The 142,811-nt window shown below is 52.9% G+C and overlaps 2 protein-coding genes across 8 annotated transcripts; one reads left to right on the top strand and one right to left on the bottom strand.

The window, feature by feature from the left end:
• The first annotated feature begins 25,679 nt into the window (after positions 1-25,679).
• Positions 25,680-60,475, top strand: LOC142473245 (retinol dehydrogenase 14-like). Its single transcript, XM_075580437.1, has 6 exons — positions 25,680-26,349; positions 36,632-36,871; positions 41,992-42,081; positions 45,572-45,763; positions 47,367-47,476; positions 59,773-60,475. The coding sequence occupies exons 1-6, from the start codon at positions 26,193-26,195 to the stop codon at positions 59,959-59,961; spliced, it is 978 nt and encodes a 325-aa protein (XP_075436552.1). The 5' UTR covers positions 25,680-26,192; the 3' UTR covers positions 59,962-60,475.
• LOC142473244 (uncharacterized) lies at positions 60,412-111,320 on the bottom strand. Of its 7 annotated transcripts, none has more exons than XR_012790009.1 (5): positions 111,172-111,320; positions 102,248-102,421; positions 76,975-77,141; positions 60,906-65,716; positions 60,412-60,867 (listed from the first exon to the last, which is right to left on the bottom strand). XR_012790009.1 is itself a non-coding variant. In XM_075580432.1 (4 exons), exons 2-4 carry the CDS (start codon positions 102,396-102,398, stop codon positions 64,541-64,543), a joined length of 1,494 nt encoding a protein of 497 aa, XP_075436547.1. In that variant the 5' UTR covers positions 102,399-102,421; positions 111,172-111,320; the 3' UTR covers positions 60,412-64,540. The 7 variants fall into 7 exon arrangements, 5 of the variants coding, with proteins under 5 accessions (XP_075436547.1, XP_075436549.1, XP_075436548.1 ...); XR_012790008.1 differs by having other exon boundaries at positions 60,412-61,595; positions 61,634-65,716; XM_075580432.1 differs by having other exon boundaries at positions 60,412-65,716.
• Positions 111,321-142,811: the final 31,491 nt, after the last annotated feature.

Genomic DNA, 142,811 nt, shown 5'->3' with positions numbered 1-142,811 from the left:
GCCACAGTGAAATGGAAATATCATTCCTTGACACAATGGTGTACAAGAGGGGCAACAGATTGGCTACGAGGCTATACCAGAAGGCGACGGACAAGAACACCCTACTTCATGCGTCCAGCCATCATCCGGTTCCTCTCAAAAAAGGTTTACCCTATTCACAGCTGCTGAGGGTGAAACGTATCACCAGTGAACCAGGAAACGTTGAGAAGGCCCTGATGGCGATGGCTAACCGGTTCCTTGAGAGAGGATATAGTCAGGCAGATGTCAAACATGCCTTGGACCGGGTCACAGCATTGGGCGAGGAGCCTCTTGGGGGCCAATTAAAGGCAGAACAAAAACCAAGATTTAATGTGATTAGTACATACAGTACGGGGTCCACAAATATTGAACGCAGTGTCAAACAAAATTGGCATAGCCTTACCAACGATGACAGGATAGGTCAACATTTTACCGAACCACCCTTATTTTGCTTTCGGCGGGGACCATCTATTGGGGACATGATAGTACAATCGGATCCAGTTGAAAAATACGCCAAGAGTGACACATGGCTAACACCTAAGCCTGGTTCTTACAAATGTAAAGGGTGTACGAACTGTCAATACATGCAGGTGGGATCGTCATATTGTCATCCTCACAGTGGGGTTAAGATCAATATACAACAATTCCTCAACTGTGAGTCTAGATTCGTGAAATACATGATTAAATGCCCATGCGGGTTGGTATATATTGGGAAAACAGTCAGAATGTTAAAGGAGCGTATTGCTATGCACAGATCTACTATACGCAAAGCACTACTATCTGATGTCAATGACCAGGAGTTCAAATGTCTACCAGTAGCCAAACATTTCCGAGATCATAAACGTTCTTTGGCAACCTTCAGATGTTTGCCTATTGTGCAAGTCCCAGCGCCCACTCGAGGGGGGGGGGCAGAAATAGACTTCTATTACAGAGTGAAGCGAGACATATTTTTGAACTCTGGACTATGGCTCCGTTCGGTCTCAACGAAGAACTGTACTTGGGTTGTTTTCTGTGACGTTTATATTTTTGTAACACATCTTTTTAATACGGCGTTTTTCATATTGGGACACTTTATGCTCACTATTTGTCCACACATGTCTAAACACTCTTTGGTGGCATCTATATTGGGTCCTGAGTATACTTTTTTGAGTCACATATTGTGACACTAATTACGGTTGACATGTGAGCATTGTAATGAACATAGAATGCTTGTGAAAAATGATTATATATATCAAATAGAAACGGATAATGCTATATGTGTATATATATTTATTATAGGCATATATGCGTTTCTTCTATGTTCCATAGTTAGTATCAAGCCCCTATGTTCATATGCTCCGTCAAATAGGTTTTCTATATATGCATTTTTCATGTTGCTGTATAGCTTATTCATATGTATTTCTGGGATCATTACCTTTATTTATAGCCACTGTAGAGGTTGTTTGGTGTTTATGTATATATGTCCCTTGTGCCCCATGGCCCTGTTGCTTAAACATAATTTTAGAAATCGTTTCTCTGGTATATTGCTTAAGATGATACAGTCTCCAGCTTGCCTTTGACTTCCCCTATATGGTTTCATTGCGCATTGTGCACATGCGCAGTGTCTGCAGGTTTTAATTGCTATTTGAATAGGAGTATACTGGCCCTTTAAGGTGCCAGTGGTCATGCACTACTAAATTGGAGGGTACAGACTACTGTATGTTGAACCCACACGGATGTGCCTGGTTGTGGCAACATGTGTTACGGGTTTTTTACAGTACAGAGTCTGGCAGACGACTGTTGCAGGCATTTTCCTTTTCTTTTGTGCGTGAGCCATAGAGGATCGGTATGAGCCTTGTGGGCTTCCGTAGGGTCTATTCAGGCAGGATATGTAAATATACAAGATGGTGGTGCGTCCCACCACAGGGCTGCGGTCCACAACGGACATAAACACTTGGTTTTGGCGGGTTTTTTTCATTGTCACACACAGGTGAGCATGTTTAGTTTGTAATTAAGGTTTATTATATGTGGGTATATAAGGTGGTGCACTAGCATTTACACACTGCACGTCCCTGAGGAAGGTCACACTTTGATGACCGAAACGTTGGATGCAGTGCCATGTATTTGTTTTGAATACAACATCTTTGGATTTCCCTGGCTGTGTGCTGTCTCGTTTTTTCCGGACCCCCATCTGGTAAATACTTTCTGTGTATGTGCATATATGGGACAAGCATCAGTGGATTATTTGTTTTCCAACTGATGTATCTAGAGTGCGTGAGGGCAGATTACATGGTGATGGGTGGTGCATACCTGTTTGGAACAGGAGGGCCTGAGCTTCCCGCGATGTTATGGGGGAGACAGGACCAGGCTTCTGAGGTATTGGCCTCCATGTGGTCTTAATGGTGCAGCGCCTCCATCTTCTATAATTCCCAGGGATGTGGGAAGAGACTCTTATAGAAGATCCCCCTTGGTCCCGGGGTGAACACTCCAGAATCACTCGACACACAGTGGGAAGCAACAGAGTCTTTATTGTACTCACTGTCGGCAGGGAAGTAATAACAGCACAGCAATACAGATACACGATATGTGTCCTCCTCCTCTCCCACCAGATCGTTCTCCTCAGGTCTGAAGGGTATCTTTCTCCCTGCCTCCACCCGCAGCCAAGGGCGCTACGGGTGGGGCTAGCTCTTCCCTCACCCCCTAAGCAGGGTGAGAGGCATGGATCCACCTATGAACTACTAGGCCCTACTCCTCAGGAACCTAGCTACACTCTCTCTTACTATCTGACTGTCCAGCCAGACACTCCAACTCGCTCCTCTTTCAACTCAGGGGGTAGACAGACGGACTCTCTCCTCTCACCTCCTGAACTACACTGACTGCAGAGCACACAGGAACCGCTAAGTTTGGTCAGCCCCGCCCCTCATGACATCAACAAGACCTCCCCTCTGCACAGACCGGCAGCAGAGACAGGCTTGTATTAATCACGCAGGCAGGGCTTTGCAAGGGGGAAAACCCATGATTACTACTGGGGCCTGCCTTTAACAGGTCTTACCACAGAAGTAGGAAGATTTAGTAGCCCGTGCTGTTTACAGGGGGCTACAATAGCAACTATAAATATTCCTGTATATTCATTTGCATGTCTTAGACAGGTCTGCAACCCTGTCTTTCACCATTATCGCCCAGCACACAGCACACAGTTGCTTTATGCTTTACTGTGGAGGGTTTTTGTCACTTTTTTTACCCACCATAACCTTAATAATGTGGTGATTACCTACTCTTTAATCTCAAATGAGCAAATGTCAGCAACCAACCTCACACTGATGATACCCATCAAGGTTGAAACATGTCTGTGAGTGGGTTAACTGACTTTGCATCTTCCAAGTCCTTGCTTAAAAGCTGTGTTTAAAGCAGCATGCATTGGCTAAGGGTTGTTCATGTAATGTGAGCATGAGATAAAAAGTGGCACTGTGTGCTCATTTGCATGTCATTTCCCAGAATCCCTTGCTGCAGTGGAAGTGCTGTGTGCTGGGCGATAATGGTGAAAGACAGGGTTGCAGAGCTGTCTAAGACATGCAAATGAATATACAGGAATATTTACAGTTGCTATATGCTATACTGTGGAGGGTTTTTCTCACTTTTTTTACCCACCATAACCTTAATATATATATATATATATATATATATATATATATACACACACACACAGGTAAACTCCGTTATAACGCGAATCGGTTATAACGCGGTTTTCACGTGGCTCCCGTTTAAAAAAAAATTTACATTTTTTTTGCACACTGCACACACTGCACACACTGCACACACACTCACTGCACACACACTCACTGCACACACACTCACTGCACACACACTCACTGCACACACTCACAGGACACCAGATACTCACAGGACACTGCACACTGCACACACTGACTGCACACACACACTGGACACACTCACAGGACACTGCACACTGCACACACTCACAGGACACTGCACAATGCTCACACGACACTGCACACACTCACAGGACACTGCACACACACTCACACGACACTGCACACACACTCACAGGACACTGCACACTGCACACACACTCACAGGACACTGCACAGCACACACACTCACAGGACACTGCACAGAAGTACTATTCTTAGAATTTGCATGCAAATGATTTGGGGCTTGTGCACCTCTGGGCACAAAAAGATTAACATCAAGAATTCAGGAGCCATATAAATGATATATCATTCATTTTATCTGCATAGTGAAAACATCCCCATCTTCTGTGAAATATGTCATCACCCCACAGTTCAGCTCAAATGCAAAACAAATGTATCTGTCCCCAAAGATGTGTGTAGCTAGCATCTGATCTGTATGGGGATATCACAAGACAACCTCGCCACCATTGTGACATCTAAAATCCACCTGGGGACACATTGAAGGCAGCACCCTCCTCCATGCTTGTGTGCAGCTGGGGATAACGGCACAGGGCTGTGTACTCATCCTGACCCCTTCCAGATGGGCATATTAGTATAAATAGATATGGGGAGTACAGCTGACATTTATTTATATAGCTTGTTACTGAGTCTGTAAACCTTGATTGCAAAGTTTAGGTATGATCTGTATTTTTTTTGTTTGCTAATGCATTGAAAAATAAGGTTAAATAGGGTTAAAATGAAGCTCAAGGTGGCACACACAAAAAAACATGGCAGTCATAGGATACCAAATATCACAAGCAGTGGCTGGAATGGGGTTAATATTAGGGAGCATCTAAAGGGGGGGGGGTATTATAATACTCAGATTACAATAAATGTGGTTCTTGTCCTGGTTTTAAAGGATACGATTCAGGGTAAACAAATGGGAGTTTGACATTGCGCCCTTCCTGATAATATACTCATCCTGGCTAATCTTTAGAACAGCAGTCACTGTAACCTGGGTTTCAACGCATCTCCCATTTTTAATCACGTTTATGCAACAACATACACATCGCCTCCTTTCCATGACCGTGGGGGGCACTTTCTATTTCCCATTTGTGATATAAAAGCGACCAGTCGCCCTTACTTACTATTGATAAAAAGGAAGGCAGCAAGGTTTTAAAGAGATTCCCCCCCCCCCAGTGCTCAGCGCTAACAGCCACGCGCAGCTCTCCGCCATGTTCCCACTTTATCCTGCTCACATCAGACTTGTGCGCGATGATTGGTCACCTGCCACGTGTAGGGGGTGGGTGGGACTTTGCGCCTGGCGGGGCATGCGCTCCAATGGCTGCACTAGCTGTACGTGAGTCGCGGGACAACTTGCAGAGGGATGTGGGCAGCTTCTCAATGGCCCCTGCTATAAGGTTCAGCAGAAGCCCAAAAAATAGCGGAAGAAAATTTAACTAGCCCAAAAACCCGCAAACCGCGACTAGCTAAAATTTCCCGCGGAACTGGGACTAAAACTAACCCACTGGGCGGGAAAACCGCCGACCTGGCAACACTGTCTCTGACTGCTGGGGAGGAGGGAGGAGCAGCACAGTGCAGCACAGTGCGATGATGCGATCCCAGCTCTCCCCCCTCTGTAGACACGGAACCCCGGGCGCGGCGGCCATTTTTAAATTTGTTTAATTAATTAATTAATTAATTCGGATCGGGTGGCCCCCGAGGACCGCGCTATAACGGGGTTTACCTGTATATATATATATATGGAAAAAAAAAAGAGAAAAAACAGGCGCACACCTAGTGCATTACCATAATAAAATTGTATTAAAGGAACATAAAATCTTTCAAATGCTCACTCACAAAAGGTACAGCAATCAATAGCATGTATGAGATAGGCTCTCATGTGCCAACAGCTCGATCATCACAGTCCGGCTCATGGCAATGGCGTCGTCACGTGACCCTCCTTCGTGCAGCCGAAACCGGAAACGGATACTCGCACTCAGTGTTCAGCAAGAGAGATCCCTCCGGGAAGCAGTGCCTTGGAAGTCCTCTGTATTGTTGTTAGGGCCGTAATGACACACACGAGAGCCAGTATCTGACAGCAGGTAGCAGCAATGTTCATGGGCAAATGGTGGCCGTAATCTAAGCACACACACACACACACACATACTAGCTTTTGTGCCCGGGGAATGTAATATTGAATACATATCCCTGCCCCCCCCCCACCCCCCTTGCTGCTGGATGTAGTGCGCGGTGAGATTTGTCTCTCTCTGTGTGTGTCTGTGTGTGTGTGTGTCTGTCTGTGTGTCTGTCTGTGTGTGTGTCTTCCCCCGCTGCTGGAACATGTCCCCGGCATCCCCCTCCCCCCCTGCTGCCGGCACATTTTAACGTTGGTACATCTCCCCCGCTGCTGGCACATGTCCCCCCCCCCAGCCAGTACATATCTCCCCGCTAGCTGGCACATCCGCAGTGCCCAGGTTTTTTCCTTTCAAGGTAGCAGGGGGAGACGTACCAGCGGGGGGGGGGGGGGAGATGTGTCAGCCTAATCAGCAGCAGGTAGCAGGCTTTTCCTCTCACGGCTTCCTCTGTGCACTACACTCAGTGCTGGCTCCTCCTATGTGTTTCACCACGTTCCCTGATGAAGCCACATCATGTGGTGAAACGCGTAGGAGGAGCCAGTACTGAGTGTAATGCACAGAGGAAGCTGTGAGAGGAACAGCCTGCTACCTGCTGATGATCAGGCTGACTAGCCTGCTATCTACCCGTTTCGTTCCATAATCCAGTGACACTGAAGGCAAACCGGAGGGGGTAACTTACAGACACCGAGGACTCTTTCATCTGACGGCGCATACCAAGGAGACCCACGGCCCCCGCCAACTCACGGAGGTAGTGAGTCCCCAGACTACATGCGCCCGATCCAGCGGAGAAGCAGAAATTGTCCGGTGTTAACCACAGAGGGATTGTGCAGGAGCCAGCAGCAACAGCAACTGAAGCAACGTCCTCACTCACAGGCAATATCTCCTTATCACTGCACACTTTCACCAGTCCGATTGGAAGATAAGAGGAGTGGTGCCCCCTTGTGGGGGTATATAAGAGGAGTGGTGCCCCCTTGTGGGGGTATATAAGAGGAGTGGTGCCCCCTTGTGGGGGTATATAAGAGGAGTGGTGCCCCCTTGTGGGGGTATATAAGAGGAGTGGTGCCCCCTTGTGGGGGTATATAAGAGAAGTGGTGCCCCCTTGTGGGGGTATATAAGAGGAGTGGTGCCCCCTTGTGGGGGTATATAAGAGGAGTGGTATCCAGTATAACAGTTTAATCTAATACATATGGAAGACACACGTTGCTGAGCTGTACGTGGGATTGCATCAAGTATCAGTGGTTATTCATTATACATTTTTGTTACATTATATTATTGTCACATTGTTAATTTTATTTTGGCTTTTAGGATAACTGCTCTGTCTGAAGGTTGTTCACCTGTCTTCTCTGCACACTGGGGAACACCTCCTCCATTGACACTTCCCTTGTTGGTTATCTGTGCAATACCAGCGCACCCTTCCTGCACTCGTGGGTGTCACTCACCTGGGCAAATATTTTTTCCTATGTTTCATGTCTGCTGAGTTGAATAGTGTGGTGTTGAGTTTGGAATTAAAGGTTAGTTAAGTAGTTAGTAAAACACAATACAATAGAGAGAGGTCTTAATCCTATGTTCCTTATCTTCTAACTATAGCTACTTAGGATCAGAACAAAGAAGGGTCTTCCAAATAAGTGTAGCCAGGCTCCCCAGATTCACCCCTATCGCTGTATGCGGGGACATTGGAGTACACAGGGGGGAGGATGTAGCCAGGCTCCCCAGATTCACCCCTATTGCTGTATGCGGGGACGTTGGAGTACACAGGGGGGAGGATGTAGCCAGGCTCCCCAGATTCACCCCTATTGCTGTATGCGGGGACGTTGGAGTACACAGGGGGGAGGATGTAGCCAGGCTCCCCAGATTCACCCCTATCGCTGTATGCGGGGAGAATAGGGAAGGTTGCAGCAGTGCAGGGAGCGCTCCGGCATACCGGAGGCTCCGCAGTGATCCGAGCGATCAGGGCGCCGCCATGTTGGATGTTCGCGCAAGCACGGCGGGCCATGGAGGTGGCGATGGAGCAGAGGTCGCGCATGCGCGGCCAGAGGTTGCAAAGCCTGCGAAAGAGGAGCAGCTCCTATAGGGTGGAGCGCACGGGACTAAGAGTCCCAGCAGGCATAGCGAGACCAGGTGACGCCAGGGAGCCTATAAGGCAGCCAGGATATCGGAAGAAGGGGGTTAGAAGGTTGCGCAGGGGAGCACGCCGGCAGAGCCGAGCGGGAGGAGGAAGGAGAAGGAGCTCTATGTGTAGGGAGGCCAACAGCCCCTACACTAGGCCTTATACCCCGGCCCAGTTAGGCCCTGAGTCCCCGTAGAGTGGAGCGGAAGTAGGGACCGACCCTCAGTTAGGTTACAGTCCCCTTTAGTGTGCATCGGAGAACTATAACTACAGAGACAGTGGCATTATCCGGCCAGAGGTTAGGGCTCAGACCTCCACAGCCGCAGCAGCAGCCGACCGGGTGGGATCACCCCGGAAGGTAGTCCTGGCATTCACCCATCGTCTGATCGGTTTGTGAAGTTCCTTGGCAGGCCCGGGCACTGGAGTGCCCGGCAGGTAACATCATCAAGTGCACCAACTATACCATATACCTATATCAGGACATAGTGGCTGCGCAGTCACACACACATATCTCACTTGAGGGTGGGGGAAAACTGAGTGTGGGTATCGGACACGGGGTGGGATCATCCGGTGAAGGGGGTAGCGTCCTGCGAGATGCAATAGTTAGTGTCTCCTCTAGGGAGGGACACCTGTTGATTACTAACGCAACCATAAGCATGCATATAAAGTCATTGGTTATTTTACATGCTGTGTGTGGAGTGATATCTATTTGTCCTGCGAGGAACCACTCCCCCTCTGGTGGGAGCCATCGCAGGTGGAGGCGCTGCACCAAGTAAGAGGTTATCAATATTCCTACGCATGCCCCAGGCTCTCCATGGCGGAGGCTCAGGCCCTGCGTGCCAACAGGTTACACAGCATTGGTAGCATACTGTATTTACTAGGAAACGGCTACATTTGGAGTCGCTGCTGAGATCAGACCTGGGGTGCCCCACTGCTATACACACACAGCCACCTGTCCACAATGACTCTCCCCTCGCGTCAGAGCTTGCGCGATTGGGCGCGGCAGATGCAAACTCCCGCCCGCCGCGTGGTGGCCGTGAATCAAGTTCCTATGGCCTTACCCTTAGAGACATTACAAACGGCCCCACGACAACTACCAGGATTCTCCAAAGCCCGCCTGATGGACGTCCTTATAGACCAAGACGCCAAGTGGAACACCCTGCTAGTTGATTGTTGCCGAGATTTAATGGTTCTCGAGCCCTCTGTTCCCCAATACCTACAGCTCCACAACTCTCCCCCTGGCGGAAGCCCCTTTGGGTATGTCCCTGAGTGGGTAGACACTGAGGTGCTTGGCGACGACTGTCATACTCCCACCTCTGCTAATTATCCGGCCAGTGACGCGGATAGTTGTCAGTCGGACTTCAGTTACCAGGGGTCCAGTGTATCCGAGGAAGCTGGACTGTGTAGGGATATGCTGCAGACGTTTAACGACAAGGTAGGTCAGCTGACCGCCACACCCAGTTTACCACCCTTAGTGAAAGCCCTCACTCTGGCCACACATTCTCAAAATTACCGGAAATTGAAAGCTTTCTCGGGAACCCGTCCCGACAGGGGAAGATGGGATAGACCCATGGAAGGAACACACCCGGGGTTTAATGGAGGAATGGTCCTGTACGGACGCAGTGAAACGCCAACGCATCATGGAATGCTTGAGACCCCCAGAGTCCACTCTGGTCAGCATTCATCGAGAGCAACATCCTGAATTGACTTCTTGAATGATGGTCGAATTCTTGACGGAGGCTTATGGCATCTCAGAAGGTGATGGAGCCCTCTGGGCCAAATACTATGCCATCAATCAGAAGGAAGGGGAAGACTTATCCGCCTACATCCATCGGGTGCAGATAGCGTTAGGGCCCTTACTTCACCATAAGTATGTTATAGCCTCTCAAATGGATGAGTAACTCCGTAAGCAATACCTGCGAGGGTCCAGCCCTAACCATCCCATTGCCAATATGTGTCACGATAACCTCACCCGGGGGAGCCGCCCTACGTTCACGAAGTTGTTACAGCAAGTCAAGGAACACGAGGCTCATCTAATGCTTCATTCTTCACAGAAAGCAAAAGGGGTCTCCAACCCCAAAAGTAAGGGAACTAGTGAAAAGAAGGAAGACCCTCCAGACAAGCCCGGGTCCGAGTGGCTGAAGTACTCGGGGTGAACCTCGCCCCCTTACAACTGCCGCACCCCGCCCCGGGATCTGTCCTGTTATAAGTGCGGAAAGAAAGGGCATATATCTTATGACTGCCGGATGGGGGAATCTCGCGACCGGAGTCCCTCCCCCAAGAAGTTCATGCCTAATGCCATGATCTGCGGAGTATATGCCGCCAGCGGGGGAGCCGTAGCGGCGTTGGCTCCCACGGAACCCCGGGAGCCCACTGATCCGACCTCTACCCGAGATAGTGAATGTCCCCGTGACTGGACTAATCGGGTGGGACCGGTGGCTCTCATACGTGTCCTAGTGGACGGCATCTACTCCTCCGCCTTGCTGGACACGGGGTCACAAGTGACCATCATATATCGGGGGTTCTCTGATCAACATCTCCAGAACAAGCCCCTGAAGTCGGCCGAACATATCAAAGTAAGGGGCCTGAGCAATGAAGACTACCCTATCGATGGCATCGTGACGGTGTCTCTAGAGATTCAGCAGCTCAACACTGGGAAGTCACACACCATGAACGTGGATGCCCTCGTGTGTCCAGAACCCAAGGATCTACCCAAGTACCCGATCATCCTGGGGACCAATGCCGACATTGTACAAGCAGTTATTCGAGCCTATTTGCAAGAGACGAATGAATTGCCCATGTCCAGTCTTCAACTGCAGCTCATTCAGGTGGACCCGGACCCCCCAGCCTCGGGCCTCGAGGACTATGGGCTGTTATTCTGTGGCAGAGCCGGCCTAACGAAAATTCAGCCAGCGTCAACACAGAGAATGCCAGTCTGGTGCTCATATGCTGCGCGAGAAGACACTGAACATCTCTTTTCCCTGGAAAGCACTCTGGAAGAAGACGCTCGAAGAGGATATCGGATAGTGCCAGAATTTCAGGATTGGCCTACTGCCATTCCTCGTCGCATCTATGTGTTGATTCAGAATCTATCCCCCTTCACCATGGCTATAGATGCGGGACAGAAATTGGGCCGGATCTACCCGGTCAGTCTAGTGGACGAGGCCGTCCAGGTCAAAACCGCCCATGCTGAATGCCCCTCGGCAGGACTAGACTTCGACTTCGGCTCGTCCGGGCTGCCCGAGGAGTGGAAGGAGAGATTGAGGTGCCAATTGGAAGGCAGGCATGCCGTCTTCTCTACTGGAGAAATGGGTGTGGGGTGCAGTCGCAGTGCCCAGCACACTATCCGGATGAATTACACGACCCCCTTCCGGGAGTGCTCCCGGCGTATCGCCCCTAGGGATGTCGATGATGTACGGGCCGTGATTCACGAGATGGAGAAGGCCGGGATCGTCACAGAGTCAAGCAGCCACTACGCCTCACCCATCGTGGTGGTGAGGAAAAAAAATGGGACTGTGCGACTATATGTGGATTACAGGACTTTGAATTATTGCACGATTCCTGACCAATATAACCTCCCACGCAAAGAAGAGATCCTGAATGCCCTCAATGGGAGCAAATGGTTCAGTGTGTTGGATCTCAGGTCCGGGTACTACCAGGTACCCATGAGCCCCGAGGATCAAGAGAAGACTGCTTTCATCTGTCCGTTGGGGTTCTATCAATTCACTCGCATGTCACAAGGCATTTGTGGGGCGCCGGCCACATTCCAACGACTAATGGAGAAAACCTTGGGAGACTTGAACCCCAGAGAATGTTTGGTGTATCTGGACGACATCATCGTCTTCGGCCGAACACTAGAGGAACATGACACCCGGCTCCTGAAGGTGCTCGACCGTCCAGCACGAGAGGGGCTCAAGTTATCCTTGGATAAATGCCGATTCTGTAGGACCTCTGTGACCTACGTAGGACACATTGTATCCGCTGAAGGAATAGCCACCGACCCGGCCAAAACAGAAGCCGTAGTAAGCTGGCCCTGGCCCGATAACGTGGTAGAATTGCGCTCTTTCTTGGGGTTCTGTGGATACTATCGTAGGTTTGTGGAAGGATATTCTCGTCGGGCCAAGGCCCTCAACAGTCTTCTCAAAATATATCCCGAAGACACGGGGCGAAATGCTACTCCCACACGACAACCCTTCGGGGACAAGTGGACTACAGAGTGTGAACAGGCTTTCCTGGACCTGAAGCAAAGTCTGACAGCGGCTCCGGTGTTAGCCTATGCCGACCCCGAACAACCTTATATCCGACATGTGGACGCTAGTCTCAGTGGACTAGGTGCGGTACTACATCAGAAACACCCAGAAGGATTACGACACGTAGCCTACATCAAAGAAAAAAAACGGCCTCCAAAGTATAAAAATAAGATCTGACCAAACATAAAGTCCAACACGAATAGAGAGGAGTCCTGGGAGGAATCTTCAATGAAGTCTCATAGAGGACAAACAAACATGTAAGACAAAAACAGAAAGGACAAAAGAAAAAATATCATAGTGCAACTCAAATACAAACAAAAAAGCACTGAAAAGATTGGCAAGAAAATAATTACAAATTTAATGCAAGTGTAAAATATAAATAAAACAACATACAGTACACATGTAAGTTGGGCTAGAGACGCTAATAAAGCTGTAACATCCAGTAGGAGTAAAATTGGAATCCTACTTACAGCAATGCTGAATGGTATAAACCCGTAGAACAACTGTCCTTAGGTTCAGACCGGAGCCTCTGCAAGGAATAGAAACAGCAGCCTCCAGGGATCCACACTGCCGGAACAACCGCTGCTGGGCCACACACAGACCTTTGGAGTGAGTGAGGAGTACCACAGGGAATGACCAGGGCTGCACGCTGTTGGAGGGATCACCGGCACCATACACACAGACCACCAGGTCGCGCGATGTGCTGGTGACGTCACACCACAGCGCGAAGGCAGGGGGAGCGCCCGGGAAGGCAATGGAGCTCAAAAGAGCTGAGGCAAAGTCTGAAGGGGACAATGCACATACAGAGGGGGATGATACAAGTCTCAGCCAGATAAAAAAAACACCCTACGCGTTTCGTGACGTCAGTCACTTCGTCAGGGGCAGCATCTGTAGCCTACATCAGCCGCAGCCTGACGTCTAGCGAGCTGAACTATCCCGTGCATAAGCTAGAGTTTCTCACCCTGAAGTGGGCCATCATGGACAAGCTCCATGACTACCTCTATGGGACCACTTTCGAGGTGTGCACAGACAATAATCCCCTCATGTATATCATGACTTCAGCTAAACTGGATGCGGCAGGACATCGCTGGCTAGCAGCACTCTTCAACTACAATTTCACCCTGAAATACAAACCGGGTCCCCTGAATGTAGGGGCCGATGCCCTATCTAGACGACCGGGGCTGGTCGCAACCCCCGACGACGATCAATGGGAAGAAATCCCTGGACCTGGGATGCGGGCTCTGTGCTGCACAGCCGGCATAGTGAATGATCAAGTAGCCTTCTCCGAATTAAGAGTGGCGGATTCTTTAGGGTGTGCGTCCAAAGCCATCCCGGAAGCCTATAGGGACCCCAGTGGCATGCGCATCACCCCTGACAAGATCATAGCCTGGAAAGACATGGTGCGGTATGAAGTTCGTGACCCGATAGCCGGCGCCATCCGCCATGCTATTCAGAAAAAACGTCCAGATCTACTCAAATACGCCCCTGGCGATGTGGGGGGTATCCTGATGCGAGAAGCAGATAAATTTGAGTTGCGGGACAATTTATCATACCGGGTTGTGGAATATCATAACCATCCAAGTAGGCGGCAGCTGGTTCTACCCAAAATGTTACAATACTTTGTGTTACGGTCATTACATGACAAACATGGCCATTTGGGCGTCGACAAAACCTTTGGACTGGTGAGAGATCGATTCTTCTGGCCAAAAATGAGGGAGGCTGTGGAGCATCATTGTCGACGGTGTAGCCGATGCATCCAACGCAAAACACTTCCCACCAGAGCCGCCCCAATGGGTCATCTGAAAAGGGCGGGTCCCATGGACTTAGTATGCATGGACTTCCTATGTATTGAGCCGGATACCCGGGGAATCTGCAACGTGCTGGTTATCACCGATCATTACACGAGATATGCGCAAGCCTTTCCGACAAAAGACCAAAAAGCCATCACGGTAGCCAAGGTGCGTTGGGAAAAATACTTCATACATTATGGGCTTCCTCACCGACTACATTCTGATCAGGGCAGAGACTTTGAGTGCAAACTTATCCGGGAATTACTAAAGATCTTGCACATCACCAAATCCCGAAACACCCAGTACCACCCTGAAGGGGACGCTCTGCCCGAACGGTTCAATAGCACTTTACTGGACATGCTGGGAACCTTAACGGGAATGCAAAAGACTGAGTGGAGTAGACATGTGGAAGCGCTAGTCCACGCATACAACTGTACCAGACACGAATCTACCGGATTTTCACCCTACTTTCTGATGTTCGGGAGGGAAGCCCGACTGCCGGAAGACATACGGTTGAGGGTCTCCACTGATGGGGTTCATAACGCCACTCACTTCAAATATGTGCAGAGACTACAAGAGAACATGCAACAGGCCTATCAGCAAGCGGAAAGATCTACGGAGAAGCTGAATGCGGGTAACAAGAGACGCTATGACCATAAAGTCAAACATCGGGACATTCAGCCGGGGGATGCGGTACTTCTCTGCAACTTGAGAGTACCGGAAAAACACAAATTGGCTGACCGGTGGAGAGAAGGAGTCTATGAAGTGGAGTCGCAGATGCCTGGCCTCCCGGTCTATCGTATCAAGGACACGGAGGGTCGGGTAAAGGTATGGCATAGAAACCATTTGCTTCCTATCCCGCAAGTGGGGGAGGATGAGGCCGATCTACCCGCTACTTCATTGGATGGAGAGATGACCCAGGGTGTGGGTGGGTCAGAGACTGACAATAAAGGGGCCATCAGACGCAGCGAGCATCTCCCGGCAGAGCTACGGGTAAAGGGCTCGGCAAGCCAACGCCCGATACGGTGGGTCTTGAAAATTCTACTTTGGACCCGCAGAGTCCATGTTTTGTGCCTTTCAATGATCCTGCAGAGACTGTAACTCCCACAAGGGAAGAGGCCAAGCCTCAGGACTGTGATAGTCACTCTCCCAAGGGAGTGACCGAAGAACATTTAAGACGAAATCAGAGAGTTGGGCAGCCTCTAATGAGGACGACCTATGACCAGTTCGGGGCACCCCATTATGAGGCTCAGCAGTGGGCTCGCAGTCAAGTAAAGTCAGTTATCGTTATGTTCAGTGAGATGTATAACCTTATATAGAGTGTGGAATGTATCGTTTACGTATTCATGCAATTTTTTATTATATAATCGTTGTGCCAGTTGATGTTCTAGTATTCCAAGCGGGAACGTTGGAGTCCACAGGGGGGAGGATGTAGCCAGGCTCCTCAGACGCACCCCTATCGCTGTATACGGGGAGAATAGGGAAGGTTGCAGCAGTGCAGGGAGCGCTCCGGCATACCGGAGGCTCTGCAGTGATCCGAGCGATCAGGGCGCCGCCATGTTGGATGTTCGCGCAAGCGTGGCGGGCCGTGGAGGTGGCGATGGAGCAGAGGTCGCACATGTGCGGCCAGAGGATGCAAAGCCCGCGAAAGAGGAGCAGCTCCTATAGGGTGGAGAGCACAGCATAGCGAGACAAGGTGACGCCAGGGAGCCTATAGGGCAGCCAGGATATCGGGAGGAGGTGGTTAGAAGGTTGCGCAGGGGAGCACGCCGGCAGAGCCAAGCGGGAGGAGGAAGGAGAAGGAGCTCTATGTGTAGGGAGGCCAACAGCCCCTACACTAGGCCATATACCCCGGCCCAGTTAAGCCCTGAGTCCCCGTAGAGTAGAGCAGAAGTAGGGACCGACCCTCAGTTAGGTTACAGTCCCCTTTAGTGTGCATCGGAGAACTATAACTACAGAGACAGTGGCATTATCCGGCCAGAGGTTAGGGCTCAGACCTCCACAGCCGCAGCCTGCGACCGGGTGGGATCGCCCCGGAAGGTAGTCCTGGCAGTCACCCGTCGTCGGATCTTTTGTGAAGTTACTTGGCAGGCCCGGGCACTGGAGTGCCTGGCAGGTAACATCATCAAGTGCACCAACTATACCATATACCTATATCAGGACATAGTGGCTGCGCAGTCACACCTATACACATCTCACTTGAGGGTGGGGGAACACTGAGTGTGGGTATCGGACACGGGGTGGGATCATCCGGTGAAGGGGGTAGCGTCCTGCGAGACGCAGTAGTTAGTGTCTCCTCTAGGGAGGGACACCTGTTGATTATATGCATATTTATGGTTGCGTTAGTAAAGTCATTGGTTATTTTACATGCTGAGTGGAGTGATATATATTTGTCCTGCGAGGAACCACTCCCCCTCTGGTGGGAGCCATCGCAGGTGGAGGCGCTGCACCAAGTAAGAGGTGATCAATATTCCTACGCGTGCCCCAGGCTCTCCGTGGCGGAGGCTCAGGCCCTGTGAGCCAACAGGTTACACAGCATTGGTAGCGTACTGTATTTACTAGGAAACAGGGCTACATAAGTAAATGCTGCTAAATGAAGGAACATTGCTTTAAACATTGATGATTAACTAAGAACATTTTGGCTGACAGTGAGAAACATGCATTGTAGAAATGTATAAAGATTGCATTTGAATTGATAGAATTCAGAATCATTTAACATCCAAGCAAAGAACAAGAAAGCCAGCACACTCCCTACTGTGGCAGGCGACAGGTTCCTGAAGTGTCTATAGGGCCACTATAATAATAATAATAATAATAATAATAATAATAATAATAATAATAATGATAGCATGTTCTTGTATAGCGCTGCCAGTTTTACGTAGCGCGTTACAGAGACATTTTGCAGGCGCAGGTCCCTGCCCCGTGGAGCTTACAATCTATGTTTTTGGTGCCTGAGGCACAGGGAGATAAGGTGACTTACCCAAGGTCACAAGGAGCCGACACCGGGAATTGAACCAGGTTCCCCTGCTTCAAACTCTCAGTGCCAGTCAGTGTCCTCACTCAGGCTAAGGCCTGGACCCCGCTGGCAACTGCAGCGCCCGCTGTGGCGGACGCTGCAGGGACGAGAGCCCTCCCCTCAATGGCGCCGGGCCCGCTGCGAGGGGGGTATGCAGCGCCGTGGCAAGAGTTGCTCCTGCTCTCAATAGAATTGAGAGCAGAACTCGCGATGGACCGCTAAGCCATGCCCCCCGGCGGTTCAGCCAATGAGGGCGAACCTGCCGAGTGACGTCACGGCCGCACCCCCGTCCCTCCCGCGTTACGCCCCCGTCCCTCCCACGTTACGCCCCCCCCCCTATCTTTTGGTCTGCAACTCCCTGCAGACCAGGGAATCGGCTGCACGCGCCGCCAGTCTCGCGGGCGCGCGTGCAGCGAAGTTACCGGGGCCTTAGCCTAAGGCCCCGCTGCCTCAGACCACGCGCCCGCACTGCAGACAGGCAGCGCGTGGAGAGGCACTTGACCGCTATCTGTGGTCTGTTGGGAGCGGGAGCGGTGGCTGGGGGGGGGGGGGGGGCGTGGTTTGAGCGGAGTGCTACTCCCCCCCTCCACAGCTCCCGTCCAATACACCCCCCTCCACAGCTCCCGTCCGATACACCCCCCCCCTAGCGGATGGCTGCAGCGGGGGTCGGTTTCCCGGGCTGCAGGAGGGTGCTGCTGCCGGCTGAAAGGTAAGCAGCTCCCCCCCTACACATGCCCTCACAACTGATCCCTCCGTCGACACACACACACACACACACACCTCTTACCTCTTGGAGACTTACAGCTCCAGCTCCCGCCCCCGCCGCTGATAGGCTCACCAGCACACCACGTGACGCGTCACCGCTCGGGATCGCAATTCTCTTGCATCCCCTGGTGGCTGACGCGTCACAGCGCGTAGTGAGCCGTGCAGCGAGGGGTGACTGGGACCGGCTCGGGAGTAAACCCCTGCAGGTGAATAACGTGGCCGCGCCACCGGGACCAAAGCTTCACCACACACACACACACCACACACACACCCCCTAACTGGAAAACAAAACACAGAACCCCAGTAAGCTCTTTTTGGGAACCCCTGCGCCCCCACAAAATATATATATGTATATGTGTCAAAATGGAGTGCTATTGAGCGTGGCATATGTATACAACAGACGACAGAGAAGCCCAATGCTACATCCAACATGACAGAAATACACTGTAAAATACCTATATATTCTCTTGAAAAAGGGTCATTTAGTTTAACCCTTTGGCCAAAGCGTTGTAAGCTTGCGAGCCACGTCAAGGCAGACACCTGTTCGCAAGTCCTAACACTACCAGATAAAATGCTAATATATCTCTATTAGGATTAAAATTCTCATTTACCTCTATTAGGAGGGAGAAAGACCACAGTGGGTCTATATCCTGCAGAAAATGAGGGACTTGCAAACTAGGGAAGTGGGGAGGGGCGGGGCTTAAAACCTGGGAAGGAGGAGCCAGAACGGCGAAAACGCGGCGATTTTCACTATACGGCGGGACCCTGGAACGGAACCACCGTATACCCGGGGCCCTGCTGTGTTCCAATTGGATTTAGTCTTTAGAAGTTTTCTAGTATTATCTGTATTTACTATGGGTGTCTCACTGCTTGTCAAACTCGCACTTGCCCCCATTCTACCTCCATGACCCCTTGCTATTTCCCCATCCCCATCATTTTTATTTAGTTTATCTGCCTCTTGTCCCTCCCCCTCCTTCCTTGTTTAAAATCTCCTCCAACCTTAATAACATCTCCCCCCCCCTCCCCCAGCACCGAAGATCCCTCTTCGTTGAGGTGCAATCCGTCCCTACCATAAAGATGGCACCTCTCAGGGAAGGAGTCCCAGTGCTCTAAGGCCAGGTCCTCGCTGGCTACTGCAGCACCCGCTGTGGCGGACGCTGCAGGGACAAGATCCGCCCCACAATGGGGCCGGGCCCGCTCCGAGGGGGGGCCGCCGCGCGCTGCGCCGACAGAAACTGCTGCTGCTCTCTAGAGAATTGAGAGCAGGAGTCGCGATGGAGCGCTAGGCCACGCCCTCCGGCAGTTCAGCCAATGAGGGCGAACCTACCGGGTGACGTCACGGCCGCCTATAAAAGGAGAATCTCCGAATAAGTGCAGGCTAATAGCAAATACTTCAGTGGATAAGTGACTGATAGATGCCCAGTGGCGGTGTGGCGGTGTGTATGCCTATGCACATATTCATGAACGTGCGCCACCGTCCTGGGTAATGCTGCCACTGGAGGAACCTTGGTAGGTATTAAACTAACAAACAAACAATCACCTCTCCGACGATCTCCGAGTGAACTGTCAATACTCTAGCCCAGTATGAGAGGGTATGCACGCGTGCGAGTCAGAAGGCTGCCACGTCAGTACTGACCCTGCGCGTGCACGTGACGGGTGCTATCAGCCTGTACTTATTCGGAGATTCTCCTTTTATAGGCAGCATTTAGTGGTGACACCTATATTTAGGGACGTGCATGTTCACTTTGACATCTAATCCTGGCTAGTACAGTACCAGACGGTTGAGCACATTCATTAATATGGGCACAGGTATACTCATTCAGCCACACCGTCACCTGGTATCTGTCAGCTGCTCTATTCACTACTAGCTATACACGTACTGCATCCCTAATTGGTTGGTTATCGCCTGTTTCATATAGGCAGGTTCACTACGCATCCTCACCTCTGCCCCTACCGAAGCAACTGTATTCAGGGAATACTGAATACCAGCTCCCTCACCGGACATTTGATGTAATCCACCTCATCTGTTCGCTCCTTTGTAGTATCCGGAGTGTCACATACACTCGACATAGGGTCAATATATGTGTGTCCTTGTTGAATTTTAAAACCCATTATTTTAATCAGTTTAACATTAAAGATTTTTTAAGATTGTCACTAACACCTTTAAAGTTTGAGTGCTACATCTGGGTTCTTGCTTCTTTGCTATTTACCTATTGTATTATATGTTATGTATATGTGTATGTCTTTGCTTGGTTCCAGCACCCCAGGAATCAGGGGTTAATATGTTTGCAGGAGAATTGTTGCAACTTTGTCTGTGACCTTTCCCTGTATCCTTGTTATGTTGCAAATGTTATGTTGCAGTTCTACCCACCAATCAGGGCCTGGGCATGTAGGCAGCACCTGGCCCTGAGTGTTGCAATATTATGTTTTAAGTGTATAAAAAGGTGTGGGAGGGAGACCCCTAGCAGACAGGGAGGGAGACCCCTAGCAGGCAGGGAGGGAGACCCCTAGCAGACAGAGCCTGCAGAGAGTTACAGAGGTGTTGCTGTGACAGGGAGAAACTGCAGTGTCCAATCCCGTGCTGGTCTCAGGCCTGAAAAACAGTCCTGTAGGCACTGGGCAAAGAGAGAACAGGTGAAATCTCTGCAAGTAGGTCCCTGCGACTAGTTAGGCCGGGTACTCCCCAGTTTCCCCAATTGGGTATGTGTGATGTTTGTTTCTTTTGTGTAGTTGTGGATATGTTTTTCCAATAAATTAATTTTATAAACTCTCGTGTTCTGTCTGGCGATATTGTTCCCTGGTATTAGTCCTGGTCTCCCGTGACAGGCTATTTTCTGGTGGCAGCGGTGGGATCGCCAGGCTCGGCACCGATATTCTTCAGGGAATATCTGTCCTGAGTGAGGTCTCCATTTTGAAGACCGCAGAACTCAGAGTTACAGCTGTACAATACTCAGACACACACCCTTACCAGTCCCTGTAGTTTAGTCAACGTACAGACAAGACTACAAGGATGCCAGCCAAGTATCGGTCCTGGACCAAGGACCGAATCATTCTCCGGTGTGAGGAGTGCGGAATACCTACCTGAAACCGCAACAAAGACGCAGCTGATTGCCGACTTGCTAGCTTATGAGGCGCAGCGCTCAGGGGTTAGAGCTGAAGCACCGGCCAGCCCTGAGGCAGTTCCGGGCCCCTCCAGACTTCAGGAATCACCAGCCAGCTCCGGTGAAGAGTCAGAGGAGGATTCAACGGAGCCGCCTGCAGTGGAGGTAGGCATGCCCGCATACATCCGGCTTGCGCTGGATGACCTAGGCAGCGAGGCCACCACTGCTGAGTGAGTCGCCCTGCTCCAGTTCCTGACGGCTCATGCACCCACCCGATCATCAGTGACTGGCGGATGGGGGCAGCAAATCCCTCCAAGTGGCTCGTGTGTTCTTTGACTGGGGTGCGGGCCAAGGCATCCGCGATGTCGGCATTCTGCCCGGCTTAGATGATCCTGTACTGTTGGGCAAGGACTTGGGTCAACGCCGATGCAGCTACGAGGAGGACGATGCCGTAGCTGTTGCTGCGCTGGAGCCAGAGTCACCGTGGTCCCATCCCGGACTCAGCTGCAGTTCAGTGTCCCAATCCTGAAACCATCACTTCCCAGGCCTTGGAACCCCCTGTCATGGATGTTCCGGAGAAGGTTGACCGGGTAAGTCGAGCGGAGCCTGCCTTGACTGAGACTGATATCCCTGGCTGTGTGACTAGGGCCAGTGGGCCAGAGCAGAGCCAGACGTTCCGGGTTGCCATGCGGACGGACCCGAGCTTGGAGGGCATGAGGCAGCGTGCTGCTGAACTGTCCTCCGAGTCCGGATCCGAGCGGATCCTGTGGCGTCATGGACTCTTATATCGGAAAAAAGCCCCAGAAGCTCCGGACAGACCATGGACAGCCAAATGGCAGTTGGTTACCTACTAAGTACTGCGCACAGTTGTTGCACTTAGCGCATGCGATCCCGCTGGCCGGGCATCAGGGTGTTACCCATACGAGAGCCAGGCTTACCCAGAGTTTCTACTGGCCAGGGGTATCATGGGAGGCATCGGCGTTCTGCCGCACCTGTGATGACTGCCAGCGAGTGGGGAGGCAAGGCGATCGGGCGAAGGCCCTCCTGAGGTCGCTACCGGTGATAGGGGAACCATTTCAGCCGGTAGCGGTAGACATCATCGGTCCTCTGATGATTCCCAGTAGGTCAGGGAACAGATATATTTTAAAGGCGAGAGTGGCCGAGACACTGATAAATATTTTTACTAGAGTAGGTTTCCCTAGTGAGATCCTGACTGACCAGGGAGCACAGTTCATGAGTGAGTTGCTCCAAAGTCTCTGGGCTGCGTGCGGGGTGAACTCTCTCCGCACGGCCCCGTATCAACCTCAAACCAACGGACTGTGTGAGCAGTTCAATGGCACCCTGAAGCAGATGCTGCGGGCATTTGTGGAGGTCGAAGGAGGGGACTGGGAAGCACACCTGCAGCACCTACTGTTAGCATACAAGGAGGTGCCACAGAAGTCTACCGGTTCCTCACCCTTTGAGCTTGTATATGGACGCCGGGTCCGTGGACCGCTTGACCTGTTCTGGGAGAGATGGGAGGGGGAGAGCCCCACAACGGATGCGACGGTGCTCCAGTATGTGGTGGAGCTCAGAGATCGAGAAAGAGGTGGAGAGTGAACTCCAGTAATCCGATGCTACAACAACCATGTGTGGGAAATTGGAACTGCTAACAGCCACTGCCAAAGTTCAACAAGAGAAGGGGTCTCAATGCAGGTATAATGAAATGATGAAAAATGAATAAATAAAGGGTAGCATATAGGGACTAACAACCGAAATGGGGGCTAAAGTGCAGATCAAGAGCTAGAGGTACATAGTGATGTGACCGCAGGCACACCACTTGTAAGCTCAGAATGGTATCTCATGCTGCTGCCCTTACACGTTCGGTGTCCTGGCCACCCCATCAGCCGGTCCGTGAAGGTGAAGAGAACGCCGTATCCGTAGTAATGATCGGCTACACTCCGGCTGGTAACCAGTGAAGCAGGGCGCTCCGGCGCAAGGTTCTAACGGATATCGCTTCTGCTCTGCCGTCTGGTATCCTCACCAACTCCTCAGCCAGTCGGTGCTGATGACGAAGACGCCGCGTCCAGGTAGTGAACGGCTGCACTCTGGCTGGGGACCCAGCATGCAAAGCGCTCCGGCGCGTAGATCGAATGGATACCGCCTCCGCTGGATATGGGTAAAAAAGCCTGCTAAAGATATGAGACCCCTGTGTGCTCCATCCAGGATAAATGGCAAAAAGGTAGAAAAGTGATGAATGCTCACTACTCCCTTGTACTTAACCAAGCTTCTATAATATAAAATAAGCTTTCTTAGAAAAAAAGGCTGGACATCACAGGTAAGACCACTCTGACGCGTTTCATCCCAACATGGGACTTTATCAAAGAGTAAACCCTCCCTGCTACCAGACAAGTCTAAATAGAAGCAACCCAAATCTAATGGGACAACTTGAAATGAGACCCAGCAGATTTGAATAATCACATCAAGATAGAAATAGAAGCTGGGTCACAATGTTTTAACACTGACTTGTCTGCAGCAGAAAAAACAACACATTAAGCAAAGAATAGCTGAACATACTCGTTTAATCAAGGAGAAGGATGTAGTTCATCCAGTATCTCGACATTTTTCTCAATGTCCCAGGAGAGGCATTGGAAATGTCTCCTTTTCGGCCATAGAACACATACCTTGTCACCCTAAAAAGAGACGTATTGGATATGCACCCTCGGGACTCTCCACCCCCTCGGCATGAATTCCGATTGGGAATTGAAACATTTCCTTCATGACTGAGGGAGTGGAGAGTATAGAGTTAGCATTATTATATACCAAGTTATTATTTTTTTTTTTATTGTTTTATAGTTCATTACATATACTTTTTCATTCATATATATTTTTTACTTTTTATTATTATTTTCCATTATTTTTCTTTATTTTGTTTTATTTTATTTTTTCATTCCTCTTTCTCCATGATTATACATGTATGCATATATATTAGTTTCTTATATATTAATGCTTGACATCATATTCTTTGTTTTTAATTCATTCTTGTTTGTATCTGTATGTATATATGTGTTGTTTTTTTCTGCTGCAGACAAGTCAGTGTTAAAACATGGTGACCCAGCCTCTATTTCTACCTTGATGTGATTATTCAAATCTGCTGGGTCTCATTTCAAGTTGTCCAATTAGATTTGGGTTGCTTCTATTTAGACTTGTCTGGTAGCAGGGAGGGTTTACTCTTTGATAAAGTCCCATGTCCAGCTCAGAGATCGGTTGCCAGATCTGATGGGCTTAGCACAGGCTAACCTCAAGGGAGCTCACACCAGGCAGAAGCGCTGGTATGATAGAAATGCCCGTAGTGGAGAGTTCATCCCGGGGCAGCAGGTGCTTGTTCTGAAGCCAACTCACCAGAAAAAAACTCCTAGCTGCCTGGTCCGGCCCGTATCTGGTAATCCGGCGGGTGAACGAGTCAAATTACGTGGTAGCTCTGGATCAGGAGTTAGGTAGACATCGGAGCTACTACATCAACATGTTAAAAGAATATCATGCGAGTGGACCGGTGGTGATGGCGGTGTGTAGCCCACCATCGGGAGATTTGGCAAGCAGAGCTCTGCCCGATCTCCTAGGGGAGGCTAAGCAGGGAGGCTCTGTGGAGGACATGGGGATAGGGTCCCAGCTCGCGGTTTCCCAACGGAAGCAGGTACGAGAGTTGTTAGGAAGGTATGGGAGTCTGTTCACAGACAAGCCGGGATGGACTCACCTCCCTGATCATCCGGTCAACACTGGTGATCAGAGGCCCCTTCAGAAGCCCGCCTACCGAGTGTCTGAGGAGGTTAAGCGGAGCATGGCGAAGGAGAAATCTCTGCAAGTAGGACCCTGCAACTAGTTAGGCCGGGTATCCCCCAGTTTCCCCAGTTGGGTATAGGTCCCTGTGACTAGTTAGGCCGGGTATCCCCCAGTTTCCCCAGTTGGGTATAGGTCCCTGTGACTAGTTAGGCCGGGTATCCCCCAGTTTCCCCAGTTGGGTATAGGTCCCTGTGACTAGTTAGGCAGGGTATCCCCCAGTTTCCCCAGTTGGGTATGTGTGATGTTTGTGTCTTTTGTATAGTTGTGGATATGTTTTTCCAATAAATTAATTTTATAAACTCCCGTGTTCTGTCTGGCAATATTGATCCCGGGTATTAGTCCTGGTCTCCCGTGACAGTGGGTGCTATATCAGTACAGTGTCTCCGCATTCAGTTACAGGGGACGCTTCCTGTGTATAGTGCATGTCGAGCAGCGTGCCCGGGGAGGTGTATAAATCCCTCTGTACATTGTGGGTGCTATATCAGTACGGTGTCTCTGTATTCAGTTACAGGGGACACTTCCTGTGTATAGTGCATGTTGAGCAGCGTGCCCGGGGAGGTTTTGTATAAATCCCTCTGTACATGGTGGGTGCTATATCAGTACGGTGTCTCTGTATTCAGTTACAGGGGACGCTTCCTGTGTATAGTGCATGTTGAGCAGCGTGCCCGGGGAGGTGTATAAATCCCTCTGTACATGGTGGGTGCTATATCAGTACGGTGTCCCTGAATGTGGCTGCACTAGGACCCAGTGCTGGACGGTCTCTATGTTACAGCAGTATAAGAAGGTGGCTGCACTTTGAGCTGTGCTCAGTCTCACTCTCTCCCGGTCTCTGTTACAGCAGTATAAGAAGGTGGCTGCACTTTGAGCTGTGCTCAGTCTCACTCTCTCCCGGTCTCTGTTACAGCAGTATAAGAAGGTGGCTGCACTTTGAGCTGTGCTCAGTGTCACTCTCTCCCGGTCTCTATGTTACAGCAGTATAAGAAGGGGCTGCACTTTGAGCTGTGCTCAGTGTCGCTCTCTCCCGGTCTCTATGTTACAGCAGTATAAGAAGGTGGCTGCACTTTGAGCTGTGCTCAGTCTCACTCTCTCCCGGTCTCTATGTTACAGCAGTATAAGAAGGGGCTGCACTTTGAGCTGTGCTCAGTGTCGCTCTCTCCCGGTCTCTATGTTACAGCAGTATAAGAAGGGGCTGCACTTTGAGCTGTGCTCAGTGTCGCTCTCTCCCGGTCTCTATGTTACAGCAGTATAAGAAGGTGGCTGCACTTTGAGCTGTGCTCAGTCTCACTCTCTCCCCTGCCATGGAGCTACCGGACTTTCTGGGGCACCCGGGTTGGTTCTTCTGCACCCTGATCCTGGCGGTCATTTTACGCGCCCAGCGCAAAGGCACCTGGCACCCCCGCAAGTGCCGGACAGACCTGACCGGGAAAACGGCCATCGTCACCGGAGCTAACACAGGTAAGTGACCCCCAGCTCCGACACGCACACAGGGTTAAATTGGCTCTGCTTTAGATTGTAAGCTCATGGGGTCAGGGATCTCTTCTCCTTGTTTACTTGGTGCTCCGGTCCCTGTGTCATCTCTCCTCCCTCTATTGTATCTGTATAAAGTGTCAGCTCTTCTCCCCATATCTGTATAGTGTCAGATCTTCTCCCCATATCTGTATAGTGTCAGATCTTCTCCCCATATCTGTATAGTGTAAATAATAAAGGAGGGTGCATGTGAAAAGAAAACTTATCAAATAGTGGCGCTCTAAATAAATCAAAGTGTGCAAAATAGTATAGTGATAATTAAATAATTAAATGGTGATACTTATACAAACACATGTGGAAATGCTGCTATAACCCGGTGTAGGATTGCTCTGTCAATCCTCGTGCTAAGTAGAAGGGATGGATCATCGGGAAGCGCAAAATATGTGGAAACAAAAAATACTGATAGTGCAATATTGTATGTGATAGGATCAAAGTGTAATGACTGGTCTGTCTTTAGAATACTCACAAACGTGAGAGAGTTAGAGGCACATAAGGGTATCTTTGGGTGCTGTGGATGCCACAAAACGATCAGGAAACCAGTCTTTGCCACAGATATATGGACTCCAAGGGACCTTGGTAAAGAATAAGACTGGACATAGGGCAGACTGTATACAAAAGGTTTAAAAGGTAAGTGAAATGTAATACACTCGCATGGTTTCAAAGTTAAAAAATCATTTAGATCACACGCGGTGGATCTCTGCAGCCGGATGGATGATATCTCAGGTTCCCCTCTGCTGTAGCGTGCGTGTCACGGATGCGTTTCAGCAAAAACCGGAAGTGACGTCATCCGCTTCCAGGGGTTCCGGCCAGTGTAGTAAACGTCACTCTACGCGTTTCACCTATTCGGTTTCATCAGGAGTAACGTTTTGGTGGATGGGGGAGACATATATACTCTTAGCTAAGTTCCCATTGGTGGATGGTAAACTAGATGTTAATTATACAAACTGGGTACGCATGGGGCTATAATGAGACAGATCGTTTGTACCAATTAATTAACTATTTAAATTGATTGCATCTATTATATATTATATTTTTGAACTCTACATATGTGTGATGTAGAGAGACTAACGATCTGTCTCATTATAGCCCCATGCGTACCCAGTTAGTATAATTAACATCTAGTTTACCATCCACCAATGGGAACTTAGCTAAGAGTATATATGTCTCCCCCATCCACCAAAACGTTACTCCTGATGATACCGAAGAGGTGAAACGCGTAGAGTGACGTTTACTACACTGGCCGGAACCCCTGGAAGCGGATGACGTCACTTCCGGTTTTTGCTGAAACGCATCCGTGACACGCACGCTACAGCAGAGGGGAACCTGAGATATCATCCATCCGGCTGCAGAGATCCACTGCGTGTGATCTAAATGCTTTTGTAACTTTGAAACCATGTGAGTGTATTACATTTCACTTACCTTTTAAACCTTTTGTATACAGTCTGCACTATGTCCAGTCTTATTCTTTACTAAGGTCCCTTGGAGTCCACATATCTGTGGCAAAGACTGATTTCCTGATCGTTTTGTGGCATCCACAGCACCCAAAGATACCCTTATGTGCCTCTAACTCTCTCACGTTTGTGAGTATTCTAAAGATAGACCAGTCATTACACTTTGATCCTATCACATACAATATTGCACTATCAATATTTTTTGTTTCCACATATTTTGCGCTTCCCGATGATCCATCCCTTCTAAATAATAAAGGAGCAAGAACCCCACTTAAAGCACTCAGTATCCCCTAGATGTACAATGAAAATATTTTTAAAATAATTTTTAATGCTATACTAATTAAAATAATGGGTATTAAAATTCAACAATTGACACACATATATATAAACCCTATGATGAGAATATAAGATACTCCAGGTCAATATAATAGAGGGAACGTTTGAGGTGTATTAGATCAAAACGTTCCCAGGGAACCGATATGCAGTATTTCCTATTAGTGGTAATTAGGTATGCGCTGGTATAGGAGGAGGGCTAGCTGATAGTCTGTCTAAAATAACAGACAGGTCACAAGGTGATAACGTTGAATAGTGTAAGTCTCATCATAATTGCTAAGTACAAGCAAAAAGATCAGCACAAGTAACCAGTGTGTCCTCACTTAGCGTATAATAAATAGATCCGATGGTGAGGAAACAGTATTATAGGCTCTGTATAAAAACCCACATCTACCCACCTAACAACAGCTAATAGGCTCCAAGGGTAGAAGAGCTAGCTATTGAACACAGAACATAGAGTACAAAGGTACATAGATTCCTATAGACAGTGTGGTTGTCTGTATACCTGTGCACATATTTATGAATGTGCTGCCACTGTCAGGAATTCTACTACCATTATTAACCTGTGTTTGGTATTGTAAGACCTTCCTTTAGTTAGTCAAAGAAGGTTCCTTGGTGGATATAGGGTAAAGATTAAACAGTGAGGCTAGTAAAGATACTGCCAATGTGCAGCAATATACACACTGATAACTGATTGCTCACTGAGCATATGATTGGTAGACCCAGAAATGACTGGTCAGTCACATATGCTCCATAAGTATACACACACTAATCACCTAAAAAATAGCTTGTAAACTCCATACATATAGAGAGCTACTATCACTAATTGACACAAACACTGTAGCTAATCTGCCCCTAGAAACGGTGTGGCTGTTGGTATGCCTTCGCACATATTGATGAATGTGCTACCACCGTTAGGAGTCTGTTAACACTGATGATACAATATATCAAATGAAAATCAGGTAGCTCTCCCCTCACCAAGCGTCACCGAGTCACCACAAAGACTCCTGCCCAACTTAGAACAAAGTACACGCGACAGGGACAGTCTGGGACGGGCCTGCTCAAATATTAAATAAAAACACAGCTAGGCCTTGAACTGGGTGCACCCACTTCAGAGACCATTGTGTATAGCTCCTCCCGTCTCTCTTGTATCTGTGTGCTGAATGTCCCAGTCTTTATCTGTCTGACCGGCCTGAGCATGTTATCCAGGCCAAACACCCTGCACTTTAACCCTCACACCGCCCCCCGCACGCTGTGTAACCACGCCACTGCTGCACACGCCTGAGATATAGATCACGCTTCCCAGCAGCGGTACTGTGCCGGACTGCATCAGTCTGTGCATATATGTAACATTGAGGAGCAGTCTGGCCACACGTTACACGTGTGTGCAGTATTTCTGCAAAGGCCACGGCCCCAGACCTCCCGGCAGCGCGGGCGCCTGGCGGCGCGAGCAGAGACTACAGCTGCGATCGGCGGTCTGTCGGGGAGCTCTATGGGTGGGCGGGGCCATGATGGTCATATCTGCCCTGCCATTGGCTGCGCGCCACCCACGTGACCGCGGCATGGGAAGACAAAATCCTTGTCTTCCCTGCCAGCATACGCGTCACAGCGCTTTGCGGGCCCACACACACCCACTGGGGCCTGCTCCATAGAGGGCTGAGCTGTGGTATGTGGGACGCACGCCGTAGAACGCGCCGCCGTCATCACTGGGGACTCAGCCTTAGAGAGGGGAAGATGCTGCTTCCTGCAAACATTGTGTTTCTATAAACAGAGAACCCCTCTGCATGACCTAGAACCCATTAGCCATAAGCGGGGGTGAGGGGTGCATAACCTAGAACCCCTACGCTATACGTGGGGTGAGGGGATGCATGACATAGAACCCCTCAGCCATAAGCAGGGGGGGTGAGGGGTGCATGACCTAAAACCCATCAGCCATTAGCAGGGGGTGAGGGGTTGCATAACCTAGAAACCATTAGCCATTAGCAGGGGGTGAGGGGGTGCATGACCTAGAACCCCCAGGCCATAAGTGGGGTTGAGGGGTGCATGAACTAGAACCCCTCCGTCATAAGCGGGGATGAGGGGTGCATGACCTAGATCCCCTCAGTCATAAGCGGAGGGTGAGGGGGGTGCATGATTTAGAACCCCTCAGCCATAAGCGGGGGGAGGGGTGCATGACTAGAACCCCTCCGCCATAAGCAGGGGGACGTGACCTTGAAACCCCTCAGCCATAATCAGGGGGAGCATGACCTAGAACCCCTCAGCCATACGCGGGGAACATGACCTAGAATCCCTCCGCCATTATCAGGGGGACATGACCTAGAACCCCTCAACCATAATCAGGGGGACATGACTTAGAAACCCCTCAGCCATAAGCAGGGGAAAATTACCTAGAACCCCTCAGCCATAAGGGGGAAATGGCCTAGAACCCCTTAGCCATAAGCGGTTGGCAATGACCTATGAACCCCTCAGCCTTAAGAGGGTGGACATTACCTATAGGGCCTTGTGTGATGGTGTGGGGGTAACCAGGCCCCCAATAAGGGTTTAAGCCCGTTTGGTTACCTCTGATCCATGTATTGGAGTTCAAGAGTGTCAGCTCTTGAGCCCAACCGTTGTACATGCATAATGTGTAAATGTGCGACAATAATTTTGTGTGTGTGTTTGCCTTTCCAGGGATGTCAGTAAGCGGGGATTGCTGGGGTATGAGTTTCAAGGGGGGTTTAGCGGAGGAATTGTCAGAATGTGTCTTATCTAGTCGGGGTCCAGAGTTCCCCTAAAAATGTACCCGGGAATCAAGTCTGATTCTGGAATACATGTAGGCATATTGTCCCGGCAATATCTCCCCCTGAAAACGCTTGCGTGTCTCACGGCTAGGGTTCCCTGCTTCAGCACAGCCAAGAACGGTAAATGGGGCAAAGGCGTGCAAAGTTTCCCTGTAAATATGATTGGTCCCTAGGTTAAGGGGGATACCCAGTTAATGCCCAGGTAACCCAAAACCTGTTTAGGGGTTCTATGGGTGCTCCGACCATAGATAAGGTTGTGCGTGTGACGGGAGGGGGAAATATGGCTGCTGTTAATAAAGGTTAAGTCTGCCATTACCCCTACCTGTCACTAATACATGGGTATTGTATTATATGTTATATATGTAACCCATATCCCCCCTCCCAATCGCAGATAGGGTGTATGTGAGGGGATCTATATGCATTACCCAGCGTGGTGCGTTACCTGTTAGGCTCACAGGAGGCCTAAGACTCCGCCACGGAGAGCCTGGGGCACGTATAACAATATGAATAACCTCGTACTTGGTGCAACGCCTCCACCTGTGATGGCTCCCGCCAGAGGGGGAGTGGTTCCTCGCAGGACAATATATATATCATTCCACACACCGTATGTAAAACAACCAATGACTTTACTTGTGAGCGTAGGAAACGTACTTTTGCATATAATAACAGGTGTCCCTCCCTAGAGGAGACACTAACTACTGCGTCTCGCAGGACGCTACCTCCACCGGATGATCCCACCCAGTGTCCAGTAACCCCACACAGTATCACCCCACCCTCAAGTGAGAGAGATATGTGTGACTGCGCAGTCACTATGTGAGATATGTGTGACTGCGCAGTCACTATGTCCCGTGTGAATATGATAGGACTCGTTGGTGCACTTGTTGATTACCTGCCGGGCACTCCGGTGCCCGGGCCTGCCAAGGAACTTCACAAAGGATCCTGATGTCGGCTTTATACAGGAACTACCGTCCGGGGCGATCCCACCCGGATGGCTGCTGCAGCGACAGCGAAGGTCTGAGCCTAAACTTCTGGATGGACGCGCAGCGTCTGCTGGGTCCCTAACTGACTCTAGATAATAAGTGGCAGGGTCCTTAACCTGGGGGCTGTTCCTGACACAACTCAAACTACAGGGTGACTCAGGGCTATCTGGGGCCTTGGGGGCTGCTGGCCTAGTGCAGGGAGTCACTGACTCCTGCACCCTACCTCCTTCCCCTAGCTTCTCCTGGCGCCAACTGCTCCACGAGCTCCAAGCCCGCGAAATGTATCTATCTGCCTCTCCAGGGCAATCCTTCAGCCCTATTGGCTCCCTGGCACCACATGTGGCGCTGCTGAGGCTCATGGGACTTGTAGTCCCTTCCAAGAGCCTTCCCTGGTAGGCTAGCGTTCGCACGCTTATCCCTGCGCATGCGCGACTACTCAGGGCCGCCGGCAACTCCACTGCGCACGCGCAACCCCCCAATGGCCGCTGCAACTCCCTGGCCTCTTCTGCGCATGCGCGACCCCGGCGCATGCGCGTGCAACTGCAATGGCGGCCCCCACTAGCCGGGTGCACCGCCGAGCCTCCTAAGGCTCCAACCGCTCTCTGCTCCGGCCCCCACCTTTGGAAGCAGCCGGCGGGTCCGTCGCTGGCTCTGGCGGCACCCGCGACCGCGCTGCTCCAAAGGAGGGGGGTCTCTAGGAGCCGCCGGGGACCAGGGCTATATTCTCCCCCTGGTGAAATCCCAACGACCTCGCTTGGGTAGCAGACATAACCATGTACAAACATTATATAATAAAAATGCAGTACATAGAATATACAACGAATCACATGTGCTTTGTATGACTGGGTACACCACATAACAACCACCGTAATACCCGAGGCCAGCTGAGTGTTTGCTGTTTGCCGAGACCAAGCGTGGGGTGCCCCTAACTGATCAGGTGGGGGTACCTCACTTTGACTTTTGTGAGCCTCCGCCGTGATAATCTCTTGAAGATCATGCTCAGGGGTAACAGTCACTGGCTCCTTAGTACTTCCTCCCCCTGGTAGAAGGAATAGTGCAATGTCTCTTGGCCAGACCTTTACCCAGCCCTCCGCCTCGCACATGCGGTATACCGGGTGGTCATGACCTTTTCCTCTGTCCACCACATGATGAATAAAGCGCTCCATGTTGCGCATGAAGGAGGCAATAGTTACCAGAGTGGTCACAGCACAGTCTTTGTTGGCTCCATTAGCCACTTCTGAAGTGATGCCTTCGGGATACATCACGAGCTCTGGGTCTTGAGACAGACGAACTTGGTGATCCTTTGCGTAGAAGTAAGCACCGGGCAGGGCCTCTTCACCGGATATCTCCATCTCCTTCAGATCACCTTCCATCTTCTTCTTGAGCCTGCTGGCCTCGTTCCTGGCTTTGGTCTCTGCATCCAGACTGGCCTGCATGGAGTCCATAGCCCGCTGGTGGTTCCGTCTTAGATTTTCGATATCTTCATCTTTTTCTGCCAGTTTACGATCCACATCGGCTTTGATCTGAGAAAGTTCCAGCTGGATCCTCAAAATTTTGCTCTCTTCATGCTCCAGCGCTCCCTCCGCTTCCTCCAGAGCTGCCTGGATATCACTCTTCTCGCTCTCCAGAGCTTTCTTCACCTCTTCTAGCTCATGAATAACTTTCCCGCTAGCGCTGATCTGATTGGTGAGGTCTGCAATCTCCTCGTCAGGTTCTTGTTCTCCCGTTTGAGGGTCTCCAGGTTGTCCAGAGACTTCTTGTACGCGTTCTTCAGCTTGAAGAGCTCGGTGCTCAGTCAGCGGGACTCCTTCTGCGTGGACTCCAGCTCGGCATGCGTCTCCTCGTGCTCCTGCTTCCACTCCGACAGAATCCGGCCAAAGTTCCGCTGCTTCTGGTCCAGGGCGGCAGCTGCGGAGTTGGATCTCTCCAGGTCACTGACCAGGTCCTCAATCTCTGTCTGTAGACGGTGCTTGGTTTTCTGGTCCTCCTCATATTGCCCCCGCATGAGGTCACAGTCATGCCGGGATGATTGCAGCGCGTGCGCCAGAGCATTTTTCGACTTGGTCTCCTCCTCAAGCTGCCTCTTCAGTTCTTCGACGGTCTGGGTGAAGGAATCTTTGCCCCGGCCCAGCTGGTTCACAAGAGATTCCTTATCCTCCCGGAGACGGGATAATTCTCCATTCTCTGGCGGTCCTGTATGTTGCGGCAGTCTGGGCTTCAGGAGCTGTACCTCACAGTTGGGGCACTTGGGCCCTCGGGTCAATTCACCGACGGGGCAATCACATTCGCTCCGACAGCAGTGCAGGCACCCCTCCCCATCTACCACGGTTGTCGTGAGCGCTACGGGTAACATAGAGGACCTGTCCGTCCAGCCACCAGTCACATTCCAGTCTTCTACTACACATGGGCACACTACCAGTGGCAAGCTTGACGTGGGAGTCCGTATGACTCTATACAGCCAGGGGTGAAAGTCAGAGCAGGGGGTACCTCCCTCCTGTGTGTAGCGGCCACTCACATCTTTCCCCTGCCTTGTCTTCTCTACAGGAAGTGACTTCTAGCATACTGAAGCAAGCAACGCCCTCTTCCTCCTCTCAGGAAGTAAGCCTCACTCTGACTCTCATTACCAACAGCTCCTGCTGCCCTTTTAAGATCAGTCAGTTGCTACCTGCCCTGGGTCATGCTATGTACTACAACAGTACTCTATGCTTCTTGTGCCTGCCATCACATGCTGTTCCTGCGTGGACTTCCTCTGGGACCTTTACACACCTCCTTTGGATTTCTGGAAGACTGGGACATTCCCCCTTTCTTTACCGAGGTTATTTACCGTTGCGGGTAGTGTAGGACCTGCTGAATAGGGTTTACCTTGACGTGGTAGCAGGCTTACAATACTTTGGCCAAAGCATTTAACTAAAGAACCCTTACTTTGAATTAGTATTGCTTCACTCTTCAGTTACTGGCACTCTGCCTTTAAGGAGGATGGACGTCCTCCATGAAGTCATTCTATAGTGACCTTGTGCTCTGGACTCTACCCCTCCTTGCTCCTCACTTGTGGAATACCTCACACCCCCGCGTTGGTGCCTGAGAGCGCGCGCATGTCCGCTCTGCTGCCAGAGCATGCTCGCACATGCAGCTGGCCAAGCCATGCCACGGAGCTTGGCTCCGCTCCTCTGGATGCATCGCGCATTCTCCTGCGTGCGGCGTGCTCACGTGACTACGTGCACCGCTCCCCAGCTGCGCGGCAACTAATCCCTTATCTCGAGTCTCCTGCAGCTTCCCCACCTCGCTATCGGGTCCCCCTCCTTGTCTTGGCATGTGCGTGGGAGCACAAGCGTCACACTCTGCAAGTCAGTCATGCATAACTTAACCCCGGACTTCTGAGGCACCCTGTGGGGATGGTCCCAGAATGTTTGACCAGGTCCGGAGTTGACAAAGGACCCACATGTTAAAGTGTAAAGTGGGGTTGGAGATGTAAACAGTGTTCCCCTGGCATTTGTCCAGATGTCCGGGGGAAGGTAGACAAGATGTCGCCGGGGCAGTGGGCTTGGTTAGGTATGCTAAGCGGGACAGGTGCGAAGTTTGCGCATGCCCTTGGCATACCTTGAAGCCCCTTTGCCCGGTTCCATGAAGTCCTGGCAACCTTGCCATAGGTGGGAAGTTTAGTTCCCACGCAGCGATTGGCTGCAGAGTATAGAGATAGGATTTGGGTGCTTTTAAAAGTCTGTGTAGCCAATCAGGAGTTAGATTCACCTAAGATTCATCGTGCGGGACAAAGATTATAACATCGGAACCAAGAATTGTCCCCTGCTTCAAGAGTTCGTAAGAACTGAGGATTTGCCGACCAATCCTACAGCGGGAAAACGAAAAGATTACTTTCGGTGGAGAAATAGTGGTTGCGAGCGACACCACTAGCCAAAGACTGTTTCGCGGCTCTATTTGTGCATCAACCCCGCTCCTGGGAATTGGTGCCTAGAGACTTTGTTTCTGGGAACTTTGTTCCGGGAACATTTTATTTCGTTTTGCCCCGTCCCAGTAAGTGTTATTTCTGATATCAAGCTGTGCATGTTCAATTTGTAAATAAATCACAATTTATTTTGTCTCTCGCTTTGCTCAAAGGATCCGGGTAATTAACATGTTAAAAGTTCTGATCTCCTGTGACAATGAGCGACCCGGTTCTCAGAAGAGAACGTAGCGGTGGCGAATGGAATTTTATGCCGATTTGGGTTCCGGAGATTCTGGGTTAAATCCCGGTCAGGGTAAAACTTTCCTATAGAGTTCCCTGCACCTAGGAAAGTCTAGTTTTCGACCCCAGTCACAAAGTTTGTGTGTCTTTTTGTCTCTATTTTGTGTATCACTGTGTGTAAGCGAATTTGTGCGAATAAATTACAATTTATTTCATTACCTTGTTTTGCTCAATGAATGATCCTGGTAAAAAGGTGTAAATAACCTGGTCTCCCGTAACAAGAATTTCCAAGATAATAACCCTTCTCTTTTAAAAACAACATGGAATTATCAGGTTGCAAATATCAAATGTAGTGTTGCTACCGGGTGTAAAAATGTAAGAAGTTGTGGTGTTCAGGGGTAAGAGAGTAACAAGGCGGTTCCCCTGAGTACCGTCCCCGGGCACCGCGGTTGCGTTTGGTTAGTAGTTTTCTCTCGTTCTCCACAGGCATCGGAAAGTGCGTGGCGCTGGATCTGGCGAGGAGGAGGGCGCGGGTGATCCTGGCCTGCCGGAGCCGGGAGCGCGGCCAGCACGCGGTGGGGGAGATCCGGAAACAGACAGGGAACGGGGACGTGGTGCTGGCGATCGTGGACACTAGCAGCATGGCGTCCGTCCGCGCCTTCGCTCAGAGGATACTGCGGGACGAAAAGAGGCTGGATATCCTGGTGAACAACGCCGGGGTGTCAGGTATCTGGGGTTCGGGGGGCTGCGGGGACTTGGGATCGAGGCCGTCACTGCATTAAAAGAAATACTGAACCTGTTACTCCCATGTGTATTAGAGGGATTAATCCCGGGGCGGACAACTCCATTACTCAAGGGCCACAAACCGGTCAAGTTTAAGGATCCACTGCTTCAGCACAGGTGGCTCAATCAGTGGTTTAGATTGAGCCACCTGTGTGGGATAAGAGCGCAGTGTCGGAGTGCAGGGGGTCACCCAAATGCGGGATTAGAGCGCCGTGTTGGATCGTGGGAGTCAGTCACGTGCGGGATTAGAGCGCAGTGTCGGAGTGCAGGGGTCACTCACGAGCGTGACTAGAGCGCAGTGTCGGAGTGCGGGAGTCACTCATGTGCGGGATTAGAGTGTGCGGGGGTCACACATTGGGATTAGAGCACGCGGGTCACATATGCGGGATTAGAGTGTGCGGGGCACTCACGTGCGGGATTATAGTGCGGGGGCACTCACGTGCGGGATTATAGTGCGGGGGCACTCACGTGCGGGATTATAGTGCGGGGGCACTCACATGTGGGATTATAGTGTGGGGGGCACTCACGTGCGGGATTATAGTGCGGGGGGCACTCACGTGCGGGATTATAGTGCGGGGGCACTCACGTGCGGGATTATAGTGCGGGGGCACTCACGTGCGGGATTATAGTGCGGGGGGCACTCACGTGCGGGATTATAGTGCGGGGGCACTCACGTGCGGGATTATAGTGCGGGGGCACTCACGTGCGGGATTATAGTGCGGGGGCACTCACGTGCGGGATTATAGTGCGGGGGCACTCACATGTGGGATTATAGTGTGGGGGGCACTCACGTGCGGGATTATAGTGCGGGGGCACTCACGTGCGGGATTATAGTGCGGGGGGCACTCACGTGCGGGATTATAGTGCGGGGGCACTCACGTGCGGGATTATAGTGCGGGCGTCACTCACGTGCGGGATTATAGTGCGGGGGACTCTCACGTGCGGGATTATAGTGCGGGGGCACTCACGTGCGGGATTATAGTGCGGGCGTCACTCACGTGAGGGATTAGAGTGTGAGGGGCACTCACGTGCGGGATTATAGTGCGGGGGCACTCACGTGTGGGATTATAGTGCGGGGGGCACTCACGTGCGGGATTATAGTGCGGGGGCACTCACGTGTGGGATTATAGTGCGGGGGGCACTCACGTGCGGGATTATAGTGCGGGGGCACTCACGTGTGGGATTATAGTGCGGGGGCACTCACGTGCGGGATTATAGTGCGGGGGCACTCACGTGCGGGATTATAGTGCGGGGGCACTCACGTGCGGGATTATAGTGCGGGGGCACTCACGTGCGGGATTATAGTGCGGGGGCACTCACGTGAGGGATTAGAGTGCGGGGGCACTCACGTGAGGGATTAGAGTGCGGGGGCACTCACGTGAGGGATTAGAGTGCGGGGGCACTCACGTGTGGGATTATAGTGCGGGGGGCACTCACGTGAGGGATTAGAGTGCGGGAGGCACTCACGTGAAGGATTAGAGTGCGGGCGTCACTCACGTGCGGGATTATAGTGCGGGGGCACTCACGTGCGGGATTATAGTGCGGGGGCACTCACGTGCGGGATTATAGTGCGGGGGCACTCACGTGCGGGATTATAGTGCGGGGGCACTCACGTGCGGGATTATAGTGCGGGGGCACTCACGTGCGGGATTATAGTGCGGGCGTCACTCACGTGAGGGATTAGAGTGCGGGCGTCACTCACGTGTGGGATTATAGTGCGGGGGCACTCACGTGCGGGATTATAGTGCGGGGGCACTCACGTGCGGGATTATAGTGCGGGGGCACTCACGTGCGGGATTATAGTGCGGGGGCACTCACGTGCGGGATTATAGTGCGGGGGCACTCACGTGCGGGATTATAGTGCGGGGGCACTCACGTGCGGGATTATAGTGCAGGGGGCACTCACGTGCGGGATTATAGTGCGGGGGGCACTCACGTGCGGGATTATAGTGCAGGGGGCACTCACGTGCGGGATTATAGTGCGGGGGGCACTCACGTGCGGGATTATAGTGCAGGGGGCACTCACGTGCGGGATTATAGTGCGGGCGTCACTCACGTGCGGGATTATAGTGCGGGGGCACTCACGTGCGGGATTATAGTGCGGGGGCACTCACGTGCGGGATTAGAGTGCGGGGGGCACTCACGTGCGGGATTATAGTGCGGGCGTCACTCACGTGTGGGATTATAGTGCGGGGGGCACTCACGTGCGGGATTAGAGTGCGGGGGGCACTCACGTGCGGGATTATAGTGCGGGGGACACTCACGTGCAGGATTAGAGTGCGAGGGACACTCACGTGCAGGATTAGAGTGCGAGGGACACTCACGTGCGGGATTAGAGTGCGAGGGACACTCACGTGCGGGATTATAGTGCGGGGGGCACTCACGTGCGGGATTATAGGGCGGGGGGCACTCACGTGCGGGATTATAGTGCGGGGGACACTCACGTGCAGGATTAGAGTGCGAGGGACACTCACGTGCGGGATTAGAGTGCGGGGGACACTCACGTGCGGGATTATAGTGCTGAGCACTCACGTGCGGGATTAGAGTGCGGGGGACACTCACGTGCGGGATTAGAGTGCGGGGGACACTCACGTGCGGGATTAGAGTGCGGGGGACACTCACGTGCGGGATTATAGTGCTGAGCACTCACGTGCGGGATTAGAGTGCGGGGGACACTCACGTGCAGGATTAGAGTGCGGGGGACACTCACGTGCGGGATTAGAGTGCGGGGGACACTCACGTGCGGGATTAGAGTGCGGGGGACACTCACGTGCGGGATTATAGTGCGGGGGCACTCACGTGCGGGATTATAGGGCGGGGGGCACTCACGTGCGGGATTATAGTGCGGGGGACACTCACGTGCAGGATTAGAGTGCGAGGGACACTCACGTGCGGGATTAGAGTGTGGGGGGCACTCATGTGCGGGATTATAGGGCGGGGGGCACTCACGTGCGGGATTAGAGTGTGGGGGGCACTCATGTGCGGGATTATAGGGCGGGGGGCACTCACGTGCGGGATTAGAGTGCGGGGGCACTCACGTGCGGGATTATAGTGCGGGGGACACTCACGTGCAGGATTAGAGTGCGAGGGACACTCACGTGCGGGATTAGAGTGCGGGGGACACTCACGTGCGGGATTATAGTGCTGAGCACTCACGTGCGGGATTAGAGTGCGGGGGACACTCACGTGCAGGATTAGAGTGCGGGGGACACTCACGTGCGGGATTAGAGTGCGGGGGACACTCACGTGCGGGATTAGAGTGCGGGGGACACTCACGTGCGGGATTATAGTGCGGGGGGCACTCACTTGCAGGATTATAGTGTGGGGGTCACACGTGCGGGATTAGAGTGCGGGGGTCACACATGCGGGATTAGAGTGCGGGGGGCACTCACTTGCAGGATTATAGTGTGGGGGTCACACGTGCGGGATTAGAGTGCGGGGGTCACACATGCGGGATTAGAGTGCGGGGGGCACTCACGTGCGGGATTATAGTGTGGGGGGCACTCACTTGCGGGATTAGAGTGCGGGGGCACTCACGTGCGGGATTATAGGGCGGGGGGCACTCACGTGCGGGATTAGAGTGCGGGGGCACTCACGTGCGGGATTATAGGGCGGGGGCACTCACGTGCGGGATTATAGGGCGGGGGGCACTCACGTGCGGAATTAGAGTGCGGGGGCACTCACGTGCGGGATTATAGGGCGGGGGCACTCACGTGCGGGATTATAGTGCGGGGGACACTCACGTGCAGGATTAGTGTGCGGGGGACACTCACGTGTGGGATTAGAGTGCGGGGGACACTCACGTGCGGGATTATAGTGCTGAGCACTCACGTGCGGGATTAGAGTGCGGGGGACACTCACGTGCGGGATTAGAGTGCGGGGGACACTCACGTGCGGGATTAGAGTGCGGGGGACACTCACGTGCGGGATTAGAGTGCGGGGGACACTCACGTGCGGGATTAGAGTGCGGGGGACACTCACGTGCGGGATTAGAGTGCGGGGGACACTCACGTCCGGGATTAGAGTGCGGGGGACACTCACGTCTGGGATTAGAGTGCGGGGGACACTCACGTGCAGGATTAGAGTGCGGGGGACACTCACGTGTGGGATTAGAGTGCAGGGGACACACGTGCGGGATTAGAGTGCGGGGGACACTCACGTGCGGGATTAGAGTTGCGGGGGACACTCACGTGCGGGATTAGAGTGCGGGGGACACTCACGTGCGGGATTAGAGTGCGGGGGACACTCACGTGTGGGATTAGAGTGCGGGGGACACTCACGTGCGGGATTAGAGTGCGGGGGACACTCACGTGCGGGATTAGAGTGCGGGGGACACACGTACGGGATTAGAGTGCGGGGGACACTCACGTGCAGGATTAGAGTGCGGGGACACTCACGTGCGGGATTAGAGTGCGGGGGACACTCACGTGCGGGATTAGAGTGCGGGGGACACACGTACGGGATTAGAGTGCGGGGTACACTCACGTGCAGGATTAGAGTGCGGGGGACACTCACGTGCGGGATTAGAGTGCGGGGGACACTCACGTGCGGGATTAGAGTGCGGGGGACACACGTACGGGATTAGAGTGCGGGGGACACACGTACGGGATTAGAGTGCGGGGGGGACACGTACGGGATTAGAGTGCGGGGGACACTCACGTGCGGGATTAGAGTGCGGGGGGCACACGTACGGGATTAGAGTGCGGGGGACACTCACGTGCAGGATTAGAGTGCGGGGGGCACACGTACGGGGTTAGAGTGCGGGGGACACTCACGTGCGGGATTAGAGAGCGGGGGACACTCACGTGCGGGATTAGAGTGCGGGGACACTCACGTACGGGATTAGAGAGCGGGGGACACTCACGTGCGGGATTAGAGTGCGGGGACACTCACGTGCGGGATTAGAGTGCGGGGGGCACACGTACGGGATTAGAGTGCGGGGGACACTCACGTGCGGGATTAGAGAGCGGGGGACACTCACGTGCGGGATTAGAGTGCGGGGACACTCACGTACGGGATTAGAGTGCGGGGGGCACTCACGTGCGGGGTTTCTGCGTTCCCAGGGCTGCCGTATGCTGTCACATCGGAGGGGCTGGAAGCCACATTTGCCACCAACCAACTGGGCCCCTTCCTGCTCACCAACCTGCTCGTGGGTAAGTACGGAGGCCTCACCGTGACATCACCGTGACATCATGAGGTGGGGGGGAGGGGGCGTTTCACACTGATGATGTCACCCCACATAAAAATTATCTTTGTAGTGGGTGTTCAAATTTCAGTGGCCGCGTCTTGGAAGTCACGTTATCTCCCTGCGAACATTTAGATTGCAAGCTCTGTGGGGTAGGGGCTCGTGTAGGGAGTGGCGTGTAATGTCAGAGAAATATAAAGGGGGGAAACATACCGTAAGTACTCGAGGGAATACTGGCAGAGAGTAATAAACTGAGGGTGTCTCTGTCTCCCCCTGCAGGGCTCATTCAAGGCTCTCTCTCCCCCTGCAGTATTCATGCAGCTCTCTGTCTCCCCCTGCAGGGCTCATGCAGCTCTCTCTGTCTCCCCCTGCAGGACTCATGCAGCTCTCTCTGTCTCCCCCTGCAGGACTCATGCAGCTCTCTCTGTCTCCCCCTGTAGGGCTCATGCAGCTCTCTGTCTCCCCCTGCAGGACTCATGCAGCTCTCTGTCTTCCCCTGCAGGACTCATGCAGCTCTCTCTGTCTCCCCCTGCAGGACTCATGCAGCTCTCTCTGTCTCTCCCTGCAGGGCTCATGCAGCTCTCTCTGTCTCCCCCTGCAGGACTCATGCAGCTTTCTCTGTCTCCCCCTGCAAGACTCATGCAGCTCTCTCTGTCTTCCCCTGCAGGGCTCATGCAGCTCTCTCTGTCTCCCCCTGCAGGACTCATGCAGCTCTCTCTCTGTCTCCCCCTGCAGGACTCATGCAGCTCTCTCTCTGTCTCCCCCTGCAGGACTCATGCAGCTCTCTCTATCACCCCCTGCACGACTCATGCAGCTCTCTCTGTCTCCCCCTGCAGGACTCATGCAGCTCTCTCTGTCTCTCCCTGCAGGGCTCATGCAGCTCTCTCTGTCTCCCCCTGCAGGACTCATGCAGCTTTCTCTGTCTCCCCCTGCAGGACTCATGCAGCTCTCTCTGTCTTCCCCTGCAGGGCTCATGCAGCTCTCTCTGTCTCCCCTCTCAGGGCTCATGCAGCTCTCTCTGTCTCCCCCTGCAGGACTCATGCAGCTCTCTCTCTGTCTCCCCCTGCAGGACTCATGCAGCTCTCTCTCTGTCTCCCCCTGCAGGACTCATGCAGCTCTCTCTATCACCCCCTGCACGACTCATGCAGCTCTCTCTGTCTCCCCCTGCAGGACTCATGCAGCTCTCTCTGTCTCCCCCTGCAGGACTCATGCAGCTCTCTCTGGCTCCCCCTGCAGGGCTCATGCAGCTCTCTCTGTCTCCCCCTGCCGGACTCATGCAGCTCTCTCTCTGTCTCCCCCTGCAGGACTCATGCAGCTCTCTCTCTGTCTCCCCCTGCAGGACTCATGCAGCTCTCTCTGTCTCTCAATGCAGGACTCATGCAGCTCTCTCTCCCCCTGCAGTATTCATGCAGCTCTCTCTGTCTCCCCCTGCAGGGCTCATACAGCTCTCTCTGTCTCCCCTCTCAGGGCTCATGCAGCTCTCTCTGTCTCCCCCTGCAGGACTCATGCAGCTCTCTCTCTGTCTCCCCCTGCAAGACTCATGCAGCTCTCTCTCTGTCTCCCCCTGCAGGACTCATGCAGCTCTCTCTATCACCCCCTGCACGACTCATGCAGCTCTCTCTGTCTCCCCCTGCAGGACTCATGCAGCTCTCTGTCTCCCCCTGCAGGACTCATGCAGCTCTCTCTGTCTCCCCCTGCAGGACTCATGCAGCTCTCTCTGGCTCCCCCTGCAGGGCTCATGCAGCTCTCTCTGTCTCCCCCTGCAGGACTCATGCAGCTCTCTGTCTCCCCCTGCAGGACTCATGCAGCTCTCTCTGTCTCCCCCTGCAGGACTCATGCAGCTCTCTGTCTCCCCCTGCAGGGCTCATGCAGCTCTCTCTGTCTGCCCCTGTAGGGCTCATGCAGCTCTCTCTGTCTCTCAATGCAGGACTCATGCAGCTCTCTCTCCCCCTGCAGTATTCATGCAGCTCTCTCTGTCTCCCCCTGCAGGGCTCATGCAGCTCTCTCTGTCTCCCCTCTCAGGGCTCATGCAGCTCTCTCTGTCTCCCCCTGTAGGACTCATGCAGCTCTCTCTCTCCCCCTGAAGGACTCATGCAGCTCTCTGTCTCCCCCTGCAGGACTCATGCAGCTCTCTCTGTCTCCCCCTGCAGGACTCATGCAGCTCTCTCTCTGTCTCCCCCTGCAGGACTCATGCAGCTCTCTGTCTCCCCCTGCAGGACTCATGCAGCTCTCTCTATCACCCCCTGCACGACTCATGCAGCTCTCTCTCTGTCTCCCCCTCCAGGACTCATGCAGCTCTCTCTGTCTCCCCCTGCAGGACTCATGCAGCTCTCTCTTTGTCTCCCCCTGCAGGACTCATGCAGCTCTCTGTCTCTCCCTGCAGGACTCATGCAGCTCTCTCTGTCTCCCCCTGCAGGACTCATGCAGCTCTCTCTGTCTCCCCCTGCAGGACTCATGCAGCTCTCTTTATCTCCCCCTGCACTCATGCAGCTCTCTCTGTCTCCCCCTGCAGGACTCATGCAGCTCTCTGTCTCCCCCTGCAGGACTCATGCAGCTCTCTATCTCCCCCTGCAGGACTCATGCAGCTCTCTCTGTCTCCCCCTGCAGCTCTCATGCAGCTCTCTCTGTCTCCCCCTGCAGGACTCATGCAGCTCTCTCTGTCTCCCCCTGAAGCTCTCTGTCTCCCGCTGCAGGACTCATGCAGCTCTCTCTGTCTCCCCCTGCAGCTCTCTCTGTCTCCCCCTGCAGGACTCATGTAGCTCTCTCTGTCTCCCCCTGCAGGACTCATGCAGCTCTCTCTGTCTCCCCCTGCAGTATTCATGCAGCTCTCTCTGTCTCCCCCTGCAGGACTCATGCAGCTCTCTCTGTCTCCCCCTGCAGGACTCATGCAGCTCTCTATCTCCCCCTGCAGGACTCATGCAGCTCTCTCTGTCTCCCCCTGCAGGACTCATGCAGCTCTCTCTGTCTCCCCCTGAAGCTCTCTGTCTCCCCCTGCAGCTCTCATGCAGCTCTCTCTGTCTCCCCCTGCAGGACTCATGCAGCTCTCTCTGTCTCCCCCTGCAGGACTCATGCAGCTCTCTCTGTCTCCCCCTGCAGGACTCATGCAGCTCTCTTTATCTCCCCCTGCAGGACTCATGCAGCTCCCTCTGTCTCCCCCTGCAGGACTCATGCAGCTCTCTGTCCCCCCCTGCAGCACTCATGCAGCTCTCTCTGTCTCCCCCTGCAGGACTCATGCAGCTCTCTCTGTCTCCCCCTGCAGGACTCATGCAGCTCTCTCTCTCTCTCCCCCATGCAGGACTCATGCAGCTCTCTCTCTCCCCCTGCAGGACTCATGCAGCTCTCTCTATCTCCCCCTGCAGGACTCATGCAGCTCTCTCTGGCTCCCCCTGCAGGACTCATGCAGCTCTCTCTGTCTCCCCCTGCAGGACTCATGCAGCTCTCTCTGTCTCCCCCTGCAGGACTCATGCAGCGCTCCGGTCCTGGGCGTGTGGTTTTCGTATCCTCCTTCATGCACGATCGCGGCTTCATCGACGTGCGGCACCTGAAGGGGGAGGAGCTACAGAAAAACACCTTCAATGATTCGTACAACTGCACCAAGCTCATGAACCTCATGTGTGCGAACGAGCTGGCGCGGAGGCTGCAGGGCACCGGTGCGGGGGGCTGGGGAGGGATGCGGGGGGCTGGGGGGTACGGGGGCCGACGGGTCACATGGGGGGAGGCTGCAGGGCACCGGTGCGGGGGGCTGGGGAGGGATGCGGGAGGCTGGGGGGTACGGGGACCGACGGGTCACATGGGGGGCGGTGACTGGCACCGGTTCTGCTATGTGGTTGTCAGTGGGTGAGGGAGCAGAGAGGAGATGATGGAGCCTCTCATTGGGGATTATAGAGCTGCTCTCTGTGGAGAGGGCGTGTTTCTGCTTTTCATTGGAGCAGGAATGGGCTAAACCTGTTCATTGTTGGGTGAGTAAGGAGGGATGATGGAAGTAGCTTGTTGGTGGGTGAGTAAGGAGGGATGATGGAAGTAGCTTGTTGGTGGGTGAGTAAGGAGGGATGATGGAAGTAGCTTGTTGGTGGGTGAGTAAGGAGGGATGATGGAAGTAGCTTGTTGGTGGGTGAGTACGGAGGGATGATGGGAGTAGCTTGTTGGTGGGTGAGTACGGAGGGATGATGGAAGTAGCTTGTTGGTGGGTGAGTAAGGAGGGATGATGGAAGTAGCTTGTTGGTGGGTGAGTAAGGAGGGATGATGGAAGCAGCTTGTTGGTGGGTGAGTAAGGAGGGATGATGGGAGTAGCTTGTTGGTGGGTGAGTAAGGATGGATGATGGAAGTAGCTTGTTGGTGGGTGAGTACGGAGGGATGATGGGAGTAGCTTGTTGGTGGGTGAGTACGGAGGGATGATGGAAGTAGCTTGTTGGTGGGTGAGTAAGGAGGGATGATGGAAGTAGCTTGTTGGTGGGTGAGTAAGGAGGGATGATGGAAGTAGCTTGTAGGTGGGTGAGTACGGAGGGATGATGGAAGTAGCTTGTTGGTGGGTGAGTAAGGAGGGATGATGGAAGTAGCTTGTTGGTGGGTGAGTAAGGAGTGATGATGGAAGTAGCTTGTTGGTGGGTGAGTACGGAGGGATGATGGGAGTAGCTTGTAGGTGGGTGAGTACGGAGGGATGATGGAAGTAGCTTGTTGGTGGGTGAGTAAGGAGGGATGATGGAAGTAGCTTGTTGGTGGGTGAGTAAGGATGGATGATGGGAGTAGCTTGTTGGTGGGTGAGTAAGGAGGGATGATGGGAGTAGCTTGTTGGTGGGTGAGTAAGGAGGGATGATGGAAGTAGCTTGTTGGTTGGTGAGTAAGGAGGGATGATGGAAGTAGCTTGTTGGTGGGTGAGTAAGGAGGGATGATGGAAGTAGCTTGTCTTGTGGTATTGCATAGAGTAGGAGTGGCCAACTCCAGTCCCCAAGGGCCACCAACAAGTCTGGTGTTCAGGATATCCCTGCTTCAGCACTGGTGGCTGTTGGAGACTAAGCCTCTGATTGAGCCACATTTGCTGAAGCAGGGACTGATTGAGCCACTGGTGCTGAAGCAGGGACTGATTGAGCCACTGGTGCTGAAGCAGGGATATCCTTAAAATGTGACCTGTTTGTGGCCCTTGAGGACTGCAGTTGGCCACCCATGGCATAGAGGATACCAAGCGGGTCATTGGGTGGGGAGGGGAGCTGGAAAGGGGTGGTAGAGTTGCTAACTGGATGAGTTTCCTACCCCCAGGAGTGACCGTGAACAGCCTGAACCCCGGGATTGTGGTGACTGAAGCCATGAGGCACTATCCCTTCATCATGAGATTCCTGTTCAGGCTCATCGGCGCCTTCTTTTTCAAGGTCAGAACAAGGTCATTGTGGACCATGGTCAACACACTGGGATAGAATGGGCAATGTTCTGGTGGGAGGTCTAATACTGCGAGCAAATCATGGTGAAAGAAGACAATGTTGTGGGTTCAATGATGTCCCTGAGCCTCAGTTCTCCGATCACTCACTCCTGTGACCTCCCTCTCTCCACCTCTAACTGCATTTCTCTCCATCTCTCCTCTCTTGCTCCATGGGAGTTATTTAGTTAACTGCGATAGTTCCGATCGGGGTATTGTCGTACAGAAGCTCCCATTGATCCGCCAATACCACAACTGGCTCTATCGTAGTTTCATGAACATCTCCCTCTGTCCCTGACGCCGCCTCCTCCTCTGGAAGGAGGTAAGGAACAATTGTTTTCCACAGCGGACACATTCATTAATGAGCAACTCCGAGGAAACTCCCATCACAGCGCAGGCAGGGTACCTTCTCTACAGGATGGGAAATCAGATGGCGACTGTCACGTACGGCACCCTACTAGCACGTGACCTGCATATGGGACAAGGGTTAATACTGGCGCCCGCAAGCTGCCCCACGCTTCACCCCTGCAAAGGTCCCTCAAATGGACAATATCTTCTCTACAGGATCCGAGGATCGATACACAACCCGCAAGCTGCGCCACTCTTCACCCCCGCAAAGGTCCCTCTGAAGTTCGGAGCAGCCCTAAGAAACCGTCCTCACCAGTTTCCCACTCAGCATTTTGTATTTTGTTAAAGAAGTTTAGCTCATTAATCCCTCAAGCACAAAAGAGATTAACTACATAATATTCTCATGATATTATTACGACAGCGATGAACATTTTAAACAGACTGGCCGTTTCTCTTGGGTTTATCTTTGAGTCACGGTGAGGTCCTCAGGTTGTATACCTTTACAGAGACCCTGGAAATGCTCAGTCCATATTGAATTATCCAAGATTGCTGGTTGAAGTTGTGTCTTGGGATTACGTCTCTCCCAGAAGGCGTTGTGATCCATCGCCTCCTGTATTTATATGGGTCATTTAGTTCAATACATTGACCAAAATATTTTAAGCCAGCAACCATGTCACAGGAAGTGCTATCCCGGGGGGGAAGGAATAAGCGGTGCACTGTGGTGAAAATCAATGGAGGCTAGATCGCTCAAAAATAGAAAAACGCTTTATGTGGCCCTCAGAAACATGTTAAAAACAAGGAGCTCTCACGCGTTTCGCACCTGCGTGCGCTTTGGCAAAATAAAACATTTTTCTATTTTTGAGCGATCCAGCCTCCATTGATTTTCAATGCAGTGCACCGCTTATTCCTTCCCCCCCGGGATAGCACTTCCTGCATCTGATCGCGAGCTGGGAGCACGTTACTCTCTGTAACAGGGGAGTTATCCCTGTTCAGGAAATATTGCCTCTAATCCAGCAGTGTGGTGGTTAACTGTTGGTAGTCAATTAACAAACACCACCTGCCTGATTAGGTTGCTTAGAAAAGCCTGCCCTTGAAACAGAAAGGGAGATTGTCCCTGACTCTCACAACTTGTGAGACTGACATGGGGACAGACGTCTTGAGTCTACCAGAAGAGGCTGCCTGCAAGACACAGGGGAAAATACTTCTGAACCTGCTGATATCACCTGAGGAAAAGGCAACAACCCAGGAACAGAGAAGACTTTCCCTCCAACTACAAGGAACAGATAAGACTTTCCTTTAAGACTTTTTATATCTGCTCATTTCATGATATATGTTTGGGGCTGGGAAACATGCTTATCTAAAGGGAGTGTGGACTGCACTAGAAATACTCCCAAGTGAATAGAAGCTTTGTTTACCCCTTGTTTGGATGGTTTCCTGATGTTAAGGAAATAGGCGCAATAAAAGCCTTATTTAATTTCACCATAACAAGTCTCCCTTGCATACCTCTGTGTGCGTCCGCCTACATATGGTCGTCAGAAGTGGGATGAGTGGTCGTCTTTGAAGTTAGAAGGGACCCGGAGATTGCCTATGGAATTTTTTTTGTGCTTTATGCCTACAAACAGCCTTACCAAAGATCTCATGCAGCAGAGACAGAGTTAAAGAGATACACACCCAGGCAGGAAATCTACACTGCACTGAAACTTACAAAACCACAGATGGACTCTTTTCCCCGATTCCAAGAGGAGAGAGAGAGAGACTGCTGAAGCAGGTAAACCTTATTTGCCTATCACAATAAAGTGTAATATGGTCATTGAAATAGGGGGTTTGCCTTCTAGCCATAGTCAGGGTTCAAGAAGTGAGTTAGCCCTTAAAAGGGATAGGCGTTTGTTGTTTTCAAATATTTAGCCGAAGCAGTGAATACAGATGGTGACCCAAGAGCGGTACTGATTCCTCAAGTAAAGGCTGCCACAACGCATAGGACTATCAGTTGTGAATGGAATATATGCAGAAAAGTGTGAAAATTGATGCAAGACTGTGCTGAAGCAGGGGAATTTTCAGTAAACAAGTGCTGAGGGTAAAATTGCCTACTAGAAAAAAGGAATTGCTGAGCTGTGTAAAAGGTATCCCAAAGTGTGAAGAGTGAATGTCATAATACCCAAAGTTGAGACTGAACTCAAGAAGAAAACCACATCATTTGGCTGAAGCAGATAGATGGCACATAGCAAGTTAATGGTGTAAAGCAAACAGAGGTTTTTACCTAGCAACTGCACATCCAGCATACCTAATGAGAGATTAGACCTAGCAAGTAAATGGTGTAAAGCAAATAGACATTTTTACCTAGCAACTGCATATCCTGTATACCTGATGAGAGAAAATGCGTGCACAGTACTGCTGATATTGTAAAACTTACCCAAGAAAGAAAAAGTCTACAGAGATGCCTGTGAGAGCTACGACCTCTACAAGGACTACCACAATTGGGGGTTCTAGCAAATACAGTGGCAACAGCTGCAATAGCGCCTCCTGAGATCAGGAAGAAAATTACACCTGATAGCCTCAAAATGGAGGACAAGATGCAGCGTTCCTGCAATGAACCTTACCCCACGGAAGTATACAGGAACTCCTCCAACAGGAGGCAGAGACGAAGCACAGCCGTGGTAGAAAAACGAAGGAAGGCTGATGTAGTGACTAGAAAACTTTATTACAGCAGAGTGTAGTACTGACGGATCCTCTGACGCGTTTTAGCCCAGCAGAGGATCCGTCAGTACTACACTCTGCTGTAATAAAGTTTTCTAGTCAGTATATCAGCCTTCCTTTGTTTTTCTACCACGGCTGTGCTGCGTCTCTGCCTCCTGTTGGAGTAGTTCCTGTATACTTCCTGTTCATCATCGCTAGCACGCCAGGCTGCTGCCTTTGCTATTCCGGAAACTACACAGTCCCCGCCGGTCATGTGACCACCCACCGTGTTGGAACTGCTGCGGTAGGGTTGGCGGCTGGACGGACCCTGTGAGGATCTTTTGGAAACGGCGCCACACACTCCATTCAAACGTGAGTCTTTTTATCTCGACTATGATAGTGCTCACAAGCGAGCCAGTTGCTGGAAAAGACTGTTGATACTTATATATTTGGAGTTTGCCGTGACCTTTCCCTAGAAACGGTATCAAGCAACATGCAGCAGCCATTTCTATACTTTTGAGCGCCTGGTGGGTTAACCCCTTGTTCACCCGTTTGCACATACCTACCCCATGGAAGAGTGGCCCTTCCAGTCCAATAAAGAGGAAGACATCTCTTACGGGGAACCCGAACCGAGTCACACCCACAAAACATCCCAAGAATGGTGGGGGTGCCTGAACTCGGCACGAACAGAAAAGACCGCTCCCTTTGATGACGAATATGATCAGCAGGAGACAGAGCGGGAGCAGTGGATCACCGAATATTTCTGTCAGCTATTACAGGTGCAAGAAAAGCCGGGTGGATCCAGTGACGCTGCTAAAATTTCAAATGAAGATGGAGACCCCAGTATCTCTGAAGGGACGGTGTCATCCAAATCAAAAAGGCGAAAAAAGAAAAGCGGTTCTTCACTTACCGTGGAAGGAACAGACACGTCCGCAGATCCTGTGGAGAAAAAGGGGGACCGAGATGCCCTGCAGCCTAGAGAAAATGGAGAATTCGTCCCGCGGATAACCGAATATCCAGAGGGCCCAAGGCAGAAGTCGTGTACCCCAAAGAAGTGTCTGTCCGGTGCCAACAGTGAGGAACCCTCAACCAATCATCCCAGGGAAGCGGAGCCGGAACCAGTGAGTGACGATCCCTTGACCAGCCCTGAAGACGCCCTGAAGATGCCCAGGCGTGACTGTGATCTACTTCGGGAACAATTGAAACTTGAGAGAGAAGATAATGCTGAGTTAGAGAAGACGGTGCTCGCAATGTACTCTGAATCTGGAACAGAATTGGACGATCTCAAGACTGAGCTAGATACTGCAAACGCTACTATTTCCGCCATGGATGAAAAGCAGAGCCAATCTGATAAAATGATGACTAAACTGAAGCGGAAGTATGAGGAGGCACTAAAGCAGATGACAGTCTTTCAGCAAGAGGTTCACACTCTTCGCGTAGAGCTGAATGCCTCACAACAGGAGGTCAACAATGTCCGGATAGAGGTGGACGTATCTCAGAAAGAGGTTCAGACACTCTGCAGAGCACTGGATGCCTCACATCATGAGACCAACAGCTGCCGCACAGAACTGGAACGCTCCAGAAAGGAACTACACAGTCTCACTGAGGAGCTGGACATTTCTAAAGAAACGATTGTCAATCTTAATACAGATCTCCAAGTCTCTCAGAAGGAGCTTCAGACCCTCAACCTAGAGAAGGAAGTCTCACGCCAGGAGACTGTCATTCTCAAAGCAGATGTGCGTAAATGGAAGGAGGACTGCAAGGAAGCCCTGAATAGTACAGAGACTAAAAAAGGAGAAAATTTAAGATTAAAAAGAGATAACTTAAAACCGTAAGAAGAACATTTTCATTTGACAGACGAAGTCAAGGAAAAGAATGAAAAGCTGCACGAGCTTAAGGAAATAAAAAGACTGTTGGAAGGTGAGAAGTTTGAAGCAGAGCACCGACTGCAGAACCAACTGCAAGGTCTGCGTACGCACCTCCAGAAGGCCGAGGAGAAGCAGCAAACTCTTTAGGAAGACAATCTGCAGGCTTCTAAAGAAGTACAAGTGCTGCAGGAACGTCTGATTACCCAGTATGTCCCCGCAAAGCAGCATGAGAAACTGAAGGCTACCCTGAGTGTCACCAAAGCATCGCTAGAGGCCATGCTTAGAACCCAGGTGACTCGGCACAAAAGGGAGTACAAGAAGGTCCAGAAACTGAAACAAGTAACTGTGGCCCAAGCAAAGAAGTTCATAGTGCTTCACAATGCAGTGAAAATGTGGAAGCAAGCTCAGAGAAAGCAAAGCGTGCAGATAAATTCCCTGAGAAGAGACTTGCAAGACGCACTCAAAAAACAGGGATCTCTCGCGGATGAGATTACAGTTCTACAAGGACAAGTATTGACCCTGACTAAGCGTCAGTATCCCACAGCCACAAAATTCCATGAAGACAAGGGTGCAGTGAGAGCTGGGAATACCGCTCGTCTGAAAAACAAGGTTGCAAAATTTGAACCACCTAAACAAGCACTAGCAAAACCTTCAGCCACCCAACAGGCAACAAAAGAAGGTACACGTGCTGAATCAAAACCAGAAGAATCCTTAGCTGATGAAGCAGAAAAGATGGGACATTCTCTGGAAGTGGATATGGATTTGCAACTTAATCCCAAAGAGGCTGAACTAGCAACTCCATTAAGTGGAAAAAGTGCAGAGAGACAGCTTCAAGAGCGGAAAACTCAAAGGGCTGTTTTTAAATGCTCTGCAACTGCTGCCATACAGTCTACCGGCAATAAAACGAGCACCCGACGCGAGGGAAATCTCATGACCGCGCACGTAGCAAAAAGACTATACTTAGAAAAAGTCCTCCTCGAGCGACTGGGGAGTGCTGATCTCAAGCACCTTCGGGAGGAGACACGAATGAACTGGAGAAAAGGCTCCGATCCCAGCGGGACTGAGGGTTCTCTTCCTCCATCCACTCTCATTCAAGTCACAGAGATATCTAGAATGAGAGTGGAAGGATGGGCTTTGGCCGTGGCAAGCCCGAGCTTCCCACAAACAGGGGAGGTATGTAACAGGGGAGTTATCCCTGTTCAGGAAATATGCCTCTAATCCAGCAGTGTGGTGGTTAACTGCTGGTAGTCAATTAACAAACACCACCTGCCTGATTAGGTTGCTTAGAAAAGCCTGCCCTTGAAACAGAAAGGGAGATTGTTCCTGACTCTCACAACTTGTGAGACTGACATGGGGACAGACGTCTTGAGTCTACCAGAAGGGGCTGCTTGCAAGACACAAGGGAAAATACTTCTGAACCTGAATCCTGATATCGCCTGAGGAAAAGGCAACAACCCAGGAACAGAGAAGACTTTCCCTCCAACTACAAGGAACAGATAAGACTTTCCTTTAAGACTTTTTATATCTGCTCATTTCATGATATATGTTTGGGGCTGAGAGACATGCTTATCTAAAGGGAGTGTGGACTGCACTAGAAATGCTCCCAAGTGAATAGAAGCTTTGTTTACCCCTTGTTTGGATGGTTTCCTGATGTTAAGGAAACAGGTGCAATAAAAGCCTTATTTAATTTCACCATAACAAGTCTCCCTTGCATACCTCTGTGAGCGTCCGCCTACACTGTCGGATTCACAAACAACACGGTCGTGAGTACTATCCGAAGTGTTTGTATTATTGATGTTCAAGGAATCTCTTCAAATTTGTTTACAGTCTAATTCCAGTAGACATCACCTCCACACCGTGAGGGGGTCTATGGCTTCCACTTCCGTGGGTACACGGACACCCCCTCTGGGTACAATTATTAAGGTTTTATCTTCAACCTGGGAGTACAAACTTTTTGTTTATCCGAATATACTTTTGTTACAAAAAGCTGTCAAAAATCATGTGATATATGCTCCATATATAGGAGACACTTATGGACCATATATGGTCTACTCTAGAGCACTGATATTGGATCTGTGGTTCCTTTTTCCCTACGTACAACCACGTCACGGTGACCCCATTTCAGTAGGTCCTACACTACCAATATTATATTGTCTCATGATTATATATATATATAATCATGAGACAATGATTACATATATATATATATATATATATATAATCATGAGACAATATAGGAGAGGGAACCAGTAAGAGGTGGGAGGAGACGAGATGAGAGAGAGGGAAGCAGTAAGAGACAGGAGGGGGAGATGAGTGGAGAGAAAGGATAGCAGTAAGAGGAGAGGGGGAGCAGTAAGAGACGGGAGGAGAGAGAGGGAAGCAGAAAGACATGGGAGTAGAGAGAGAGAGAGGAAAACATGAGACTCTGAATGGACTGAGCCTCCTCCACATTCATGGTGTAAGTGATTTGTATTTATTTCATTAAACCCCTTTTGTGTCCTCCTCCTCCTGTCTCTTACTGCTCCTCTCTCTCCTCCTCCTGTCTCTTACTGCTCCTCTCTCTCCTCCTCCTGTCTCTTACTGCTCCTCTCTCTCTCCTCCTGTCTCTTACTGCTCCCCTCTCTCTCCTCCTCCTCCCATCTTACTGCTCCCCTCTCTCCTCCTCCTGTCTCTTACTGCTCTCCTCTCCTCCTCCTGTCTCTTACTGCTCCCCTCTCTCCTCCTCCTGTCTCTTACTGCTCCCCTCTCTCCTCCTCCTGTTTCTTACTGCTCCCCTCTCTCTCCTCCTCCTGTCTCTTACTGCTCCCCTCTCTCTCCTCCTCCTGTCTCTTGCTGCTCCTCTCTCCTCCTCCTGTCTCTTACTGCTCCCCTCTCTCCTCCTTCTGTCTCTTGCTGCTCCCCTCTCTCTCCTCCTCCTGTCTCTTACTGCTCCCCTCTCTCCTCCTCCTGTCTCTTACTGCTCCCCTCTCTCTCCTCCTCCTGTCTCTTACTGCTCCCCTCTCTCTCCTCCTGTCTCTTACTGCTCCCCTCTCTCTCCTCCTCCTCCCATCTTACTGCTCCCCTCTCTCCTCCTCCTGTCTCTTACTGCTCTCCTCTCCTCCTCCTGTCTCTTACTGCTCCCCTCTCTCCTCCTCCTGTCTCTTACTGCTCCCCTCTCTCCTCCTCCTGTTTCTTACTGCTCCCCTCTCTCTCCTCCTCCTGTCTCTTACTGCTCCCCTCTCTCTCCTCCTCCTGTCTCTTGCTGCTCCTCTCTCCTCCTCCTGTCTCTTACTGCTCCCCTCTCTCCTCCTTCTGTCTCTTGCTGCTCCCCTCTCTCTCCTCCTCCTGTCTCTTACTGCTCCCCTCTCTCCTCCTCCTGTCTCTTACTGCTCCCCTCTCTCTCCTCCTCCTGTCTCTTACTGCTCCCCTCTCTCTCCTCCTGTCTCTTACTGCTCCCCTCTCTCTCCTCCTCCTCCCATCTTACTGCTCCCCTCTCTCCTCCTCCTGTCTCTTACTGCTCTCCTCTCCTCCTCCTGTCTCTTACTGCTCCCCTCTCTCCTCCTCCTGTCTCTTACTGCTCCCCTCTCTCCTCCTCCTGTCTCTTACTGCTCCCCTCTCTCTCCTCCTCCTGTCTCTTACTGCTCCCCTCTCTCTCCTCCTCCTGTCTCTTGCTGCTCCTCTCTCCTCCTCCTGTCTCTTACTGCTCCCCTCTCTCTCCTCCTTCTGTCTCTTGCTGCTCCCCTCTCTCTCCTCCTCCTGTCTCTTACTGCTCCCCTCTCTCCTCCTCCTGTCTCTTACTGCTCCCCTCTCTCTCCTCCTCCTGTCTCTTACTGCTCCCCTCTCTCTCCTCCTCCTGTCTCTTACTGCTCCCCTCTCTCTCCTCCTCCTGTCTCTTACTGCTCCCCTCTCTCTCCTCCTGTCTCTTACTGCTCCCCTCTCTCTCCTCCTCCTGTCTCTTACTGCTCCCCCTCTCTCTCCTCCTGTCTCTTACTGCTCCCCTCTCTCTCCTCCTCCTGTCTCTTACTGCTCCCCTCTCTCTCCTCCTCCTGTCTCTTACTGCTCCCCTCTCTCTCCTCCTCCTGTCTCTTACTGCTCCCCTCTCTCTCCTCCTTCTGTCTCTTGCTGCTCCCCTCTCTCTCCTCCTCCTGTCTCTTACTGCTCCCCTCTCTCCTCCTCCTGTCTCTTACTGCTCCCCTCTCTCTCCTCCTCCTGTCTCTTACTGCTCCCCTCTCTCTCCTCCTCCTGTCTCTTACTGCTCCCCTCTCTCTCCTCCTCCTGTCTCTTACTGCTCCCCTCTCTCTCCTCCTGTCTCTTACTGCTCCCCTCTCTCTCCTCCTCCTGTCTCTTACTGCTCCCCCTCTCTCTCCTCCTGTCTCTTACTGCTCCCCTCTCTCCTCCTCCTGTCTCTTACTGCTCCCCTCTCTCTCCTCCTGTCTCTTACTGCTCCCCTCTCTCTCCTCCTCCTGTCTCTTACTGCTCCCCTCTCTCTCCTCCTCCTGTCTCTTGCTGCTCCCCTCTCTCTCCTCCTCCTGTCTCTTACTGCTCCCCTCTCTCTCCTCCTGTCTCTTACTGCTCCCCTCTCTCTCCTCCTCCTGTCTCTTACTGCTCCCCTCTCTCTCCTCCTGTCTCTTACTGCTCCCCCCTCTCTCCTCCTCCTGTCTCTTACTGCTCCCCTCTCTCTCCTCCTCCTGTCTCTTGCTGCTCCCCTCTCTCTCCTCCTCCTGTCTCTTACTGCTCCCCTCTCTCTCCTCCTGTCTCTTACTGCTCCCCTCTCTCTCCTCCTCCTGTCTCTTACTGCTCCCCCTCTCTCTCCTCCTGTCTCTTACTGCTCCCCCTCTCTCTCCTCCTGTCTCTTACTGCTCCCCTCTCTCCTCCTCCTGTCTCTTACTGCTCCCCTCTCTCTCCTCCTGTCTCTTACTGCTCCCCTCTCTCTCCTCCTCCTGTCTCTTACTGCTCCCCTCTCTCCTCCTCCTGTCTCTTACTGCTCCCCTCTCTCTCCTCCTGTCTCTTACTGCTCCCCTCTCTCTCCTCCTCCTGTCTCTTACTGCTCCCCTCTCTCTCCTCCTTCTGTCTCTTGCTGCTCCCCTCTCTCTCCTCCTTCTGTCTCTTGCTGCTCCCCTCTCTCTCCTCCTCCTGTCTCTTGCTGCTCCCCTCTCTCTCCTCCTCCTGTCTCTTACTGCTCCCCTCTCTCTCCTCCTGTCTCTTACTGCTCCCCTCTCTCTCCTCCTCCTGTCTCTTACTGCTCCCCCTCTCTCTCCTCCTGTCTCTTACTGCTCCCCCTCTCTCTCCTCCTGTCTCTTACTGCTCCCCTCTCTCCTCCTCCTGTCTCTTACTGCTCCCCTCTCTCTCCTCCTGTCTCTTACTGCTCCCCTCTCTCTCCTCCTCCTGTCTCTTACTGCTCCCCTCTCTCCTCCTCCTGTCTCTTACTGCTCCCCTCTCTCTCCTCCTGTCTCTTACTGCTCCCCTCTCTCTCCTCCTCCTGTCTCTTACTGCTCCCCTCTCTCTCCTCCTTCTGTCTCTTGCTGCTCCTCTCTCTCCTCCTCCTGTCTCTTACTGCTCCCCTCTCTCTCCTCCTCCTGTCTCTTGCTGCTCCCCTCTCTCTCCTCCTCCTGTCTCTTGCTGCTCCCCTCTCTCTCCTCCTCCTGTCTCTTACTGCTCCCCTCTCTCTCCTCCTGTCTCTTACTGCTCCCCTCTCTCTCCTCCTCCTGTCTCTTGCTGCTCCCCTCTCTCTCCTCCTCCTGTCTCTTGCTGCTCCCCTCTCTCTCCTCCTCCTGTCTCTTACTGCTCCCCTCTCTCTCCTCCTTCTGTCTCTTGCTGCTCCCCTCTCTCTCCTCCTCCTGTCTCTTGCTGCTCCCCTCTCTCTCCTCCTCCTGTCTCTTACTGCTCCCCTCTCTCTCCTCCTGTCTCTTACTGCTCCCCTCTCTCTCCTCCTCCTGTCTCTTACTGCTCCCCTCTCTCTCCTCCTGTCTGTTACTGCTCCCCCCTCTCTCCTCCTCCTGTCTCTTACTGCTCCCCTCTCTCTCCTCCTCCTGTCTCTTACTGCTCCCCTCTCTCTCCTCCTCCTGTCTGTTACTGCTCCCCCCTCTCTCCTCCTCCTGTCTCTTACTGCTCCCCTCTCTCTCCTCCTCCTGTCTCTTACTGCTCCCCTCTCTCTCCTCCTCCTGTCTCTTACTGCTCCCCTCTCTCTCCTCCTCCTGTCTCTTACTGCTCTCCTCTCCTCCTCCTGTCTCTTACTGCTCCCCTCTCTCTCCTCCTTCTGTCTCTTACTGCTCCCCTCTCTCTCCTCCTGTCTCTTGCTGCTCCCCTCTCTCTCCTCCTCCTGTCTCTTACTGCTCCCCTCTCTCTCCTCCTGTCTCTTACTGCTCCCCTCTCTCTCCTCCTGTCTCTTGCTGCTCTCCTCTCCTCCTCCTGTCTCTTGCTGCTCCCCTCTCTCTCCTCCTCCTGTCTCTTACTGCTCCCCTCTCTCCTCCTCCTGTCTGTCACTGCTCCCCTCTCTCTCCTCCTCCTGTCTCTTGCTGCTCCCCTCTCTCTCCTCCTCCTGTCTCTTGCTGCTCCCCTCTCTCTCCTCCTCCTGTCTCTTACTGCTCCCCTCTCTCTCCTCCTTCTGTCTCTTGCTGCTCCCCTCTCTCTCCTCCTCCTGTCTCTTGCTGCTCCCCTCTCTCTCCTCCTCCTGTCTCTTACTGCTCCCCTCTCTCTCCTCCTGTCTCTTACTGCTCCCCTCTCTCTCCTCCTCCTGTCTCTTACTGCTCCCCTCTCTCTCCTCCTGTCTGTTACTGCTCCCCCCTCTCTCCTCCTCCTGTCTCTTACTGCTCCCCTCTCTCTCCTCCTCCTGTCTCTTACTGCTCCCCTCTCTCTCCTCCTCCTGTCTCTTACTGCTCCCCTCTCTCTCCTCCTCCTGTCTGTTACTGCTCCCCCCTCTCTCCTCCTCCTGTCTCTTACTGCTCCCCTCTCTCTCCTCCTCCTGTCTCTTACTGCTCCCCTCTCTCCTCCTCCTGTCTCTTACTGCTCCCCCCTCTCTCCTCCTCCTGTCTCTTACTGCTCCCCTCTCTCTCCTCCTCCTGTCTGTTACTGCTCCCCCCTCTCTCCTCCTCCTGTCTCTTACTGCTCCCCTCTCTCTCCTCCTCCTGTCTCTTACTGCTCCCCTCTCTCTCCTCCTCCTGTCTCTTACTGCTCCCCTCTCTCTCCTCCTCCTGTCTCTTACTGCTCTCCTCTCCTCCTCCTGTCTCTTACTGCTCCCCTCTCTCTCCTCCTTCTGTCTCTTACTGCTCTCCTCTCCTCCTCCTGTCTCTTGCTGCTCCCCTCTCTCTCCTCCTCCTGTCTCTTACTGCTCCCCTCTCTCTCCTCATGTCTCTTGCTGCTCCCCTCTCTCTCCCCCCTCTCCCAGTCCGCGGAGGAGGGCGCTGCCAGCACCATATACTGCTCAGTGACTGAGGAGGCCGAGGGGATCACGGGGAAGTACTTTGACAGTGACTGCACCCTGGCGCTGCCCTCGGAGAAGGCACGGGATACGGCCATGGCAAGGAAGCTGTGGGAGGCATGTGAGGCCGTGACGGCACCGAGCCCCTCACTGTGACAGCGGCACCAAGACACCAAGCGGCATTCATTACCATCAGACATGTCACCAAGACACCAAGCGGCATTCATTACCATCAGACACGTCACCAAGACACCAAGCGGCATTCATTACCGTCAGACATGTCACCAAGACACCAAACGGCATTCATTACCATCAGACATGTCACCAAGACACCAAGCGGCATTCATTACCATCAGACACGTCACCAAGACACCAAGCGGCATTCATTACCATCAGACATGTCACCAAGACACCAAGCGGCATTCATTACCGTCAGACATGTCACCAAGCGGCATTCATTACCGGACATGTCACCAAGCGGCATTCATTACCAGACCTGTCACCAACACCCCATTGATGTGGTTCCCACCTTTCTTCCCATAAGGATGTCTCATACAGAGGTTATTCTATACTCTGAGTAACAGTAAAAGGGACGGGAGATTAGTATAAATCAATATACGGTGGGATATTTATTGTAATATAACAATGATAATAAAATCCATAACACAAAGCAGAGTACAGTAAGTAGTTATATGCTGCAATGATAATGGCTACATACCAATCAGTCCCAAACATCCCTCTGCTGTTTTCCTCCTTCCCTCCTCTCAGCCTGACTTATATACTGTCTGTACACCTCCTCCTCTCAGCCTGACTTATATACTGTCTGTACACCTCCTCCTCCTCTCAGCCTGACGTATATACTGCCTGTACGCCTCCTCCCCTCAGCCTGACGTATATACTGCCTGTACGCCTCCTCCCCTCAGCCTGACTTATATACTGCCTGTACGCCTCCTCCTCTCAGCCTGACGTATATACTGCCTGTACACCTCCTTCTCTCAGCCTGACGTATATACTGCCTGTACGCCTCCTCCTCTCAGCCTGATGTATATACTGCCTGTACGCCTCCTCCTCTCAGCCTGATGTATATACTGCCCGTACACCTCCTCCTCTCAGCCTGACGTATATACTGCCTGTACACCTCCTCCCCTCAGCCTGACGTATATACTGCCTGTACACCTCCTCCTCCTCTCAGCCTGACTTATATACTGCCTGTACGCCTCCTCCTCTCAGCCTGACGTATATACTGCCTGTACACCTCCTCCCCTCAGCCTGACGTATATACTGTCTGTACACCTCCTCCTCCTCTCAGCCTGACTTATATACTGCCTGTACGCCTCCTCCTCTCAGCCTGACGTATATACTGCCTGTACGCCTCCTCCTCTCAGCCTGACGTATATACTGCCTGTACGCCTCCTCCTCTCAGCCTGACGTATATACTGCCTGTACGCCTCCTCCTCTCAGCCTGACGTATATACTGCCTGTATGCCTCCTCCTCTCAGCCTGACGTATATACTGCCTGTACACCTCCTCCTCTCAGCCTGACGTATATACTGCCTGTAAGCCTCCTCCCCTCAGCCTGACGTATATACTGCCTGTACACCTCCTCCTCTCAGCCTGACGTATATACTGCCTGTACACCTCCTCCTCTCAGCCTGACGTATATACTGCCTGTACACCTCCTTCTCTCAGCCTGATGTATATACTGCCTGTACACCTCCTCCTCTCAGCCTGACGTATATACTGCCTGTACACCTCCTTCTCTCAGCCTGATGTATATACTGTCTGTACACCTCCTCCTCTCAGTCTGACTTATATACTGTCTGTACACCTCCTCCCCTCAGCCTGACATATATACTGCCTGTACACCTCCTCCCCTCAGCCTGACGTATCTACTGTCTGTACACCTCCTCCCCTCAGCCTGACGTATATACTGCCTGTACACCTCCTTCTCTCAGCCTGATGTATATACTGTCTGTACACCTCCTCCTCTCAGTCTGACTTATATACTGTCTGTACACCTCCTCCCCTCAGCCTGACATATATACTGCCTGTACACCTCCTCCCCTCAGCCTGACATATATACTGCCTGTACACCTCCTCCCCTCAGCCTGACGTATATACTGTCTGTACACCTCCTCCCCTCAGCCTGACGTATATACTGCCTGTACGCCTCCTCCCCTCAGCCTGACGTATATACAGCCTGTACACCTCCTTCTCTCAGCCTGATGTATATACTGCCTGTACACCTCATCATTCGCTCGATTTCTGAAAATTGGAAATATTTTGCTCATTTTCTGAAATCTAGAAAGAAAGATAAATCTTTGCATTTTGCCGGCTATATTGTCTCTCGTTATAAGAACGTACGGCCTGTAATTCCCCCAGTGCCGCGCTTTTCCCCGTGTGGTCACTAGCCCGCTGCTCTGTGCTGTGATGCAGGCGGATTTCCTGCCTCCCGTCAGCACTCGCTGTTCTAAACACCCTGCGGTTTCTCACCTCAAACTACATGTTATCAAAGTAAAATATCGTCCATCGGTCACTAAATTAGCTGATTATATGAAGTATATTTATATATATATATATATATATACACAGTATATAACCACGATAAAAAGAGCCACGGGATCAAGAGCCAAATACCTGACTTTGTTACCAAGAGCTGTATTAAATAAACCTTGTGTGTCACTCTGCTCACCGTGTGTCACTCTGCTCACTGTGTCACTCTGCTTACCGTGTGTCACCCTGCTCACCGTGTGTCACTCTGCTCACCGTGTGTCACTCTGCTCACCGTGTGTCACTCTGCTCACCGTGTGTCACTCTGCTCACCGTGTGTCACTCTGCTCACCGTGTGTCACTCTGCTCACCGTGTGTCACTCTGCTCACCGTGTGTCACACTGCTCACTGTGTCACACTGCTCACTGTGTTTCACACTGCTCAGTGTGTCACACTGCTCACTGTGTGTCACTCTGCTCACTGTGTGTCACTCTGCTCACTGTGTGTCACTCTGCTCACTGTGTGTCACTCTGCTCACTGTGTGTCACTCTGCTCACTGTGTGTCACTCTGCTCACTGTGTGTCACTCTGCTTACTGTGTGTCACTCTGCTTACTGTGTGTCACTCTGCTCACTGTGTGTCACACTGCTCACTGTGTGTCACACTGCTCACTGTGTGTCACACTGCTCACTGTGTGTCACACTGCTCACTGTGTGTCACACTGCTCAAGGTGTGTCACTCTGCTCACTGTGTCACTCTGCTTACTGTGTGTCACTCTGCTTACTGTGTGTCACTCTGCTCACTGTGTGTCACTCTGCTCACTGTGTGTCACTGCTCACTGTGTGTCACCCTGCTCACTGTGTGTCACTGCTCACTGTGTGTCACCCTGCTCACTGTGTCACTGCTCAATGTGTCACACTGCTCATTGTATGTCACTCAGCTCACTGTGTGTCACTCGGCTCACTTTGTCACAGTGTCATTGTGTCACTCTGCTCACTGAGTGTCACCCTGCTCACTGTGTCACTGCGTGTCACTCTGCTCACTGTGTCACACTACTCATTGTGTGTCACTTTGCTCACTGTGTCACTCTGCTCACTGTGTGTCATTGCGTGTCACTACTCTGTGTGTCACTCTGCTCACTGTGTGTCACTCTGCTCACTGTGTGTCACTCTGCTCACTGTGTGTCACTCTGCTCACTGTGTGTCACTCTGCTCACTGTGTGTCACTCTGCTCACTGTGTGTCACTCTGCTCACTGTGTGTCACTCTGCTCACTGTGTGTCACTCTGCTCACTGTGTGTCACTCTGCTCACTGTGTGTCACTGCTCACTGTGTGTCACTCTGCTCACTGTGTGTCACTCTGCTCACTGTGTGTCACTCTGCTCACTGTGTGTCACTCTGCTCACTGTGTGTCACTGCTCACTGTGTGTCACTCTGCTCACTGTGTATCACTCTGCTCACTGTGTGTCACTCTGCTCACTGTGTGTCACTGCTCACTGATCACTGTGTGTCACTGCTCACTGTGTGTCACACTGCTCACTGTGTGTCACACTGCTCACTGTCTGTCACTCTGCTCAACTGCTCACTGTGTGTCACTCTGCTCACTGTGTGTCACTCTGCTCACTGTGTGTCACTCTGCTCAACTGCTCACTGTGTGTCACTGCGCAGGACGCCACGCCAGCTCTGTGCGCAGGACACCATGCCCAGCTCTGTACGCAAGGCGCCACGCCCGGCTCTGGTGCGCAGGACACCACGCCTTGGCTCTGTCATAGGACATCACTCTCCGCTCTGTGCGCAGGACTTGCGCCCCGCTCTGCTCCACCCAGCTCTGTGCGCAGGACACCACGCCCAGCCCTGTGCGCAGGACACCACGCCCACATCTGTATGCACGTGATGCTAAGCCCAGTTTCTCCCTGCAGACCCCCTCCTGCAGTCTCTGGTGGTCCGGTCACTGCCACGTGATGCTATGCCCAGTTTCTCCCTGCAGACCCCCTCCTGCAGTCTCTGGTGGTCCGGTCACTGCCACGTGATGTCCACGACCATCCCCTCCTTTCCCACCCTCTTCTGCAGCCTCTGGTGGTCCCTGCATGTGATATCTGGGCAGTGGGACAGGTCCAGGGTCTCCAGCTGGTTGTCGGATCCCAGGAGAAGGGATGCCCCCCATGGGGTGACGTTACTGCGGCACAGAGAGGCCGCCCTCAGCCTGCGCAGCGGAGGAGGAGAGAATACCAGGGTGGCTTCAAACACCCTATCCAGGAGAACCGACACCCCCCACATTGAGACACCCGCACCCGCACAGGAGAGACACCAAAGAGCCCCCCAAGGTGTGTTCAAAGACAGGGTGCATTGGGTCCCCCCCATCCATGAGCAGGCTGAAGCTGCGCAGGTGAGGGAGTGGCAGGGGAACCAGCTCCTCGCCCCACGGGGGCAGCTCTGCCTCGGGGGCGTGGCGGGGCACAGAGCGGCAGCGAGGGGTGAGGTGGCTCTGGAAAGTCCTCAGGTTCGGGCACAGGCTCAGCAGGGTGCGGAGGGAGCCCTCCTGGCCCCAGAGCAGGTTCTGCAGGGAGAGGAAGCGCAGCCTGCTCCCCGTACTCTCCAAAGAGGTGAGGACCTCCTCGAGGCTCCTGACCGGGGGTCCGGGACAGTGCAGGGTGAGGTGGGTGAGGCGAGGCCACTGCACAATGCCCCAGCTCGGCCCTACCTGATCCCCCAGTGAGATAGCAGCCTCTTCCACTCCCTGGCACAGAGACCCCACAAGGGGTAAATCCACCTCCTCCATGTCCTCCAACCTTCTCAGCCGCAAGGCCCGGCCTGCTTTGCCCTCTCCATCCTCAGCTTGGTGTGTTCCACCTTCCTCCTTTCTGCACCCTCCTTCCACTGCCGGGCCCATCCCAAGCTTTGATTGGCAACGGTACCCATCTGCTGGCTCCTTCCCCACCTTGGCCAGGCTTATCTTGGCCCGTGCCACCTCGGCCAGCTGGGGGAAACCACTCGGGGAACTTCCCCCCTCACTGAGCTGATGGGTACAGAGGAGGCGTAGGGCACTGGGCAGCGAAGCGTTGGAGAGCTGCTCCAGGCTGGGCAATGCCAGGAGTAGGAAGCACAGAGCGTGTACCCACTGCTCTGGGGGGCCCGGCTGCATCACATCCTGCGCCAGTAGCACCCTCAGGGCCGGGCAGCAGAAGGTGCCCTGTGTGGGGTCGTATGCCAGGTGAAGCAGGGACGGCGGGGTCAGCTTCTTGCAGTGGGAGATGTCCAGCTCACGGAGACGTGGGCAGCACGAGCCCACGGCAGACAGGACACGGGTATCACACTGAGTGTCAGAGAGGCACAGCTTCACCAGGCGGGGCAATCCTTCCAGCAGCACTGCCAGGGTGGGGGCGGGCACACGCTGGCAGGAGTGCAAGTCCAGAGACCAGAGGAACTGGGGGTGAGAAGACAGGGCGTGCATTATAGAGAGAAGAGAGAGGGAGAGGAGACAGAGAGAGAGGGGGGAGAGAGGAGAGGACAGAGAGAAAAGCGGACAGAGAGAGGAGAGAGAGGCAGAGAGAGAGAGAGGGAGGCAGAGAGAGGGTGAGGCAGAGAGAGAGAGAGGGAGGCGGAGAGAGAGAGGGGAGGGAGAGAGAGAGGGGAGGCAGAGAGAGAGAGAGGGAGGCAGAGAGAGAGAGGAAGGCAGAGAGAGAGAGGAAGGCAGAGAGAGAGAGAGGGAGGCAGAGAGAGAGAGAGGAGGCATAGAGAGACTGAGAGAGAAGGGGGCAGAGAGAGAGAGAGAAGGAGGCAGAGAGAGAGAGAGGGAGCCAGAGTGAGGGAGGCAGAGAGAGAGAGAGAGGGAGACGAAGGAAGAGAGATAGGGAGGCAGAGAGCAAGAGAAAGATAGAGGGAGGCAGAGAGAGAGAGGGGGAGGCAGAGAGAGAGGGAGGCAGAGAGAGAGGCGGAGAGAGGGAAAGAGAGCCAGGGTGAAAGGGAAAGAGAGGCAGGGAGAGAGGGGAAGAGAGGCAGGGAGAGTGGGGAAGAGAGGCAGGGAAATAGAGATGGAGAGAGAACGTGAGAGAGAGGAGGGAGGTGGTGAGAGGGAGGGAGGCTGGGTGAGAGGCTGGGTGAGACAGAGGCAGGCTGGGTGAGAGAGAGGGAGGCTGGGTGAGAGGGAGGGAGGCAGGGCGAGAGGGAGTGAGGCTGGGTGAGAGGAAGGCAGGGTGAGAGGGAGGGAGGACTGGGTGGGAGGGAGGCTGGGTCAGAGAGAGGGAGGCTGGATGAGAGGGAGGTCTGAGTGGCTGGGTGAGTGGGAGGGAGGCTGGGTGAGTGGGAGGGAGGCTGGGTGAGTGGGAAGGAGGCTGGGTGAGAGGGAGGGAGGCCTGGGTGAGAGGAAGGCTGGGTGAGTGGGAGGGAGACTGGGTGAGTGGGAGGGAGGCTGGGTGAGTGGGAGGGAGGCTGGTTGAGTGGGAGGGAGGCTAGGTGAGTGGGAGGGAGGCTAGGTGAGAGGGAGGGAGGCTGGGTGGCTGGGTGAGAGGCTGGGAGTCAGGGAGAAAGGGAGGGAGGCTGGGTGAGAGGGAGAGAGAGGCAGGAAGAGAGAGAGGGACAGAGGCAGGGGAGATGGGGGGGGGAGAGACTGGGTGGGGAGACGGGTGTAGAGACAGGGGAGAGAGGGAGACGGTGGGATGGAGACAAATGGAGAGGGAGAGAAAAGGAGGCAGAGAGAGAGAGACAAATAACCAGAGAGATAGAGAGAGATGGAGAGAGAGATGGGGGGGCGCGAGATGGAGAGAGAGATGGGGAAAGCGAGATGGAGAGATGGGGGAAAGCGAGATGGAGAGAGATGGGGGAAAGCGAGATGGAGAGAGAGATGGGGAAAGTGACATGGAGAGAGAGAGATGGGGGAAGCGAGTGTAGAGGGAGAGGGGGTTGGCCCGGTATTAAAGGGGTTGCACCCCATATGGCCACCCCCTGACCTCACCAGGGAGGCAAGGGGTTAACTGGACTGCGGTCCAGGAATGTGGTTTACACCTTGTCATGTCATGAAAATGTATGTTCCCCTGTTCCCATGTTTCATTATAATCCTGTATTTTAAAGATGTTTTAAAGTGCATTTCTGTATCTCCAGTTCTGGAGGTCGCAGAGAGTTGATATTCGGCCAATATGTGGAGTCACTGTAGGCATTAAAAACTGGCAAATTTTGACCCACTGAGCCCACCAGAATGGAACTTATTAATATGTGTAGATATTAAAGTGTATATGTATGGTATTTTGGATCTTTTCTGAAAATGCAGACTCCATCTGCTATGCTAATAGGTCATGAAGGGCAGCCGGCTGATTGAGCCTAAGCACTGTGATCAAAAGTTTACTGCCCTGATTGTTTACACTAAGTACTAATCAACAGACCAAGTACTAATCAACAGACTCTGCCACTCTAATTGTTACCTGAGGGTGGAGAATCATCAAACTGGAGTGGTTTGTAAGTGTTATGTCTACACCTACAAACAATGCAGATACTTCTTTTGGTAGACTGGTCGTCGCCCCTGATTTAATTATGGGGCTACCCATAGAGTCACAGTACACATGGGCTAATTAGCTGGGGGGCATGGGTTAATCTGTGGCTCCATGTTAGGGATTGGATACAGATAATTGTTCACCAATAGTCTGTATTCAATGTTAAGAATAGGGTTACACAGGTATATAAACTGTGTCAACCCTACACTTTTTAGTTCTTCTTCTGATACCATCTTGAATGTCACCGGATTGCTGGAGAATTGCTAGCTGATACTTCTCCATTCCCCAACCCTAAGTAAGTGTTACCTTCTTGCCTATTAATTGTACTATATTGCTGTGTTCACCTTTTTAAGGAATAAATTATATTTTATTATATCTAAGCCTCGTTCAGTTCAACCCAGGTATTTGGTGTTCATTATATCTTGTCATAAGCTACCGTGACAAGCTCTATAATTAACTGGTGGCAGCGGTGGGATTGAACTGAACCTATATTACAGTGTTCTGCGGGACTCTGTCATATAGTGAGAACTCGAGAGTAATTGCGAGTTCCTGGGACTAAAGATATTGAACACACAGTAGTGCAACAGTTAACACAAGTTGTAACACCACCTCACTGCTGCGACCGTGAACCATGAGCGAGGCTGAAGGCTCATCCAACATGAGGACCCGAGCTCAGCTAAAAGACAAGTGCCGTGAATATGGACTGCCCTATGAGAACCAGGAGGTCGCAGACATGGTTGACGCAATCGGTGACTATGAAGCCCGGCTTGCAGAGCCTCAGGATACGGCTCAGCTTGCCCTTATACAGCCACCCGGAGATCAGGGAAGGAATCCAGTGCCGGGGCGGCGGAATCCCGGGGAGGGAACGAGTGCACCTCCCGGGAGCAGTGCAACAGGAGGGGTACTGGTTGCTGCGGCTACCAGTATGTTCACCCCTGAAATGTTGGCACTGATTACTGCGTGGGGTGACAGAGGGACACCAGAGGAGCGGCTGCAGTTTATCACTATGGCAGTGAACAGACCCGCTTATTGCCCCCCTGTCCAACCCAACACAGATGAACTCAAACTGGATCAGCACAGTCGCACCAAGTTCGTGGAAAGTACTGATCAGATCGACAGTTTTCTAAAGAACTTTGAGACACAGTGTCGGCGGTACAAAGTGGTTCCCCAGCATAGGGTTGCACGTTTGGACCGCTTACTGTCCGGCATGGCTAAGCAGATGATGATGGCGCTTCCAGATGAGTATGCTGATGACTATGACCACCTGAAAGAACTGTTATTGTTTCAGTACGGTTTTACCCCTGAAGCCTACCGGGGTAAATTCCGGCAGGAAGAGAGGCAGCCCCAGGAGTCCTATGTTACCTACGTGATCCGCATGGCTTTGAACGGGATACGCTGGGTGGAGGTCTATGAGGCACGAACTTACCAACGCCTGCTGGTCCTCATCTTTCAGGAGCAGCTCATGCAGCAGTGCCCGCCGGCGGTGAGGGTTTGGGTGTACGACAAGAAGCCCAAGACTTACCAGGAGGCGGTGAGGCTTGCAGACGACTATGTGGCCAGCCGAGCCCTGATGTCCGCCAAAGCAGTAGCCAAGGCGGCGGTGGCGGCAGCACCGGCCAGAAAGTCTGCCAATACCCCCCAATGGACTCAGAGGCCGCCTGCGGGCAGCAGTTCACCGAAGGCGGGGGAGCTCCGGCACGAGCTCCGGTGCTACAACTGCAACCGCCCTGGTCACATCAGACCAGATTGCCCGGAACCCCTGCGTTCCGGCGGACCCCATCAGGGGCAACGCACCCCAGCTGCGAAGCCGGTAGCCCGCGTAAGGGTGGCTTCCACCAAAGACTCCGGACCGGTCATGGAACCAACTCCCAGCGAGACGTCCCATGCAACACCTGTCCCGGTAATCATCGGTGCCCACAGCCAGGAGCGGAGGACATCTCAGCGCGGACCTGCAGCAGACGGACGGCGGGAGTAGACATCTCACCCCGATCACAGTCGGTGACCGGCAAGCAGTCGGCTTGACGGATTCAGGAGCTGCAATGACCCTGGTCCGACCTGATATGGTCCGGCCAGAGGAATTATTCCCAGGCCCTGGGATACAGATCACTGTGGCCGACGGAGAGCCACGTTTCCTGCAAGTGGCCAGAATCTTTTTGGATTGGGAGGAGGGCCAGGGTGTGCGGGAGGTGGGGGTTTTACCCGGTTTGGATGCTGAAGTTCTTCTTGGCAACGATCTGGGACCGATGACCTGCACCTATGACCGAGTGCCCAAACCCGCTGCAGTGGCGGCGGTTACCCGGAGCCAGATAGCGGCAATGGCGCCGGCGCCAGTCCCCCAGCCTTTGGGACCAACGTTAGCGGAGGGCGCAGAGAAGCCCGGGGAGGTAAGCCAGGATCAGTTGCAACCACAGACTGACTTACTGTTTCCCCTCACCTTTCCCCATTCTCCGGACAATGACATGACTGGGGGGTGGCCACAATTAGGAGCCCAGTTTAGGGAGGCAGTGAAGACAGACCCTACCCTGGCCGGCGTGAGACTTCGGGCATCCGAATCTCAGGCAGGGGAAGGCACTGAGCACTGCCTATGGTATAAGGGACTCCTGTATAGAGAAGAAGGGAACCCAGGGATAGAGGAGGGATTGACCGGTAAGCGACAGCTAGTAGTGCCCCAGGGGTACCGACAGCAACTGATACGGGTAGCTCACTCTATTCCGTTAGCGGGACATCAGGGGGTCAACAGAACGCGAGCCCGGTTATTACAGCGTTACTACTGGCCGGGGGCATCTCGAGATGTGGGCACTTTCTGCCGCTCTTGTGATGCCTGCCAGCGAGTGGGTAAGGCGGGCGTCCGTGTTTAGGCACCCCTGAAACCCCTACCGATAATAGGGGAACCCTTCCAGAAAGTAGCGATGGATCTCGTAGGACCCCTTATGATTACTAGCAGGTCAGGGAAGCGCTACATCCTCACGGTGGTGGATTTTGCCACCCAGTACCCTGAGGCAGTAGCGCTTGGCACCATAGATGCCAAGACAGTGGCAGCAGCTTTGCTGAACATTTTTTCTAGGGTAGGTTTCCCTAGTGAGATCCTAACCGATCAGGGGTCGCAGTTCATGAGTGAACTGTTACATTGTCTCTGGGATGCATGCGGTGTACAGCACTGGCGCACTACCCCATACCATCCCCAGACAAACGGATTATGTGAGAGGTTTAACGGGACCCTGAAGCAGATGCTTCGGACCTTTATAGAGGAGGAGGGGAAAGACTGGGAGATTCATTTACAGCACTTGCTGTTTGCCTACCGAGAGGTACCGCAGGAATCTACAGGCTTCTCCCCCCCTTCGAGCTACTATATGGCCGCAGGGTACGTGGACCTCTGGACCTATTCCGTGAGGGATGGGAAGGGGAGGCTACTGCTACTTCAGTGATCCAGTATGTAGTAGATCTCCGAGACCGGTTAGAGATGCTCATGGGGGTGGCCCAGGACCACCTCAGGGCTGCTCAGACCAAGCAAGAGCGATGGTATGACCGGAATGCCCGTAGCAGAGAATTCATCCCAGGACAGCAGGTGCTTGTTCTCAAACCCACTCGGGAGAACAAGTTGATGGCTGCCTGGTCGGTACCGTACCCGGTTATCCGAAAGGTGAATGAGTACAACTACGTTGTACAGGTAGAGCCTGAGAGGCACAAGACATATCACATTAATATGTTGAAGGAGTACAGAGCACTGAGTATGGGAGCAGTAATGGCCATTTGTAGCCCACTGCTGGAGGATCCAGCGAGCAATGCTCTGCCTGATCTCCTAGGGGAGGCTAGGCAGGGAAACACTGTGGAGCAGGTAGAGATAGGGGCACAGTTGAGTGCTAGGCAGCAGGCAGAAGCCAGGGACATGCTAGCTAAGTATGGGGCCCTCTTCACTGACATGCCAGGGACCACACATCTCACAAAACACCCAGTGCACACAGGGGATCTGCAACCTCTGCATAAGCACGCTTATAGAGTGTCAGCAGAGGTCAAGACCAGTATGGAGAGGGAGATAGAGGAGATGCTGACCCTAGGGGTAATTACTCCGTCCCAGAGTCCTTGGGCAAGCCCGGTAGTTCTAGTCCCTAAGAAGGACAAGACCACCCGGTTTTGTGTGGACTACCGCTTGCTCAACGCTGGGACGGTGTCAGATGCCGATCCCATGCCCCGCATGGATGAGTTACTAGATGAACTCGCGGCGGCAAGGTATCTGACCACCATGGATTTGAGCAAAGGCTATTGGCAAATCCCAGTGACCCTGGAGGCTAGGGAGAAGTCAGCATTCATCACTCCAAGTGGCCTCTATGAGTTTTTAGTGATGCCATTTGGGATGAAGAATGCCCCGGCTACCTTCCAACGCCTGGTCAATAGGTTACTGGAAGGGATGCAGAGCTATGCCAGGGCTTACTTAGATGACATTGCTGTCTTTAGTAATTCCTGGGACTCCCACTTAGGACATGTAGCTGCGGTGCTGGATAGGATCAGGGAGGCTGGGCTTACCTTGAAACCCACTAAGTGTATGGTAGGGATGGCAGAGGTCCTGTACTTAGGGCACAGGGTGGGTGGAGGGCACCTCAAACCAGAGCCAGCTAAGGTAGAAGCCATAGTTCAGTGGCCTGTTCCAAAAACCAAGAAACAGGTCATGGCATTTTTGGGCACCGCAGGATACTATAGGAAGTTTGTCCCACAGTACAGCGCCGTGGCCAAACCCCTGACTGATTTGACTAAGAAGCAACTGTCTGTGCTTATCACCTGGACTCCTGCCTGTGAAACTGCTTTCCAGGCACTGAAAACTGGCTGCCCCGGACTATACCAAACACTACTGGCTGCCCCGGACTATACCAAACATTTCCTCATACAGACTGATGCCTCGGACTATGGCATTGGGGCTGTGTTGAGCCAAGTGGGGGATGACAGTAGAGAGCACCCTGTGGTGTACATCAGCCGAAAACTACTCCCCAGAGAGGTGGCCTATGCCACCATTGAGAAAGAGTGCTTGGCCATTGTGTGGGCACTCAAAAAACTCCAGCCCTATGTGTATGGAAGGGCTTTCACGGTCCTCACAGACCACAACCCCCTGAGGTGGCTGCAGAGGGCATCAGAGGAGAATGCCAAGTTGCTAAGGTGGAGCTTGGCCTTGCAAGAATTTGAGTTTACTATTCAGCACAAAAAGGGTAGTGAAAACAGCAATGCTGATGGACTTTCACGTCAGGACTATCCCTCTGAGACCGAGTTCATTAATGGTGCCAGCAGTGCCCCACTCCCCGTCAGGGCCAGAGGGCCTCAGGTCATCCATTAAGAAGGGGAGGTGTAGAGGGAGAGGGGGTTGGCCCAGTATTAAAGGGGTTGCACCCCATATGGACACCCCCTGACCTCACCAGGGAGGCAAGGGGTTAACTGGACTGCGGTCCAGGAATGTGGTTTACACCTTGTCATGCCATGAAAATGTATGTTCCCCTGTTCCCATGTTTCATTATAATCCTGTATTTTAAAGATGTTTTAAAGCGCATTTCTGTATCTCCAGTTCTGGAGGTCGCAGAGAGTTGATATTTGGCCAATATGTGGAGTCACTGTAGGCATTAAAAACTGGCAAATTTTGACCCACTGAGCCCACCAGAATGGAACTTATTAATATGTGTAGATATTAAAGTGTATATGTATGGTATTTTGGATCTGTTCTGAAAATGCAGACTCCATCTGCTATGCTAATAGGTCATGAAGGGCAGCCGGCTGATTGAGCCTAAGCACTGTGATCAAAAGTTTACTGCCCTGATTGTTTACACTAAGTACTAATCAACAGACCAAGTACTAATCAACAGACTCATCCACTCTAATTGTTACCTGAGGGTGGAGAATCATCAAACTGGAGTGGTTTGTAAGTGTTATGTCTACACCTACAAACAATGCAGATACTTCATTTGGTAGACTGGTCGTCGCCCCTGATTTAATTATGGGGCTACCCATAGAGTCACAGTACACATGGGCTAATTAGCTGGGGGGCATGGGTTAATCTGTGTCTCCACATTAGGGATTGGATACAGATAATTGTTCACCAATAGTCTGTATTCACTGTTAAGAATAGGGTTACACAGGTATATAAACTGTCAACCCTACAGTTTTTAGTTGTTCTTCTGATTCCACCTGGAATGTCACCGGATTGCTGGAGAATTGCTAGCTGATACTTCTCCATTCCCCAACCCTAAGTAAGTGTTACCTTCTTGCCTATTAATTGTACTATATTGCTGTGTTCACCTTTTTAAGGAATAAATTATATTTTATTATATCTAAGCCTCGTTCAGTTCAACCCAGAGATTTGGTGTTCATTATATCTTGTCATAAGCTACCGTGACAGCGAGATGGAGAGAGAGATGGGGAGAGAGATGCGGGAAAGCGAGATGGAGAGAGAGATGGGGGAAGCGAGATGGAGAGAGAGAGGGGGGAAGCGAGACGGAGAGAGAGATGGGGGAAAGAGGGATAGAGAGGGGGGAAGCGAGATGGAGAGAGAGATGGGGGAAGCGAGATGGAGAGAGAGATGGGGAAAGTGAGACGGAGAGAGAGATGGGGGAAGTGAGATGGAGAGAGAGAGATGGGGGGAAGCGAGATGGAGAGAGAGATGGGGGAAGCGAGATGGAGAGAGAGATTGGGGGAAGCGAGATGGAGAGAGAGATGGGGGAAGCGAGATGGAGAGAGAGATGGAGAAAGCGAGATGGAGAGAGAGATGGAGAGAGAGATGGAGAGAGAGATGGGGGAAGCGAGATGGAGAGAGAGCGATGGGGGAAGCGAGATGGAGAGAGATGGAGAGAGAGATGGAGAGAGAGATGGGGGAAGCGGGATGGAGAGAGATGGAGAGAGAGATGGGGGAAGCGAGATGGAGAAAGAGAGATGGGGAAAGCAAGATGGAGAGAGATGGAGAGAGAGATGGGGGAAGCGAGATGGAGAGAGAGAGGGGTGAAGCGAGATGGAGAAAGCGAGATGGAGAGAGAGATGGGGAAAGTGAGATGGAGAGAGATGGAGAGAGAGATGGGGGAAGCGAGATGGAGAGAGAGATGGGGAAAGCAAGATGGAGAGAGGGGGAGAGAGAGAGGGGGAGAGCGATGGGGAAAGCGAGATGGAGAGAGGGGGAGAGCGAGATGGAGGGAGAGAGAGGGGGAGAGCGAGATGGAGGGAGAGAGATGGAGAGAGAGATGGGGAAAGCGAGATGGAGAGAGAGATGGGGGGAAGCGAGATGGAGAGAGAGATGGGGGGAAGCGAGATGGAGAGAGAGATGGGGGAAGCGAGATGGAGAGAGAGATGGGGGAAGCGAGATGGAGAGAGAGATGGGGGAAGCGAGATGGAGAGAGAGATGGGGGAAGCGAGATGGAGGGAAGTGAGATGGAGAGAGAGATGGGGGGAAGCGAGATGGAGAGAGAGATGGGGGAAGCGAGATGGAGAGAGAGATGGAGAGAGAGATGGGGAAAGCGAGATGGAGAGAGAGATGGGGGAAGCGAGATGGAGAAAGCGAGATGGAGAGAGAGACGGGGAAAGCGAGATGGAGAGAGAGATGGGGGAAGCGAGATGGAGAGTGAGATGGGGGAAAGCGAGATGGAGAAAGCGAGATGGAGAGAGTGATGGAGAGAGAGATGGGGAAAGCGAGATGGAGAGAGAGAGAGGGGGAAAGCGAGATGGAGAGAGAGATGGGGGAAGCGAGATGGAGAGAGAGATGGGGGAAAGCGAGATGGAGAGAGAGAGAGGGGGAAAGCGAGATGGAGAGAGAGAGATGGGGAAAGCGAGATGAGAGAGAGATGGGGAAAGCGAGATGGAGAGAGAGAGATGGGGGAAAGCGAGATGGAGAGAGAGATGGGGGAAAGTGAGATGGAGAGAGAGATTGGGGGAAGCGAGATGGAGAGAGAGATGGGGAAAGCGAGATGGAGAGAGAGAGATGGGGAAAGCGAGATGGAGAGAGATGGGGAAAGTGAGATGGAGAGAGAGATGGGGGAAGCGAGATGGAGAGAGAGAGAGGGGAAAAGCGAGATGGAGAGAGAGATGGAGAGAGAGATGGGGAAAGCGAGATGGAGAGAGAGATGGGGGAAGCGAGATGGAGAGAGAGATGGAGAGAGATGGGGAAAGCGAGATGGAGAGAGAGATGGGGAAAGCGAGATGGAGAGAGAGATGGGGAAAGCGAGATGGAGAGAGAGAGAGGGGGAAAGCGAGATGGAGAGAGAGATGGGGGAAGAGAGATGGGGGAAGCGAGATGGAGAGAGAGATGGGGGAAAGCGAGATGGAGAGAGAGAGAGGGGGAAAGCGAGATGGAGAGAGAGAGATGGGGAAAGCGAGATGAGAGAGAGATGGGGAAAGCGAGATGGAGAGAGAGAGATGGGGGAAAGCGAGATGGAGAGAGAGATGGGGGAAAGTGAGATGGAGAGAGAGATTGGGGGAAGCGAGATGGAGAGAGAGATGGGGAAAGCGAGATGGAGAGAGAGAGATGGGGAAAGCGAGATGGAGAGAGATGGGGAAAGCGAGATGGAGAGAGAGATGGGGGAAGCGAGATGGAGAGAGAGATGGGGGGAAGCGAGATGGAGAGAGAGATGGGGGGGAAAGCGAGATGGAGAGAGAGAGAGGGGAAAAGCGAGATGGAGAGAGAGATGGGGAAAGCGAGATGGAGAGAGAGATGGGGGAAGCGAGATGGAGAGAGAGATGGGAAAGCGAGATGGAGAGAGATGGGGAAAGCGAGATGGAGAGAGAGATGGGGAAAGCGAGATGGAGAGAGAGCGGGGGAAAGCGAGATGGAGAGAGAGATGGGGAAGCGAGATGGAGAGAGAGATGGGGAAAGCGAGATGGAGAGAGAGATGATAATGTGTGAGGTGCTGAGACAGAGAGAGAGAGAGAGAGAAAGTATAGAAGGAGAGAGAGTGAGGAATAAAAAAGCTAAAGGAGAGAGGGAGGTGGGGGAGAGAGGGGGATGGAGGGAGAGGGATGCAGGGGGAGGGAGGGAGAGGGAGGCAGGGGGAGGGAGGCAGGGGGAGAGAGAGGGAAGGTGGTAGGGAGTGGAGAGACGGAAGGAGGGAGCAGAGAGAGGGCATTGCCAGGCAGCATACTGAGAGAAGGGGGCAGAGGAAACGGAGCAACGTAGGACAGACGTGTACTGAATACAGAGCGAGAGAGCGGGCGAATGTGCGCAGCCGCTCCCTACGTGACTCACCTGGCAGCGCACGGTCACTAGCTGCGTGATGGCGTTGCTGACCAGTCCTGCACAGGAGCGGAGACTCAACTCTGTCAGGTGAGGCTGGAGCAGCAGGTGGAGGCCGGCTCTGGTCAGCCTGTGAGACTCTCCCAGAATCCTCAGCAGCTCCTGTACCATCGCTCCCGCTGCGGGGACAGAAGGGCACAATAACAAACATACAGAGGGAGCCCCGCCCGGCCGAGACCAGAGGCCAAGGGAGCCCCACCCGGTTGAGACCGGAGACCGAGGGGTCCGCCCGGCCAAGACCGGAGGCTGAGGTGTCCCCGCCAGGCTGAGACCGGAGGCCAAGGAAACCCTGCCCGGCCGAGACTGAAGGCTGAGGTGCCCCTCCCGGCCGAGACCGGAGGCTGAGGGTGCCCTACCCGGCTGAGACTGTGGTCTGAGGGAGGCCGGAGCCTGATATGGCTGTACATGGCACAATTCATTGGACAGATGTGTGTGTGAGATATTTATGTTTCATTGTGTGGCGGTATGTCAGTGTGTGTGTGTATGTCAGTAAGTGGCTGTATGTCAGTGTGTGGCTGTATGTCAGTGTGTGGCTGTATGTCAGTGTGTTTTGTGTATGTCAGTGTGTTGTGTGTATGTCAGTGTGTGGCGGTATGTCAGTGTGTGTGTGTATGTCAGTGTGTGGCTGTGTGTCAGTGTGTGGCTGTATGTCAGTGTGTGGCTGTATGTCAGTGTGTGTATGTCAGTGTGTGGCTGTATGTCAGTGTGTGTATGTCAGTGTGTGGCTGTATGTCAGTGTGTGGCGGTATGTCAGTGTGTTTTGTGTATGTCAGTGTGTTGTGTGTATGTCAGTGTGTGGCGGTATGTCAGTGTGTGTGTGTATGTCAGTGTGTGGCTGTATGTCAGTGTGTGGCTGTATGTCAGTGTGTGGCTGTATGTCAGTGTGTGTGTGTATGTCAGTGTGTTGTGTGTATGTCAGTGTGTGTGTGTATGTCAGTGTGTGTATGTCAGTGTGTGTGTGTATGTCAGTGTGTGGCGGTATGTCAGTGTATGGCTGTATGTCAGTGTGTGGCGGTATGTCAGTGTGTATGTCAGTGTGTGGCGGTATGTCAGTGTGTGTGTGTATGTCAGTGTGTGGCTGTATGTCAGTGTGTGGCTGTATGTCAGTGTGTGGCTGTATGTCAGTGTGTGGCTGTATGTCAGTGTGTGGCTGTATGTCAGTGTGTTGTGTGTATGTCAGTGTGTGGCTGTATGTCAGTGTGTGTATGTCAGTGTGTGGCTGTATGTCAGTGTGTGGCGGTATGTCAGTGTGTGGCTGTATGTCAGTGTGTGGCTGTATGTCAGTGTGTTTTGTGTATGTCAGTGTGTTGTGTGTATGTCAGTGTGTGGCGGTATGTCAGTGTGTGTGTGTGTATGTCAGTGTGTGGCTGTATGTCAGTGTGTGGCTGTATGTCAGTGTGTGGCTGTATGTCAGTGTGTGGCTGTATGTCAGTGTGTTGTGTGTATGTCAGTGTGTTGTGTGTATGTCAGTGTGTGTATGTCAGTGTGTGGCTGTATGTCAGTGTGTGGCGGTATGTCAGTGTGTGGCGGTATGTCAGTGTGTGGCTGTATGTCAGTGTGTTTTGTGTATGTCAGTGTGTTGTGTGTATGTCAGTGTGTGGCGGTATGTCAGTGTGTGTGTGTATGTCAGTGTGTGGCTGTATGTCAGTGTGTGGCTGTATGTCAGTGTGTTGTGTGTATGTCAGTGTGTGGCGGTATGTCAGTGTGTGTGTGTATGTCAGTGTGTGGCGGTATGTCAGTGTGTGTGTGTATGTCAGTGTGTTGTGTGTATGTCAGTGTGTGGCTGTATGTCAGTGTGTGTTTGTCAGTGTGTGGCTGTATGTCAGTGTGTGGCGGTATGTCAGTGTGTGGCTGTATGTCAGTGTGTTTTGTGTATGTCAGTGTGTTGTGTGTATGTCAGTGTGTTGTGTGTATGTCAGTGTGTGGCGGTATGTCAGTGTGTGTGTGTATGTCAGTGTGTGGCTGTATGTCAGTGTGTGGCTGTATGTCAGTGTGTGGCTGTATGTCAGTGTGTGGCTGTATGTCAGTGTGTGGCTGTATGTCAGTGTGTGGCTGTATGTCAGTGTGTGGCTGTATGTCAGTGTGTGGCTGTATGTCAGTGTGTGGCTGTATGTCAGTGTGTGGCTGTATGTCAGTGTGTGTATGTCAGTGTGTGGCTGTATGTCAGTGTGTGGCTGTATGTCAGTGTGTTTTGTGTATGTCAGTGTGTTGTGTGTATGTCAGTGTGTTTTGTGTATGTCAGTGTGTTGTGTGTATGTCAGTGTGTGGCTGTATGTCAGTGTGTTTTGTGTATGTCAGTGTGTGGCTGTATGTCAGTGTGTATGTCAGTGTGTGGCTGTATGTCAGTGTGTATGTCAGTGTGTGGCTGTATGTCAGTGTGTATGTCAGTGTGTGGCTGTATGTCAGTGTGTGGCTGTATGTCAGTGTGTGGCGGTATGTCAGTTTGTGGCTGTATGTCAGTGTGTGGCTGTATGTCAGTGTGTTGTGTGTATGTCAGTGTGTGGCTGTATGTCAGTGTGTTGTGTGTATGTCAGTGTGTGGCTGTATGTCAGTGTGTTGTGTGTATGTCAGTGTGTTGTGTGTATGTCAGTGTGTGGCTGTATGTTCGTTGTGTGGCTGTATGTCAGTGTGTGGCGGTATGTCAGTGTGTGGCGGTATGTCAGTGTGTGGCGGTATGTCAGTGTGTGGCGGTATGTCAGTGTGTTGTGTGTATGTCAGTGTGTGGTGGTATGTCAGTATGTGGCGGTACGTCAGTGGGTGGCTGTATGTCAGTGTGTGGCTGTATGTCAGTGTGTGGCTGTATGTCAGTGTGTGGCGGTATGTCAGTGTGTGGCTGTATGTCAGTGTGTGTGTGTATGTCAGTGTGTTGTGTGTATGTCAGTGTGTTGTGTGTATGTCAGTGTGTGGCTGTATGTCAGTGTGTGGCTGTATGTCAGTGTGTGGCTGTATGTCAGTGTGTGGCTGTATGTCAGTGTGTGGCTGTATGTCAGTGTGTGGCTGTATGTCAGTGTGTGGCTGTATGTCAGTGTGTGTGTGTATGTCAGTGTGTGGCGGTATGTCAGTGTGTGGCTGTATGTCAGTGTGTGTGTGTATGTCAGTGTGTGGCGGTATGTCAGTGTGTGGCTGTATGTCAGTGTGTGGCGGTATGTCAGTGTGTGGCTGTATGTCAGTGTGTGGCGGTATGTCAGTGTGTGGCTGTATGTCAGTGTGTGGCTGTATGTCAGTGTGTGGCTGTATGTGTGGCTTTATGTGTGTGTATATATCAGTGTGTGACAGTATGTCAGTGTGTTGTGTGTGGCTGTGTGCGTGATGTGTGTACGTCAGTGTGTGGCTGTATGTGTGTGATGTGTATATCTCAGTGTGTGGCGGTATGTCAGTGTGTTGTGTGTATGTCAGTGTGTGGCTGTATGTGTGTGATGTGTATATCTCAGTGTGTGGCGGTATGTCAGTGTGTTGTGTGTATGTCAGTGTGTGGCAGTATGTGTGTTATGTGATGTGTATATGTCAGTGTGTGATGTGTGTATGTTAGTGTGTGGCTGTATGTGTGTGTGTGTGTGATGTGTATATGTTTCAGTGTGTAGCTGTATGTGTGTGATGTGTATATTTCAGTATGTGGCTTGTGTGTATGTGGCTGTATGTGTGTGTGTGGCTGTATGAGTGTGTATGATGTGTATATGTCAGTGTGTGGCTGATGTGTATATGTCAGTTTGTGTGATGTGTATATGTCAGTGTGTGGCTGTATGTGTGTGTGATGTGTATATGTCAGTGTGTGTCTGTATGTGTATGTGTGTGATGTGTGTATGTTAGTGTGTGTGTGTGTGTGTGTCAGTGTGTGGCTGTATGTGTGTGTGATATGTGTATTGTATTGTATTGTATGTCTTTATTTATATAGCGCCATTAATGTACATAGCGCTTCACAGTAGTAATACACGTGGTAATCAAATAAATAACAGATAATATAAATATCAGATCATGGGAATAAGTGCTTCAGACATAAAAGTAACATTAAGGAAGAGGAGTCCCTGCTCCGAGGAGCTTACAGTCTAATTGGTAGGTAGGGAGAACGTACAGAGACAGTAGGAGGGAGTTCTGGTAACTGCGTCTGCAGGGGGCCAAGCTTTGTGTATCATGTGTTCAGAATATTCATAGTGCTATTCATATGCTTCTTTAAGCAAGTGTGTCTTAAGGTGGGTCTTAAAGGTGGATAGAGAGGGGGCTAGTCGGGTACTGAGGGGAAGGGCATTCCAGAGGGGCAGTCAGTGAAAAAGGTTTAAGGCGAGAGAGGGCTTTAGATACAAAGGGGGTAGAAAGAAGACATCCTTGAGCAGAACGCAAGAGTCGGGATGGTGCATAGCGAGAAATTAGGGCTGAGATGTAAAGAGGGGCAGAAGAATGTAAAGCTTTAAAAGTGAGGAGAAGAATGGAGTGTGAGATGCGGGATTTGATCGGAAGCCAGGAGAGGGATTTCAGGAGGGGAGACGCGGAGACAGATTTAGGAAAGAGTAAAATGATTCTGGCAGCAGCGTTTAGGATAGATTGTAGGGGAGACAGGTGAGAGGCAGGAAGGCCGGACAGCAGGAGGTTACAGTAATCAAGACGGGAGAGAAAGAGGGCCTGAGTCAGAGTTTTAGCAATTGTGTGTATGTCAGTGTGTGGCGGTATGTCAGTGTGTGGCTGTATGTCAGTGTGTGGCTGTATGTCAGTGTGTGGCTGTATGTCAGTGTGTTGTGTGTATGTCAGTGTGTTGTGTGTATGTCAGTGTGTGTATGTCAGTGTGTGGCTGTATGTCAGTGTGTGGCGGTATGTCAGTGTGTGGCGGTATGTCAGTGTGTGGCTGTATGTCAGTGTGTTTTGTGTATGTCAGTGTGTTGTGTGTATGTCAGTGTGTGGCGGTATGTCAGTGTGTGTGTGTATGTCAGTGTGTGGCTGTATGTCAGTGTGTGGCTGTATGTCAGTGTGTGGCTGTATGTCAGTGTGTTGTGTGTATGTCAGTGTGTGGCTGTATGTCAGTGTGTGTTTGTCAGTGTGTGGCTGTATGTCAGTGTGTGGCGGTATGTCAGTGTGTGGCTGTATGTCAGTGTGTTTTGTGTATGTCAGTGTGTTGTGTGTATGTCAGTGTGTTGTGTGTATGTCAGTGTGTGGCGGTATGTCAGTGTGTGTGTGTATGTCAGTGTGTGGCTGTATGTCAGTGTGTGGCTGTATGTCAGTGTGTGGCTGTATGTCAGTGTGTGGCTGTATGTCAGTGTGTGGCTGTATGTCAGTGTGTGGCTGTATGTCAGTGTGTGGCTGTATGTCAGTGTGTGGCTGTATGTCAGTGTGTGTATGTCAGTGTGTGGCTGTATGTCAGTGTGTGGCTGTATGTCAGTGTGTGGCTGTATGTCAGTGTGTTTTGTGTATGTCAGTGTGTTGTGTGTATGTCAGTGTGTTTTGTGTATGTCAGTGTGTTGTGTGTATGTCAGTGTGTGGCTGTATGTCAGTGTGTTTTGTGTATGTCAGTGTGTGGCTGTATGTCAGTGTGTATGTCAGTGTGTGGCTGTATGTCAGTGTGTATGTCAGTGTGTGGCTGTATGTCAGTGTGTATGTCAGTGTGTGGCTGTATGTCAGTGTGTGGCTGTATGTCAGTGTGTGGCGGTATGTCAGTTTGTGGCTGTATGTCAGTGTGTGGCTGTATGTCAGTGTGTTGTGTGTATGTCAGTGTGTGGCTGTATGTCAGTGTGTTGTGTGTATGTCAGTGTGTGGCTGTATGTCAGTGTGTTGTGTGTATGTCAGTGTGTTGTGTGTATGTCAGTGTGTGGCTGTATGTTCGTTGTGTGGCTGTATGTCAGTGTGTGGCGGTATGTCAGTGTGTGGCGGTATGTCAGTGTGTGGCGGTATGTCAGTGTGTGGCTGTATGTCAGTGTGTGTATGTCAGTGTGTGGCTGTATGTCAGTGTGTGGCTGTATGTCAGTGTGTTTTGTGTATGTCAGTGTGTTGTGTGTATGTCAGTGTGTTTTGTGTATGTCAGTGTGTGGCTGTATGTCAGTGTGTTTTGTGTATGTCAGTGTGTGGCTGTATGTCAGTGTGTATGTCAGTGTGTGGCTGTATGTCAGTGTGTATGTCAGTGTGTGGCTGTATGTCAGTGTGTATGTCAGTGTGTGGCTGTATGTCAGTGTGTGGCTGTATGTCAGTGTGTGGCGGTATGTCAGTGTGTGGCTGTATGTCAGTGTGTGGCTGTATGTCAGTGTGTGTATGTCAGTGTGTGGCTGTATGTCAGTGTGTGGCTGTATGTCAGTGTGTTTTGTGTATGTCAGTGTGTTGTGTGTATGTCAGTGTGTTTTGTGTATGTCAGTGTGTTGTGTGTATGTCAGTGTGTGGCTGTATGTCAGTGTGTTTTGTGTATGTCAGTGTGTGGCTGTATGTCAGTGTGTATGTCAGTGTGTGGCTGTATGTCAGTGTGTATGTCAGTGTGTGGCTGTATGTCAGTGTGTATGTCAGTGTGTGGCTGTATGTCAGTGTGTGGCTGTATGTCAGTGTGTGGCTGTATGTCAGTGTGTGGCGGTATGTCAGTTTCTGGCTGTATGTCAGTGTGTGGCTGTATGTCAGTGTGTTGTGTGTATGTCAGTGTGTGGCTGTATGTCAGTGTGTTGTGTGTATGTCAGTGTGTGGCTGTATGTCAGTGTGTTGTGTGTATGTCAGTGTGTGGCTGTATGTCAGTGTGTGGCTGTATGTCAGTGTGTGGCTGTATGTCAGTGTGTGGCTGTATGTCAGTGTGTGGCTGTATGTCAGTGTGTGGCTGTATGTCAGTGTGTGGCTGTATGTCAGTGTGTGGCGGTATGTCAGTGTGTGGCGGTATGTCAGTGTGTGGCTGTATGTCAGTGTGTGTGTGTATGTCAGTGTGTGGCGGTATGTCAGTGTGTGGCTGTATGTCAGTGTGTGGCGGTATGTCAGTGTGTGGCTGTATGTCAGTGTGTGGCGGTATGTCAGTGTGTGGCTGTATGTCAGTGTGTGGCTGTATGTCAGTGTGTGGCTGTATGTGTGGCTTTATGTGTGTGTATATATCAGTGTGTGACAGTATGTCAGTGTGTTGTGTGTGGCTGTGTGCGTGATGTGTGTACGTCAGTGTGTGGCTGTATGTGTGTGATGTGTATATCTCAGTGTGTGGCGGTATGTCAGTGTGTTGTGTGTATGTCAGTGTGTGGCTGTATGTGTGTGATGTGTATATCTCAGTGTGTGGCGGTATGTCAGTGTGTTGTGTGTATGTCAGTGTGTGGCAGTATGTGTGTTATGTGATGTGTATATGTCAGTGTGTGATGTGTGTATGTTAGTGTGTGGCTGTATGTGTGTGTGTGTGTGATGTGTATATGTTTCAGTGTGTAGCTGTATGTGTGTGATGTGTATATTTCAGTATGTGGCTTGTGTGTATGTGGCTGTATGTGTGTGTGTGGCTGTATGAGTGTGTATGATGTGTATATGTCAGTGTGTGGCTGATGTGTATATGTCAGTTTGTGTGATGTGTATATGTCAGTGTGTGGCTGTATGTGTGTGTGATGTGTATATGTCAGTGTGTGTCTGTATGTGTATGTGTGTGATGTGTGTATGTTAGTGTGTGTGTGTGTGTGTCAGTGTGTGGCTGTATGTGTGTGTGATATGTGTATTGTATTGTATTGTATGTCTTTATTTATATAGCGCCATTAATGTACATAGCGCTTCACAGTAGTAATACACGTGGTAATCAAATAAATAACAGATAATATAAATATCAGATCATGGGAATAAGTGCTTCAGACATAAAAGTAACATTAAGGAAGAGGAGTCCCTGCTCCGAGGAGCTTACAGTCTAATTGGTAGGTAGGGAGAACGTACAGAGACAGTAGGAGGGAGTTCTGGTAACTGCGTCTGCAGGGGGCCAAGCTTTGTGTATCATGTGTTCAGAATATTCATAGTGCTATTCATATGCTTCTTTAAGCAAGTGTGTCTTAAGGTGGGTCTTAAAGGTGGATAGAGAGGGGGCTAGTCGGGTACTGAGGGGAAGGGCATTCCAGAGGGGCAGTCAGTGAAAAAGGTTTAAGGCGAGAGAGGGCTTTAGATACAAAGGGGGTAGAAAGAAGACATCCTTGAGCAGAACGCAAGAGTCGGGATGGTGCATAGCGAGAAATTAGGGCTGAGATGTAAAGAGGGGCAGAAGAATGTAAAGCTTTAAAAGTGAGGAGAAGAATGGAGTGTGAGATGCGGGATTTGATCGGAAGCCAGGAGAGGGATTTCAGGAGGGGAGACGCGGAGACAGATTTAGGAAAGAGTAAAATGATTCTGGCAGCAGCGTTTAGGATAGATTGTAGGGGAGACAGGTGAGAGGCAGGAAGGCCGGACAGCAGGAGGTTACAGTAATCAAGACGGGAGAGAAAGAGGGCCTGAGTCAGAGTTTTAGCAATTGTGTGTATGTCAGTGTGTGGCGGTATGTCAGTGTGTGGCTGTATGTCAGTGTGTGGCTGTATGTCAGTGTGTGGCTGTATGTCAGTGTGTTGTGTGTATGTCAGTGTGTTGTGTGTATGTCAGTGTGTGTATGTCAGTGTGTGGCTGTATGTCAGTGTGTGGCGGTATGTCAGTGTGTGGCGGTATGTCAGTGTGTGGCTGTATGTCAGTGTGTTTTGTGTATGTCAGTGTGTTGTGTGTATGTCAGTGTGTGGCGGTATGTCAGTGTGTGTGTGTATGTCAGTGTGTGGCTGTATGTCAGTGTGTGGCTGTATGTCAGTGTGTGGCTGTATGTCAGTGTGTTGTGTGTATGTCAGTGTGTGGCTGTATGTCAGTGTGTGTTTGTCAGTGTGTGGCTGTATGTCAGTGTGTGGCGGTATGTCAGTGTGTGGCTGTATGTCAGTGTGTTTTGTGTATGTCAGTGTGTTGTGTGTATGTCAGTGTGTTGTGTGTATGTCAGTGTGTGGCGGTATGTCAGTGTGTGTGTGTATGTCAGTGTGTGGCTGTATGTCAGTGTGTGGCTGTATGTCAGTGTGTGGCTGTATGTCAGTGTGTGGCTGTATGTCAGTGTGTGGCTGTATGTCAGTGTGTGGCTGTATGTCAGTGTGTGGCTGTATGTCAGTGTGTGGCTGTATGTCAGTGTGTGTATGTCAGTGTGTGGCTGTATGTCAGTGTGTGGCTGTATGTCAGTGTGTTTTGTGTATGTCAGTGTGTTGTGTGTATGTCAGTGTGTTTTGTGTATGTCAGTGTGTTGTGTGTATGTCAGTGTGTGGCTGTATGTCAGTGTGTTTTGTGTATGTCAGTGTGTGGCTGTATGTCAGTGTGTATGTCAGTGTGTGGCTGTATGTCAGTGTGTATGTCAGTGTGTGGCTGTATGTCAGTGTGTATGTCAGTGTGTGGCTGTATGTCAGTGTGTGGCTGTATGTCAGTGTGTGGCGGTATGTCAGTTTGTGGCTGTATGTCAGTGTGTGGCTGTATGTCAGTGTGTTGTGTGTATGTCAGTGTGTGGCTGTATGTCAGTGTGTTGTGTGTATGTCAGTGTGTGGCTGTATGTCAGTGTGTTGTGTGTATGTCAGTGTGTTGTGTGTATGTCAGTGTGTGGCTGTATGTTCGTTGTGTGGCTGTATGTCAGTGTGTGGCGGTATGTCAGTGTGTGGCGGTATGTCAGTGTGTGGCGGTATGTCAGTGTGTGGCTGTATGTCAGTGTGTGTATGTCAGTGTGTGGCTGTATGTCAGTGTGTGGCTGTATGTCAGTGTGTTTTGTGTATGTCAGTGTGTTGTGTGTATGTCAGTGTGTTTTGTGTATGTCAGTGTGTGGCTGTATGTCAGTGTGTTTTGTGTATGTCAGTGTGTGGCTGTATGTCAGTGTGTATGTCAGTGTGTGGCTGTATGTCAGTGTGTATGTCAGTGTGTGGCTGTATGTCAGTGTGTATGTCAGTGTGTGGCTGTATGTCAGTGTGTGGCTGTATGTCAGTGTGTGGCGGTATGTCAGTGTGTGGCTGTATGTCAGTGTGTGGCTGTATGTCAGTGTGTGGCTGTATGTCAGTGTGTGTATGTCAGTGTGTGGCTGTATGTCAGTGTGTGGCTGTATGTCAGTGTGTTTTGTGTATGTCAGTGTGTTGTGTGTATGTCAGTGTGTTTTGTGTATGTCAGTGTGTTGTGTGTATGTCAGTGTGTGGCTGTATGTCAGTGTGTTTTGTGTATGTCAGTGTGTGGCTGTATGTCAGTGTGTATGTCAGTGTGTGGCTGTATGTCAGTGTGTATGTCAGTGTGTGGCTGTATGTCAGTGTGTATGTCAGTGTGTGGCTGTATGTCAGTGTGTGGCTGTATGTCAGTGTGTGGCTGTATGTCAGTGTGTGGCGGTATGTCAGTTTCTGGCTGTATGTCAGTGTGTGGCTGTATGTCAGTGTGTTGTGTGTATGTCAGTGTGTGGCTGTATGTCAGTGTGTTGTGTGTATGTCAGTGTGTGGCTGTATGTCAGTGTGTTGTGTGTATGTCAGTGTGTTGTGTGTATGTCAGTGTGTGGCTGTATGTTCGTTGTGTGGCTGTATGTCAGTGTGTGGCGGTATGTCAGTGTGTGGCGGTATGTCAGTGTGTGGCGGTATGTCAGTGTGTGGCTGTATGTCAGTGTGTGGCGGTATGTCAGTGTGTGGCGGTATGTCAGTGTGTGGCGGTATGTCAGTGTGTGGCGGTATGTCAGTGTGTTGTGTGTATGTCAGTGTGTGGCGGTATGTCAGTATGTGGCGGTACGTCAGTGGGTGGCTGTATGTCAGTGTGTGGCTGTATGTCAGTGTGTGGCTGTATGTCAGTGTGTGGCGGTATGTCAGTGTGTGGCTGTATGTCAGTGTGTGTGTGTATGTCAGTGTGTTGTGTGTATGTCAGTGTGTTGTGTGTATGTCAGTGTGTGGCTGTATGTCAGTGTGTGGCTGTATGTCAGTGTGTGGCTGTATGTCAGTGTGTGGCTGTATGTCAGTGTGTGGCTGTATGTCAGTGTGTGGCTGTATGTCAGTGTGTGTGTGTATGTCAGTGTGTGGCGGTATGTCAGTGTGTGGCTGTATGTCAGTGTGTGTGTGTATGTCAGTGTGTGGCGGTATGTCAGTGTGTGGCTGTATGTCAGTGTGTGGCGGTATGTCAGTGTGTGGCTGTATGTCAGTGTGTGGCGGTATGTCAGTGTGTGGCTGTATGTCAGTGTGTGGCTGTATGTGTGGCTTTATGTGTGTGTATATATCAGTGTGTGACAGTATGTCAGTGTGTTGTGTGTGGCTGTGTGCGTGATGTGTGTACGTCAGTGTGAGGCGGTATGTGTGTGTTATGTGTATATGTCAGTGTGTGTGATGTGTGTATGTCAGTGTGTGGCTGTATGTGTGTGATGTGTATATCTCAGTGTGTGGCGGTATGTCAGTGTGTTGTGTGTATGTCAGTGTGTGGCTGTATGTGTGTGATGTGTATATCTCAGTGTGTGGCGGTATGTCAGTGTGTTGTGTGTATGTCAGTGTGTGGCAGTATGTGTGTTATGTGATGTGTATATGTCAGTGTGTGATGTGTGTATGTTAGTGTGTGGCTGTATGTGTGTGTGTGTGTGATGTGTATATGTTTCAGTGTGTAGCTGTATGTGTGTGATGTGTATATTTCAGTATGTGGCTTGTGTGTATGTGGCTGTATGTGTGTGTGTGGCTGTATGAGTGTGTATGATGTGTATATGTCAGTGTGTGGCTGATGTGTATATGTCAGTTTGTGTGATGTGTATATGTCAGTGTGTGGCTGTATGTGTGTGTGATGTGTATATGTCAGTGTGTGTCTGTATGTGTATGTGTGTGATGTGTGTATGTTAGTGTGTGTGTGTGTGTGTCAGTGTGTGGCTGTATGTGTGTGTGATATGTGTATTGTATTGTATTGTATGTCTTTATTTATATAGCGCCATTAATGTACATAGCGCTTCACAGTAGTAATACACGTGGTAATCAAATAAATAACAGATAATATAAATATCAGATCATGGGAATAAGTGCTTCAGACATAAAAGTAACATTAAGGAAGAGGAGTCCCTGCTCCGAGGAGCTTACAGTCTAATTGGTAGGTAGGGAGAACGTACAGAGACAGTAGGAGGGAGTTCTGGTAACTGCGTCTGCAGGGGGCCAAGCTTTGTGTATCATGTGTTCAGAATATTCATAGTGCTATTCATATGCTTCTTTAAGCAAGTGTGTCTTAAGGTGGGTCTTAAAGGTGGATAGAGAGGGGGCTAGTCGGGTACTGAGGGGAAGGGCATTCCAGAGGGGCAGTCAGTGAAAAAGGTTTAAGGCGAGAGAGGGCTTTAGATACAAAGGGGGTAGAAAGAAGACATCCTTGAGCAGAACGCAAGAGTCGGGATGGTGCATAGCGAGAAATTAGGGCTGAGATGTAAAGAGGGGCAGAAGAATGTAAAGCTTTAAAAGTGAGGAGAAGAATGGAGTGTGAGATGCGGGATTTGATCGGAAGCCAGGAGAAGGATTTCAGGAGGGGATACGCGGAGACAGATTTAGGAAAGAGTAAAATGATTCTGGCAGCAGCGTTTAGGATAGATTGTAGGGGAGACAGGTGAGAGGCAGGAAGGCCGGACAGCAGGAGGTTACAGTAATCAAGACGGGAGAGAAAGAGGGCCTGAGTCAGAGTTTTAGCAATTGTGTGTATGTCAGTGTGTATGTCAGTGTGTGGCGGTATGTCAGTGTGTGGCTGTATGTCAGTGTGTTGTGTGTATGTCAGTGTGTGGCTGTATGTCAGTGTGTTGTGTGTATGTCAGTGTGTGGCTGTATGTCAGTGTGTGGCTGTATGTCAGTGTGTGGCTGTATGTCAGTGTGTGGCTATATGTCAGTGTGTGGCGGTATGTGGCTGTATGTCAGTGTGTGGCTGTATGTCAGTGTTTGGCGGTATGTCAGTGTGTGGCGGTATGTCAGTGTGTGGCGGTATGTCAGTGTGTGGCGGTATGTCAGTGTGTGGCGGTATGTCAGTGTGTGGCGGTATGTCAGTGTGTGGCGGTATGTCAGTGTGTGGCTGTATGTCAGTGTGTTTTGTGTATGTCAGTGTGTTGTGTGTATGTCATTGTGTTGTGTGTATGTCAGTGCGTGGCAGTATGTGTGTGTATGTCAGTGTGTGGCTGTATGTCAGTGTGTGGCTGTTTGTCAGTGTGATGTGTGTATGTCAGAGTGATGTGTGTATGTCAGTGTGTGGCTGTATGTGCGTGTGATGTGTGTGGCTGTATGTGTGTCTGATGTGTATATGTTTCAGTGTGTGGCTGTATGTGTGTGTGTGATGTGTATATGTCAGTGTGTAGCTGTATGTGTATGTGTGTGTGATGTGTATATATCAGTGTGTGACAGTATGTCAGTGTGTTGTGTGTATGTCAGTGTGTGGCTGTGTGTGATGTGTGTATGTCAGTGAGTGGCTGTATGTGTGTAGAGGGAGAGGGGGTTGGCCCGGTATTAAAGGGGTTGCACCCCATATGGCCACCCCCTGACCTCACCAGGGAGGCAAGGGGTTAACTGGACTGCGGTCCAGGAATGTGGTTTACACCTTGTCATGTCATGAAAATGTATGTTCCCTTGTTCTCATGTTTCATTATAATCCTGTATTTTAAAGATGTTTTAAAGTGCATTTCTGTATCTCCAGTTCTGGAGGTCGCAGAGAGTTGATATTTGGCCAATATGTGGAGTCACTGTAGGCATTAAAAACTGGCAAATTTCGACCCACCGAGCCCACCAGAATGGAACTTATTAATATGTGTAGATATTAAAGTGTATATGTATGGTATTTTGGATCTGTTCTGAAAATGCAGACTCCATCTGCTATGCTAATAGGTCATGAAGGGCAGCCGGCTGATTGAGCCTAAGCACTGTGATCAAAAGTTTACTGCCCTGATTGTTTACACTAAGTACTAATCAACAGACCAAGTACTAATCAACAGACTCTGCCACTCTAATTGTTACCTGAGGGTGGAGAATCATCAAACTGGAGTGGTTTGTAAGTGTTATGTCTACACCTACAAACAATGCAGATACTTCATTTGGTAGACTGGTCATCGCCCCTGATTTAATTATGGAGCTACCCATAGAGTCCCAGTACACATGGGCTAATTAGCTGGGGGGCATGGGTTAATCTGTGTCTCCACGTTAGGGATTGGATACAGATAATTGTTCACCAATAGTCTGTATTCAATGTTAAGAATAGGGTTACACAGGTATATAAACTGTGTCAACCCTACAGTTTTTAGTTGTTCTTCTGATTCCACCTGGAATGTCACCGGATTGCTGCAGAATTGCTAGCTGATACTTCTCCATTCCCCAACCCTAAGTAAGTGTTACCTTCTTGTCTGTTAATTGTACTATATTGCTGTGTTCACCTTTTTTAAGGAATAAATATATTTTATTATATCTAAGCCTCGTTCAGTTCAACCCAGGTATTTGGTGTTCGTTATACCTTGTCATAAGCTACCGTGACAAGTTCTATAATTAAATGGTGGCAGCAGTGGGATTGAACTGAACCTATATTACAGTGTTCTGCGGGACTCTGTCATATAGTGGGAACTCGAGAGTAATTGCGAGTTCCTGGGACTAAAGATATTGAACACACAGTAGTGCAACAGTTAACACAAGTTGTAACACCACCTCACTGCTGCGACCGTGAACCATGAGCGAGGCTGAAGACTCATCCAACATGAGGACCCGAGCTCAGCTAAAAGACAAGTGCCGTGAATATGGACTGCCCTATGAGAACCAGGAGGTCGCAGACATGGGTGACGCAATCGGTGACTATGAAGCCCGGCTTGCAGAGCCTCAGGATACGGCTCAGCTTGCCCTTTTACAGCCACCCGGAGATCAGGGAAGGAACCCAGTGCCGGGGCGGCGGAATCTCGGGGAGGGAACGAGTTGCTGCGGCTACCAGTCCGTTCACCCCTGAAATGTTGGCACTGATTACTGCGTGGGGAGACAGAGGGACACCGGAGGAGCGGCTGCAGTTTATCACTATGGCAGTGAACAGACCCGCTTATTGCCCCCCTGTCCAACCCAACAAAGATGAACTCAAACTGGATCAGCACAGTCTCACCAAGTTCGTGGAAGGTACTGATCAGATCGACAGTTTTCTAAAGAACTTTGAAACACAGTGTGGGCGGTACAAAGTGCTTCCCCAGCACAGGGTTGCACGTTTGGACCCCTTACTGTCCGGCTTGGCTAAGCAGACGATGATGGCGCTTCCAGATAAGTATGCTGATGACTATGACCACCTGAATGAACTGTTGTTTCAGTACGGTTTTACCCCTGAAGCCTACCGGGGTAAATTCCGGCAGGAAGAGAGGCAGCCCCAGGAGTCCTATGTTACCTACGTGATCCGCATGGCTTTGTACGGGATACGCTGGGTGGAGGTCTATGAGGCACGGACTTACCAACGCCTGCTGGACCTCATCTTTCAGGAGCAGCTCATGCAGCAGTGCCCACCGGTGGTGAGGGCTTGGGTGTACGAAAAGAAGCCCAAGACTTACCAGGAGGCGGTGAGGCTTGCAGATGACTATGTGGCCAGCCGAGCCCTGATGTCCGCCAAAGCAGTAGCCAAGGCGGCGGTGGCGGCAGCACCGGCCAGAAAGTCTGCCAATACCCCCCAATGGACTCAGAGGCCGCCTGTGGGCAGCAGTTCACCGAAGGCGGGGGAGCTCCGGCACAAGCTCCGGTGCTACAACTGCAACCGCCCTGGTCACATCAGACCAGATTGCCCGGAACCCCTGCGTTCCGGCGGACCCCATCATGGGCAACGCACCCCAGCAGCGAAGCCGGTAGCCCGCGTACGGGTGGCTTCCACCAAAGACTCCGGACCGGTCATGGAACCAACTCCCAGCGAGACGTCCCATGCAACACCTGTCCCGGTTTCATCGGTGCCCACAGCCAGGAGCAGAGGACATCTCAGCGCTGACCTGCAGCAGACGGACGGCCGGAGCAGACATCTCACCCCGGTCACAGTCGGTGACCGGCAAGCAGTCGGCTTGCTGGATACAGGAGCTGCAGTGACCCTGGTCCGACCTGATATGGTCCGGCCAGAGGAATTGATCCCAGGCCCTGGGATACAGATCACTGTGGCCGACGGAGAGCCACGTTTCCTGCAAGTGGCCAGAATCTTTTTGGATTGGGGGGAGGGCCAGGGTGTGCGGGAGGTGGGGGTTTTACCTGGTTTGGATGCTGAAGTTCTTCTTGGCAACGATCTGGGTCCGATGACCTGCACCTACGACCGAGTGCCGAACCCGCTGCAGTGGCGGCGGTTACCCGGAGCCAGACAGCGGCAATGGCGGCGGCGCCAGTCCTCCAGCCTTTGGGACCAACGTTAGCGGAGGGCGCAGAGGAGCCCGGGGAAGTAAGCCAGGATCAGTTGCAACCACAGACTGACTTACTGTTTCCCCTCACCCTTCCCCATTCTCCGGACAATGACATGACTGGGGGGTGGCCAGAATTAGGATCCCAGTTTAGGGAGGCAGTGAAGACAGACCCTACCCTGGCCGGCGTGAGACTTCGGGCGTCCGAATCTCAGGCAGGGGAAGGCACTGAGCACTGCCTATGGGATAAGGGACTCCTGTATAGAGAAGAAGGGAACCCAGGGATAGAGGAGGGATTGACCGGTAAGCGACAGCTAGTAGTGCCCCAGGGGTACCGACAGCAACTGTTACGGGTAGCTCACTCTATTCCGTTAGCGGTACATCAGGGGGTCAACAGAATGCGAGCCCGGTTATTACAGCGTTACTACTGGCCGGGGGCATCTCGAGATGTGGGCAATTTCTGCCGCTCTTGTGATGCCTGCCAGCGAGTGGGTAAGGCGGGCGACCGTGTGAAGGCACCCCTGAAACCCCTACTGATAATAGGGGAACCCTTCCAGAAAGTAGCAATGGATCTTGTAGGACCCCTTATGATTCCTAGCAGGTCAGGGAAGCGCTACATCCTCACGGTGGTGGATTTTGCCACCCAGTACCCTGAGGCGGAAGCGCTTGGCACCATAGATGCCAAGACAGTGGCAGCAGCTTTGCTGAACATTTTTTCTAGGGTAGGTTTCCCTAGTGAGATCCTAACCGATCAGGGGTCGCAGTTCATGAGTGAACTTTTACATTGTCTCTGGGATGCATGCGGTGTATAGCACCGGCGCACTACCCCTTACCATCCCCAGACAAACGGATTATGTGAGAGGTTTAATGGTACCCTGAAGCAGATGCTTCGGACCTTTATAGAGGCGGAGGGGAAAGACTGGGAGATTCATTTACAGCACTTGCTGTTTGCCTACCGAGAGGTACCGCAGGAATCTACAGGCTTCTCCCCCTTCGAGCTACTATATGGCCGCAGGGTACGTGGACCTCTGGACCTATTCCGTGAGGGATGGGAAGGGGAGGCTACTGCTACTGATGCTTCAGTGATCCAGTATGTAGTAGATCTCCGAGACCGGTTAGAGATGCTCATGGGGGTGTCCCAGGACCACCTCAGGGCCGCTCAGACCAAGCAAAAGCGATGGTATGACCGGAATGCCCGTAGCAGAGAATTCATCCCAGGACAGCAGGTGCTTGTTCTCAAACCCACTCGGGAGAACAAGTTGATGGCTGCCTGGTCGGGACCGTACCCGGTTATCCGAAAGGTGAATGAGTACAACAACGTTCAGGTAGAGCCTGAGAGGCCTAAGACATATCACGTCAATATGCTGAAAGAATACAGAGCACCGAGTATGGGAGCAGTAATGGCCATTTGTAGCCCAATGCTGGAGGATCCGGCGAGCAATGCTCTGCCTGATCTCCTACGGGAGGCTAGGCAGGGAAACACTGTGGAGCAGGTAGAGATAGGGGCACAGTTGAGTGCTAGGCAGCAGGTAGAAGCCAAGGACATGCTAGCTACTATAAGTTTAGGGCCCTCTTCACTGACATGCCAGGGACCACATATCTCACAAAACACCCAGTGCACACAGGGGACCTGCAGCCTCTGCATAAGCATGCTTATAGAGTGTCATCAGAGGTCAAGACCAGTATGGAGAGGGAGATAGAGGAGATGCTGACCCTAGGGGTAATTACTCCGTCCCAGAGTCCTTGGGCAAGCCCGGTAGTTCTAGTCCCTAAGAAGGACAAGACCACCCGGTTTTGTGTGGACTACCGGTTGCTCAACGCTGGGACGGTGTCAGATGCTTACCCCATGCCCCGCATGGGTGAGTTACTGGATGAACTCGCGGGAGCAAAGTATCTGACCACCATGGATTTGAGCAAAGGCTATTGGCAAATCCCACTGACCCTGGACGCTACGGAGAAGCCAGCATTCATCACTCCAAGTGGCCTCTATGAGTTTATAGTGATGCCATTCGGGATGAAGAATGCCCCGGCTACCTTCCAACGCCTGGTCAATAGGTTACTGGAAGGGATGCAGAGCTATGCCAGGGCTAACTTAGATGACATTGCTGTCTTTAGTAATTCCTGGGACTCCCACTTAGGACATGTAGCTGCGGTGCTGGAAAGGATCAGGGAGGCTGGACTTACCTTGAACCCCTTAAGAAGGGGAGGTGTAGAGGGAGAGGGGGTTGGCCTGGTATTAAAGGAGTTGCACCCCATATGGCCACCCCCTGACCTCACCAGGTAGGCAAGGGGTTAACTGGACTGCGGTCCAGGAATGTGGTTTACACCTTGTCATGTCATGAAAATGTATGTTCCCCTGTTCCCATGTTTCATTATAATCCTGTATTTTAAAGATGTTTTAAAGTGCATTTCTGGATCTCCAGTTCTGGAGGTCGAAGAGAGTTGATATTTGGCCAATATGTGGAGTCACTGTAGGCATTAAAAACTGGCAAATTTCGACCCACTGAGCCCACCAGAATGGAACTTATTAATATGTGTAGATATTAAAGTGTATATGTATGGTATTTTGGATCTGTTCTGAAAATGCAGACTCCATCTGCTATGCTAATAGGTCATGAAGGGCAGCCGGCTGATTGAGCCTAAGCACTGTGATCAAAAGTTTACTGCCCTGATTGTTTACACTAAGTACTAATCAACAGACCAAGTACTAATCAACAGACTCTGCCACTCTAATTGTTACCTGAGGGTGGAGAATCATCAAACTGGAGTGGTTTGTAAATGTTATGTCTACACCTACAAACAATGCAGATTCTTCATTTGGTAGACTGGTCGTCGCCCCTGATTTAATTATGGGGCTACTCATAGAGTCCCAGTACACATAGGCCAATTAGCTGGGGGGCATGGGTTAATCTGTGTCTCCACATTAGGGATTGGATACAGATAATTGTTCACCAATAGTCTGTATTCAATGTTAAGAATAGGGTTACACATCTCAATAGGTTACTGGAAGGGATGCAGAGCTATGACAGGGATTACTTAGATGACATTGCTGTCTTTAGTAATTCCTGGGACTCCCACTTAGCTGCGGTGCTGGATAGGATCAGGGAGGCTTGGCTTACCTTGAAACCCACTAAGTGTATGGTAGGGATGGCAGAGGTCCTGTACTTAGGGCACAGGGTGGGTGGAGGGCACCTCAAACCAGAGCCAGCCAAGGTAGAAGCCATAGTTCAGTGGCCTGTTCCAAAAACCAAGAAACAGGTCATGGCATTTTTGGGCACCGCAGGGTACTATAGGAAATTTGTCCCACAGTACAGCGCCGTGGCCAAACCCCTGACTGATCGGACTAGGAAGCAACTGCCTGTGCTTATTACCTGGACTCCTGCCTGCGAAACGGCGTTTCAGGCGTTGAAAACTGCTCTTGCTGGAGCCCTCATACTGGCTGCCCCGGACTACTCCAAACATTTTCTTATACAGACTGATGCCTCGGACTTTGGCATTGGGGCTGTGTTGAGCCAAGTGGGGGACGACGGTAGAGAGCACCATGTGGTGTACCTCAGCCGAAAACTACTCCCCAGAGAAGTGGCCTATGCCACCATTGAGAAAGAGTGCTTGGCCATTGTGTGGGCACTCAAAAAACTCCAGCCCTATGTGTATGGAAGGGCTTTCACGGTCCTCACAGACCACAACCCCCTGAGTTGGCTGCAGAGGGCATCAGGGGAGAATGCCAAGTTGCTAAGGTGGAGCTTGGCCTTACAAGAATTCGAGTTTACTATTCAGCACAAAAAGGGTAGTGAAAACAGCAATGCTGATGGACTTTCACGTCAGGACTATCCCTCTGAGACTGAGTTCGTTAAGGGTGCCAGCAGTGCCCCACTCCCCGTTAGGGCCAGAGGGCCACAGGTCACCCATTAAGAAGGGGAGGTGTAGAGGGAGAGGGGGTTGGCCCGGTTTTAAAGGGGTTGCACCCCATATGGCCACCCCCTGACCTCACCAGGGAGGCAAGGGGTTAAATGGACTGCGGTCCAGGAATGTGGTTTACACCTTGTCATGTCAGGAAAATGTATGTTCCCCTGTTCCCATGTTTCATTATAATCCTGTATTTTAAAGATGTTTTAAAGTGCATTTCTGTATCTCTGGTTCTGGAGGTCACAGAGAGTTGAAATTTGGCCAAATATCTGGGTTGAACTGAACGAGGCTTAGATATAATAAAATATAATTTATTCCTTAAAAAGGTGAACACAGCAATATAGTACAATTAACAGGCAAGAAGGTAACACTTACTTAGGGTTGGGGGATGGAGAAGTATCAGCTAGCAATTCTCCAGCAATCCGGTGACATTCCAGGTGGAATCAGAAGAACAACTAAAAACTGTAGGGTTGACACAGTTTATATACCTGTGTAACCCTATTCTTAACATTGAATACAGACTATTGGTGAACAATTATCTGTATCCAATCCCTAACGTGGAGACACAGATTAACCCATGCCCCCCTGCTAATTAGCCCATGTGTACTGGGACTCTGAGGGTCTTATTTCTGTAGCCCCATAATTAAATCAGGGGCGACAACCAGTCTTCCAAATGAAGTATCTGATAGGATCTGCATTGTTTGTAGGTGTAGACATAACACTTACAAACCACTCCAGTTTGATGATTCTCTGCCCCCAGGTAACAATAAGAGTGGCAGAGTCTGTTGATTAGTACTTGGTTCCTAGTGTAAACAATCAGGGCAGTTAACTTTTGATCACAGTGCTTATGCTCAATCATCCGGCTGCCCTTCATGACCTATTAGCGTAGCAGATGGAGTCTGCATTTTCAGAACAGATCCAAAATACCATACATATACACTTTAATATCTACACATATTAATAAGTTCCATTCTGGTGGGCTCAGTGGGTCGAAATTTGCCAGTTCGTAATGCCTACAGTGACTCTAAATATTGGCCAAATTTCAACTCTCTGTGACCTCCAGAACCTGAGATACAGAAATGCACTTTAAAACATTAAAATACAGGATTATAATGAAACATGGGAACATACATTTTCCTGACATGACAAGGTGTAAACCACATTCCTGGACCGCAGTCCAGTTAACCCCTTGCCTCCCTGGTGAGGTCAGGGGGTGGGCATATGGGGTGCAACCCCTTTAATAACGGGCCAAATCCCTCTCCCTCTACAAAGGGCATTACAGAGGTGCGGGCCAGTCAGTGAGAAAGGTTTAAGGTGGGAGAGGGCTTTAGATACAAAGGGGGTAGAGAAAAGACATCCTTGAGAAGAACGCAAGAGTCGGGATGGTGCATAATGAGAAATTAGGGCTGAGATGTAAGGAGGGGCAGAAGAATGTAAAGCTTTAAAAGTGAGGAGGAGAATTGAGTGTGAGATGCGGGATTTGATCGGAAGCCAGGAGAGTAATTTTAGCAGGAGAGATGCTGAGACAGATTTAGGAAAGAGCAGAGCGATTCTGGCAGCAGCGTTAAGGATAGATTGTAAGGGAGACAGGTGAGAGGCAGGAAGGTCGGACAGCAGGAGGTTACAGTAATCAAGACGGGAGAGAAAGAGGGCCTGAGTCAGAGTTTTAGCAATCGAGCAACAGAGGAACGGGCGTATCTTTGTGATATAACGGAGGAAAAAGCGACAGGTTTTAGAAACGTTTTGAATGTCAAGTGTGACCCCTAGGCAGCGTGCTTGGGTTACCGGGTGAATGATGGTACTTCCAAAAGTAATGTGGAAGGAGGTAGTAGGGCCAGGTTTGGAAGGAAGTATGAGAATCTCTGTTTTTGCCATGTTGAGTTTAAGGCAGCAGAGGGCCATCCAGGATGATATAGCAGAGAGACATTCAGAAACGTTGGTTTGTACAGCAGGTGTAAGGTCAGGGGTTGAAAAGTAGATTTGTGTGTCGTCAGCCTAGGGGTGATATTTAAATCCTAGTGATGGGATTAGGTCACCTAGAGAAAGTGTGAACAGAGAAAAGAAAAGAGGTCCCAGGACAGAACCCTGGGGTACCCCCACATAAAGATCAATAGAGGAGGAGGAGGTGTTAGCAGAAGAGACACTGAAAGTACGATGGGAGAGGTAAGAGGAGATTCCAGGATAGAGCTTTGTTCCGAATACCAAGAGTATGGAGAATGTGAAGGAGAATAGGGTGGTCCACGGTGTCAAATGCTGCAGAGAGGTCGAATAATATGAGCAGAGTGTAATGACCTCTGTCTTTGGTAGCATGGAGGTCCTCAGTTATTTTAGTGAGGGCTGTTTCAGTGGATTGAGCAGTGCGGAAGCCAAATTGTAGAGGGTCTAGGAGAGAATGGGTGTTGAGAAAATGGAGCAAGCGAGAGAATACAAGACGTTCAAGAAGTTTAGAGGCAAAAGGCAAGAGGGAAACAGGTCGATAGTTAGAAAGACAGGTAGGGTCAAGCTTGCTATTTTTGAGTAATGGTATGACTGTTGCCTGTTTGAAGGAGGATGGAAAGGTACCAAAGTAGAGTGAGGAGTTCACAATGTGTGTGAGCGTTGGGATTATAGTAGGACCAAGAGTTTTAAGGAGATGGGAGGGAATGGGGTCAAGAGTGCAAGTGGTAGAGGGAGAAGAGGAGATCAACAATGACACATCCTCCTCTGAGACAATGGAAAAAGAGTCTAGGAAGGCAGGAGGAGAGTTAGGAAGCGGTGTAGGATGGGAGGAGGAAACAGACAGGATGTTCAGGTGAATGGATTCCACCTTTTCCTTAAAATAGTCAGCAAAGTCCTGAGCGGAGATGGAGGAAGAAGAGGCAGCTGAGGGTGGTTTGAGTAAAGAATCAAAGACAGAGAAGAGTCATTGTGGGTTAGACTTGTGCGTGTTAATTAGAGAAGAAAAGTAGGCTTGTTTAGCTTGCGAGAGGGCAGAGTTGAAACAGGATAGGATAAATTTGTAGTGAAGGAAGTCTGCGAGAGTATGAGATTTCCTCCAGAGGCGTTCAGAGGAACGAGAGCAGGAACGCAGCGTGTGTGTGAGTTTAGCCAGGGTCTGGGGTTAGAAGGGCGAGGACGGCAGAGAGAAAGCGGGGCATGTAGATCAAGAGAGGAGGATAAGGCAGAGTTGTAGTTCCTGACCAGGTTGTCAGGGTCTGTAGCAGAGCTGAGGGAGGTGCGTAAAGTGGACTCAATGTCTGGTAGGTTAATAGAGCGCAGGTTTCTGCAGAACCGGGGGGGTAGATGGAGGTGAAGAAGGGGAGAAGTGAGATAGAGAATGAGATGAGGTGATGGTCAGAGAGAGGAAAAGGGGAAATGGAGAAATCGGAGAAAGAAGTTTTTAGTGAAAACCAGGTCTAGGTAGTGGCCATCCTTGTGGGTGCTGGCTGCAGTCCACTGTTGAAGGCCAAAAGAAGAGGTTAGAGAGAGAAAGCGCGAAGCCCATGGGAGAGAAGTGTCATCAATGTGGCAATTGAAGTCCCCCAAGGAGAAGAACAGGGGAGTCTGAGGAGAGAAAGAAAGAGAGCCAGGATTCAAAGTGAGAGAGAAAGACAGAAGGGGAATGAGTAAATGTAGGTGGGCGATAGATGACCGCCTCGTGGACAGGGAGAGGAGAGAAGATCTGGACAGTGTGAGCCTCAAAAGGAGGGAAAAGCAAGAGGGGGGAATAGGAACGGTTCGGTAGCGGCAGAGAGAGGAGAGCAGGAGCACCACACCTCCCCCCCTGCCATCAGGGCGCGGAGTGTGGGAGAAGGAAAGGCCACCATGAGAGAGGGCAACTTCCAGAGCAGAGTCAGACTGAGTGAGCCAGGTCTCAGTTATAGCAAATAGGAGCAGAGAGTGAGAGAGAAAAAAGTCATGTACAGAGAGGAACTTTTTAGAAAGGGAGCGAGCATTCCAAAGGGCACCCAGCATTATGTGTTGTTATTAAATAGCTCTGTGTTTTATCTCAAGCCTTGCTAGTGTCTGTCTTGTTTGTCTGTTATGTTTGTTTTGTGTTGTTTAGTATTCACTGTTTTTTGTCAACATTGATTGGCATACTGCACCATAATTTGTTTTGTTGTCTTTTCTCCACATATTGCACTGCTGCATGGTGAGAGTTTTCTATCCACCCCGTCTCTGCCCATTCACCTTAAGGACATTATTGGGACTTTCCAAGGATTGGTTTGATATTTATTGATATTCACTTAATGGACTTTATAGGCGCCGGTAATCCCTTTTTCTCAGTGCTAGTGCGTGAAAACTTCCCGGGGGAGTCTGCTGCAGAGGGTGCAGATGTGTGTATCCAGTAACAAAGCCTTCAGCTCTTTGGCAGAGAAAAAAGGGTTCCTTTCAGTTTTCATCTAGTGGCAACTACAAGAACAGCATCTACATAATAAAATACATAACTGTCCTGTACCTATCTCTCCTCTATTACAGGGACCCCTCCCCCTATAACTGTCCTGTACCTATCTCTCCTCTATTACAGGGACCCCTCCCCCTATAACTGTCCTGTACCTATCTCTCCTCTATTACAGGGACCCCTCCCCCTATAACTGTCCTGTACCTATCTCTCCTCTATTACAGGGACCCCTCCCCCTATAACTGTCCTGTACCTATCTCTCCTCTATTACAGGGATCCCTCCCCCTATAACTGCCCTGTACCTATCTCTATTACAGGGACCCTCCCGTATAACTGCCCTGTACCTATCTCTCCTCTATTACAGGGACCCCTCCCCCTATAACTGCCCTGTACCTATCTCTATTACAGGGACCCTCCCGTATAACTGCCCTGTACCTATCTCTCCTCTATTACAGGGACCCCTCCCCCTATAACTGTCCTGTACCAATCTCTCCTCTATTACAGGGACCCTCCCCCAATAACTGTCCTGTACCAATCTCTCCTCTATTACAGGAACCCTCCCCCTATAACTGTCTTGTACCTATCACTCCTCTATTACAGGGACCCCTCCCCCTATACCTGTCCTGTACGCATGCAGTCACCTCTAGGACAGTGACACTCACCCAGTTGGTTGAAGGGCCCCTCCACGTACAGGAAGTTATATTTCTCCATGTAGTTTTCAGCGTAATCTTTCACCCAGATGCTCTGCATGTTGTGCGCGATGTTCTGCAGACAGGCGCTGGCCAGGCTCGCAGGCTCTCTCCTACGTGGCATCTCCGTGCGTGTCTGATCCCCGCCTGTGAGGGGCACAGAGGTGGTCACCTGACCAGGGGACACACACACTGCTGGGACAGCATGGTGCCTGACAGGGGCACCCACTCCCAATGTACCCCCACCTCACACAGCACCCACCCCCAATGTACCCCCTCCTCACACAGCACCCACTCCCAATGTACCCCCACCTCACACAGCACCCACTCCCAAAGAATCCCCTCCTCACACAGCACCCACTCCCAATGTATCCCCTCCTCACACAGCCCCCACTCCCAATGTATCCCCTCCTCAACCAGCACCCACTCCCAATGTATCCCCTCCTCGCACAGGACCCACTCCCAATGTATCCCCTCCTCACACAGAACCCACTCCCAATGTATCCCCTCCTCGCACAGCACCCACTCCCAATGTATCCCCTCCTCACACAGCACCCACTCCCAATGTATCCTCTCCTCACACAGTACCCACTCCCAGTGTATCCCCTCCTCACACAGCAACCACTCCCAATGTATCCCCTCCTCACACAGCACCCACTCCCAATGTATCCCCTCCTCACACAGGACCCACTCCCAATGTATCCCCTCCTCGCACAGCACCCACTCCCAATGTACCCCCTCCTCACACAGGACCCACTCCCAATGTATCCCCTCCTCACACAGCACCCACTCCCAATGTATCCCCTCCTCACACAGCACCCACTCCCAATGTACCCCCACCTCACACAGCACCCACTCCCAAAGTATCCCCTCCTCACACAGCACCCACTCCCAATGTATCCCCTCCTCACACAGCACCCACTCCCAATGTACCCCCACCTCACACAGCACCCACTCCCAATGTATCCCCTCCTCAACCAGCACCCACTCCCAATGTACCCCCACCTCACACAGCACCCACTCCCAAAGTATCCCCTCCTCACACAGCACCCACTCCCAATGTATCCCCTCCTCACACAGCCCCCACTCCCAATGTATCCCCTCCTCAACCAGCACCCACTCCCAATGTATCCCCTCCTCGCACAGGACCCACCCCCAATGTACCCCCTCCTCACACAGCACCCACTCCCAATGTACCCCCACCTCACACTGCACCCACTCCCAAAGTATCCCCTCCTCACACAGCACCCACTCCCAATGTATCCCCTCCTCACACAACCCCCACTCCCAATGTATCCCCTCCTCAACCAGCACCCACTCCCAATGTATCCCCTCCTCGCACAGGACCCACTCCCAATGTATCCCCTCCTCACACAGAACCCACTCCCAATGTATCCCCTCCTCGCACAGCACCCACTCCCAATGTATCCCCTCCTCACACAGCACCCACTCCCAATGTATCCTCTCCTCACACAGCACCCACTCCCAGTGTATCCCCTCCTCACACAGCAACCACTCCCAATGTATCCCCTCCTCACACAGCACCCACTCCCAATGTATCCCCTCCTCACACAGCACCCACTCCCAATGTATCCCTCCTCACACAGCACCCACTCCCAATGTATCCCCTCCTCGCACTGCACCCACTCCCAATGTATCCCCTCCTCGCACAGCACCCACTCCCAATGTATCCCCTCCTCGCACAGCACCCACTCCCAATGTATCCCCTCCTCACACAGCACCCACTCCCAATGTATCCCCTCCTCACACAGGACCCACTCCCAATGTATCCCCTCCTCGCACAGCACCCACTCCCAATGTATCCCCTCCTCACACAGCACCCACTCCCAATGTATCCCCTCCTCACACAGCACCCACTCCCAATGTATCCCCTCCTCACACACCACCCACTCCCAATGTATCCCCTCCTCACACACCACCCACTCCCAATGCATCCCCTCCTCACATAGCACCCACTCCCAATGTATCCCCTCCTCACACAGCACCCACTCCCAATGTACCCCCACCTCACACAGCACCCACTCCCAATGTATCCCCATCTCACACAGCACCCACTCCCAATGTACCCCCTCCTCACACAGCACCCACTCCCAATGTACCCCCACCTCACACAGCACCCACTCCCAATGTATCCCCTCCTGACACAGCACTCACTCCCAATGTATCCCCTCCTCACACAGAACCCACACCCAATGTATCCCCTCCTCACACAGCACCCACACCCAATGTATCCCCTCCTCACACAGCAACCACTCTCAATGTATCCCCTCCTCACACAGCACCCACCCCCAATGTATCCCCTCCTCGCACAGCACCCACTCCCAATGTATCCCCTCCTCACACAGCACCCACTCCCAATGTATCCCCTCCTCACACAGCACCCACTCCCAATGTATCCCCTCCTCAACCAGCACCCACTCCCAATGTATCCCCTCCTCGCACAGGACCCACTCCCAATGTATCCCCTCCTCACACAGCACCCACTCCCAATGTATCCCCTCCAAGCACAGCACCCACTCCCAATGTATCCCCTCCTCACACAGCACCCACTCCCAATGTACCCCCTCCTCACACAGCACCCACTCCCAATGTATCCCTTCCTCACACAGCACCCACTCCCAATGTATCCCCTCCTCACACAGCACCCACTCCCAATGTATCCCCTCCTCACACAGCAACCACTCCCAATGTATCCCCTCCTCACACAGCACCCACTCCCAATGTATCCCTCCTCACACAGCACCCACTCCCAATGTATCCCTCCTCGCACAGCACCCACTCCCAATGTATCCCCTCCTCGCACAGCACCCACTCCCAATGTATCCCCTCCTCGCACAGCACCCACTCCCAATGTATCCCCTCCTCGCACAGCACCCACTCCCAATGTATCCCTCCTCACACAGCACCCACTCCCAATGTATCCCCTCCTCACTCAGCACCCACTCCCAATGTATCCCCTCCTCACACAGGACCCACTCCCAATGTATCCCCTCCTCGCACAGCACCCACTCCCAATGTACCCCCTCCTCACACAGGACCCACTCCCAATGTATCCCCTCCTCACACAGCACCCACTCCCAATGTATCCCCTCCTCACAGAGCACCCACTCCCAATGTATCCCCTCCTCACACAGCACCCACTCCCAATGTACCCCCACCTCACACAGCACCCACTCCCAATGTATCCCCTCCTCACACAGCACCCACTCCCAATGTATCCCCTCCTTGCACAGCACCCACTCCCAATGTATCCCCTCATCACACAGCACCCACTCCCAATGTATCCCCACCTCACACAGCACCCACTCCCAATGTATCCCCTCCTGACACAGCACTCACTCCCAATGTATCCCCTCCTCACACAGAACCCACTCCCAATGTATCCCCTCCTCACACAGCACCCACACCCAATGTATCCCCTCCTCACACAGCAACCACTCTCAATGTATCCCCTCCTCACACAGCACCCACCCCCAATGTATCCCCTCCTCGCACAGCACCCACTCCCAATGTATCCCCTCCTCACACAGCACCCACTCCCAATGTATCCCCTCCTCACACAGCACCCACTCCCAATGTATCCCCTCCTCAACCAGCACCCACTCCCAATGTATCCCCTCCTCGCACAGGACCCACTCCCAATGTATCCCCTCCTCACACAGCACCCACTCCCAATGTATCCCCTCCAAGCACAGCACCCACTCCCAATGTATCCCCTCCTCACACAGCACCCACTCCCAATGTACCCCCTCCTCACACAGCACCCACTCCCAATGTATCCCTTCCTCACACAGCACCCACTCCCAATGTATCCCCTCCTCACACAGCACCCACTCCCAATGTATCCCCTCCTCACACAGCAACCACTCCCAATGTATCCCCTCCTCACACAGCACCCACTCCCAATGTATCCCTCCTCACACAGCACCCACTCCCAATGTATCCCTCCTCGCACAGCACCCACTCCCAATGTATCCCCTCCTCGCACAGCACCCACTCCCAATGTATCCCCTCCTCGCACAGCACCCACTCCCAATGTATCCCCTCCTCGCACAGCACCCACTCCCAATGTATCCCTCCTCACACAGCACCCACTCCCAATGTATCCCCTCCTCACTCAGCACCCACTCCCAATGTATCCCCTCCTCACACAGGACCCACTCCCAATGTATCCCCTCCTCGCACAGCACCCACTCCCAATGTACCCCCTCCTCACACAGGACCCACTCCCAATGTATCCCCTCCTCACACAGCACCCACTCCCAATGTATCCCCTCCTCACATAGCACCCACTCCCAATGTATCCCCTCCTCACACAGCACCCACTCCCAATGTACCCCCACCTCACACAGCACCCACTCCCAATGTATCCCCTCCTCACACAGCACCCACTCCCAATGTATCCCCTCCTTGCACAGCACCCACTCCCAATGTATCCCCTCATCACACAGCACCCACTCCCAATGTATCCCCACCTCACACAGCACCCACTCCCAATGTATCCCCTCCTGACACAGCACTCACTCCCAATGTATCCCCTCCTCACACAGAACCCACTCCCAATGTATCCCCTCCTCACACAGCACCCACTCCCAATGTATCCCCTCCTCACACAGCACCCACTCCCAATGTATCCCATCCTCACACAGCACCCACTCCCAATGTATCCCCTCCTCGCACAGCACTCACTCCCAATGTATCCCCTCCTCACACAGCACCCACTCCCAATGTATCCCCTCCTCACACAGCGCCCACTCCCAATGTATCCCCTCCTCACACAGCACCCACTCCCAATGTATCCCCTCCTCACACAGCACCCACTCCCAATGTATCCCCTCCTCACACAGCACCCACTCCCAATGTACCCCCACCTCACACAGCACCCACTCCCAATGTATCCCCTCCTCACACAGCACCCACTCCCAATGTATCCCCTCCTTGCACAGCACCCACTCCCAATGTATCCCCTCATCACACAGCACCCACTCCCAATGTATCCCCACCTCACACAGCACCCACTCCCAATGTATCCCCTCCTGACACAGCACTCACTCCCAATGTATCCCCTCCTCACACAGAACCCACTCCCAATGTATCCCCTCCTCACACAGCACCCACTCCCAATGTATCCCCTCCTCACACAGCACCCACTCCCAATGTATCCCATCCTCACACAGCACCCACTCCCAATGTATCCCCTCCTCGCACAGCACTCACTCCCAATGTATCCCCTCCTCACACAGCACCCACTCCCAATGTATCCCCTCCTCACACAGCGCCCACTCCCAATGTATCCCCTCCTCACACAGCACCCACTCCCAATGTATCCCCTCCTCACACAGCACCCACTCCCAATGTATCCCCTCCTCACACAGCACCCACTCCCAATGTATCCCCTCCTCACACAGCACCCACTCCCAATGTATCCCCTCCTCACACAGCGCCCACTCCCAATGTATCCCCTCCTCACACAGCACCCACTCCCAATGTATCCCCTCCTCACACAGCACCCACTCCCAATGTATCCCCTCCTCACACAGCACCCACTCCCAATGTACCCCCACCTCACACAGCACCCACTCCCAATGTATCCCCTCCTCACACAGCACCCACTCCCAATGTATCCCCTCCTTGCACAGCACCCACTCCCAATGTATCCCCTCATCACACAGCACCCACTCCCAATGTATCCCCACCTGACCTCTCTCTACCAGTGTGCAGCCGATCAGCTGTATGGGTATATAGGTGCGCTGAGATTATATACCGCCACCTGACCTGTCTTTCTCTCGGGCTCTGCACCCCAGGTCACCGCTCTGTCACTGTGCGAGGCTGAGACACGGGGGCAGTTTATCTCTGAGTCACTGAGGCTGTAAAAGGTCAGCACGATATCACTGCCAGAGGCGTATCCACATAGGAAACAGGCAGGGCCGCTCCTTTGTGTAATCTCAGGTTACCGACACGTGAAGAAGAGACCTGTGAGGTTTGGAAAGCTCTGTGCGTGTTAAGAAGAGACCTGTGAGGTTTGGAAAGCTCTGTACGTGTGAAGAAGAGACCTGTGAGGTTTGGGAAGCTCTGTACGTGTGAAGAAGAGAGCTGTGAGGTTTGGAGAGCACTGTACATGTGAAGAAGAGACCTGTGAGGTTTGGAGAGCACTGTACATGTGAAGAAGAGACCTGTGAGGTTTGGAGAGCACTGTACATGTGAAGAAGAGACCTGTGAGGTTTGCAGAGCTCTGTACATGTGAAGAAGAGACCTGTGAGGTTTGCAGAGCTCTGTACACGTGAAGAAGAGACCTGTGAGGTTTGGAAAGCTCTGTGCGTGTTAAGAAGAGACCTGTGAGGTTTGGAAAGCTCTGTACGTGTGAAGAAGAGACCTGTGAGGTTTGGGAAGCTCTGTACATGTGAAGAAGAGACCTGTGAGATTTGGGAAGCTCTGCACACATTAAGAAGAGACCTGTGAGGTTTGGGAAGCTCTGTACATGTGAAGAAGAGACCTGTGAGGTTTGGGAAAGCTCTGTACATGTGAAGAAGAGACCTGTGAGGTTAGGGAAGCTCTGTACATGTGAAGAAGAGACCTGTGAGGTTGGGAAAGCTCTGTACATGTGAAGAAGAGACCTGTGAGGTTTGGGAAGCTCTGTACATGTGAAGAAGAGACCTGTGAGGTTTGGGAAGCTCTGTACATGTGAAGAAGAGACATGTGAGGTTTGGGAAGCTCTGTACATGTGAAGAAGAGACCTGTGAGGTTTGGAAAGCTCTGTACATGTGAAGAAGAGACCTGTGAGGTTTGGGAAGCTCTTTACATGTGAAGAAGAGACCTGTGAGGTTTGGGAAGCTCTGTACGTGTGAAGAAGAGAGCTGTGAGGTTTGGAGAGCACTGTACATGTGAAGAAGAGACCTGTGAGGTTTGGAGAGCACTGTACATGTGAAGAAGAGACCTGTGAGGTTTGCAGAGCTCTGTACATGTGAATTAGAGACCTGTGAGGTTGGGAAAGCTCTGTACATGTGAAGAAGAGACCCGTGAGGTTAGGGAAGCTCTGTACATGTGAAGAAGAGACCTGTGAGGTTTGCAGAGCTCTGTACACGTGAAGAGACCTGAATTAGCTGTACACTGTATAATGCGGCAGGAAAATACGCTCTCTGGAACCCTACATTAGATATAAGCGCAGGACTACCTGAGCCCATCCCTAATAACCTGGGGTCCTGAGGTCACTGTACAGTATATATTATTATCATCGTTTAGTTATAAGTCGCCCACATATGCTGCAGCGCAGTACAATGGGGAACGAGCGATATAAATGACACAGAGTGACAGACAGATAACGAGGGCGCAGCTCGCGATATAAACCAGCGACGCGGTGTCGGGGAACACACACACAACGTCCCCCTCAGCTCTCCACGTCTGAGGCACAGGGGGGAACAAAGTGCTCCGGCCGAGGGTCCCCCTCCAGGGCAGGGAGTGTACCCCCTCCAGGACAGGGAGTGTACCCCCTCCAGGGCAGGGAGGGTACCCCCTCCAGGGCAGGGAGTGTACCCCCTCCAGGGCTGGGAGTGTACCCCCTCCAGGGCTGGGAGTGTACCCCCTCCAGGGCTGGGAGTGTACCCCCTCCAGGGCTGGGAGTGTACCCCCTCCAGGGCAGGGAGTGTACCCCCTCCAGGGCAGGGAGTGTAGCCCCTCCAGGGCAGGGAGGGTACCCCCTCCAGGGCAGGGAGGGTACCCCCTCCAGGGCTGGGAGTGTACCCCCTCCAGGGCTGGGAGTGTACCCCCTCCAGGGCTGGGAGTGTACCCCCTCCAGGGCAGGGAGTGTACCCCCTCCAGGGCAGGGAGTGTAGCCCCTCCAGGGCAGGGAGTGTAGCCCCTCCAGGGCAGGGAGTGTACCCCCTCCAGGGCAGGGAGTGTACCCCCTCCAGGGCAGGGAGTGTACCCCCCCCCGGCCACTCCTGGTTCATTTGATTTAAATGCCGTGGGGAAGAGCGCGGGGCCCCTGCAACACCAAGTCCCCGTCCCCCCCCAGAAAAATTTCCCGCCCCCCCTGGCGGGCACGCCCCCCAGTCTGCGCAGTGCTGGGTAAACGGACGACATGATTACATACTCACAGCTCAGCCCTCGGGCGTCTCACCTGGGAGTGTCCCGACTCTCCTCCGACTCCCTACTCCCCACTCCCTTCCCCACTCGTATCTCACCCCCTACCTCTCTTCTCTTACCCCCCTCACTCCTTCTCCCTCTTCTCTCACACCCCTCCCTCCTTCTCCCCTGTTCTCTTCCCTCACCCTCCCCCGCTTTCTCTTCTCACACACCCCCCTCTCACACCCCCTCACTCTCTCCCCACTTTCTCTTCTCACACCCCCCTCACTCTCCCCTCTCACACCCCCCTCACTCTCTCCCCTCACACCCCCCTCACTCTCTCCCCTCTCACACCCCCCTCACTCTCTCCCCTCTCACCCCCCCCTCACTCTCTCCCCTCTCTCACCCCCCACACTCTCTCCCCTCACCTTCCCCCTCACCTTCCCCCACACTCTCTCCCCCTCTCACACTCTCTCCCCCTCTCACACTCTCTCCCCCTCTCACACTCTCTCCCCTCTCACACTCTCTCTCCCCTCTCACACTCTCTCCCCCTCCCACACTCTCTCCCCCTCCCACACTCTCTCCCCCTCCCACACTCTCTCCCCCTCCCACACTCTCTCCCCCTCCCACACTCTCTCCCCCTCCCACACTCTCTCCCCCTCCCACACTCTCTCCCCCTCCCACACTCTCTCCCCCTCCCACACTCTCTCCCCCTCCCACACTCTCTCCCCCTCTCACACTCTCTCCCCCTCTCACACTCTCTCCCCTCTCACACTCTCTCCCCTCTCACACTCTCACACTCTCTCCCCTCTTACCGTCTCTTCTCTCATTTCCTGCTCTGTGCTCCGGCTCCACCTTCTCATTGGGACGTTTCCTTATTGAGCAATCACCGAGTGATCTGACAGTATAACAGCGGCAGCTCCAACACGCAGGGCCTCCTCCTCCAACACGCAGGGCCTCCTCCTCCAACACGCAGGGCCTCCTCCTCCAACACGCAGGGCCTCCTCCTCCAACACGCAGCCCGGCCTCCTCCTCCAACACGCAGGGCCTCCTCCAACACGCAGGGCCTCCTCCAACACGCAGGGCCTCCTCCTCCAACATGCAGGGCCTCCTCCTCCAACACGCAGGGCCTCCTCCTCCAACACGCAGGGCCTCCTCCTCCAACACGCAGGGCCTCCTCCTCCAACACGCAGCCCGGCCTCCTCCTCCAACACGCAGGGCCTCCTCCTCCAACACGCAGGGCCTCCTCCTCCAACACGCAGGGCCTCCTCCTCCAACACGCAGGGCCTCCTCCTCCAACACGCAGCCCGGCCTCCTCCTCCAACACGCAGGGCCTCCTCCTCCAACACGCAGGGCCTCCTCCTCCAACACGCAGGGCCTCCTCCTCCAACACGCAGCCCGGCCTCCTCCAACACGCAGCCCCGGCCTCCTCCTAACACGCAGTCCGGCCTCCTCCTAACACACAGCCCCGGCCTCCTCCTAACACGCAGCCCCGGCCTCCTCCTAACACGCAGCCCCGGCCTCCTCCTAACACGCAGCCCCGGCCTCCTCCTAACACGCAGCCCCGGCCTCCTCCTAACACGCAGCCCCGGCCTCCTCCTAACACGCAGCCCCGGCCTCCTCCTAACACACAGCCCCGGCCTCCTCCAACACGCAGCCCGGCCTCCTCCTAACACGCAGCCCCGGCCTCCTCCTAACACGCAGCCCCGGCCTCCTCCTAACACGCAGCACCAGCCTCCTCCTAACACGCAGCTCCGGCCTCCTCCAACACGCAGCCCCGGCCTCCTCCTAACACACAGCCCCGGCCTCCTCCTAACACACAGCCCCGGCCTCCTCCTAACACGCAGCCCCGGCCTCCTCCTAACACGCAGCACCAGCCTCCTCCTAACACACAGCCCCGGCCTCCTCCTAACACGCAGCCCCGGCCTCCTCCTAACACGCAGCTCCGGCCTCCTCCTAACACACAGCCCCGGCCTCCTCCTAACACGCAGCCCCGGCCTCCTCCTAACACGCAGCTCCGGCCTCCTCCAACACGCAGCTCCGGCCTCCTCCTAACACGCAGCTCCGGCCTCCTCCTAACACACAGCCCCGGCCTCCTCCTAACACGCAGCTCCGGCCTCCTCCAACACGCAGCCCCGGCCTCCTCCTAACACGCAGCCCCGGCCTCCTCCTAACACACAGCCCCGGCCTCCTCCTAACACGCAGCCCCGGCCTCCTCCTAACACGCAGCACCAGCCTCCTCCTAACACGCAGCCCCGGCCTCCTCCTAACACACAGCCCCGGCCTCCTCCTAACACACAGCCCCGGCCTCCTCCTAACACGCAGCTCCGGCCTCCTCCTAACACACAGCCCCGGCCTCCTCCTAACACACAGCCCCGGCCTCCTCCTAACACGCAGCCCCGGCCTCCTCCAACACGCAGCCCCGGCCTCCTCCTAACACACAGCCCCGGCCTCCTCCTAACACACAGCCCCAGCCTCCTCTAACGCGCAGCCCCGGCCTCCTCTCCTAACGCGCAGCCCCGGCCTCCTCTCCTAACACACAGCCCCGGCCTCCTCCTAACACACAGCCCCGGCCTCCTCCTAACGCGCAGCCCCGGCCTCCTCTCCTAACGCGCAGCCCGGCCTCCTCCTAACACGCAGCCCGGCCTCCTCTGCTAACGCGCAGCCCGGCCTCCTCCTAACACGCAGCCCGGCCTCCTCTCCTAACGCGCAGCCCCGGCCTCCTCTCCTAACGCGCAGGCCCGGCCTCCTCTGCTAACACGCAGCCCCGGCCTCCTCTCCTAACGCGCAGCCCCGGCCTCCTCTCCTAACGCGCAGTCCCGGTCTCCTCTCCTAACGCGCAGCCCCGGCCTCCTCTCCTAACGCGCAGCCCCGGCCTCCTCTCCTAACGCACAGCCCGGCCTCCTCTCCTAACGCACAGCCCCGGCCTCCTCCTAACGCGCAGCCCCAGCCTCCTCTCCTAACGCGCAGCCCTGGCCTCCTCTCCTAACGCGCAGCCCTGGCCTCCTCTCCTAACGCGCAGCCCCGGCCTCCTCTCCTAACGCGCAGCCCCGGCCTCCTCTCCTAACGCGCAGCCCCGGCCTCCTCTCCTAACGCACAGCCCTGGCCTCCTCTCCTAACGCGCAGCCCCGGCCTCCTCTCCTAACGCGCAGCCCCGGCCTCCTCTCCTAACGCGCAGCCCCGGCCTCCTCTCCTAACACGCAGCCCCGGCCTCCTCTCCTAACGCGCAGCCCCGGCCTCCTCTCCTAACGCGCAGCCCCGGCCTCCTCTCCTAACGCACAGCCCCGGCCTCCTCTCCTAACGCACAGCCCCGGCCTCCTCTCCTAACGCGCAGCCCCGGCCTCCTCTCCTAACGCACAGCCCTGGCCTCCTCTCCTAACGCGCAGCCCCGGCCTCCTCTCCTAACGCGCAGCCCCCGCCTCCTCTAACGCGCAGCCCGGCCTCCTCTCCTAACACGCAGCCCCGGCCTCCTCTCCTAACGCGCAGCCCCGGCCTCCTCTCCTAACGCGCAGCCCCGGCCTCCTCTCCTAACGCACAGCCCCGGCCTCCTCTCCTAACGCACAGCCCCGGCCTCCTCTCCTAACGCGCAGCCCCGGCCTCCTCTCCTAACACGCAGCCCCGGCCTCCTCTCCTAACGCGCAGCCCCGGCCTCCTCTCCTAACGCGCAGCCCCGGCCTCCTCTCCTAACGCGCAGCCCGGCCTCCTCTCCTAACGCGCAGCCCGGCCTCCTCTCCTAACGCGCAGCCCCGGCCTCCTCTCCTAACGCGCAGCCCCGGCCTCCTCTCCTAACACGCAGCCCCGGCCTCCTCTCCTAACGCGCAGCCCCGGCCTCCTCTCCTAACGCACAGCCCCGGCCTCCTCTCCTAACGCACAGCCCCGGCCTCCTCCTAACACGCAGCCCCGGCCTCCTCTCCTAACGCACAGCCCCGGCCTCCTCTCCTAACGCACAGCCCCGGCCTCCTCCTAACACGCAGCCCCGGCCTCCTCTCCTAACGCACAGCCCCGGCCTCCTCTCCTAACGCACAGCCCCGGCCTCCTCTCCTAACGCGCAGCCCCGGCCTCCTCTAACGCGCAGCCCCGGCCTCCTCTCCTAACGCGCAGCCCCGGCCTCCTCTCCTAACGCGCAGCCCCGGCCTCCTCTCCTAACGCGCAGCCCCGGCCTCCTCTCCTAACGCACAGCCCCGGCCTCCTCTCCTAACGCGCAGCCCCGGCCTCCTCTCCTAACGCGCAGCCCGGCCTCCTCTCCTAACGCACAGCCCAGCCTCCTCCTACCGCGCAGCCCCAGCCTCCTACCGCGCAGCCCCGGCCTCCTCTCCTAACGCGCAGCCCCGGCCTCCTCTCCAAACGTGCAGCCCCGGCCTCCTCTCCTAACACGCAGCCCGGCCTCCTCTCCTAACGCGCAGCCCGGCCTCCTCTCCTAACGCGCAGCCCCGGCCTCCTCTCCTAACACGCAGCCCCGGCCTCCTCTCCTAACACGCAGCCCCGGCCTCCTCTCCTAACGCGTAGCCCGGCCTCCTCTCCTAACGCGCAGCCCCGGCCTCCTCTAACGCGCAGCCCCGGCCTCCTCTCCTAACGCGCAGCCCCGGCCTCCTCTCCTAACGCGCAGCCCCGGCCTCCTCTCCTAACGCGCAGCCCCGGCCTCCTCTCCTAACGCGCAGCCCCGGCCTCCTCTCCTAACGCGCAGCCCCGGCCTCCTCTCCTAACGCGCAGCCCCGGCCTCCTCTCCTAACGCGCAGCCCCGGCCTCCTCTAACGCGCAGCCCCGGCCTCCTCTCCTAACGCGCAGCCCCGGCCTCCTCTCCTAACGCGCAGCCCCGGCCTCCTCTCCTAACGCGCAGCCCCGGCCTCCTCTCCTAACGCACAGCCCCGGCCTCCTCTCCTAACGCGCAGCCCCGGCCTCCTCTCCTAACGCGCAGCCCGGCCTCCTCTCCTAACGCACAGCCCAGCCTCCTCCTACCGCGCAGCCCCAGCCTCCTACCGCGCAGCCCCGGCCTCCTCTCCTAACGCGCAGCCCCGGCCTCCTCTCCTAACACGCAGCCCGGCCTCCTCTCCTAACGCGCAGCCCGGCCTCCTCTCCTAACGCGCAGCCCCGGCCTCCTCTCCTAACACGCAGCCCCGGCCTCCTCTCCTAACACGCAGCCCCGGCCTCCTCTCCTAACGCGTAGCCCGGCCTCCTCTCCTAACGCGCAGCCCCGGCCTCCTCTAACGCGCAGCCCCGGCCTCCTCTCCTAACGCGCAGCCCCGGCCTCCTCTCCTAACGCGCAGCCCCGGCCTCCTCTCCTAACGCGCAGCCCCGGCCTCCTCTCCTAACGCACAGCCCCGGCCTCCTCTCCTAACGCGCAGCCCCGGCCTCCTCTCCTAACGCGCAACCCCGGCCTCCTCTCCTAACGCGCAGCCCCGGCCTCCTCTCCTAACGCGCAACCCTGGCCTCCTCTCCTAACGTGCAGCCCCGGCCTCCTCTCCTAACGCGCAGCCCCGGCCTCCTCTCCTAACGCGCAGCCCCGGCCTCCTCTCCTAACGCGCAGCCCCGGCCTCCTCTCCTAACGCGCAGCCCCGGCCTCCTCTCCTAACGCACAGCCCCGGCCTCCTCTCCTAACGCGCAGCCCCGGCCTCCTCTCCTAACGCGCAGCCCCGGCCTCCTCTCCTAACGCGCAGCCCCGGCCTCCTCTCCTAACGCACAGCCCCGGCCTCCTCCTCCAACACGCAGCCCCGGCCTCCTCTCCTAACGCGCAGCCCCGGCCTCCTCTCCTAACACGCAGCCCCGGCCTCCTCTCCTAACGCGCAGCCCCGGCCTCCTCTCCTAACGCACAGCCCCGGCCTCCTCTCCTAACGCGCAGCCCCGGCCTCCTCTCCTAACGCACAGCCCCGGCCTCCTCTCCTAACGCACAGCCCCGGCCTCCTCTCCTAACGCGCAGCCCCGGCCTCCTCTCCTAACGCGCAGCCCCGGCCTCCTCTCCTAACACGCAGCCCCGGCCTCCTCTCCTAACGCGCAGCCCCGGCCTCCTCTCCTAACGCACAGCCCCGGCCTCCTCTCCTAACGCACAGCCCCGGCCTCCTCCTCCAACACGCAGCCCCGGCCTCCTCTCCTAACGCGCAGCCCCGGCCTCCTCTCCTAACGCGCAGCCCGGTCTCCTCTCCTAACGCGCAGCCCCGGCCTCCTCTCCTAACGCGCAGCCCTGGCCTCCTCTCCTAACGCGCAGCCCCGGCCTCCTCTCCTAACGCGCAACCCCGGCCTCCTCTCCTAACGCGCAGCCCCGGCCTCCTCTCCTAACGCGCAACCCCGGCCTCCTCTCCTAACGTGCAGCCCCGGCCTCCTCTCCTAACGCGCAGCCCCGGCCTCCTCTCCTAACGCGCAGCCCGGCCTCCTCTCCTAACGCGCAGCCCCGGCCTCCTCTCCTAACGCGCAGCCCCGGCCTCCTCTCCTAACGCGCAACCCCGGCCTCCTCTCCTAACGCGCAACCCCGGCCTCCTCTCCTAACGTGCAGCCCCGGCCTCCTCTCCTAACGCGCAGCCCCGGCCTCCTCTCCTAACGCGCAGCCCGGCCTCCTCTCCTAACGCGCAGCCCCGGCCTCCTCTCCTAACGCGCAGCCCCGGCCTCCTCTCCTAACGCGCAGCCCCGGCCTCCTCTCCTAACGCGCAGCCCGGCCTCCTCTCCTAACGCGCAGCCCCGGCCTCCTCTCCTAACGCGCAGCCCCGGCCTCCTCTCCTAACGCGCAGCCCGGCCTCCTCTCCTAACGCGCAGCCCCGGCCTCCTCTCCTAACGCGCAGCCCCGGCCTCCTCTCCTAACGCACAGCCCCGGCCTCCTCCTCCAACACGCAGCCCCGGCCTCCTCTCCTAACGCGCAGCCCCGGCCTCCTCTCCTAACGCGCAACCCCGGCCTCCTCTCCTAACGCGCAGCCCCGGCCTCCTCTCCTAACGCGCAGCCCCGGCCTCCTCTCCTAACGCGCAACCCCGGCCTCCTCTCCTAACGCGCAGCCCCGGCCTCCTCTCCTAACGCACAGCCCCGGCCTCCTCTCCTAACGCACAGCCCCGGCCTCCTCTCCTAACGCACAGCCCCGGCCTCCTCTCCTAACGCGCAGCCCCGGCCTCCTCTCCTACCGCGCAACCCCGGCCTCCTCTCCTAACGCGCAGCCCCGGCCTCCTCTCCTACCGCGCAGCCCCGGCCTCCTCTCCTAACGCGCAGCCCCGGCCTCCTCTCCTAACGCACAGCCCCGGCCTCCTCTCCTAACGCAGCCCGGCCTCCTCTCCTAACGCACAGCCCCGGCCTCCTCTCCTAACGCACAGCCCCGGCCTCCTCCTCCAACACGCAGCCCCGGCCTCCTCTCCTAACGCGCAGCCCCGGCCTCCTCTCCTAACGCGCAACCCCGGCCTCCTCTCCTAACGCGCAGCCCCGGCCTCCTCTCCTAACGCGCAGCCCCGGCCTCCTCTCCTAACGCGCAACCCCGGCCTCCTCTCCTAACGCGCAGCCCCGGCCTCCTCTCCTAACGCACAGCCCCGGCCTCCTCTCCTAACGCACAGCCCCGGCCTCCTCTCCTAACGCACAGCCCCGGCCTCCTCTCCTAACGCGCAGCCCCGGCCTCCTCTCCTACCGCGCAACCCCGGCCTCCTCTCCTAACGCGCAGCCCCGGCCTCCTCTCCTACCGCGCAGCCCCGGCCTCCTCTCCTAACGTGCAGCCCCGGCCTCCTCTCCTAACACGCAGCCCCGGCCTCCTCTCCTAACGCGCAGCCCCGGCCTCCTCTCCTAACGCGCAGCCCCGGCCTCCTCTCCTAACGCGCAACCCCGGCCTCCTCTCCTAACGCGCAGCCCCGGCCTCCTCTCCTAACGCGCAGCCCCGGCCTCCTCTCCTAACGCGCAGCCCGGCCTCCTCTCCTAACGCGCAGCCCCGGCCTCCTCTCCTAACGCGCAACCCCGGCCTCCTCTCCTAACGCGCAGCCCCGGCCTCCTCTCCTAACACACAGCCCCGGCCTCCTCTCCTACCGCGCAGCCCCAGCCTCCTCCTACCGCGCAGCCCCAGCCTCCTCCTACCGCGCAGCCCCGGCCTCCTCTCCTAACGCGCAGCCCCGGCCTCCTCTCCTAACGCGCAGCCCGGCCTCCTCTCCTAACGCACAGCCCCGGCCTCCTCTCCTAACGCGCAGCCCCGGCCTCCTCTCCTAACGCGCAGCCCCGGCCTCCTCTCCTAACGTGCAGCCCCGGCCTCCTCTCCTAACGCGCAGCCCCGGCCTCCTCTCCTAACGTGCAGCCCGGCCTCCTCTCCTAACGCGCAGCCCCGGCCTCCTCTCCTAACGCGCAGCCCGGCCTCCTCTCCTAACGCACAGCCCCGGCCTCCTCTCCTAACGCACAGCCCCGGCCTCCTCTCCTAAGGCGCAGCCCCGGCCTCCTCTCCTAACGCACAGCCCGGCCTCCTCTCCTAACGCGCAGCCCCGGCCTCCTCTCCTAACGCACAGCCCCGGCCTCCTCTCCTAACGCGCAGCCTGGCCTCCTCTCCTAACGCGCAGCCCCGGCCTCCTCTCCTAACGCGCAGCCCCGGCCTCCTCCTCCTAACGCACAGCCCCGGCCTCCTCTCCTAACGCACAGCCCCGGCCTCCTCTCCTAACACACCGCCCCGGCCTCCTCTCCTAACGCACAGCCCCAGCCTCCTCTCCTAACGCACAGCCCCAGCCTCCTCTCCTAACACACCGCCCCAGCCTCCTCTCCTAACGCACAGCCCCGGCCTCCTCTCCTAACGCACAGCCCCGGCCTCCTCTCCTAACGCGCAGCCCCGGCCTCCTCTCCTAACGCGCAGCCCCGGCCTCCTCTCCTAACGCGCAGCCCCGGCCTCCTCTCCTAACGTGCAGCCCCGGCCTCCTCTCCTAACGCGCAGCCCCGGCCTCCTCTCCTAACGCACAGCCCCGGCCTCCTCTCCTAACGCACAGCCCCGGCCTCCTCTCCTAACGCGCAGCCCCGGCCTCCTCTCCTAACGCACAGCCCCGGCCTCCTCTCCTAACGCACAGCCCCGGCCTCCTCTCCTAACGCACAGCCCCGGCCTCCTCTCCTAACACACAGCCCCGGCCTCCTCTCCTAATGCGCAGCCCCGGCCTCCTCTCCTAACGCGCAGCCCCGGCCTCCTCTCCTAACGCACAGCCCCGGCCTCCTCTCCTAACGCACAGCCCCGGCCTCCTCTCCTAACGCGCAGCCCCGGCCTCCTCTCCTAACGCGCAGCCCCGGCCTCCTCTCCTAACGCGCAGCCCCGGCCTCCTCTCCTAACGCGCAGCCCCGGCCTCCTCTCCTAACGCGCAGCCCCGGCCTCCTCTCCTAACGCGCAGCCCGGCCTCCTCTCCTAACGCGCAGCCCGGCCTCCTCTCCTAACACGCAGCCCCGGCCTCCTCTCCTAACGCGCAGCCCCGGCCTCCTCCTCCTAACGCTCAGCCCCGGCCTCCTCTCCTAACACACCGCCCCGGCCTCCTCTCCTAACGCACAGCCCAGGCCTCCTCTCCTAACGCGCAGCCCCGGCCTCCTCTCCTAACGCGCAGCCCCGGCCTCCTCTCCTAACGCGCAGCCCCGGCCTCCTCTCCTAACGCGCAGCCCCGGGCCTCCTCCTAACGCGCAGCCCCGGCCTCCTCCTAACGCGCAGCCCCGGCCTCCTCCTAACGCACAGCCCCGGCCTCCTCCTCCTAACGCGCAGCCCCGGCCTCCTCTCCTAACACACCGCCCCGGCCTCCTCTCCTAACGCGCAGCCCAGGCCTCCTCTCCTAACGCACAGCCCCGGCCTCCTTTCCTAACGCACAGCCCCGGCCTCCTCTCCTAACGCACAGCCCCGGCCTCCTCTCCTAACGCGCAGCCCCGGCCTCCTCTCCTAATGCGCAGCCCCGGCCTCCTCTCCTAACACACCGCCCCGGCCTCCTCTCCTAACACACCGCCCCGGCCTCCTCTCCTAACGCGCAGCCCAGGCCTCCTCTCCTAACGCGCAGCCCCGGCCTCCTTTCCTAACGCGCAGCCCGGCCTCCTCTCCTAACGCACAGCCCCGGCCTCCTTTCATAACGCGCAGCCCGGCCTCCTCTCCTAACACACCGCCCCGGCCTCCTCTCCTAACGCGCAGCCCAGGCCTCCTCTCCTAACGCGCAGCCCCGGCCTCCTTTCCTAACGCGCAGCCCGGCCTCCTCTCCTAACGCACAGCCCCGGCCTCCTCTCCTAACGCGCAGCCCCGGCCTCCTCTCCTAACGCGCAGCCCCGGCCTCCTCTCCTAACGCGCAGCCCGGCCTCCTCTCCTAACGCGCAGCCCCGGCCTCCTCTCCTAACGCGCAGCCCCGGCCTCCTCTCCTAACGCGCAGCCCCGGCCTCCTCTCCTAACGCGCAGCCCCGGCCTCCTCTCCTAACGCACAGCCCCGGCCTCCTCTCCTAACGCGCAGCCCCGGCCTCCTCTCCTAACGCGCAGCCCCGGCCTCCTCTCCTAACGCACAGCCCCGGCCTCCTCTCCTAACGCACAGCCCCGGCCTCCTCTCCTAAGGCGCAGCCCCGGCCTCCTCTCCTAACGTGCAGCCCCGGCCTCCTCTCCTAACGCGCAGCCCCGGCCTCCTCTCCTAACGCGCAGCCCCGGCCTCCTCCACCAACACGCATTCAGGGCCTCCTCTCCTAACGCGCAGCCCCGGCCTCCTCTCCTAACGCGCAGCCCCGGCCTCCTCTCCTAACACCGCCCCGGCCTCCTCTCCTAACGCACAGCCCCGGCCTCCTCTCCTAACACCGCCCCGGCCTCCTCTCCTAACGCACAGCCCCGGCCTCCTCTCCTAACGCGCAGCCCCGGCCTCCTCTCCTAACGCACAGCCCCGGCCTCCTCTCCTAATGCACAGCCCCGGCCTCCTCTCCTAACGCGCAGCCCCGGCCTCCTCTCCTAACGCGCAGCCCTGGCCTCCTCCTCCAACACGCAGCCCCGGCCTCCTCTCCTAACGCGCAGCCCCGGCCTCCTCCAACCGCACAGCCCCGGCCTCCTCTCCTAACGCACAGCCCCGGCCTCCTCTCCTAACGCGCAGCCCCGGCCTCCTCTCCTAACACACCACCCCGGCCTCCTCTCCTAACGCGCAGCCCCGGCCTCCTCTCCTAACACACCGCCCCGGCCTCCTCTCCTAACACGCAGCCCCGGCCTCCTTCTCCTAACGCGCAGCCCCGGCCTCCTCTCCTAACGCGCAGCCCCGGCCTCCTCTCCTAAGGCGCAGCCCCGGCCTCCTCCTCCTAACGCGCAGCCCGGCCTCCTCTCCTAACGCGCAGCCCCGGGCCTCCTCCTCCTAACGCGCAGCCCCGGCCTCCTCTCCTAACGCGCAGCCCCGGCCTCCTCTCCTAACGCGCAGCCCCGGCCTCCTCTCCTAACGCGCAGCCCCGGCCTCCTCTCCTAACGCGCAGCCCCGGCCTCCTCCTCCTAACGCGCAGCCCCGGCCTCCTCTCCTAATGCGCAGCCCGGCCTCCTCTCCTAACGCGCAGCCCCGGCCTCCTCTCCTAACGCGCAGCCCCGGCCTCCTCTCCTAACGCGCAGCCCCGGCCTCCTCTCCTAACGCACAGCCCCGGCCTCCTCTCCTAATGCGCAGCCCGGCCTCCTCTCCTAACGCACAGCCCCGGCCTCTCCTAACGCGCTGCCCCGGCCTCTCCTAACACACCGCCCCGGCCTCCTCTCCTAACGCACAGCCCCGGCCTCCTCTCCTAACACGCAGCCCCGGCCTCCTCTCCTAACGCAGCCCGGCCTCCTCTCCTAACGCGCAGCCCCGGCCTCCTCTCCTAACGCGCAGCCCTGGCCTCCTCTCCTAACGCGCAGCCCTGGCCTCCTCTCCTAACGCGCAGCCCCGGCCTCCTCTCCTAACGCGCAGCCCCGGCCTCCTCTCCTAACGCGCAGCCCCGGCCTCCTCTCCTACCGCGCAGCCCCGGCCTCCTCTCCTAACGCACAGCCCCGGCCTCCTCCACCAACACGCATTCAGGGCCTCCTCTCCTAATGTACAGCCCCGGCCTCCTCTCCTAACGCGCAGCCCTGGCCTCCTCTCCTAACGCGCAGCCCTGGCCTCCTCTCCTAACGCGCAGCCCCGGCCTCCTCTCCTAACGCGCAGCCCCGGCCTCCTCTCCTAACGCGCAGCCCCGGCCTCCTCTCCTAACGCACAGCCCCGGCCTCCTCTCCTAACGCGCAGCCCCGGCCTCCTCTCCTAACGCGCAGCCCCGGCCTCCTCTCCTAACGCGCAGCCCCGGCCTCCTCTCCTAACGCGCAGCCCCGGCCTCCTCTCCTAACGCGCAGCCCCGGCCTCCTCTCCTAACGCGCAGCCCCGGCCTCCTCTCCTAACGTGCAGCCCCGGCCTCCTCTCCTAACGCGCAGCCCCGGCCTCCTCTCCTAACACGCAGCCCCGGCCTCCTCTCCTAACACGCAGCCCCGGCCTCCTCTCCTAACGCGCAGCCCCCGGCCTCCTCTAACGCACAGCCCCGGCTTCTTCTAACGCGCAGCCCCGGCCTCCTCTAACGCGCAGCCCCGGCCTCCTCTCCTAATGCGCAGCCCCGGCCTCCTCTCCTAACGCGCAGCCCGGCCTCCTCTCCTAACGCGCAGCCCCGGCCTCCTCTCCTAACGCGCAGCCCAGGCCTCCTCTCCTAACGCGCAGCCCGGCCTCCTCTCCTAACGCGTAGCCCCGGCCTCCTCTCCTAACGCGTAGCCCGGCCTCCTCTAACGCACAGCCCCGGCCTCTTCTAACGCGCAGCCCCCGGCCTCCTCTCCTAACGCGTAGCCCGGCCTCCTCTAACGCACAGCCCCGGCCTCTTCTAACGCGCAGCCCCGGCCTCTTCTAACGCGCAGCCCCGGCCTCCTCTAACGCGCAGCCCCGGCCTCCTCTAACGCGCAGCCCCGGCCTCTAACGCACAGCCTCGGCCTCCTCTCCTAACGCACAGCCCGGCCTCCTCCTACCGCGCAGCCCCGGCCTCCTCTCCTAACGCACAGCCCCGGCCTCCTCTCCTAACGCGCAGCCCCGGCCTCCTCTCCTAACGCGCAGCCCCGGCCTCCTCCTACCGCGCAGCCCCGGCCTCCTCTCCTAACGCGCAGCCCCGGCCTCCTCTCCTAACGCACAGCCCCGGCCTCCTCTCCTAACGCGCAGCCCCGGCCTCCTCCTACCGCGCAGCCCCGGCCTCCTCTCCTAACGCGCAGCCCCGGCCTCCTCTCCTAACGCGCAGCCCCGGCCTCCTCTCCTAACGCGCAGCCCCGGCCTCCTCTCCTAATGCGCAGCCCGGCCTCCTCTCCTAACGCGCAGCCTGGCCTCCTCTAACGCACAGCCCCGGCCTCTTCTAACGCGCAGCCCGGCCTCCTCTCCTAACACGCAGCCCGGCCTCCTCCTCCTCCTCTTCCAACGCGCAGCCCCAACTGATGGGCACTAATGTTTGCGTTGAATCTCCCATAATGATCTGGAGGTGACAGTTTCCTTTGTTACGTTGGTTGATCTCATGGTAGACGTCTGTAGAGGGAGAGCGGCGGTTTCCCATTGAAAGTCAATGGGCCCATTGACTTCAGTGGAGATTCCTCAAGGTACCTTTCGAAGAACGAGTTGGCTGCCGTCCATTCCGCAGACCGCAAAGCGGATACAATGTCCTTTAAAAGAGTTAAAATCACTTGAGTCAAGTTCAACGTCAATTGGCGTGGGAATAAACAGTTCTAGGGCACCTAGAAATAAAATTATTTTTGCCCCTAGTTCCTAGGCTTCCCCCCACTCGACCACTACCGGGTCCCCGAATCATGGACCCCCGATAAGGGTCAAACCAGATAGAGCGGGTCGCGCCATAGGCTTTGCCGGCGGCGGCAGAAACGGCTCCGAAAAATGACTAAGTGTGAAATGTTGTATTTTTGTATTCCATAGCTCCGGTTCCGGAGGGCCCAGCGGATCAGGGTTTGGGGTATCAGTAGCCACTGCTCCGGCATCACTGCAGAACCATCCTTGACCCGCTTAGACCAACCCGACGGAGTATGGACCCCCTTGAAAGTTCGGGATTTTTCCCATAGACTTCAATGGCGGCCAAACCCCATTGACCGGCTACGGCGAAAAACTCCCATTGACTTCAACGGCGGCATCGCCCCGTTGAAAGTCTATGGCGGGGATTCCCATAGCCGCCAACGGCGGCGGTTTGCCATTGAGAGTCTATGGCGGCGAAGCCCGTTGTTTTCAATGGGGATTTAGTGAAAAGCTGAGATTTGTTTTAGTGGAGATTTTTGTATTAAAATGAAAAATGATTTAATGTGCATTTGTGTAACTCCGGTTCCATAGGTCATAGCAAGTCGCTTTTTGGACCATAGGGTGTCCCAGTTCCGGCCATGAGTTTGGTTCTGCTAGACCCAATAGAACCGGATATTTTAATACGTTTATGTTTTATGTTTAATACTGTGTCCCAAGGTATGGACAAAGACTCAGATAAATTCCTTTGCATACCAGGATGGCAGATGGCCCTAGAGGCGCCCCAATGTCTAGGATTTAAGTATTGTTCAAAGGGTCTTGTCACCCTCCCTGATGATTTAAGGGCGGAGGAGGCTCAAACCAGAGCAGTCTCCAAGTGTCCCAGTTATCACCTTCCAACAAAGGTTATCTTGCTAGAGATCCAGATGGGTAGACTGGCTGGCGCCTATGGGGGGCTACAGAAATGAGACCCCAGAGTTCTACTGCGCATGTGCCAGCTAGCAGGGGGGCCTGTCCTAAAATGTGTTCCCCCATCAAAGATTGGCTGGAGATAATTGAAAACCAATCACAGGTACTTAAGGTTAAGGATAGAGGGACAAAAGGTTTATAAACTGCTGTTCCCCATATATCCTTTGTCTTCATTCGTCTTCGTTTGCTGATATGGTAACCTGATATCACCTGAATGATTTCCTGATTGCTGAGAGAAATGCTACATCATACTTCTCATTCCCCAACCCCTAAGTAAGTGTACATCTTGTTTGTTACTGTATTATCTCGTGTGTTCACCTATCCTAAGGAATAAATTCACTTTATTATATCTAAGACTCGTTTCAGTTCAGACCCAGTGATAAATATATATCATGTTATATATATTTATGTGACCTTATACAGCCTGCCATAATCTCACCGTGACAACGTCTCCACGTCATTGTCCATGTGGGTTGATGTTGGGGCATACATTATTACTATTTGAACTTTTATACTCCCCTATGTTTCCCCATCTCTGGTGAACTCTGAAGCCTTCTCCCATTATCTGCATCTCTGTAAGAGACAGGCTTCCGCTTTTGAGCTCAATGAGACCATCGTCTTTTCTTCTAACCTCACTAAAGCCAGCACTATCCCATTTAATCTTGCCCAGTTCCTGCCGTGCTGCTTCACTGCACAGCGGCCAGCAGGTGTAGGTGGCCAGATTGAGGTTTGAACGGCAGGTGTAGGTGGCCAGATTGAGGTTTGAATGGCAGGTGTAGGTGGCCAGATTAAGGTTTGAACGGCAGGTGTAGGTGGCCAGATTGAGGTTTGAACGGCAGGTGTAGGTGGCCAGATTGATGTTTGAACAGAAGGTGTAGGTGGCCAGATTGAGGTTTGAACGGCAGGTGTAGGTGGTCAGATTGAGGTTTGAACGGCAGGTGTAGGTGGCCAGATTGAGGTTTGAATGGCAGGTGTAGGTGGCCAGATTGAGGTTTGAACGGCAGGTGTAGGTGGCCAGATTGAGGTTTGAACGGCAGGTGTAGGTGGCCAGATTGAGGTTTGAACGGCAGGTGTAGGTGGTCAGATTGAGGTTTGAACGGCAGGTGTAGGTGGCCAGATTGAGGTTTGAACGGCAGGTGTAGGTGGCCAGATTGAGGTTTGAACGGCAGGTGTAGGTGGCCAGATTGAGGTTTGAACGGCAGGTGTAGGTGGCCAGATTAAGGTTTGAACGGCAGGTGTAGGTGGCCAGATTGAGGTTTGAACGGCAGGTGTAGGTGGCCAGATTGAGGTTTGAACGGCAGGTGTAGGTGGCCAGATTGAGGTTTGAACGGCAGGTGTAGGTGGCCAGATTGAGGTTTGAACAGCAGGTGTAGGTGGCCAGATTGAGGTTTGAACGGCAGGTGTATGTAGGTGGTCAGATTGAGGTTTGAACGGCAGGTGTATGTAGGTGGTCAGATTGAGGTTTGAACGGCAGGTGTAGGTGGTCAGATTGAGGTTTGAACGGCAGGTGTAGGTGGCCAGATTGAGGTTTGAACGGCAGGTGTAGGTGGCCAGATTGAGGTTTGAACGGCAGGTTTTGTTTAACCTCAGGGGATTCCCTTCCTCCAATCCTTATTTTATTGCCTTTAAAGTGGTGGGAAGGTAGGAACTGGGTGTTCACAACGACGTGCTATATAGTGGCACTGGTGCTGGTAGGTTTAACCATACAATGAAAGCTTCAAAACAATATACCCGGCTAAAATGGGAAAGGCACTTGCCAACAGGAAAATGAGACCGGCATGGCAAGCCAGGCCTCAGCCTCCAAATAGGGAAGAAACCAAAAAGCAACGGCCCTCATTCAAAAAAAAAGTGAATGGCCCTGTAACAGGGCTGTGAATATCCTCTCGATGGAAGAAAAAACGCCGCACAGCCGAAAATGAAGCAGTGAAGGCTGATGTGTAGTAATAAAAGAAGCTTTATTTGCACAAGGTGCAAGCGGATCCTCTGACGCGTTTCAGCCTGTCAGGCCTTTGTCAAAGAGTGATCCGCTTGCATCAAAAGACATCCAGTTATAGAATGGTAAAACTGTTACACCTGTTCATGTCGCCCAATGCAATGAGCTACAGGTGTCTATCATCATACTCAATCACAACATGGATGTCAGTAAAAACATCATTAAAAACAAAGAGGGAAGTGACCAAATCATTATAGCCAGTAGCATAAACATATACCTTGTATCCAAATAGTACAAAACAATGTGTTAATGATTAGGTCATATAAAAACATTAGATCTATACTCCTTGAGCTTAGAAAAAGCAGTAAATCGTTAAGTTGGTATAATCTCATACCCAGGTATATGGAATGGAAATATCCTAAGAGACAGTAACAAGTAACCATATCAATTGTATCTTAACAAGAGTGTGGCAATTATTTAAAGACACAATCAATCACAATGTCAAATTCAACAATAATACATATAGATGAAAATAAAAACTCTGATCAAACTGTAGCAATAGATGGGATGGGGAAGGGGGACAAAGGGGAGGGAGGAGGGAGGGGGAGGGGGGGGAGAAGGGGAGGAAGAGGTGAGGGGGAAAGGTAAAGGAAAAATAATAAAATAATATAATAACAATATAACTCTAAATAATATAATGATAAAGAAATGGAAAGGCGACCTTGGTAGAACAGTAAAAGATATGTATATACAGATCAATCATGAAGAAAGTGTTTCAGTTCCCATTCCACGTTAAGGCCAAAAGGTTGCAAGCTATTAAGAGAGAAAATCCATGACATCTCTTTTTTGTTAAGACGATTAAGCCTATCTCCTCTTCTTGCGTGGATGGGAATATGTTCTACACCACAATAAGTAAAATTCTTGAGTCCACCAAGCGGACATAATGAAAAGTGTTTAGAAACTGGATGTGATAAATCACGTTTGTTGATTAATCTGATGTGTTCAGAAATTCTAACATATAATGATCTTATTGTTCTACCTACATACCTATATTTGCATCCACAGGTTATCACGTATACCACATGAGTGGTCTGACAGTTGATAAACGTAGTGATCCTGTATTTACTGTTAGGGAACAATGTACGAATTCTTTTAATGGGAGAAGCATATTTGCAATAATTACAAAAGCCACATTTAAAAAATCCCTTTGGTATATTTCTAAGTTTTGAGTCTTTAGATTGAAACATGCTCTTAGATATGGATGTAGCTAGTGTATTGGCCTTTCTGAAAGCGAATCTTGGACCGGAATTGGTATATTTTTCCAGATCTGTATCCATTTTTAGTATACTCCAGTGTTTCCAAATTATTTGTCTGATTTGGGATGCTTGTTTACTGTACTTTGTGATAAATAGTGGGCTATCCGTAGCCGCTGTTTTTTTAAGTCTATCACTTTTCTTATGGACTAACAATTCATCTCGTTCCATCAAATCAGCATTCAAGAATGCCATATCAACATTCTCTTGAGTGTAACCCCTAGAAAGGAATTTGGAACCCAATGTTTTGGAGTGTTTGAGAAATGTTTCCTGGTTTGAGCACAGGCGTTTATACCTCATAAATTCTCCTTTGGGTATTCCCTGGATCAGTGCTTTTGGGTGACTACTTCTAGCATGCAAGTATGAATTCCTGGCATGTGGTTTAGTGAAAATGTCAGTTTGTATACCTATCGCTGGATCACCATGGATAGTCACATCAAGGTAATTGATTTTCTCAGTATGAGTTTCAAATGTAAAGTGAAGATTGAGATCATTAGAATTAATATCGTGAATAAAAGAGTGAATACTATCAAGATCACCATCCCATATGAAAATTAAATCATCTATATAGCGTTTATAATAAATGATATTCGAACGAAACTTATTAGTGCTACCATAAATGTGTTGAGATTCCCATAAACCCATGAAAAGATTAGCATATGAGGGTGCAAAAGAGGTCCCCATAGCTGTGCCTTGTGTTTGTAAGAAAAATTGTGAATCAAAAAGAAAATAATTGTGTGTTAATAAAAAAAAAAAAGAATAGCATCGCTAATAAAAGTGATCTGTGCAGTAGAAAGTGACGAAAGTTGAAGATAGTGATAAATGGCTCGAAGTCCGTGTTGGTGTTCAATGATAGTATACAGTGATATGACGTCCATGGTGACCCAACGGTGTCCTGTCTTCCAAACAATGTCCCCCAGAGAAAGCAATAATGCTGTGGTATCTTCAATAAATGACGGTAAGGTTTTAACAATTGGCTGAAGAAATTTATCCACATAGCGTGAAACAACATCCCCCAAAGATCCAATGCTAGCCACAATGGGACGCCCCGGTGGTTCTCCAGTGACTTATGAATCTTTGGGAGATGGTGAAACACGGGGACAATGGGAATTCACACGCCAGGAATTGTCTTTCTTTGTTAGTTATAACATATAGTATGTCACCCAATTCAAGAAGTTTTTCAAGCTCCGCAAGAAACCTTTTGGTGGGATCTGCTTTTAGTTTGGCATAAAAATCAGTGTTACTCAGTAGTCTTAGAGCTTCATCTCTGTATCTTTGTGAGGATTTAACAATAATGGCACCCCCTTTATCTGCATTTTTGATTGTAATATCTTTGTTTTTCTTTAATTCTTCTAAATCCAATCTCTCCTGTACAGTAAGATTGTCAGGTGTAAAAAACGAATTTGAAAAAGAATAACCCTTAGCTAGAGTCTTTAAGTCTCTGTCAACAAGTCGTTCAAAGGTTGTTTTAAACATGGTCCTTTTGTATTATAAGGAATGAAGGATGAACGTTTCTTGAGATTGGAATCAGTATGGCCGAAAAAAGGGGGTTCCACAATTGCCTCAGTGCATCCCTCCTCATAGAGAGATTGCAAATCAAAACCAAATGCAGTATCTGTAAAGGAAGAAACCCCTCTAATAGAAACAGTACCATTCTCACCATCACCACGAGGATTGCTGTCTATAGAGGTTGTACTAATAGTTTTCTTAGCAAATAGTTTCTTAAGGGCCCATTTCCTGGTATATTTTTGAAGGTCGATTATAGTTGTAAACCAGGGCTGCACAACACGCGGCCCGCCTGGCCTCTCTGTGCGGCCCTCGATGAGATTTAAAAAAAAAAAAAAAAAACTTTGAAAAAAAAAAAAACTTTGAAAAAAAAAAAAACTTTGAAAAAAAAAAAAACTTTGAAAAAAAAAAAACTTTGAAAAAAATGGCGGCGGTTCCCCGCGGTCCCGGCATGCGCAGGGCCCGCTCCCGCTCCTTGCTCCCTCCCCCCCGCTCGCAACGTGGGACGGAGGGGGAAGTCACAGCCAGCTGAGCTCTTCTGCGGCCGCTCCCCCCCCCCCTGATCCGAACGTGGATATGTGCAGGGGGGTGAGGTGAGGTGCAGGGGGGTGAGGTGCAGGGGGGTGATGTGAGGTGCAGGGGGTGAGGTGCAGGGGGGTGATGTGAGGTGCAGGGGGTGAGGTGCAGGGGTGATTGGAGGTGCAGGGGTGATTGGAGGTGCAGGGGGGTGATTGGAGGTGCAGGGGGGTGATTGGAGGTGCAGGGGATGTGATGTGCAGGAGGGGGGAGGTGATGTGCAGCAGGGGTGATGTGAGGTGCAGGGGTGATTGGAGGTGCAGGGGGTGAGGTGCAGGGGTGATTGGAGGTGCAGGGGGGTGATTGGAGGTGCAGGGGGTGATTGGAGGTGCAGGGGGGTGATTGGAGGTGCGGGGGGTGAGGTGCAGGGGATGTGATGTGCAGGAGGGGGGGAGGTGATGTGCAGGAGGGGTGATGTGAGGTGCAGGAGAGAGTGATGTGAGGTGCAAGGGGAGAGAGTGATGTGAGGTGCAAGGGGAGAGAGTGATGTGAGGTGCAAGGGGAGAGTGATGTGAGGTGCAGGGGGGAGAGTGGTGTGAGGTGCAGGGGGGAGAGTGGTGTGAGGTGCAGGGGGGAGAGTGGTGTGAGGTGCAGGGGGGGAGAGTGGTGTGAGGTGCAGGGGGGAGAGTGGTGTGAGGTGCAGGGGGGGAGAGTGGTGTGAGGTGCAGGGGGGGAGAGTGGTGTGAGGTGCAGGGGGGGAGAGTGGTGTGAGGTGCAGGGGGGGAGAGTGGTGTGAGGTGCAGGGGGGGAGAGTGGTGTGAGGTGCAGGGGGGAGAGTGGTGTGAGGTGCAGGGGGGAGAGTGGTGTGAGGTGCAGGGGGGAGAGTGGTGTGAGGAGCAGGGGGGGGAGAGTGGTGTGAGGTGCAGGGGGGGAGAGTGGTGTGAGGTGCAGGGGGAGAGTGTTGTGAGGTGCAGGGGGGGAGAGTGGTGTGAGGTGCAGGGGGGGAGAGTGGTGTGAGGTGCAGGGGGGAGAAGGATGTGAGGTGCAGTGGGGTGTGGTGTGCAGGGGGGTATTGTGTGTTTGATGTGGAGAGGGAGTATTATGTGTGTGGGTGAGGGGGAGATGGGGGTATGAGAGATAGATGGGGAGTATCGCAAAGGTTGATAGTGAGGGGTTCTGGGGGAGATATGAGGATGATGATGAGGGGTGCTGGGGGAGATATATGAGGATGATGATGATGAGAGGTGCTGGAAGAGAGATGATGATGATGATGATTTTACCCGTGCGGCCCAATTTTTTTTTCCTTGGAGCAGTTCGGCCCTTCTCGCTTTACGAGTTGTGCAGGCCTGTTGTAAACAAATCAAAATTCTCATGAGGAGCATAGTTGAGGCCCTTATTTAGCAATAACACTTGTGATGATGTGAGAACGGTATCTGAAATGTTAATAACATTATTTAATGTGGGATTTAAGAGTATTTCTTCCTCTTGCTGTCTGCTCCTTGTGTTCTTTCTGTTCTTTTTGCCCCTCCTGCACCTTTTGGGTTTTTTGACTGAACAGTCTCTATGTTAGAATGATTCGTTCTCGTATGTTCCTCTCTATCAGAAGAGTCTGTTTCAAAACTTTGTCTGCGTTCTACAAAAGTTGATTTTAAGATGGACCTGGTGTTAGACTTCTGGATATTAATATCTTCTTCTGAAGACCATTTACGTGGGGTAGAGTGTGAGGGATACCTACCCCTAGAAAAATCTCGTGTAGGGACAGGTCTTTCCCAGAAATAGATCTGACCTTTTTCATAGTCTGTTCTATCTCTGGAAAATTTGTCTTGTTTTTTAGCTATAACATCCTTTTCCATTTTTTTCTATATTTTGTAGAACGCAGACAAAGTTTTGAAACAGACTCTTCTGATAATGCAGATAGACCCTCTGTATCTTTTTTCACACAAGAGAGACATACTAATAGAGATCAAGTTGGGGGTTATTTTGATAAAACATATTTGTCTAATCCTAGAGAGGAACATACAAGAACGAATCATTCTAACATAGAGACTGTTCAGTCAAAAAACCCAAAAGGTGCAGGAGGGGCAAAAAGAACAGAAAGAACACAAGGAGCAGACAGCAAGAGGAAGAAATACTCTTAAATCCCACATTAAATAATGTTATTAACATTTCAGATACCGTTCTCACATCATCACAAGTGTTATTGCTAAATAAGGGCCTCAACTATGCTCCTCATGAGAATTTTGATTTGTTTACAACTATAATCGACCTTCAAAAATATACCAGGAAATGGGCCCTTAAGAAACTATTTGCTAAGAAAACTATTAGTACAACCTCTATAGACAGCAATCCTCGTGGTGATGGTGAGAATGGTACTGTTTCTATTAGAGGGGTTTCTTCCTTTACAGATACTGCATTTGGTTTTGATTTGCAATCTCTCTATGAGGAGGGATGCACTGAGGCAATTGTGGAACCCCCTTTTTTCGGCCATACTGATTCCAATCTCAAGAAACGTTCATCCTTCATTCCTTATAATACAAAAGGGCCATGTTTAACAACCTTTGAACGACTTGTTGACAGAGACTTAAAGACTCTAGCTAAGTGTTATTCTTTTTCAAATTCGTTTTTTACACCTGACAATCTTACTGTACAGGAGAGATTGGATTTAGAAGAATTAAAGAAAAACAAAGATATTACAATCAAAAATGCCGATAAAGGGGGTGCCATTATTGTTCAATCCTCACAAAGATACAGAGATGAAGCTCTAAGACTACTGAGTAACACTGATTTTTATGCCAAACTAAAAGCAGATCCCACCAAAAGGTTTCTTGGGGAGCTTGAAAAACTTCTCGAATTGGGTGACATACTATATGTTATAACTAACAAAGAAAGACAATTCCTGGCGTGTGAATTACCCCATTGTCCCCGTGTTTCACCATCTCCCAAAGATTCATAAGTCACTGGAGAACCCACCGGGGCGTCCCATTGTGGCTAGCATTGGATCTTTGGGGGATGTTGTTTCACGCTATGTGGATAAATTTCTTCAGCCAATTGTTAAAACCTTACCGTCATTTATTGAAGATACCACAGCATTATTGCTTTCTCTGGGGGACATTGTTTGGAAGACAGGATACCCTTGGGTCACCATGGACGTCATATCACTGTATACTATCATTGAACACCAACACGGACTTCGAGCCATTTATCACTATCTTCAACTTTCGTCACTTTCTACTGCACAGATCACTTTTATTAGCGATGCTATTCTTTTTTTTTTTTTTTTATTAACACACAATTATTTTCTTTTTGATTCACAATTTTTCTTACAAACACAAGGCACAGCTATGGGGACCTCTTTTGCACCCTCATATGCTAATCTTTTCATGGGTTTATGGGAATCTCAACACATTTATGGTAGCACTAATAAGTTTCGTTCGAATATCATTTATTATAAACGCTATATAGATGATTTAATTTTCATATGGGATGGTGATCTTGATAGTATTCACTCTTTTATTCACGATATTAATTCTAATGATCTCAATCTTCACTTTACATTTGAAACTCATACTGAGAAAATCAATTACCTTGATGTGACTATCCATGGTGATCCAGCGATAGGTATACAAACTGACATTTTCACTAAACCACATGCCAGGAATTCATACTTGCATGCTAGTAGTAGTCACCCAAAAGCACTGATCCAGGGAATACCCAAAGGACAATTTATGAGGTATAAACGCCTCTGCTCAAACCAGGAAACATTTCTCAAACACTCCAAAACATTGGGTTCCAAATTCCTTTCTAGGGGTTACACTCAAGAGAATGTTGATATGGCATTCTTGAATGCTGATTTGATGGAACGAGATGAATTGTTAGTCCATAAGAAAAGTGATAGACTTAAAAAAGCAGCGGCTACGGATAGCCCACTATTTATCACAAAGTACAGTAAACAAGCATCCCAAATCAGACAAATAATTTGGAAACACTGGAGTATACTAAAAATGGATACAGATCTGGAAAAATATACCAATTCCGGTCCAAGATTCGCTTTCAGAAAGGCCAATACACTAGTGTAAGGAATCCGCTCCGTGGTTTACTGGTTGCCTTACCTTGCAGACCTGTGCAGTCCTGAAGCACCTCTCCTGATGTTTGCTGCAGCCTGGATTCACTCACCAAAGCAATACACACTCCCTCTGGTATCTACTGCAGCTGTGCAGCCTATCACTGCAACCTAGACTTGCATTCATTCATTGGAGCAGTACCTTCACACCCCCCTCCGGGGATTGGCCCGCTAGCCTTTAAGTATTGTCTTCCCATTATGCTCCCTGCCGAGCATAGTCCTTCCTGGATGTCACTATCTGTTCTGCCACAAGCCCTCGCTTGTTCCTGTCCCTCATGCTGAAGCGGAGTATTCTCCTTGTTGTCTGCAGCTCCAGGTTTCCTAAGGCCGGCTGCTATATTCACGCAGCGGTCTGCTCCAGTCTCCTGTGTTGTAGCTGAGTACTCTTCTTGTTCACTTCAGCTCCTTGTTCCTGGGACCGGCTGCTATATTCACGCAGCGGTCCACTCCTGTTCTCCTGTGCTGAAGCAGAGGTTTCGTCCCTGCGTCCCTCAGCCTCCTGGATTCCTGCACTGAAGCGGAGGTTTCGTCCCTGCGTCCTTCAGCCTCCTGGATTCCTGCACTGAAGCGGAGGTTTCCCTGTGTATCTTCAGCTTCCTGGTTCCTGGGGCCTACTCTTTCCCTAATCTAGAGAGGCCGTGTCCTGGTTCCTGCGCTGAGACAGAGGATTCCCTAGCCCGCTCAGGACTCTTGCGCTGTAGCACTGGTGCACCCGTGCAGCAAAGCGGTGTGCTACTCTGGTCTGCTTACCATCTCCTGTGACCAGCACCATGGGCCATGGCCGTCGCTCGCGCAGAGCCCAACCCCGCGCTCCTAAGCTGAAGCGGGGTTCTCCTGACTACATGTTGCCGAACTCTTGCCTGAACAATGTTTATCCTGATGTCTCCTGTCCTGACCCTGGCTTCTACAACGACGACGCTGTCTTCTCCAATCCTGATCCTGCGACATATGACTACGAACTGCGCAATCCGGATCAGCCTGCGCGGTCTCAGGTCGGTGCTTTTACAACCCCACCTCAGCCTCGCGGTCCGGTCCTGGTTTGTGGCGAGCAGAACCCTGACAGTATGCTCGGCCGCACAAACTCGGACCGCCCTGTGGTGAGGGTTGGTAAGTTTCTGTCTGAAAGCCTGTCCCAGCCTGTAAACCAGTCCCAGTGTGAATACCAGTTTCTATGTGAGATAATACCCCTGATTGAAGATCTGATTGTGTTTGTAGGTTTAACCCCTTTGCAAAACAAATGCCGTAATGATCTCATGATGAAGGTTTACCGCCTCCGGGACTTAAAACAATCGCTGGCCGCTTGTATTTGCTTTCCTGGTTACCCTTTAACTTGGGAAAATGTGTACCCTTTAGAATTGGACGACGCCCAAAAGGAACTCTCTTCCCTGGCCTTGTCTTTAGACATTTATATAGCAAAAGAGGACCCTCTCCTCATGTTGGCTGATGCCCAAAAAACACTCCATATCCTTTCCATGACATTGGACATTTGCATAAAGGAACAGGATCCTCCCCTCGCCAGCTTCGCTGCCGCTTGGCTGTATCCCTGGTCTACCACGGATCCTTGCCCTGAGTGTATGGCCGGGTTCCCTGACATCAATGATATGTTTACGTTAACCCCTGCCGATCAGTCCTGTGAGGTCCCCCTGGAGGATACATATGTTGCTCTACCCAGCACTAATGTTCTTGTATCAGAGAATAAGTTCATTAGTTCTCCTATTTCTAGCTCAGAAGTCCTTTCTCTAGGTCTTGAGGGTTTTCCAGCTTTAACCCCTGCCGAGCAGTCCTGTGAGGTTCCCCTGGAGAATACATATGTTTCACTAGCCAACACTAAGATTCTACTATCAGAGAATAAGTCCCTTTGTTCCCCTATTTCTAACTCCGAATCTGTCACTCCAGCTCTTGAGGGTTTTCCAGCTTTAAACTCTGCTAGGCAGTCCTGTGCGCTTTCCCCGTCAGAGAAAGAATCCCTAAGTTCTGTTCCCAGGGTTATTTCTGTATTAACCCCTGTGGGGCAGCTCTCTGAGTTTCCTTTGGTAAATCCCTGTTCTCTGCCAGCCATGGTCAAGCCCCTAGCTTCAGACGAGAGATTCCTGGTCTCTCCTAATACAGAGAGATTACCTATGTTTTACTCTCAGGCATTGTCTGCATTAACCCCTGTAAATTCTTGCTGCCTCCAAGTTAATGCCTTCGTTTTAGCCTCAGAGAATGAGTCCACAAGTCAGACAGCAGAGGTTGCATTGAGGGATTCCCATAACCGTACGGAGTCCCTAGATATTCTTTGCTATAAATCCCCTGCTTCAGCTCAAGTTTCCGCAGTTTCGTCTCCGGAGACTTCGGCTAAAGTTCTGGTTCCTGATAAATGTATTCAGGAGTCAGGTTTTTCCCTAAGCTTGCTCGCAGAGTTCCTTCTCCCGGGTGTTTCGCTGAACCAGCCTGTCGCCCACATAGCGGTGATCCCTGCTTCAGCGCATAGTTCCCACATTATGGAGTCTGCAGTAATTTCTGGTTTCCCAGACATTCCTTACCAAATACCTACTTCAGAGACCAGTACAGTTATGATTCACCCCCGTGTACTGTCTGAGTTCTCCTCCTCTTTAAGCTTAGGGTTAAAAGCATACAGTAGTCTGTATGTCCCTCCTGGGGTTCATATTATGTTCCCAGGAATGTTTGCTGACGCACGGTTTTCTCCCAAAAGTGACGCTTTTTCATATAGATTAGTAAAAAGCTTGCACACTGTTTCCCTTTTCGCTGAATTGTGTCTTTCTAGTTTTGAGACTCTGAGAGGTAATGATTCTCCTTCTGATTCTGAAGCTCTTCCTACAAGGAGTATCCTGATTGGGGGTCCCCCTGATTTCTCTGTCCAGGCTAATTCTCCAGGGATCAGCATATCTGTGGTCACTTCCTTAGTACTGTCTGAGGTCACCATGCATATATTACAAGTCCTGGGGTTTAAATCTGAGCTATTTAGCTGTCCTGCCTTTGCTGAAACCCAGTCCCTCAGTACTGTGTCTAAATATGTCCCAGCAAACATGGGGTTACTCTGGGAAGAAATTAAAGCTCCTGTCTTAAAGGGTATTTTTTCTCACATGTCCAGCAAATCTAGAACCTCAGTAATTGTTTCTAAGTCACTTATCAATACATCTGATTTTTTCTCTAATCAAACCCAGACACCCTCACTATCGGTTAGGAGTCCTGTGATCAGAGATTTTGCACTAGAAAACACACCAATTCATGTTTTTGTCAGGTTAGGTACCCCTGTGGTTAGGGCCATTGCAGTTTCGGAAAAGACTCCTTGTACTCCTAAGGTGCCTGTCATTAAGAGTTTTCATAGTTCATACTTGCTGCTTGTTGATTCTCAAGGCCCTGTCACTGAGGTACAGACTTCAGCTTCTGATGTTAGCTTCCCTCCCACCACTACCCTGGCTCTGCCTTTTTCTCAAGCTACTGATTTGAAAATCCCAAGGACTATTCCTGATTCACTGACAATACTATCTCCCAATGAAGATTTCCCAGTATTGGAGAGCTCTACTGTTGTTTGCTTCTCTGCTCCTGCTAAACCATGGTTTTGTCCCTCGGAATTTTCGGTTGCCCCTGTTATTTCCTCTCAGTTGGAAATACTCTGTACGTATCCCAAGATTTCGGTCCCTATGCCAGGTTTACTGCTTGCCTTGTCACCTTTCATACCAATATCGGGAGATGCTTCCAACCAGCCTATACCATTACTAACCATTACCTGGGAGCCTTCTAGAGGAAAAAATTCTCGCAAATTTCAACATGTAGTGGTCAGCCAAGAGTTTTTCTGTTACAAAGTTCCTCCTGGTGTATTCGATCAACTATCAGGGCCGCTGAGCCTAGATTCAGGTTCCTTTATTAAAGACTGGGCTTCCTGTAGGGGTTCTTCTGCCGTTTCTGCTCTGGAACCCTCTGGTTCTTCACAGCCCTGGATTTCCAAGTCATTTTGCGGGGCGAGCCATGTACCAAGGATGTTTCTTCTACCACTCTTATTTCCTAGAACTGTACTCACCAAGGAACTGCTAGTTTACGGATCCCCTTTCCACCTAAAGAACTTTAGGAACAATTCGATGTCTCCGAGACCCATGGATGGTCCTGTCTGGCCGCTGTTTTCACCGTGGGGTGGGGGTACACTAAGGAGTAACCACGAGTCTCTGGACCACGACTCTACCCTCAATCCTAGACGGTTCAGCAACAATTCCCGGTCCCCCAACTCTATGTGTGCTCATGTTCGCCCGGAGGTCTCGCGTGAAGGGGGGGGTACTGTAAGGAATCCGCTCCGTGGTTTACTGGTTGCCTTACCTTGCAGACCTGTGCAGTCCTGAAGCACCTCTCCTGATGTTTGCTGCAGCCTGGATTCACTCACCAAAGCAATACACACTCCCTCTGGTATCTACTGCAGCTGTGCAGCCTATCACTGCAACCTAGACTTGCATTCATTCATTGGAGCAGTACCTTCACACCCCCCTCCGGGGATTGGCCCGCTGGCCTTTAAGTATTGTCTTCCCATTATGCTCCCTGCCGAGCATAGTCCTTCCTGGATGTCACTATCTGTTCTGCCACAAGCCCTCGCTTGTTCCTGTCCCTCATGCTGAAGCGGAGTATTCTCCTTGTTGTCTGCAGCTCCAGGTTTCCTAAGGCCGGCTGCTATATTCACGCAGCGGTCTGCTCCAGTCTCCTGTGTTGTAGCTGAGTACTCTTCTTGTTCACTTCAGCTCCTTGTTCCTGGGACCGGCTGCTATATTCACGCAGCGGTCCACTCCTGTTCTCCTGTGCTGAAGCAGAGGTTTCGTCCCTGCGTCCTTCAGCCTCCTGGATTCCTGCACAGTAGCGGAGGTTTCCCTGTGTATCTTCAGCTTCCTGGTTCCTGGGGCCTACTCTTTCCCTAATCTAGAGAGGCCGTGTCCTGGTTCCTGCGCTGAGACAGAGGATTCCCTAGCCCGCTCAGGACTCTTGCGCTGTAGCACTGGTGCACCCGTGCAGCAAAGCGGTGTGCTACTCTGGTCTGCTTACCATCTCCTGTGACCAGCACCATGGGCCATGGCCGTCGCTCGCGCAGAGCCCAACCCCGCGCTCCTAAGCTGAAGCGGGGTTCTCCTGACTACATGTTGCCGAACTCTTGCCTGAACAATGTTTATCCTGATGTCTCCTGTCCTGACCCTGGCTTCTACAACGACGACGCTGTCTTCTCCAATCCTGATCCTGCGACATATGACTACGAACTGCGCAATCCGGATCAGCCTGCGCGGTCTCAGGTCGGTGCTTTTACAACCCCACCTCAGCCTCGCGGTCCGGTCCTGGTTTGTGGCGAGCAGAACCCTGACAACTAGCTACATCCATATCTAAGAGCATGTTTCAATCTAAAGACTCAAAACTTAGAAATATACCAAAGGGATTTTTTAAATGTGGCTTTTGTAATTATTGTAAATATGCTTCTCCCATTAAAAGAATTCGTACATTGTTCCCTAACAGTAAATACAGGATCACTACGTTTATCAACTGTCAGACCACTCATGTGGTATACGTGATAACCTGTGGATGCAAATATAGGTATGTAGGTAGAACAATAAGATCATTATATGTTAGAATTTCTGAACACATCAGATTAATCAACAAACGTGATTTATCACATCCAGTTTCTAAACACTTTTCATTATGTCCGCTTGGTGGACTCAAGAATTTTACTTATTGTGGTGTAGAACATATTCCCATCCACGCAAGAGGAGGAGATAGGCTTAATCGTCTTAACAAAAAAGAGATGTCATGGATTTTCTCTCTTAATAGCTTGCAACCTTTTGGCCTTAACGTAGAATGGGAACTGAAACACTTTCTTCATGATTGATCTGTATATACATATCTTTTACTGTTCTACCAAGGTCGCCTTTCCATTTCTTTATCATTATATTATTTAGAGTTATATTGTTATTATATTATTTTATTATTTTTCCTTTACCTTTCCCCCTCACCTCTTCCTCCCCTTCCCCCTCCCCCTTTCCCCCCCCTCTTCCCTACCCCCCCCCTTCCCCCTCCCTCCCCTTTGCCCCCCTTCCCCATCTTATATAATATATTATTGAAAGCACTGTATGCCTGCCTGCCTGCCTGCCTGGATGTCCGGTGGCCTGTCACTCCGCCTCAGGCCATGCCCGCCCCCCGCACCATGCCCGCCCCCGCACACCTGTCATTGGTCAGCCATGCACGCCCCCCCCGCACCATGCCCGCCCCCGCACACCTGTCATTGGTCAGCCATGCACGCCCCCCGCACCATGCCCGCCCCCGCACATCTGTCATTGGTCTGCGGCCAACAACACTGCCACACTGTGACAACCCTCACTGAGCTACACCACTGACACACTCTCCCACCCCTCACTGAGCTTTGGGAATCGCAGCACCTAACCCTCACTGCTCTGAGACATTTGCACCATTTTTGGGACCACGCTTCACAACTCTCAACAGAGAAAACCCTGACCACCTGCTACCAATCAGAATCAGGTACAGACTCTTTCCTCCATACATATTTATTTCACCACTGCAAACATACACCGCACGATCACATCCACACACCGCCTCTTCAAAACACCCCCCCCCCAGCCCACATCGCTGTCTGCTCCAGGCCTACCGACTCAGCATTAACCACCATTAAACACCCCCCCCCCCCGCTCCTCACCTCCACAACGGACACCGCATGGAGCTCAGCATTAACCCCCCACCCCCCCCGCTCCTCACCTCCACCGCATGGAGCTCATCATTAACCCCCCACCCCCCGCTCCTCACCTCCACCGCATGGAGCTCATCATTAACCCCCCACCCCCCCGCTCCTCACCTCCACCGCATGGAGCTCATCATTAACCCCCCACCCCCCCGCTCCTCACCTCCACCGCATGGAGCTCATCATTAACCCCCCACCCCCCCGCTCCTCACCTCCACCGCATGGAGCTCATCATTAACCCCCCACCCCCCCGCTCCTCGCCTTCACCGCATGGAGCTCATCATTAACCCCCCACCCACCCACCATTAATCCCCCACCCACCCACCCACCATTAATCCCCCACCCACCCACCCACCCACCATTAATCCCCCACCCACCATTAATCCCCCACCCACTTTTGGTGTTTGGGTGGGTGGGTGTAAGGAATCCGCTCCGCAGTTTACTGGTTGCCTTACCTTGCAGACCTGTGCAGTCCTGGAGCACCTCTCCTGATGTTTGCTGCAGCCTGGATTCACTCACCAAAGCTATACACACTCCCTCTGGTATCTACTGCAGCTGTGCAGCCTATCACTGCAACCTAGACTTGCATTCATTCATTGGAGCAGTACCTTCACACCCCCTCCGGGGATTGGCCCACTGGCCTTTAAGTATTGTCTTCCCATAATGCTCCCTGCCGAGCATAGTCCTTCCTGGATGTCACTATCTGTTCTGCCACAAGCCCTCGCTTGTTCCTGTCTCTCATGCTGAAGCGGAGTATTCTCCTTGTTGTCTGCAGCTCCAGGTTTCCTAAGGCCGGCTGCTATATTCACGCAGTGGTCTGCTCCAGTCTCCTGTGTTGTAGCTGAGTACTCTTCTTGTTCACTTCAGCTCCTTGTTTCCTGTGACCGGCTGCTATATTCACGCAGCGGTCCACTCCTGTTCTCCTGTGCTGAAGCAGAGGTCTTCGTCCCTGCGTCCCTCAGCCTCCTGGATTCCTGCACTGAAGCGGATGTTTCGTCCCTGCGTCCTTCAGTCTCCTGGATTCCTGCACTGAAGCGGAGGTTTCCCTGTGTATCTTCAGCTTCCTGGTTCCTGGGGCCTACTCTTTCCCTAATCTAGAGAGGCCGTGTCCTGGTTCCTGCGCTGAGACAGAGGATTCCCTAGCCCGCTCAGGACTCTTGCGCTGTAGCACTGGTGCACCCGTGCAGCAAAGCGGTGTGCTACTCTGGTCTGCCTACCATCTCCTGTGACCAGTACCATGGGCCATGGTCGTCGCTCGCGCAGAGGCCAACCCCGCGCTCCTAAGCTGAAGCGGGGCTCTCCTGACTACCTGTTGCCGAACTCTTGCCTGAACAATGTTTATCCTGATGTCTCCTGTCCTGACCCTGGCTTTTACAACGACGACGCTGTCTTCTCCAATCCTGATCCTGCGACATATGACTACGAACTGCGCAATCCGGATCAGCCTGCGCGGTCTCAGGTCGGTGCTTTTACAACCCCACCTCAGCCTCGCGGTCCGGTCCTGGTTTGTGGCGAGCAGAACCCTGACAGTATGCTCGGCCTGTCCCAGCCTGTAAACCAGTCCCAGTGTGAATACCAATTTCTATGTGAGATAATACCCCTGATTGAAGATCTGATTGTGTTTGTAGGTTTAACCCCTTTGCAAAACAAATGCCGTAATGATCTCATGATGAAGGTTTACCGCCTCCGGGACTTAAAACAATCGCTGGCCGCTTGTATTTGCTTTCCTG

Source organism: Ascaphus truei, assembly GCF_040206685.1.
Source record: "Ascaphus truei isolate aAscTru1 chromosome 1 unlocalized genomic scaffold, aAscTru1.hap1 SUPER_1_unloc_1, whole genome shotgun sequence".
Lineage (NCBI taxonomy): Eukaryota > Metazoa > Chordata > Amphibia > Anura > Ascaphidae > Ascaphus > Ascaphus truei.
The sequence above is the reverse complement of the archived record's forward strand: the minus strand, read 5'-3'. Positions and strand labels throughout refer to the sequence as shown.

Bases quoted from the DNA above. Each gene is read 5' to 3' on its own strand.
- LOC142473245 (XM_075580437.1), top strand. From the start codon at position 26,193: ATGGAGCTACCGGACTTTCTGGGGCACCCGGGTTGGTTCTTCTGCACC. The intron at 42,082-45,571 runs GTAAGTACGGAG...CTCCCCCTGCAG, and splicing joins GCTCACCAACCTGCTCGTGG to GACTCATGCAGCGCTCCGGT. The intron at 47,477-59,772 runs GTCAGAACAAGG...CCCCTCTCCCAG, and splicing joins TCGGCGCCTTCTTTTTCAAG to TCCGCGGAGGAGGGCGCTGC.
- LOC142473244 (XM_075580432.1), bottom strand. From the start codon at position 102,398: ATGCCACGTAGGAGAGAGCCTGCGAGCCTGGCCAGCGCCTGTCTGCAG. The intron at 77,142-102,247 runs GTGAGTGTCACT...CTGTCCCCGCAG, and splicing joins GGGGCCCTTCAACCAACTGG to CGGGAGCGATGGTACAGGAG. The intron at 65,717-76,974 runs GTGAGTCACGTA...TCTCACCCCCAG, and splicing joins TAGTGACCGTGCGCTGCCAG to TTCCTCTGGTCTCTGGACTT.